Below are 121896 nucleotides of genomic sequence, written 5' to 3' on the forward strand. Positions count from 1 at the left end.
AAATAATGTTTGCTTATAAAAACCATAATGCACCTACCGTAAATTCCATAAAGGGTGGTATTTATGGTTGATGCTCACCTATTCCCTGGACACCTTTCTGGCAAACTTATATCACCTCAAGCGTACACCCAGATAATATATTTTTATACCCTTTTTCCTTATTCCGTCCCCCTCCACCCACAGTTTTTTTTGTCTCCGATTGTATATCTAACATTACTGATTGTAAGGCAACTAATGATTGTATAATTGATTGTGACCTTGTTATAAAGTTACAAATGTTTTAATTTGAGAAAACCAAATAAAAATTCACTGAAACGAAAAATAATTTTTATAAATTTTTTTACAATGTTCACCCTGCGGTGAAAGTGATAGAGCAAATTAATTCTTTGAGTCAGTATGATTACGCAATACCAGATTTGTAAAGAGATTTTTAGATTTTGCTACTTTTCTAGACTAAAGATACTTTTGTACAAGTTGCCCTGGATGTGTTTATTGGGTCATTCTCATGCTGAAAGACCCAGCCTGACCCATCTTCAATGCTCTTACTGAGGGAAGGAGATTGTTGGCCAAAAACCCGCGATACATGACCCCATCCATCCTCCCTTTAATATGGTGCAGTCGTCCTGTCCCCTTTGCAGAAAAGCAACCCTAAAGTATGATGTTTCCCCCACCATGCTTCACGGTTGGGATGGTGTTCTTAGGGTTGTACTCATCCTTCTTTTTCAACCAAACATGGCATGTGGAGTTGATACCAAAAAGTTCTATTTTGGTCTCATCTGATCACATGACCTTCTTCCATTCCTTGTCTGGTTCATCCAGATGCTCATTGGCGAACTTCAAATGGGCCTGGACAAGTGCTGTAATTAGCAGGGGGACCTTGCATGCCCAACAGGATTTTAATCCATGATGTCGTAGTGTGTTACTAACATTAATGTTCGAGACTGTGGTCCCAGCTCTCTTCAGGTCATTGACCAGGTCCTCCCGTGTAGTTCTGGGCTGATTCCTGACCTTTCGCAAGGAGCCACAGCCCGAGGAAGATTGACAGTCATCTTGTGTTTCTTCCATTTTCTAATAATTGTGCCAACAGTTGTTACCTTCTCCACAAGCTGCTTGCTTATTGTCCTGTAGCCCATCCCAGTCTTGTGCAGGTCTACAATTTTGTCCCTGGTATCCTTAGACAGCTCTTTGGTCTTGACCATGGTGGAGAGGTTGGAGTGTGATTGATTGAGAGTGTGGACAGGTGTCTTTTATACAGGTAACAAGTTCTAACAGGTGCAATTAATACAGGTAATGAGCGCAGAGTTGGAGGGCTGTGGATGGTGGGGGGAGCCGCAGCGGCGAAGGAGCGGGTCACAGTAGGAAGGAGCCATCTGCTGAAGCTAACACTGTACCCGCTGTTATAGAAAAAGAATATTCACTGCCCCCACTCCCACATTCCCTCCGACCTCTCAACACTGAAGCCAGTGCCCAAAGGTGGGAGGGACTATGGGCGTGGGGAGCAGTGAATATTCATTTTCCTTAATAGTGGACACACTGTTAGCTGCATCCGCAGCTCCTGCAGCTTCTCAGTGATCACGTGTGTCCGCTCCCATGTAGAGCAGTGAATATTCACTTTCTTTAATAGCGGGCACATGTGATTGCCCAGCCACTGCAGGAGTGGCGGCAGCGACTAACAGTGTGCTTACTAATAAAGGGAATGAATATTCACTGCTTCCCATGCCCATAGTCCCAGGAATGGGGAGCTGTGAATATGCCGGCAGCTGGCTTAGGCACGTGGGGGCGCATGGCAGCTGCTGGCATCAGAACAGGATGCCACTGGAGCAGATGGAAGGTGAATAGAATCCTTTATTTTTTATGTTGGCGGTGTAAGGAGGCCATATATACCAGGATGGGGATGATGTGGCTAAGTATACCAGGATGGGGGGGGGCATATATAACAGGATGGGGGCCATGTATACCCGGATAGGGGGCCATATATAACAGGTGGGGCAAGAGGTAGTCAACGGAAATGGTCTTCCAACAATCTTGAAGGAGTTCCCAGAGATGCTTAGCACTTGTTGGCCCTTTTGCCTTCACTCTGCGGTCCAGCTCACCCCAAACCATCTCGATTGGGTTCAGGTCTGGTGACTGTGGAGGCCAGGTCATCTGGCGTAGCACCCCATCACTCTCCTTCTTGGTCAAATAGCCTGGAGGTGTGTTTGGGGTCATTGTCCTGTTGAAAAATAAATGATGGTTCAACTAAACGCAAACCGGATGGAATAGCATGCCGCTGCAAGATGCGGTGGTAGCCATGCTGGATCAGTATGCCTTCAATTTTGAATAAATCCCCAACAGTGTCACCAGCAAAGCACCCGCACACCATCACACCTCCTCCTCCATGCTTCATGGTGGGAACCAGGCATGTAGAGTCCATCCGTTCACCTTTTCTGCGTCACACAAAGACACGGTGGTTGGAACCAAAGATCTCAAATTTGGACTCATCAGACCAAAGCACAGATTTCCACTGGTCTAATGTCCATTTCTTGTGTTCTTTAGCCCAAACTTGTCTCTTCTGCTTGTTGCCTGTCCTTAGCAGTGGTTTCCTAGCAGCTATTTTACCATGAAGGCCTGCTGCCCAAAGTTTCCTCTTAACAGTTGTTGAAGAGATGTGTCTGCTGCTAGAACTCTGTTTGACATTGACCTGGTCTCTAATCTGAGCTGCTGTTAACCTGCGATTTCTGAGGCTGGTGACTCGGATAAACTTATCCTCAGAAGCAGAGGTGACTCTTGGGCTTCCTTTCCTGGGGCGGTCCTCATGTGAGCCAATTTCTTTGTAGCACTTGATGGCTTTTGCAACTGCTCTTGGGAACACTTTCAAAGTTTGCCCAATTTTTGACTGACTGACCTTCATTTCTTAAAGTAATGATAGCCACTCGCTTTTCTTTACTTAGTTGCTTTTTTCTTGCCATAATACAAATTCTAACAGTCTATTCAGTAGGACTATCAGCTGTGTATCCATCTGACTTCTGCACAACACAACTGATGGTCCAAACCCCATTTATAAGGCAAGAAATCCCACTAATTAAACCTGACAGGGCACACTTGTGAAGTGAAGACCATTTCCGGTGACTACCTCTTGAAGCGCATCAAGAGAATGCCAAGAGTGTGCAAAGCAATCATTAAAGCAAAAGGTGGCTATTTTGAAGAACTTAGAATATAAGACATATTTTCAGTTGTTTCACACTTTTTTGTTAAGTATATACTTCCACATGTGTTAATTCATAGTTTTGATGCTTTCAGTGTGAATGTACAATTTTCATAGTCATGAAAATACAGAAAAATCTTTAAATGAGAAGGTGTGTCCAAACTTTTGGTCTGGACTGTATATCCAGAGACTCAGGTCTGGCTAAGACAGGTCGCTCTTAAGGGTCTAATCAGAAATATTTCAGAAATGGGCCAGAAGTGACCAGAAGGTTTGAATAACTACTTACTAATTGTACTTTGTTTCTCTTTCTCATTCACACTTAAATCTTCACTATGCTTACATATGCACTTACTGTCTTTGCACCACTAATCCTCACTCTCCTTCACTATCCCCAAACCCCAGCACCATAGACGGATTATAATGAGGGCAATCTAGGCTACCGTCCAGGGCCCGAGGCTCTGGAGGGGGGCCCATGGTCCTAAAAGTAATTGCCCTCATTATAACCCGAAGAGCACAGGGGCCGCCGCGTAACTTTCAGCAGGACGTACCTAGCATGCAAAGCGCAGGCACGTCTGCTGAAGCCACGCCTAAAGTCTGGTCTGGTGTGAACATACTAACTGCTGGAGCCGTACCAACAGAACCATTGATATGGTGGCAACGATGAGTATAAGTGTTGTTATTTTACAAGGAGGAAACATAGGCATTGAGATGGGGTTGTCTGAGTAGAGAAAAACCTCTTTAAGGAGTTAGCAGCCGGTGGAGCTCAGCTCCATCCACGGCTGCGAGAGACAGATCCTGGCTGTAATCGCGCCCCGGCACTGATAGCCCGCTCAGCATTAGAGCCAGCAGTCAGTCAGAGCAGGGACGCTCACCTGTGCTGCATCCAAACCACTGAGTTGTACATTACAAGCACAGTGGATGAATTTATAGAAATCTCATGCCCACTGTACTTCTATTTGCCGCTGCGTAAACTCACCCGTGGCATGGGTTTATGAGCTGCAGCATGTCAATTTCTGCTGCGGAGACACTAGTCTACGCAACAGAAATGTCCCCAATACAATGTATAGGATACGGATTTACCTGCGTGATCGGATGCAGCGAAAATACGCTGCGTTCAAAGTATAGCCTTAGTGCATACTGCATACTTGCGAGTCCTAACACTAAACATTAAAAATGGCTAACATTGGACATCATTTCAAAAAATAAAAAACATCACAGTAAAAGATAATGCCTTACCAACACCAGGTCAGATTACCAATGTACTGCAGGATGCAGCAAGCCTCCATGATAAAGGCGGGGGCAGCACATGTGCAGGATACTGATTCAGACAGCCACTCACTAACCTACCAATTCATGGAGGGGTTGACTGTGTAGTATTATACATGCACACCGATAGAACTTGCTTAGGGTGCCAGTCACACAGATATGTGTGATGAAATGGTAGGTTAGTGAGTGGCTGTCTGCCTCAGCACACTGTGTTCCAAATTATTATGCAAATAATATTTTCTCAGATTTTCCCAAATTACCTATTTGAATTGCAGTCATTGTAATTTTCCAGTCAAATAACTATTAGAGTACAATTGAAAGGTTTTTGTACAAACTGCCTATGATAACAGTATATTTAAAAAAAATAAAAAACTCAAACTGCACTCAAAATGCATGTTCCAAATTATTATGCACAGCAGAGTTTTCAACCTTTTCATTTTAATAAAGAACAAAAAAATGGTCATTTTTGAAATTATAAGCATTAGCAGGTTATTACAAACAGAAATCAAACAGTTTTCAACTCAAAACTTTATTCTAGGTGATGTTACATTTGCACATAGGACCCCTTGTTCGAAAGGAGCTTCTGAACTCTCTCGTCCATTGAATTTGTCAGGTTTTGGATGGTTTCTGCTTCAATTGTTTTGCATGAGGACAGAATACCCTCCCAGAGCTGTTGCTTAGATGTGAACTGCCTCCCGCCATCATAGACACTCCTTTTGATGATGCTCCAGAGGTTCTGAATGGGGTTGAGATCAGGGGAGCATGGGGGCCACACCATAAGTTTGTCCTCTTTTATGCCCATATCAGCCAGAGATGCAGATGTGTTATGCGCAGCATGAGACGGGGCATTATCATGCATGAAATGATCTCGATGGTCCAGATGGATGGAGTGGAGGATGGCTGGTTGATGGACACCCCATGCAAACACGGCTACGGCGCTAACAAGGAGGAGGTGGAGTAATGTTTTGGGCTGGAATCATGGGGAGAGAGATTGTCGGCCCTTTTAGGATCCCTGAAGGGGTAAAGATGAACTCCATAATGTATGTGGAGTTTCTCAAACAGCACTTCCTGCCATGGTTCAAGAAGAAGAACCGTGCATTCCGCAGCAAGATCATTTTCATGCATGATAATGCCCCGTCTCATGCTGCACATAACACATCTGCATCTCTGGCTGATATGGGCATAAAAGGGGACAAACTTATGGTGTGGCCCCCATGCTCCCCTGACCTCAACCACATTGAGAACCTCTGGAGCATCATCAAAAGGAGTGTCTATGATGGCGGGAGGCAGTTCACATCTAAGCAACAGCTCTGGGAGGGTATTCTGTCCTCATGCAAAACAATTAAAGCAGAAACCATCCAAAACCTGACAAATTCAATGGACGAGAGAGTTCAGAAGCTCCTTTCGAACAAGGGGTCCTATGTGCAAATGTAACATCACCTAGAATAAAGTTTTGAGGTGAAAATTGTTTGATTTCAGTTTGTAATAACCTGCTAATGCTTATAATTTCAAAAATGACCATTTTTTTGTTCTTTATTAAAATGAAAAGGTTGAAAACTCTGCTGTGCATAATAATTTGGAACATGCATTTTGAGTGCAATTTGAGTTTTTTATTTTTTTAAAAATATACTGTTATCATAGGCAGTTTGTACAAAAACCTTTCAATTGTACTCTAATAGTTATTTGACTGGAAAATTACAATGACTGCAATTCATATAGGTAATTTGGGAAAATTTGAGAAAATATTATTTGCATAATAATTTGGAACACAGTGTATACTGCACTTGTGCTGCCCCACCTTTATCATGGAGGCTTTCTGCATCCTGCAGTACATTGGTAATCTGACCTGGCATTATCTTTTACCGGGGCCCTGGCTGCCCTTAGTCCAACCCTGCCCAGCACCCTCTGAGCAAAGAATCATCTCCCCTTCCCTCTTACTTCCCCACCTGACCTCATCTGCAGACCTGCTCCTCAACCTCAGATCTATCCAACCAAAACATAAAACAAGCCGGACTCTCTCCTCCCACCTTCTCTCCCTCTCTCTGCTTCTCCTACACCTCTCACCAATTCCCCCTCCTATCACTTCCAACCAACTGCAAACTACCGCAACCTATCTTATGTAAAACACGTGCCCCTGACGCTCATCCACGACCGCTTTACCTTTTGCAATCTCTCCTTCCTGGGCATCACAGAGACATGGTTGACACCTACAGACACTACCTCCCCTGCTGTGCTGCGTTATGGTGGCTTCCACTTTACCCACACCCCTCGCCCTGGTAATAGACATTGTGGAGGAGAGGGTCTTCTTCTTTCTACCAACTGCACCTTTAGCCCTATCCCACCTCTATCCTCCCTTATTTTCGCTTCTTTTGAAGTCCCCTCTGTCCGCATCTACTCTCCCTCCAACCCCCAAGTGGCTGTCATATACCGACCTCCAGGCCCGGTCACTGCCTTTATTGACCAATTCTCCACCTGACTTCTTTACTTTCTCTCTGCTGATATTCCCACCATCATCATGGGCGATTTCAACATCCCAACTGACACTCACCAGTCAGCAGCATCCAAACTCCTGTCGCCTACTTCATCCTTTGGACTTACTCAGTGGTCCTCCTCAGCCACCCACACAGATGGACACACACTAGACCTCATCTTCACCCGACTCTGCTCTTTGTCTAACCTCACAACCTCCCCACTACCACTATCTGACCACCATCTGCTCACATTCTCATCCCTGTCCTCCTCACCTGTCACCTATGTCCAGCAACTAACACCCCCCCACAGAAACCTTGCACATCTAGACACTCACACACTCTCTGACTATTCTACCACTGACATCCATATCTTCACTCCACGACACAGACAGCACCACTGCTTTCTACAATGCCACTCTTGCATCTGCTATTGACTCGGTTGCCCCTCTTGTGCATGGCAGAGTGCAACGAGTCAATAGGCAACCCTGGCACAACAACCTCACTAAACAGCTTTGGCAAGCGTCCAGGGTCGCAGTGTGGCATTGGAAGAAAACACATTCGCAAGATGACTTCACTGCATTCAAACAAGCAACACTCACATTCAAATCAGCCCTCACCTCTGTTAAACAGGCCTACTTTACAACCCTCATATCTTCCTTATCCTACAACCCCAAACAATTATTCAACACTTTTAACTCTCTCCTCCGCCCTCCACTGCCTCCCCTGACGTCCCTCATCTCTGTTGAGGAGTTTGCCACACACTTCAAAAACAAGATTGACTAAACAAGGCAAGTCTTCCCTGTCCAACTACCACAACCCCTTTGTTTTCCTGACCATTGCCCTTCCCCCATAACCTCCTTTTCCAACATTACGGAAGGAGACCTTACTCATCTCCCTTCCAAATCACAACTCACTACTTGTGCACTCGACCCCATCCTATCCCACCTCCTCCCCTCCTCCCACACTCATCCCATCTCTAACCCATCTCTTCAACCTATCACTAACTTCTGGTACCTTCCCCTCTGCCTTCACACATGCCACAATCACAGCCATCCTCAAAAAGCTATCCCTTGACCCAACCGCCTTGTCCAGCTGCTGCCCTATATCACTGCTCCCTTTTACCTCCAAACTCCTTGAGTAACACATTCACGCTGAACTTTCCTCTCACTTCTCATCTAACTCTATCTTCGACAACCTACAATCTGGCATTCGCCCCCACCATTCCACCGAATCTGCCCTTACCAAAATGACTAATGACTTGCTTACAGCCAAAGCTAACAGACAATTCTCTGTACTCCTTCTTCTTGACTTGTCCTCTGCCTTCGACACAGTTGACCACTGCCTCATACTACAGATCCTCTCTTCCTTTGGTGTCAAAGACCTTGCCCTATCTTGGATCTCCTCATACCTTTCTAACTGCACATTTAGCATCTCCCACTCCCACACTACCTTGTTATTCCGCCCCCTCTCTGTTGGAGTCCCTTAAGGCTCTGACCTAGGACCCCTACTCTTCTCAATCTATACCCTTGGCCTGGGATAGCACATAAAATCTCATGGCTTCCAATACCATCTGTATGCTGATGACACCCAGATCTACCTCTCTGGCCCAGATGTCACTTCTCTGCTGTCCAGAATCCTTGCATATCTATCAGCCATATCCTCCTTCTTCTCCTCTCGCCTCCTCAAGCTCAATGTGGACAAAACTGAACTCATCATCTTTCCTCCATCTCGCATATCTTCCCCACCTGATCTTTCTTTCACAATAAATTACATCACACTTTCCATTGTACCGGCAATCCGCTGCCTCGGAGTATACTTTGACCCTGCCCTGTTCTTTAAACACCACATCCACGCTCTCGCCACATCCTGTCGCCTCCAGCACAAAAATATTTCCAGAATCTGTCCTTTCCTCAACCCCCAATCTACTAAACTGCTTGTGCATGCCCTCAACATCTCCCACTTCGACTACTGCAACACCCTCCTGTGTGACCTACCTACTAACACTCTTGCACCCCTCCAGTCCATCCTTAACTCTGCTGTGTGACTAGTTCATCTCTCGCCTCGCTACTCCTCTGCTACCCCTCCTTTGCAAATCTCTTCACTGGCTCCCAATTGCCCAGTGTATCCAGTTCAAACTACTAACACTGACCTACAAAGCCATTCATAACCTTTCTCCTACGTACATCTCTGAACTAATCTCCCGATATATTCCCTTATGTAATCTCCGGTCCTCCCAAGACCTCCTTCTCTCCTCCACACTTATTCATTCCTCACCCAATCGCCTCCAAGATTTCTCCCGAATATCCCCTGTCCTATCAAATTCTGTGCCTCAACACATCCGTTTAGCCTGCACATTTGGATCCTTCAGATGGAACCTGAAAACTCATCTCTTCAAACAAGCTTACAGGCTGCCATGACCTTGCTTGCTGCCACCTCAACAACACCGGAGCTACTGCAACCCCTCAACCTACTGTCTCCATCCCCATTCCTGTAGAATGTAAGCCCGCAAGGGCAGGGTCCTCTTCCCTCTGTACCAGTCTAGCATTGTTAGTTTGTTTACTGTAGGTGATATCTGTATTTTGTATGTAACCCCTTCTTATGTACAGCACCATGGAATCAATGGCGATATATAAATAAATAATAATAATTATTGACAAGCAATTTGTATACTTTGATCCTTGGTTTAATACACTGCAATGCTATGTATTGCAATGCATCAGGGATGTGAGGATGAGTGCTGCCCATGTTTTTTGCAGATAGCACTCACATCTATGACAGTCTGGAACTGTTCACATTTCAGATTTTTTCCTCGGATTGAGTGGACAAAGCAAAATCACAGAGACATGGTTGATATTGATCCAAATGTTGGATTAAAATAGGAAATGCAAGTCTATATGTTAGGCTACGTTCACACGTTTAGTTTGTGGTCACTATTTTGCATCATTATTTGTAAGCAAAAACCAGGAATGGGTGAAAAATACAGAAGTGGTGACGTGTTTCTATTATACTTTTCCTCTGATTGTTCCAGTCCTAGGTTTGGCTTACACATACTGAACATGTGAACGTGGCCTTAGTGAGAAAATCGGAGAGCACTTGGATTCCATCAGTCTTTTTTGACTGACTGATAGATAGGAGAAGGTGGAGAAACATATTTTTTTCCTCACCAGTAAAAAAAAACTGATGAAACTCTGACCAGACTCTGATGAAAATCTGATGAAACTGATGAAAACTTGATGAAACTTTGATGGAAATCACTGATGAAATGCGGTACGTTTTTTCTAGTATGTGAAAAAAACTGATGTCTGAATGAGCCTTTACGCTGATCCATGCCTATTAGACCATGATTATGGCAGAGCCTACTTCTTTGTCGTGGATTGCTATAGCAAGGACCAGCACTCCGCAATGATGTTGCAAGAGTGCTGATGGGGAGTAAGAAGGAGCCCCATCCATCTATTAACCATCTATATGCCATTGTCACTATTGATAGTGAAATCTAGGGGCTAAACAACCACCAACAATCATGGCTATTGCAGCAGGGTTCCCGCTTTATTATACAATTGACACCTTGCTGCAATCTCATGTCGTGGGGCTCTAGGCTCTTATTTTTCATAGCCTTAAAAAGGAAGCGCTGAGGAATAAAGAGCTTTAATGATAGGTGTAAAAAAGCAAATTGGTTGTCATTACGGGATTAGTGTATTATGTGCAACCCAAAACAATGCCACCAACCAACACGATTCCTCCCATTTCATCTAATTTCTATTTTTCTTATCCTTGAGAGTCACCTGTAAAATGGGAGCCCAGGGCAATTACCTAGTTTGCCACCTCTACACTAGTGACACAAGCATATTAAACTGATTGCCAAAATTAAAAGAGAGTTTGTTTCTTATTCTTATACATAGCCTCTTTGTACAATCTAATCTTGTGAGGCTCCACAAAAGTGATGATTCATTGTACTGATAAGACGTACAAAGCATCTAATTACTAGGAAATAAGTGCAAAACCAGGCACAGATAATAGAAAGACTGATTCGTATTCACAACACAAGTTTCCCATAGTTATACTTGGAATTTGATAGGATATTTGTTACACTTGTAAGTAGTTTGTTTAATGAATGGAATTCTAATACCCTTCACATGCGCAGGTGATAAATAATCCTAGTAACATCATTAAGCCCACTCTATGATTCATACGATAATTTGCATCTAATATTTTTTGTCCACGCTGCTGCCTCAAATAAGAGCGGTCTATCTGTGTAATGAATTTGTAAGTTGTTCTGCTCCATTGAATACTCCTTTAATTGGAAAGTGAAATATGATGTAACATAACTTATTGTCTTTATGCTGAGCACCACAAATTGTGCCCATTATTAAAATACTTTGCTTTTTCGTAATATTCAACATTTTTCAGGCAACATAACTTAATTGCTGAGTATATTTATAAGTATATTTCGATTCGGTGATGAGATTTCAATTACTAGCAAAAATTTCTAGTGAAATTAAAAAATGGAATGTTACCGATGAGAATGTAGAAATATATTGTAGGATATTTTGTTATTATTTTTGTGCAATTTTAGAGTATACAAAGGTATTTCCATAAAACATTATTAGGCCAAGTGCACATGTTGAGTATTTGGTCAGTTTTTTACCTCAGTATTTGTAAGCCAAAATCAGGAGTGGAACAATCAGAGGAAAAGTATAATAGAAACACGTCACCACTTCTGTATTTATCACCCACTCCTGGTTTTGACTACAAATACACAGATAAAATAATGACCAAATACTGAGAGTGTGTACATGGCCTGAAGTCACATAAGTAAAAATGTCGGTGTAATTTGTGCCAAAAACTGTCTTTCATCACTTGCACGATGTTTACGATGTGTTTTAGACACTTTTTATGACTTGTCTGACAATGGAGCATGGCGAAAATGGGTGTGATTCATCAGAAATGGGGGGTGGCTTAAAAAGCAACGCAATATGCCCAAAATTGTGGTGCACATTTCTGGCACAAAGTAAGCCAACTAATAGATGGCATTAACGTAAGCCCCGATAAATCAAGGAGCACACATCTTAATGAATTTTGCACTTCTTACTCCAGCGCTTGCTTTATTAACACTGGCGTTGCAAACCATAGACTAGACAGTCGAAAAATTTGACTGATTTGCAAAACAACTTGAAACAGTTTGAAAAAAAAATAGCACATTTTAACACTGTCTAGTCTAAGTTTTCAATGTCCAAGAATTAGACAATTTTGATAAATATGCCCCAATGTGGCAGATTTATTAGTCCTGTGCAATAGTTAGAAAGCGCAAACTTAGACTAAATAGTCTTAAAATACACCACAATTATCACATTGGTTAATTCTGGACGACACATTTGGTGCATAATTGACGCAACATTACACCACCTCATGAGCCCACATCCCATTCCGATCTAAGCCACACCGGTGTTCAAGTGATTCGCCAACAGTGTTTTATCATATTATAAATATGTATAAAACTAGATATGTCAATTTGCATTAAATGTGCAAAAAATGGATATATTTTCTTCCAAATTGTAAGAAGAGTAAACCTGACACAAACTGGATGGTGCATCCAAAACACTAATCCAATTGTTTATAGCAGATCCAAGTGGGAAACCCATTAATCACAACTAGTTTGTGATCCTTATTTCTCTTCTTCTGAACTCTTCTAAACTGATTTATTATGTATTCAGATATTTTAACTCCCTCGACAGCATCTAGAGGGTTGCTGCAATCACAGATGGTTGATTCCAATGGTTGATTTGCTAACCCGTGGTCTAGCAATGGACTTCGGTCTCCCAACTGTGAAAGCCTAATAGACCCTGCCAGAAAGAGGGTCCAATATGTTGAATGTCAGTGTGAAACTGCACTACTGATAAGTAATGCATTGTATTACCCTGTAGCAGATATCAAATGTCACATGTTAAAATCCCATGGTGGGACTAAGTAAAGAAGTTCAAAATAGAATAAAAAAATATATATTAATGTAAAAAAATAAATTGTCATTCCCACTTTTTAAGTCCTTTTATTATTGTTAAAAAACCTATATATTTGGTGTCACTGTGTCACAGCGCTAACTATGAGGATCAGCTCCCAAAATGCATACTTGGAGCGCTGAAGAAAATGCGAATGAAAACGCATGGAAAAAAACTAACTCAAAAATGCAATGAAAATACGCAAGTTGGTGCAGAAAATCTGCAGCATGAAAACACACCAAATACTCATCTGGGGAACTTAGCCTAAAACTAGCATCTAACTTAACCGTTTTTTTTTTACCTTGCCTCAAAATAATTTAATGAAAATAGATCAAAATGTCACATGAATAAAAAGAAAAACAACAAAAACTAAAGTTCATCCGACAAAAAGAAGCCCACACAAACACTTGCCAATGAAAAAATAATGACCTAAATCATAAAATTAGCATTCTATTTATCCTACCCAATGAGCACAGTGCTAGAGAGCAATCAAACAATCACAAGTATCCCAAAATGGTACCAAGGCTAAACTAGACAAAAAATAAAAATAAAAAAAAAAGGTTATGACACATTTTATAAAATAGTAATAAAACATAAAAAATAAACATCTTTGATATCACCGGATCCTTAAAAACCTGAACTTTAACTTATTATTTATCGTTATTTTATATTTTATCATTGTTTATCTCTATTTTCAATATACTATCATTATTTATCTGCCAAATAACTGTCTGGAAAAAAATGATGAAAAAAGTTTTGATTGTCTTATATAATAACATGTAATAAAAATGTATCAAAGGTCATGTACAGTACAGACCAAAAGTTTGGACACACCTTCTCATTTAAAGATTTTTCTGTATTTTCATGACTATGAAAATTGTACATTCACACTGAAGGCATCAAAACTAGGAATTAACACATGTGGAATTATATAGTTAACAAAAAAGTGTGAAACAACTGAAAATATGTCTTATATTCTAGGTTCTTCAAAGTAGCCACCTATTGCTTTGATGACTGCTTTGCACACTCTTGGCATTCTCTTGATGAGCTTCAAGAGGTAGTCACCGGAAATGGTTTTCACTTCACAGGTGTGCCCTGTCATGTTTAATAAGTGGGATTTCTTGCCTTATAAATGGGGTTGGGACCATCAGTTGTGTTGTGCAGAAGTCTGGTGGATACACAGCTGATAGTCCTACTGAATAGACTGTTAGAATTTGTATTATGGCAAGAAAAAAGCAACTAAGTAAAGAAAAACGAGTGGCCATCATTACTTTAAGAAATGAAGGTCAGTCAGTCCGAAAAATTGGGAAAACTTTGAAAGTGTCCCCAAGTACAGTTGCAAAAACCATCAAGTGCTACAAAGAAACTGGCTCACATGAGGACCGCCCCAGGAAAAGAAGACCAAGAGTCACCTCTGCTTCTGAGGATAAGTTTATCCGAGTCACCAGCCTCAAAAATCGTAAGGTAACAGCAGCTCAGATTAGAGATCAGGTCAATGCCACACAGAGTTCTAGCAGCAGACACATCTCTTCAACAACTGTTAAGAGGAGACTTTGTGCAGAAGGCCTTCATGGTAAAATAGCTGCTAGGGAACCACTGCTAAGGACAGGCAACAAGCAGAAGAGATTTGTTTGGGCTCAAGAACACAAGGAATGGAAATCTGTGCTTTGGTCTGATGAGTCCAAATTTGAGATCATTGGTTCCAACCACCGTGTCTTTGTGCGACTCAGAAAAGGTGAACGGATGGACTCTACATGCCTGGTTCCCACCGTGAAGCATAGAGGAGGAGGTGTGATGGTGTGGGGGTGCTTTGCTAGTGACACTGTTGGGGAGTTATTCAAAATTGAAGGCATACTGAACCAGCATGGCTAGCACAGCATCTTGCAGCGGCATGCTATTCCATCCGGTTTGCGTTTAGTTGGACCATCATTTATTTTTCAACAGGACAGTGACCCTAAACACACCTCCAGGCTGTGTAAGGGTTATTTAACCAAGAAGGAGAGTGATGGGGTGCTACACCAGATGACCTGGCCTCCACAGTCACCAGACCTGAACCCAATCGAGATGGTTTGGGGTGAGCTGGACCGCAGAGTGAAGGCAAAAGGGCCAACAAGTGCTAAGCATCTCTGGGAACTCCTTCAAGATTGTTGGAAGACCATTTCCGGTGACTACGTCTTGAAGCTCATCAAGAGAATGCCAAGAGTGTGCAAAGCAGTCATCAAAGCAAAAGGTGGCTACTTTGAAGAACCTAGAATATAAGACATATTTTCAGTTGTTTCACACTTTTTTGTTAAGTATATAATTCCACATGTGTTAATTCATAGTTTTGATGCCTTCAGTGTGAATGTACAATTTTCATAGTTATGAAAATATAGAAAAATCTTTAAATGAGAAGCTGTGTCCAAACTTTTGGTCTGTACTGTATACCCAAAATAGTACCAATAAAAGCTACAAATAATTCCACGAAAATAAGATCTTATTCAGCTCTGTCAAGAGAAAAATAAAATACTTAAGGCTCCCAGAATATGGCAGCGTAAAAATGATTTTTTGAAATAATGTAACTGATGCACTTAGTAAAGTGATATGACGCGCCCCTGGGCCTGTGTCGCGCTGCGTTGCGCACGCGGGAGCTTACCCGGAGCCGGATCTCTTGAGGGTTGTAGTCTCGTGGCGGTGACCCGGTCCGTGCCCAGGGAGTCAAACTGAGCGGCGATGTAACAGCGGTAGATGCAGGACGACTACGCCACCCGTTGAATGCAGCTATGGAGCTGCCGCTGCAGGACAGTCCGCTGAGGCCGGTGGATGGATTGTGCAGCGTAGATGGTATAACCCCCAACGGGAGGGGTATGGCCTCAGGGCAGCAGATGTGGATGATGGGGGTAGCAGGAACCACTCAGAGACGGTGCGGTGTAATTCAGGGTCTTTACTGGTAACAACGATAGACCCTCCCGGAGTACTTGCTAGTGAACGGGGCCTGGTCAGTCCTTGAGCAGATGGGATCTCCCCTGGCCAGGCGGAGTTGTAGGCCTCCCAAACTGACTGTACTCTTCTGGCTACCTTGCTAGAAGCGGATATAAGTAGCCCACGTCCCTGAGTGTACCGTGTGGTGCTCACCCATATGGCCGGTGACTCGGGGCCTTCGGGTTTCTGGGCCTGAGGACCTGAAATCCCCTGCCGGTCGGCTTCTGCTGCTGGGTAAGAGTTAGTCCCCACAGCCTCGGACGCCGGGTCCGGTAAGAAAGCTTCTCAGTCAGGGCGAGCTCTGCAGCTGCCAGCCCCTGACTTGTAGTAGTATTGCTCCCACTGAGCTTCTGCTGTTTCTTCCTGTGACTGTTTCTTGTCTCTACTCTCCTTGACTGACTAACCCTGCCTCAGCCCAGGGTTTATACAGGGGAAGTTCTTCCCCTCCCAAGACTGGGCAGGAGGTGTGGCATGCACAGGATCCCTGACCAAAGGACCTCCCACCTGCTCTCAGACATAACATTACATTACTGTGGAAAACCAGACCCCTGGGGTGCCACATTCCCCCCTAGTGAAATTTAGTACTCCGGGACTAAACATATTTTAGAAAAAACATAACAAGATATAACAACAATAATAGTACAATAAGAAGAAACACATAAAGGTGGTCACGGCATGTCCGTAACCGGGTGTAGTCTTTGAAGAAAGCAAGGTGTCCATTTCACCAAAACAGGGAGACGTAACCAGGTAGGGGTCTGTCCTACCCCGAGTCCTTAACAGTCTCTAGTCCATCCTGGGTTACGCTCCAACTATGTACAAGGATTCCCGGTAAATCCACCAAGGATTCCTAAAAATAACTGGAAACACAAAATTATACACAAGCAACAATACACAGATAAACATAAATAAAACAATTTATACACTTCAAATCCTCCAGCGTGCGGGTAACTGGCCTCTAGTGGCCCTAGTGGACCTACGGAGCTGACTGTCTAGCCCTGAACTACAGGGTGTAGGAGCTGTCAAGGGTAAACTGGGCAGCTGTCTACCGGCTCTTTGTCTCACTAGGGGTACGGCAGGCTCACTATAAGCAGAGGGTTGATCCTCCTGTTCTGCTTGTGTGGAGTCTTCTGCCTCCTGGACCGGCTGTTCTTCCAGCTCTACCTGTTGCTCCGTAGGTGCTTGGGATGCTGGTTGGAGGAAGGTGAGTACGGGTACCACAACTGCACCATTGACTTGAGTCCAAGACCGAGGGAAGTCCCCGAGCACAGTACTAACCATATCTTCCCTTTCCTCTACGGGTCGATGGTCTTCTTGTTCCTCTTCAGGGTTCCTCAGTTGTTCGGGACACTTCTTCAGGTGGTCCCGGGATACAATGGCTGTGGTTTCCCCTCCGTCTTTACTGATGGTACAAACCTTCGGGTTCTCGTGGCTTGAGGGCAGTACGGTGTACGGGTCCTTCTCCCACTGGTCATCCAACTTGTGGAGCCGTCTCTTCCTCTTCAAGACCTGCTCTCCGGGTACCAGGGGAACAGCGGGAGCATACTGGTTGTAAGTTTTCTCTTGTCTTTCCCTAGCCTGACAGAGACTTCGCTCCACAATCTCCTGTACTCTCCGGTACTGCTGCTGCCTCTCTGTGTCCCAGTCTGTTTCTGGTGAAGTGTCCTCGGGTGTCAGGACTCCCATTTCCAGGTCAACAGGTAACTTACCAGGTCTTGCCCTCATTAAGTAAGCCGGGGTACAGTTGGTGGAACCTACCGGGATGTGGTTGTATAGGTCCACCAGATCGGGCAACTTCTCAGGCCACAGACTGCGTTCTTCCAGGGGCAACGTTTTTAGAAGATCCATTACCACCTGGTTCATTTTCTCACAAAGTCCATTAGTTTGCGGATGGTAGGGTGTCGTCCTTATCTTCCGACAGCCATACAGATTGCAGAATTCCTGGAAGACCTCCGCTTCAAAGGCAGGTCCCTGGTCCGTCAGCACTTGGTCCGGGTACCCGTGTGGACGGCAAAAGTGCTGCTGGAAGGCTCTAGCTGCTGTTTGAGCCGTTAAGTCCTTGACGGGGACGACAACCAGAAACCGGGAGTAATGATCCACGATGGTTAACGCGTAGACGTAGCCACTTCTGCTTGGGGTCAGTTTTACATGATCCAAGGCTACCAGTTCCAACGGTTGCCGGGTGACGATGGACTGCAGGGGAGTCTTCTGGCTGGCACGGTCCTTCCTTCTCAGGTTGCACGGGCCACAGTCTCTGCACCACTTCTCGATGGTTCCCCTCATGCCTACCCAGTGGAACTGCTCGCGCAGCAGGAACTCCAGCTTCTTCCACCCGAAGTGTCCAGCTCCGTCGTGGTATGCCTCCATCACCATGGCTGCGTCTCTTCGTGGCACCACTACTTGCCAGAGTAATTCATGCGTCCGGGAGTTAACCATTCTGCGGCACAACTTCCCTTTGTAAAGGAACAGTCGACTCTTCTCTGCCCATAGTTGTTTGGCTTCCTCCGGAGCGTCTGGTTCAAGGCGAGCCTCCGGCCGAGTCAGCATCTCCTTCACCAGTCGGACGGCAGGGTCGCTGTCTTGCGTTTCCGCCCAGTTGTAGTGGGGTAAGGGGTTCAACGTGGCAGCCTGCTTACTCCTTACCCGGTGGGAATACTGGATAGTCCCATGACGGTGGAACGCAGGGAGTTCAACTTCTTCCAGTCCCTCCGGATCTTCTCCTCCGTCCGGCAGGTTGGGCATCCTGGACAGGGCGTCCGCGTTGGTATTGGAGCGTCCTGCCCGGTATTTGATTGTGAACTCGTAGTTGGACAGACGGGCCATCCACCTCTGCTCCAGGGCACCGAGTCTTGCCGTGTCCAGGTGTGTCAACGGGTTGTTATCCGTGTACACGGTGAACCGGGAAGAAGCGAGGTAATGCGTAAAGCGCTCGGTGACTGCCCATACTACGGCCAGGAACTCTAACTTAAATGAGCTGTAATTCTCGGGGTTCCTTTCGGTGGGTCGCAGTTTTCGGCTGGCGTAGGCGATTACTCGTTCCTTCCCCTGCTGGATCTGGGACAGTACGGCTCCTAGCCCGATGTTACTGGCGTCGGTGTAGAGGATAAAGGGCTGGCTATAATCCGGGTACGCCAGGATTTCGTCCCCCGTGAGGGCCATCTTCAGCTGGCGGAAGGACTCTTCTTCCAGCTCCTCCCATTTGAAGGGCGGCTTCTGGTTCTTGGCCTTCCGGGACTGGCCTATCAGGAGGTCCTGCATAGGTGCTGCCTTTTTGGTGAAACCGGGAATAAACCTTCGGTAGTAGCCTACCAACCCGAGGAACTGCCGCACTTCTTTTACGCTGGAGGGGCTTGGCCATTCCTTAATTGCGGTGATCTTATCAGGGTCGGGAGCCACTCCGTCAGCGCTCACCACGTGTCCCAGGTACTGCACCTTTGGTTTCAGGAGGTGACACTTGGAGGGTTTCACCTTTAGGCCGTAACTTGCCAGAGCTTCGAACACTTCCGCCAGGTGTTTCAGGTGGTCCTCATACGTCTTGGAATATACGATGACATCGTCCAGGTACAACAGGACCGTCTCGAAGTTTCTGTGGCCCAGACAACACTCCATTAGTCGTTGGAAGGTTCCCGGTGCGTTGCAGAGTCCGAACGGCATGCAGGTGAACTCGCTAAGTCCCATCGGGGTGGTGAATGCGGTCTTCTCCCGGTCCGCCTCTGCTACAGGAACCTGCCAGTACCCACTAGTGAGATCCAAGGTAGAGAAGAAGTTAGCAGATCTTAAAGCAGCCAATGACTCCTCTATCCTTGGTAAGGGGTACGCATCCTTGTGTGTGATACGATTGATTTTCCGGTAATCTACACATATCCTCATGGTGTTGTCTTTCTTTCGGACTAAGACTAGTGGAGCTGCCCAGGGGCTACAGCTATCCCTGATCACCCCAGCCTCCTTCATGTCTCTAAGCATCCCCTTGGCATGTTGGTAGTGGGCAGGGGGTACGGGTCGATACCTCTCTTTTATAGGAGGATGGTCTCCCGTGGGGATGTGGTGTTCTACCCCCTTGACTCGCCCGAAGTCTAACGGGTGTTTACTGAACACTCTCTCGTACTCCTGAACCACCCGATAGACTCCTTGTTTCTGGTGTGCGGGAGTGGAGTCAGTACCCAGATGTAGTTGCTGACACCAGTCCTCCATGTTTTTCTTAGAGCCGTTACCTTCCTCCGGGTGAGATGGAGGCAAGGGTTCCACAGATTGTATAGAATTTTGGTTAATGGTATATAATTTGGCTAGCGTGGCATACCGGGGCAGGTACACTTCCCTCTCCCCGATATTTATTATGCGAACGGGCACCCTCCCATGGCGTACATCAACCACCCCCCGTGCTGTCAAAATGGTGGGCCTACTGTCCGAGTAAACTGGTTCTACCATTGCCTGGTAATCTCTACCTCTCAGACCAATAGCTGCCCGGCACCAAATCATCATTTCACTTTTTGGGGGCATGGCAATAGGAAAAGGGTCACACATTCTTACGCTACCAATCTCACCGCCGGAGAGTTCCACCTGTTGCCGTCGCATCAGTGCCCGGATCTCTTTCTGGAGCACCCGCTGCTCGCCGGAGCTGGCGTTCTTGGCAACCTGCTGTAAAAGGAAAATCACCTCTGCAAGACAATTTTCAATTACATTAGTTCCTAGAGTTATTTTTGGGTGACTCTCATGTTTGTCAATATCTACAATGATCAGTCCCTGTGCTGCCAGTTCGACTCTACCGATTTTGATGGTCACCTCTTTAAATCCGATCTGTGGCACGGGCTGGCCATTGCTGGCGATGATACTCAAGTCGTCGTCAGGGTAGCGGGTAATATCCGAGTCATTCCAGTACTGCTTAAAGAGCACGTACGGGATGGTGGTGACCTGTGACCCGGTGTCCAGTAGGGCACTCATGGGAATGCCATCCAGTACCACAGGCAAGACTGGACGTCCTCCCACATATCTGTCGCGCCAGTTCGATGGGCCTGGTGATCTTTTTCCTGGGGGTTGGCCCTCTACCCCAGGTTGTGCCCGTTTAAAGAACAGTACCTTGCCATATGTCCAGGTTGATTGCAGCGGCGGCAGATGGGTCGTCCGTCCTCGCTGTATCGGTCACTGGGTCTTCCTCTGGCCGGTGGGGTCCTCCTTGGTCGACGCCACGGGATGTCCTCCGGTCCGGATGCCAGCTGGATCTTCCCTGGGGTGGAAGCCTGTAAAGACTGCACAGTTCGGGTTAGCGCAGCAACGCTCTTAGCTAGCTCTTGGACCTGATGGTGTAGGTCTGGAGCCGGGTCATTGTCCAAAGCCTGCGCATCAGCTCCCACAGGCCCTGCCGACAAGGGCGCCGCCTCCTGGTGGTAAGTGATAGCAGGGCGCTTGTGGGTCACAACGCCACCCGGTGCCGGTTCTCGGAGCACCCGGATGGCTCTGTCCTTGAACTGTGCAAAGCCCAGATGGGGATCCTGTAAGGCCATTGCCCGCAACTGGGTTCGGTGGGTATTACAATACAGTCCCTCTATAAACTGTTCGGTCAACAGCCTGTCCTCGTTTCCCACTCCATCAGGGTCGGTCTGCTTAATGGCCCTCAGGGCCTCTTGTAGGTTTAGTGCATAGTCCCTTATACTCTCATGCGCTCGCTGCTTGCACCCGTAGAATCTAAGCTTAATCTCGGCTGAGGTGCGGGTATCAAAGGTGTCCTTCAGCCGGGTTAGTATCCCTGCGACAGTCTTCCTCCCAGGTGGCCAGGATTTTACTTCCCTTTTGGCTGCCCCGGTTAGTTGGGCCACCAGGATGCTCACTTTTTGCTCTTCTGTGAGGGGGTACACCTGGAAGAGGCTATCCAGCTTTTCTCTAAAGTCATGCAGGGTATGTGACTCCCCTGAGTACTGGGGTAGCCAAGCTGCTCCCGGGATATAGGGCATGGTGAAGGGCATAACTGCAGCAGCGGTAGCGCTGGCGGGGGTTGAGGCAGTGAAGCTCTCCTCCGTATCCGACATCTTCCTCCCCCCTAGTGGACCGTGGCCTACCTTGCGATGATCCTGTTCCGTAGGCCGCGGCTCCGCAGTGGATCGTCAGGGTTGAGGACCTTCCGTCGCGCTCCTGTGACGTCGGCGTCTGCTGGGCTCCTTCCAGGACCTTACGCAACGTCCGGACGTGAGGCGGGGCTTCAGTTCTCGCGCGCTTTCGGAGTCCACGCCCCTCTTCTTCCCGCGCGGCGTCCTCAAGATGGCGTCCAATGGCGGGAAAACTCCACGGATGGCGGGAAGAAGGCAGAAGATGGCGCTGGATGGCGGGAAACTTTACCGATGGCGGGAAGAAGGCTGAAGATGGCGCCGGATGGCGGGAATCTTCACCACAGGTAAGTTTGAAAAGTCTCTTTTTCAGGCACGCAGTACCCGGTGGTTGCGGGCACGAAATCCTGCCGACTACGCCAAAGTTGATGCGCCCCTGGGCCTGTGTCGCGCTGCGTTGCGCACGCGGGAGCTTACCCGGAGCCGGATCTCTTGAGGGTTGTAGTCTCGTGGCGGTGACCCGGTCCGTGCCCAGGGAGTCAAACTGAGCGGCGATGTAACAGCGGTAGATGCAGGACGACTATGCCACCCGTTGAATGCAGCTATGGAGCTGCCGCTGCAGGACAGTCCGCTGAGGCCGGTGGATGGATTGTGCAGCGTAGATGGTATAACCCCCAACGGGAGGGGTATGGCCTCAGGGCAGCAGATGTGGATGATGGGGGTAGCAGGAACCACTCAGAGACGGTGCGGTGTAATTCAGGGTCTTTACTGGTAACAACGATAGACCCTCCCGGAGTACTTGCTAGTGAACGGGGCCTGGTCAGTCCTTGAGCAGATGGGATCTCCCCTGGCCAGGCGGAGTTGTAGGCCTCCCAAACTGACTGTACTCTTCTGGCTACCTTGCTAGAAGCGGATATAAGTAGCCCACGTCCCTGAGTGTACCGTGTGGTGCTCACCCATATGGCCGGTGACTCGGGGCCTTCGGGTTTCTGGGCCTGAGGACCTGAAATCCCCTGCCGGTCGGCTTCTGCTGCTGGGTAAGAGTTAGTCCCCACAGCCTCGGACGCCGGGTCCGGTAAGAAAGCTTCTCAGTCAGGGCGAGCTCTGCAGCTGCCAGCCCCTGACTTGTAGTAGTATTGCTCCCACTGAGCTTCTGCTGTTTCTTCCTGTGACTGTTTCTTGTCTCTACTCTCCTTGACTGACTAACCCTGCCTCAGCCCAGGGTTTATACAGGGGAAGTTCTTCCCCTCCCAAGACTGGGCAGGAGGTGTGGCATGCACAGGATCCCTGACCAAAGGACCTCCCACCTGCTCTCAGACATAACATTACATTACTGTGGAAAACCAGACCCCTGGGGTGCCACAGATACATAGCTGAAATCAGGGTCTCTGTCCCTACCGCATGCCACTGTCAGATTATGTAGCAAAAACCTCCTGACAGATTCTCTTTAAAGAAAACCTGTCAGGTCCCCTGTTCCCCCAGAACCACCAGCAGTTTTGTCTGCATATGTAAATACCCTGCCTAGCAGTCCCTGTGTTACATTACATACATAAACAGATCTGTAAAATGTGGGCGTGATAACATAACTTGCAAGTGCCGATGTCTTCGCCAGCGCTATAAAAACCTCACGCATTCACTTGGCTTCTTTCCCACCCTACATTGAACCTCTGAAGCCGGGTGTACGCATGCTGGCTTCAGAGCGGCGCACTGCGGATGATTAGAAGTGCAGAGACTTCCGATCATGCGCAGTGAACCTCTCGGAAACTGACACGCATACACCAAGCTTCAGGAGATCAATGATAAGAGGGAAAGAAGCCGCGCGCATGCACGAGGCAAGTATAGCGCTGGCGGTGACACCGGCACTTGCAAGTTATGTTATCACGCCCATAAGGTTGTGATAACATGCCAAGTGGGCCAACTAGTCGGGCGACACTAACGCCCCCTCATCTAGTCAAAGCCCTCATCTACATATCATAAGCAGACTTTAGAAATACTTTTTCTAAAGATCTGTTTATGTGTGTAATGTAATACAAGGATTGTTAGGCAGGAAATTTACATATGCAGACATGACTGCCAGTGGTTCTGGGGGCACAGGGGAACCGATAGGTTCCCTTTAAAGAGTAAGTAATCTTATATAACCTTTTTCATAATTGATTGCGGTTTTAATTGTAAGCAGACCTGTGGGGGTCCAAATTCCACTGAATGCTTAAAAACCTCCCCAAGTGGCGTGCAGCTAAGGTGGAGCACGTTGCTGCTGTCTGAGGGCACACAGAGTGGGATATGGATTCAATAGAAAGCAAAGGCTTCACACCTCTCAGGGGGAGTTGTGCGACTGGTGGGGTTCTCAGGACCAGGACCTCCACTGATAAAAAAGGCCCATTTTCCTTTTTGTTATTTTTAAAATGTAAAAGATGAAAATATACAGGGTGGGCCATTTATATGGATACACCTAAATTAAATGGGAATGGTTAGTGATATCAACTTTCTGTTTGTGGCACTTTAGTATATGGGAGGGGGAAAACTTTTTCAGATGGGTGGTGACCATGGCGGCCATTTTGAAGTCGGCTATTTTGGATCCAACTTTATTTTTTTCAATGGGAAGAGGGTCATGTGACACATCAAACTTATTGAGAATTTCATAAGAAAAGCAAGGTTGTGCTTGGTTTTAACGTAACTTTATTCTTTCAGGAGTTTTTTACAAGTTTATGACCACTTATAAAATGTGTTCAAAGTGCTGCCCATTGTGTTGGATTGTCAATGCAACCCTCTTCTCCCACTCTTGGCACACTAATAGTAACACCGCAGAAGAAATGCTAGCACAGGCTTCCAGTATCTGTTGTTTCAGATGATGCACATCTTGAATCTTGATGGTATGGTGTGGTATATGAGGTACAAAGATAGTGGGGCCATTCTTCATCAATGGAAACCTCAATGCCACTGACCCCCTTTGACTTTTATCTTTGGGGTCATCTGAAGGCAATTGTCTATGCTGTGAAGATACGAGATGTGCAGCATATGAAACAATGGATGCTGGAAGCCTGTGCTATCATTTCTTCTGCGGTGTTGCTATCAGTGTGTTAAGAGTGGGAGAAGAGGGTTGTATTGACAATCCAACGCAATGGCCAGCACTTTGAACACATTTTATAAGTGGTAATAAACTTGTAAAAAACTAATGAAAGAATAAAGTTAAGTTAAAACTAAGTACACCATTGTTTTTCTTATGAAATTCTCAATAAGTTTGATGGGTTAAAAAAAAAGTTGGATCCAAAATGGCCAACTTCAAAATGGCCACCATGGTCACCACCCATCTGGAAAAGTTTTCCCCCTCCCATATACTAATGTGCCACAAACAGGAAGTTGATATCACCAACTATTCCCATTTAATTTAGGTGCATCCATATAAATGGCCCACCCTGTATATATTTTTTGCTTAAAATACAAAGGAAACGTGTCATCTTTAACTTTATCCCTTTTAGAGATCATTTCATCTTCAACATGCTTAACTGTTCACAATAACAGTAATTTTAACCTGGGGTGCCCAAAGTTTTACATGCCACTGTACTTAGGGTCTCCCTATAGGTGCACATTGTATTCAAATAATGTTTTCTGAAAAAAATTATTTGCATCAAAAGTAATTTATAAATTATATCTTTAATGCCATTACTTTAATTTCTTTAATGTTCTACATTAGTCTGTAATAAGCATACAACAGATCAGATGATTCTAACATTTTTTGCAGTAAATGTCAAAAGACACACATTTATGCAGCCATTTTATTTTATATTGATTACTAAAACTGAAGTCAAAACATGGATAAGTAATTGTAGACATTTTCTCTGTATTCAGAATAAGTTTTCCGTCATTGTAAATATAGAACACAGACCTGCTTCGCAGTAGAAAAATCCTTCTTGAATAAAATGTTATAAAATATCAAGAACAGTCTACAAAAAATATACAACCGCAAGTACATTAGAACAGAAACATTGCATGAATTTTAAATCTGTATAAGTTCAACTTTGAGATAATGGATAAAGTATGAGAGTATGGATAAATTATTCAGATTTTAGGTCCTATAATGCAAAGCATATATTATAGGCTATATTTCCTGATTTGTCAGTGTATAGTATGTTAACAGGCTTTTCTGTCATAAGATTTTGTGTATCATCGAACCCCCCAATGCAGACTCAAATCTAGAACTTGGCTAAATTTGTCACCCCTTTTAAAAATGTAATGTAACATAATACTTGACATAAACAGTGCTCTTATACCGCATACACATGTAGTACTGCTTTATGATACATGAATATATACATTACATACACACATCACAAATATACATAAACACGTTACACACACATATACATTTTATGAACAAAAGTATTGGGGCACACTTCGTAATCAATAAATTCAGATTTCCGTTCAGTCCCATTGCCACATGTGTATGAAATCCAGTCCTTAGCCATGCAATTTGTCTTTACTAACATTTGTGAAAGAATGTTAGAGAGCTCACCGAATATAAGAGCGGTACTGTAATAGGGTGCCACCCATTTAAATAGACAGTTCATAAAATTTCTTCTCTCCTAAATATTCCATGATCAGCTATTGTATTATTGAAGTTGGCAGTTCTTAGGAGCCACAGCAAATCATGTAAAGTTACAGAGGGGTATTGTGGAGTGTTAAAGTGCACAAAAGTCACCAACCCTCTGCTCACTCAATAACTACAGAGTTCAAAACCTCTTGTCATTAGCATGAACACAAAAACTGTGTGCTGGGAGTATCATAAAATGAGTTACCATGACTGATGAGCTGCATGTGAGCCTTACATAACCTAGCACAATGCCAAAGGTTGGATAGAGTGGTGTAAGCATGCCGCCACTAAAGTAGTGTTACGTGGATTGTGTTATGTGGATTGAAGAATTAACCTACTCTATGTGTTACTTCACTGGACAGATTTGGGATTGGCAGATGCCAAGAGAATTTTACTTGCCTGACTGAATTTTGTCATCTATAACGTTTGGTGGAGGAAGGATAATCTCAGCATGAGTTTGCCCCAATGTAACGTCTATGAAGGAATGGTTGGATGAGTTTGATATGAAAGAACTTCACTGGTCAACACAAAACCTTGACCTTCTTCATCCTAAAGGTGTTTAATGGGGCTAAGAATGAAAAAACGGAAGCCAAGCCACCTCTTCCAACATCAGTGTCTGACCTCAAAAATGCTCTAATGGATGAATGGGCAAAAATTCTCAAACATACTCAAAAATATTGTGAAAAGCCTACCCAGAAGATTGGAAGCTGTTATAACTGCAAAGTAGGGACCAACTTTAACCTTAACCAAGTTAATGCCTATGGATTTAGATTTGCGTGTCATAAAAAATGCTATGGGTATAATGGGTAGATGTTCCAATACAGTGAATTATCTAGAGAGGCAAGAAACCTCAGCTAAAATCAGTCTTTTTTACTTTACCCTTTTGTTGAAAGGGGTTTCTCTGTTCCTAATCTTTGTTTATTACACACACATACTCAATAAGGACACATATACACATAAACACAAAAACAAAAAGGCGGCAATAGCACTGGGGCTTCAGAGAAAAAAACCTTCAAATGGTTTGTTCACCACCACATGGGCATGACGCTTCTACTCTATTTAAGGGTGCCGATTCATGAAGCCCTTTTAGTTACAAAGCTATGGTAGAAAAGTCACAAAATTTACACCAGTTCTGACAACTTTTTTAAACAAAATGGGCAGAGCATAGTCTTAGGGTGTCATGGCAAGTGCTACAAGTTAATCACTATAATAAAAAAAACAAAAGTGGCATCAATTATAGAAAAAATTGTACGCCAGTCAATGACACATTTCTGATTCAAAGGCAGCTGACAGATGAACCAAACTTGGAGTTTGACACATCTAAAAGCCTCCATATACACTAAACTATGTGTATGAGGTCACCAGCCAACTGATCGTAGGAGGGGATGTTGTTCAGGCATGTCTAATTTCTTGGCCGAATGAGCGTTCCTGTGTATAGGAGAATCGGCTGAGATGGCTATTGGCCAGAGGATCGAGTGAAGCAACGTTCGGCTGACAGCCATCTGATGTGTATGGCTGGCTTTACTCCAGCAGAGTATAAAATGCCAATCTTGATGAATTTCAACCAGTTATCAAGTGCCACAATATAACTATTTATGTGCATTATAAAGTTATTTAAAATAATAGTAACAAGATACATTGGCCTCAACAATTGAATGCAGACATTTATTTACGTATTTAATGACAAATTTAAGGTTTCTTATATGAAAGACATTTTTAAAAATTAACAGCTATCATCTGAATTAAATGATTGTACATTTGGCCAACATCAGTGTTTTGCATTTGACTAGACAATTTCCTATTGGGTTTAACTAAGAAAAATGAAAATCTCTAAACTGATAAAGTGTATTCAGTCAAGGTGATCACACTGAATTTTGATCAACGTTCCAGTATAATTTTTTTCTGGAATATTCCAAGTTCACAGCCTTTACTCATGTGATGCCAGGAGACCATTTTGATTGGTTTTCCCCTTTTGAATATATATATATATATAGATAGATAGATAAATATATATATGTACAGTATATATCAAGTAGAACTTGGTTTGGTCTTCAGCTTTTCTATGTCAAAAAAAATAGTAAAGCAAGAAATGAATGTACATGTCAAAGCCCTTACATGATAATTTATGCAGTATCTACAATTTAACCTATATTTTTATTATAATAACAAATCAGGCATGTAAAGCTGGCCATACTAAATTGTTTGCCACAGCAAAGCATGTCACACCATCTAAAACTTTGATGTTGCTTTGTTGCTTTCTGCTTTCTTGGTTCTTTTTGTTGAGTGGCTACAGATTCAAGATTGGAGCACAGCATGAGATTATTTTAAAGGAGATTAACTCCAATTTTTGAGTGCTTGATTTTCAGCCTGCATAGTCAGTCTCCTCGATATTTTTCAGTTTTCATTTCTATGACTACCTGAATTGACTTGATGTGTACCGTTCCTGGCCCGACCTTCTGACCCTGCCTTCCAATACTAAATCGGGAACTGACAATCACCTCCACACCCTTCATCTAACCCATTATCTGTCTGACTGTATATTGTGGACTATCTCTGTAACCATGACCTTGGTATCTGTCCATACCTCCTTACAGGAGATACAGTAGGCATTAAGGACAGTGGATACCTTTGACTCTGTAATCTTAGTTAGGCAATAACAACCCAATATTAGTCTTCTGGAAATATTCTCCAGATTGCTATTAAGCTTTTTTTCACTACTCTCATGCCTGAATGAGTCTTGTGAGTAATTGTGAAACTCATCTGCATACCTGGTGCCATCTGATCTGGACACCGGCATATAGTTATGTTCTTAACAAGAACACAAAGGGAGCATTACAATTTGCAAATTGCCTATTCACACAGGAAGAGGATTGGACCTCTAGTACTACCTATTAGAAGTTGGAATCCTAAAAGTCAATATCGACCCTTTATTGAGCCTTGCCACATGACTTAACATAAAAGCCAAACCAGAATCTCAATTTGCAGACACATGTGTTAGGGTGTTGCCCCTCCTCAGTGCAAAGCATGAGATCTGATTTGGCTTTATGAGAGGCCTGACTTGGGTCTAAGGTGCTAAGGTGTAATGTTTCTCCTTTTGGAGAGTGACATGCCTGACATGCCAGGGTAAGGAGGCTTACAGGCCATGCAATGCTTCTCTGGGAAATTAAATATGCAAATTGCCTCTTTAGAGAGGCAGAGAGACAATAGTCAGTTTAACCCACAACCAATTGCTTTCTTAGCTATCTTGTGCATACATATTTATTACAATAAGGAGAGGGGAGTAAGCCACTGTCAGATACCTCTGGCAACTTACCACCCATGGGAAGAAAGAATCCTTATTTACCCTGACATCTTCCATAGGGGGATTGAAGAGACCCTCAAAACTGGGCAGATTAAGGCTCAATGTATGGCCAGCTTTAGATAGCAGCTATCAGAAACTCTCTATGTATTGTTAGTGGAAGTGTTAGACTTAGTACATGGGACATAAGTTTATCTACCTTTCTTTCCATGGTTATATATTATATATTCTATTTTCCAATATATTTATGTAATGTATGTTAGAATACCAAAACCATTATAGGGAAAATTCATAGAGAGATCACATTTTGTTGAACTCTCTGTAAACTCTAAATGCCTACAGCATGCCTCTGGAGTGCTTATCTCATATGAAAGTGCTATTTTTTTTTCACAAGCTTAATATCATGTGAATATTTTCTTCAGGTAGTGATTTCTCAGTTCAAAGACTTGTTGAAATGATGTTGATTTTTGAGTCTCCTTCAATTGTAAAATATTGGATATCCTTATTTCAGGATTAGTCACTTAGTCCTATTAAGAATATATAAAACAAGTCTGGTAGATTTTCATGCTATCTTATTATAGATCCTAGCTATTTGTAAATGCATTTGCGTCATGATAAGATGAAGATTCCGTTTCAAAATAATCCTCAAGCCTCCACTGTAAGGTCTCGAAGGTTGGCCGGTTTTCTGGATTTGCATTCCAACATTCCAACATGAGGCTATAAAGGTCCTGGGGGCAGTTGAAGGGTTTAGGCATCCTATAGCCTTGTTCGAGTTTATCTAATGCCTGCCGCCCATTCATGCCTGCACAAGAGAATTAAAAGAAAAAAAAGTTAAAAACAATCCTTGTAATTTTAAAATTTACATAAGGGAATCGTTTCCATTAATGTGCACTGTGGGATTCCTTTAAGTACATGATGACCTTGTCTTTTCAGTTAAAGTAAAGAGACCTTGATCAGCAATTAAAAAACATGAAATTGCTCAGCTGGTGAGACTGCAGGTAAACCATAGTTATAATTGCTCTCTGCATGCTGGGTTTCTTATTAAAGAATCTCAAATGAAAGTGAAATTTAAAGAAATATGTTAAGAATGCTTTGCTTTATTTTAATAATAGATGGATATTTTCAATTAAATGAAAATGTGATCTCATCATTGTGTGCTCTTATTGTCTCGCTTAGAATGTTTTATGAGCCACCGGTTAATAACATTCATGGAGAAGGACAACAACGCTAAACATTTCCTCCTTGTTGGGAATCAACCTCAAGGAATTTCTGATTTATTCTCTTAATTTACACTTATCATATCTCTTCATACTTTTCACATAGTTAATATATGGAAACAAAAGATAAAAAATAACTAATAAACATAAGATAAGCTATGATGAGCTATGAAGCTCTGAATTCATTCCTTTTATATTTCAGTTGTATTTTTGCCTTTTTTCTATTATTTTTTGCAAAAAGATGATTTTTTTCCTGAATGTTTGATGTAATTTTTTTCTTTTGAGTATAGTACTAGGGACACCCTAGTCTACACCCTGTAGGGATTTTACTCACTTGGGTGCGATGGAAGGCAAACAGGAGGCATGTTCCTTTAAATCTCCATGTCAGTTTATTACCTCATAAACCCGACAAAAGCAAAAAGGAATACTAACAGCCTTTAGTTCAGGTAAAACAAAGTAAAGTCTCTGCTTAGCTAGTCCTGTGGGCACACAGGCTGGGGTAGCGTTCAGCTCTCTGGCTCAGTCCGGAGATAACAGCACACAGGAGGCCTTCTCCCTCCAAACACAGACCATGTGCCAAACAAACGGCCTCCATTTTATAGGTTGTTAACCCCAACCAGATGTGAGGTATGTGGGTAGCTGGACCCGCCCATCTCTCCAAGCTACCCATAACCCGGTCACAGGTGCACCAATCAGTCCTCTTACTGCTTACATGCACTAGAGAAACATAACAGGTTACATCGCAGAGGACAGCCATCTCTGTGACACATACCTCCCATCGACTATGCGACCATTAGCCACCTTTTAACCCAAATGCAATCATGCTAAAATACCAAGTACGGTAGCTAAATGTATTCTATGGAATTTCTGATTTCTTGTACTCATTTACGCTCCTTATGTTATTGTCTTTACGTCCTTTTCACTTAGTTAATATTTGTACATCAAAGATGAAAGATAGCTAACAAATATATAAGATGATCTGACAAGCAAAATACCCTTTATATTTCTTGTTGTATATTTTGCTCTCTTTCTACCATATCTCGCAGGAAGCTGATTTTTGTTTATTGCTAAATGTCTTCTATGGAATTTCTGATTTATTCTATTCATTTACATTCCTCGCATTATTGTCTTTACACTATTGTTTTACAGAATCCTGACACAGAGGGATAGAAATGGGTTGTGGAATCATAGACATGATCAATATGGATGAGAAATGAATAGTCCAAAAGTGCCTTTTCTCATCAATAATGAGAAATAAGGGACATGACAATCATGCTATTCAGACCTGGTATGCCATTTTCCTCAGACCAATAATCAACTGATATAAATATGTTTTTTTACTTATTGAAATTAATATGCTGTGGTTCATTTTGTAGTCCTTTGCCTCTCAGTTTCTTTCTGAGATATGGCCCTTTCTTCCTGTATATAAATATAGTGTTGTTAGACAAGGGGGCATGGTCCTCAACAAGACTCCAATGGAGAAAGGTTGGGGACCAGCCCACTTGGCTAAAAAGACTAGATTTATATGCAGTGAAGAGAGGGCTATATCTCAGGAAAGGAAAGGTGGAAAACAAAAGGAAAACAGCACTAGATTCAGAATGATGGCATTTAGACAAGATAGAAAAACTTACAAATTCATGGCAAGTGACAGGATCTCTTTAACTACTAAGCTACAGTGCTGGGAAAAACAGTATCAACAGTATCAATTCACTTTTACATTCAACATAGCAAATCCTTTATTAGGCTGTCATATTAATCATGATTAATATACTAACGACAATGTTAGTTTCAGAATAAAAAGGAAATATTATTACTTTATTTCCTTTGTTTATATACGTTATGTGTTTTTGTAATCCTAAAACTAATTAGCAAAGAGAGGGAATGCTCATACAAAGCTAATATTGTCCTGGCCGTAGCTGGGTCGCCATTGATACTGGAGGTGGCTGGTGCCACTCACTGCTTTTATCTCTGCCCCCTGCTGACATCTTTCACAAAATAGGGCAATACCGTCTGGCAAGGGACAAGTATAATCGATGTTAGCTCTCACCTAAGGTGTTAAGTGCAGGCACAACACCTATAAATGCATCAAAAGCCGCTGCCCCGTGGCTGGAGTAAAGGGTTCTTCTAGATGTATGATGAAGCGGGCATGTTTAGGCAGGCTGTTCTGCGGGAATGAAGAGCCTTGGGATTCCAAAACAGTTTTTATTAATACCAACGCGTTTATGTGCCAAAAAGGCGCCTTTCTCAAGGTATAAAGACCAAATCTTGGTTTTTATACCTTTAGAAAGGAAGGTGCCGGTCCGACACAGAAACACGTTGGTATTAATAAAAACTGTTTTGGAATCCCAAGGCTCTTCATTCCCGCAGCGCAGTCTGCCTAAACGTGCCCGCTTCTATTTTGACCAAAGTAGAGACAGAAGCAGAGCTGCACTCACATCAGCCACAGCGTCCATCACCCAAGATCCAAGACATCTTCAGAGGGGACAGCGATGCAAGAAACTAGTGAGTAACTGCAGCGCTGCCCCTGGTGATGTCTTGTTCCACAAGGGCCGATGAACACTGCGGGGAGTGAGTATAGCCCCAGGCTCCTGTGATGTCACGTTTGTGATGTCAAACGAAATGTCACAGGAAATACTGTGATAAAACACATTTAGGGATTAGATAGATAGGTGTGTAGTGTATTGTGTAATAAAGCAAATTCCAAAGTGGTTATGGTGTTAGGATAGATAGTTAGAAAATACATATAAGGTGCTGGACCACCCTATTAAGTAATAGAATCCTAATGTACAGACATTATATTTATAATCTGTTTTAATATGTGGGTAAATGTCTGTGTGAAAGAAAAAATCTCACGGTGCAATTGTCTATTCCGTAATTTGGATGAAACTCGCTTATTCAAGTCTATGGATGTGCAAAAAAATCAGATCCCATATGGATTAAAGAGAATCTATCATCAGGCTTTTTTCTACCTCATCTGAGCAGCATGATGTAGGCAAAGAGAACTTGAATCCAATGATGAATCACCTAGTAACCTGGGTGCAGCAGTTCTGACACTATCAGAGCTTTTAGATTTAGCAGTGCAGCAGAGCTGAGAAAGCTAACCCCACCCACACCAGACTCTCTGTGTACATAGTGTATAGACAGTGAGGTGCTTATCACAGGAGGGGGCGGAGTCGGACTAGTGTAGTCCAGCAATGTTAATCTATTGGTGATAAATCTTTCACAGTTAGTAAACAACAGCACAGACTTTGACACGTGACACATCCCTGAATTCTGTGTTTCAGCCTCTATCTCCTGCTGTCTTCAGATTACATAGCAAAAAGCTGCTGACAGATTCCCTTTAACAATATAGCAACTGATTTTTACAGACATATTGGAATTCTGTAGCGTATTCTGAAACTGTTTTTGTCTTGTAAATTTTAATAACCCCTGACGCATAAAAATGGATGCCACACAGATTACAGACATATGACAAAACAGATGAAAAAATATTCATTTTTTCTGTGTGAAAACAACAATTTTTTTGTGTGAACTTAACCTGGCTGAAATAATTCTTGTTGATCAGCAAAATCTCAAGCCTCCAACCAAATGGATTAAATTAAATGGCTAAGACTCCCCAAGTGTCCTGTGTTAATATAATTACTAATTAATATTGCTTGTGGATTACTTGTCTGTGTCTTACACATCACGGTAGCCTGCAGTGCTTGAGGGCTTTCAGTCTATCCAAGTATACCTTTATGAATTGTTCTTGTAAAACTATTTTGTTTTATTTCACTAAATGAATTCTTACATTGTATTCTTGCACAGTGGCCCAGTGGTCAATATGGTAGCACTGCAGTGCTGGATTCCAATCAGGACTACCTCAACCAATTGGCAATGGTTTTTTTTCTAAAGTGTTTTTTTAACTTTGTATATATAAATCCTTGGTGTTTGTTACTATATTATGGCTTGAATCTCATAGTATATGTATTTATTAGTACATAAAGAAATACCAACAACACCGACATGTCAGCTTTAACCTGTTCTCTACTTTCTATGCCCAATGAAGGTGCTGGTTCCTTGGTCCACTTTGAAGAAGGAGCAGCAGTTGGTGTTTCTACTGCTAAAAACTAGCTAAAAGCTTTTAGCAGTGTTGTGCCTGATATCTCCACAACACCATACAGTGATAAGTATATCTATAGCTCTTTGGCATTGCCATATCTATCCTGGGTTTATTGTACAATGTGGCACCAAGTTTATTTTCATTAATTCAGTGAGTTAACCATGGCACATATTGTCCTGGAAGAGTTGGCGATGATTGTGGCCATGCTGCCGATAATGAAAATTTTCAGAAGATGGAGATAGGTCAAACAGTTTTATTGGACGTGTTTCAAGGTCAGACAGACATCTTTATCGGGTCAAATCATCTCTCCATGGCACATAAGCATACTTCTCTACAGACCTTTGCCTTAAATGTACGTTTACTGACTCGGAGGTCATTCACTGTAAACCTAATGTTGGTGAGGTGGTAGATATTGTACTTACCTGTTGGATTACTGCCCTCTGATTTCACCTCTGATTTCAAATTATATCCTTTTATTGACTATTGATTTGGATTGTTTTAAAAGATTATAAAAAAAACACCTCACAATACTCTTGTCCGTTGCATGTATTATATATTGTTGCGATTCCCCTACAAATGCATATGACTAAACTAAAATATTGCCTTAGAAAAAGTAGACTCTTTCATTCTCATACTGGATTACCCATTTAATTATTCTAGCTGATGTTATTTCTATATGGCCATGCTTTTTCTTCTATATATAGACCGGCAAATAACTTACAGTGTTGAGTTTAGTCAATCATAGCACAGTACTTAGTTGACTGGTCCTTTCAATTTGATCAATAGTATACACTGTTATGAACAGGTATACAGAATTGCTTCCCAATCTGAATGCAGCAGAAAACAGGGCTAGGGGCTTGCTGTAGTTTTTGTTAAATTACTGTTTTATCTGCTGCATCTCTGCTAGTCCTCTCAATGCTAAACTAGGCGTAACCCACCCACATCATTGACAGCTTTCTAAATACACTGCGCATGAACAGAAAGTTGTCAGTGGTGAGAGATGGGGATAGCCAAATCTCATGAATATTGAGAACTAGAAAACAAAAGCTTATCATGAGAGGACTAGCAGAGCTTCTGCAGACAAAACAATGTTTTAGCAAAATTACAGCAAAAAGCCAAGTAAGTGACTGAGCATTATAATCAGTCTGTGTCCCTACTAAGATTGGGCAGCAAAAACATGATGACAGATTCTATTTAAAAGTTTTAGCCTCATAGATATTGCTTAACAGAAATGATGATTACCCTTTGTAGTGTCAGAATTACACAGAAACTTACCAGGATATGGCATCTTTCCATATGTTGCTATCTCATAAAGAAGAATGCCAAATGCCCAAACATCAGATTTAACACTAAATTTGTTTTTTCGGATTGCTTCCGGTGCTGTCCACTTTAGAGGAAGCTTTGTGTCATTTGTGGCCTGGTACACATTATCATCCTTAAAAAGAAATCGAGAATGAGAAAGGTAAGTTATGGAGCCCAAGATATTGGCAACACATTATCATGGAGCAAAAAACATAAAATATAATTTCTATGCAGAAACAGAATAGCTCATGATCTATATACTCACCTCAAAAACTCTGGCAAGTCCAAAATCGGCCACCTTATATACACTATTTTCTCCAACAAGTACATTTCTAGCTGCTAAATCTCTATGGATGAAGTTTTGTGTTTCCAGATAAGCCATTCCTGATGACACTTGCGCACCTATGTCTACCTGTTGGGGGATTTTTATTGTCGCACCATTATCATCTGAAATATTAAAGAAATAGGCATTTAGTTAATGCTTTACCACAGAGCAAAAGCATTTTATTTTTTCATGTCATCTGCAAAAAACATTTATAAGTTATTACTATTGTTATTAGTATTTTCACCTACTGTATGCAACTAAAAAGCTAATTTCTTTAGCCTCATGCACATGATCTTATTATGAATCCATATGATATAGTTCTTTAACAACCTGCCAACCACCCAAACTTGATCCACAAAAAACAAGCCCTCATACGCTATGTTTACGGAAAAATAAAAAAGTTATGGCTCTTGGAATACGGGGAGGAAAAAAAGAAAGTGCAAAAATGAAAAATTGCCCGGTCTTAAGGGGTTGAGAGCTATTTTATAATATAAAAAATAAAATAAAACAAAAAATAAAAAAAATCCTATAAAGAAAAACAAAAGGAAAATAACAGTCATCAATCGAAGTTCCTTTTTAGATGAGGCTAGTGATTTACAGTTCGGTCCATATATATTTGTACAGAGACAACATTTTTCTAATTTTGATTCTAGACATTACCACAATGAATTTTAAACAAAACAATTCAGATGCAGTTGAAGTTCAGACTTTCAGCTTTCATTTGATGGTATCCACATTAAAATTGGATGAAGGGTTTAGGAGTTTCAGCTCCTTAACACGTGCCACCCTGTTTTTAAAGGGACCAAAAGTAATTGGACAGATTAAATAATTGTAAATAAAATGTTCATTTCTAGTACTTGGTTGCAAACCCTTTGTTGGCAATGAGTGCCTGAAGTCTTATCACTTTTGACCAGACAACCCCTTTAAAACTGGATGAGGAATAGCCATACTCTGCTACAAGGGTGAGGTTGTGAAAGATCATTTTATGTCACAGATCATATACCATAGTAAGACATATAGTAGCAACAAGACACATGGTAGTTATACTGCATCAGCAAGGTCTCTCCCAGGCAAAAGATTTCAAAGCAGACTGGGGTTTCAAGATTTGCTCTTTTGAAGAAGAACCAAGAAGAACCCAAATGGGCAACGTTGAGGACCAAAGACGTAGTGGTCCGGTGGTCGTTTAATGAAAATTAGTGCAGCAGATGAAAGTCACATCCTGCTTACTTCCATTTGAAATTGGAAGATGTTAAACAGTGTCATCAGCTCAGAACTATCAGCAACCAGAGAGACCCAGCTATACCTAGCTACCTTTTGGAGAAGTCTGTCCAAAAATGGTCTTTATGGGAGAATTGCATCTAAAGAACTATACATTTGACATGGAGAAAAGGACAAATGAGTCAACTATGCTCAAAAACATTGGAACTGGGGTGCAGAAAAACGGCAGCAGATGCTCTGAACTGATAAGTCAAAATTTTAAAGGGGTTGTCCGGTACTTTTTAAAAAAATGCCAGTGTGTTTTAATGATAAATACAACCTTCTTTCTAATTACCTTGCGCTGCTGATACTTCCTGTGAGCGGCGCTATCGGTGGATGCTCACAGGCAGCACGTGACCCCATGCTGACGTCACGACAAGTGAGGCGTAACTCAGCGCTGGGGTCCCCGTGGTGGCTGCTGGGTTGTGGGCGGGGTTATTCCCCTGCGTCACACCCAGCTTCCACCGCACGCTTTCCCAGTGAATGAGGACAGGGAGAGCGCGCGGTGGATGCCTGGTGTGATGCAGGGGAATAACCCCGCCCACAACCCAGCAGCCACTCGTGGAACATGGAAGAGGGACCCCCGGCTGCAGCCGCAACTTGTCGTGACGTCAGCGGATGTCAGCGCCGGCTGCCTGTGAGCGGCCACCGATAGCGCCGCTCACATGCAGTATCAGCAGTGCAAGGTAATTAGAAAGAAGGTTGCATTTATCATTAAAACCCACTGGCATTTTTTTTTAAAGTACTGGACAACCCCTTTAAATATTTGTCTGTAACAGAAGACAGTATGTTTGCCAAAGGGCTGGAGTATGGTACAATAGTGACTGTCTGCAGGCAAGAGTGAAGCATGGTTGAGGTTCCTTGCAACTTTTGGACTATATTTCATCAAAGTTAGTGATTTGGTCAGGATTAATGGTATTCTCAATGCTGAGAAATAAAGGCAGATACTTATCCATCATGCAAAACCATTAGGGAGGCATCTGATTGGTTCCAAATTTATTCTGCAGTTGATCAATGACCCAAAACATGCAAGCAAAGTGATGAAGAACTGCCTTCAAAGTAAAGAAGAATAAAGTCCTGGAAGTGATGATATGACCTTCACAGAGCCCTGATCTCAACATTATCGAGTCTGTCTGGGATTACATGAAAAGACAGAAGGATTTCCACAAGCTTACATCCACAGAAGATCTGTGGTTAATTTTTCCGGATTTTTGGAAGAAAATCCATTCTGAGTTCCTTCAAAAACTGTGTGCAAGTGTACCTTGAAGACTTGATGCTGCTTTGAAGGCAAAGAGTGGTCACACCAAATATTGATTTGATTTTGATTCCTCTCTTTTGTTTATTTAATTTGCATTTTGTTTTGTTTTGATAAAAATAAATTATTCACACTACTATTTTTTTAAAAGAATTCTTACTTTGTAGCATTTTTCCACACCTGCCCCAAACATATGCACAGTACTGTATACATATATAGGCATCTATATCTACTGTAGATGAAATACCTATTCCATGAAACATTACTCTGTACAGTGCACGGAACAGTTTACATTCAATAGATCAGACCTAACCATAAAATGGACAATAAGTAACCCATGACAAGCAATCAGGTGTTTTATCATTGGGATAGCGCCTTTCATTTCGCCAGTAAGTAATTGGTATTCTGCTAATAGACAAAGTTTTGTTATTGCCAAAGTAATTCATTAAATGTTCCAAACTTTCTTTCCTGAAACTGCAATATTTCACATCCCTGTCTAGTACAAAGCAATACAATTTCGACCAGGAACAAATGTATCCACATTTTTCAAGGTAAAGAGACTTTACTGTTACTGTGAACTTGCTGAACTGCGGTTGTCTTGTAATTGTCATATAATTAATAGGGCTTTTCGATAACAATTATTCTTTATTGGTTTGACCTTTTAATTTAGTAGAGCAGACTAGTTTTCTTAATGTGTTAGTGACAAAATAAGACGGTGTGCATTGCACGTGAGAGAAGACTTGTAACAATCATCTATACAACACACATTGAATTAAAAGATGAATGTAAAAGCTTAGATTAGAAATAAACCCTGAGAGCTATTAAGCTGAAACACACTCAGGGAAAAAAATGTCCATATAAAGGAAGTACAAGCATGGATGATTCTCCATCCTGATTCATTAAGAGGCGCGTAGCGTGCGTCTTACCACAAATCTTACTCCGGAGAATCATTTTAGCACAGACTTGTGTTGTGCTAAAATTTTACAATTTTTCAAAACTTTTTACGCCAGAATTCCGGTGTAAAAACTTTGATGAATCAGGCCTTATGTGTATATAATTCAGAGTCGCATTTCTCAAAGCCACACAATTTGAATTGTTACTTACTTTGTAGATACGTAAGTAAACTTCCATGTCTCATGAGCTCCGTTATGATATAGACTGGTTCTTCCAAACTGCACACTGCATATAACTGAATAAGCCTTGGATGTCTAAGACTCTTCATGAGTTGTGCTTCCCTTAAAAAGTCTTGGGGATTCATGGATCCTAAGGTACATAAAATGAAAACATGCACACATGGTATTAAGTCTGTTTCTATCTATAAGACAACCACATCTGAAAAAATAATATAATCTCCTACATCTGTAACTAACAAATAAAGTAGCACCCTGCAACGCTATAGCATGTAAAAAATGAAATATATGAAATTTGAATAATATTACTGTTCTAGAAAATAGGAAAAAACTAAGATACTTAGTGCATAAATTGGCCAATCCATGTATGCCCAGCAGCAACGACAAGACAATCTTCTTTGCTGGAGACCTAACCTAATGCGTTTCCTCTCCTGGGCTGATAGTCTACATTTATATGGGAATGTGGAGTAAAAATGGAATATATGAAATTGGAATTGTATTACTGCTCTAGAAAATAGGAAAAAACAAAGATACTTAGAGCATGAATTGGACAATCCATGTATGCCTAGCAGACACGACAAGGCGATCTTCTATGCTGGGGATCTAACCTAATGTGTTTCCTCTCCTGAGCTGATAGCCTACATTTATATGTGTAGGTAAGATCCTGCTTTGATAAAAACCACCATAGGATGATGGATGGAGTGCTCAGTCAAATAGCCTATGTATACAAATATCAAAAGACTGACTATCACTTCTCAACAGAATACTGGTAATTTTTACATGCTATTGCGTTACAGAGTGCAACTTTATTTGTTAGTTATGTATGGAGATGGCTACTCTTAGTATGCACCTGTTCAGACCAGTATTCTGTTCAGTATTTTGATATCCTACATCTGTACCCTAAAAGGAGACTGCCACTCTTATCTATTTAAGAATACCAGTCCAGTGGAAGAATCTGCAAAAGTTGATGATCCGAATGTGGGGAGTAAAGCAACAATCTTTTATATCTCTTTTGAAATAAATAATCAAACTGATAATGCAATAATACAATATTCTCCTTAAGTCTGGATTGTGTACTGTTTATGCAATCCAAACATATGCTTTTGGATTCACAGTGTAGAAAATGCCCTAAGAATAAACTAGAGTACCCAGAGTCCCCCATTACTTGTGCTGCCACCAAAAGTTGACTGTATACTTATTATGTAACCCCTGTATTTCTAGTAAGCCACTAGTACTGTAAATGTTAGCCATGATACTCTTTAGCTCAGCCCCTTACATTTAAAGGGAATCTGTCACCAGCTTTTCCCATTTAATCTGAGTGTAACATAATGTAGAGGAAGAGACCCTGATTCTAGCAATGTATCACTTACTGGGCTGCTTGCTGTAGATTTGATAACATCACTGTTTTATCAGCAGGAAAAAATCATTAGATGACTAGTAAACATGCTGCCTGGTAGTCCTCCATATTCATGAGCTGTTTATAACCCCGCCCCCACCACTTACAGCTGCCAATCAGAGGTTTGGTGGGATTATACAGAGCTCAGCATTCAGAGGTAAATCTGTGGCTGATAAAACAGAGATTTTATCAAACACGCAGCAAGCATCCCAGTAAGTGATACATCGCAGGAATCAGGCTCTCTGACCCTACATCATGCTGTTCTCAGATGGGGTAGCGAAAACCTGCTGAGAGATTCCCTTTAAATTAATAGATATTAGGTAGATTCTAAATTAATTTTAGGGTAGCATCAATCCCCCTTTCCTACTAGCGCTCATGCTATGCTCATCCCTGGGTTATTGCATCCCAGAACAAAACTAATAGTGTGTGCAAAAGAATACTAAACAGTTCACATCAATAGCAATGCACAGCATGCCAAGAAAAATACGTGACACAGCAACATAAATAAATCTGCTCATCTCCACGCTCCACTTCTACTTACCTGTTTTCAATGTTTTAATAGCTACTGATATGGTATTGTTCCACAATCCTTCCCATACTTCTCCAAACTGACCCTGTCCCAACTTCTTCAAAAACTTCAAAGAGTTCCTGTCAATTTCCCAGTGATCTGCAGTTTGGTAACACAAGTCTGGAGGCAGAGGAACTTCAGTCTGGTTTAAATAAAATTAAAAAAAAATGTTCTATCTATAAATATATATCATGTGTTAATAATCTGTGTAAACCGTTTGATAGGCCCTACTTAAAGTGGAGCTGATTTAATTAAAACATCGTAATAAAATTAGCTGAAACTAATCAGTCATTAAAAAGTCGTCAACGTCTGTTCAGCAAAAGCAAGAGCGGATGTGAAATCTCCACCAGCCATGAACTTTTAATATTAATCCTCCTTTAACCCTTTACACACATGTCATATACATAAACATCACACGTCGGGTACCAGTGTATAGAGCAACCCAGAAGCTGACCCCTTGACCGGACTTAGATGCCTCAGTCAACAGCATCCATGATATTTAAGTTGTCAGGCTATCAGAGGGTTCATGGATTGTCTACTCAAAACCCCCATGTTCGCCATCTTTGAAAAAATTCTCATACACTGTAAAACATGATTATTGCAGTGTATTCTACCTACGATCAAGTGGTTGCATTATCAAGGCCCCTAGGAGGCCTAAAAAAATGTATAGAATAATTAAAACATTTTAAGTAATTCTTTATTTTTCCATTCTATAAATAAAAACACGAGAAATAATTATTTGCTACTACCATATCTGTAAAAAAATATTATTAATAATAATCCTTTATTATACAAAAAAAATCTAGAATTGTTGTTTTTTTATCAAGCTCCCCCTCAAAAAAAAGTTGTATGTACCCCAACAATAAAAAGAAGAGTTTGCCCTGAAAAATAGCCCCTCACTCAAAAAAATAAAAAAGTTATAAGTCTCAGAATATGGTGACACAAACAAAGTATAAATATTTGTTTTTCAGTTGTTCAATACATTATATCTTAAATTAAAAGATGGCATTCAAAACTTTAATTGTTACAACTCTTGAAATATTTGAGTGAAAAACATGAAAGCGGTAAGTAAACAGTTACTAAAGAAAACCATCAGTTTATGAAAAAAATTTGGGAGCACAGATCATAGTAGTAAAGTAAAAAATGTAACCTAAGCACTGAAAAGCATTTCTACAAATGTCCACAAGATGGCACCTGAGCTTTTCATACATTCCAATAGTAAAGTCATATTACAATAACGTCAAACAAGGAAGTTTGTTCAGGAAATAACATGAAATATTTAGCGCAAGATAACACCTGATTTAGCATACACAGAAACCAGCTGAAGGTCAGAATGCATGAATTATACTTACAAGAAGAAGTGCGGAAAGTTTGAAGAAAATATGTAAAATTAGCACGAAAAATTGAAATGAAACAAATGTCAAATGAAGTCATTGCTTCATAGTTTCATAGCTTTTTAGGTTCAAAGAAGACACAAGTAAATCATGTTCAGCATGTAACCTAACATGTTGATCCAGTTGAGTGCAAAATAAACCCTTTATGCAATACTAATTGCCCCATATAAGAGGAAAAATTCCTTCCCGACTCCACATCCAGCAATCAGACTGGTTCCTGGTTTAACGTCACATCACAGAATCTAGTTTCCATAACATGTAATATCATATTTTTCAAGAAAGGCATCCAGGCCAGTCTTGTGCATTTTTAATGAATTGACTATTTAGTGAATCGAACATCATGTGGCAGAGTTCCATAGTCTCACTGCTCTTACAGTAAAGAATTGCCTTCTTTCCTTTAGAACAAGGCTCTCAAACACGCATCCCAAGGGCTGCTAATGAGTTAAACTTTGTTTTTTGCAGCAACATTCAGGAAAAAAAGAGCATTTCCCACAATAGCTTAGAGCAGCTTTCTCAGTGTGTGAGATCCTCCTGCATGAGGTAGTGTGTGGTAGGGGCTGTACAGCTGAGGTTAGCTGTGTCACATTTCAAACCCTTCTATTAGCTCTCATTCACTCACAGTACTGTCCCCTCAGCTGTACTGCCCCACATTGAGTATCCAGAGATGTGTCAGTAGTTGCATTTATGTCTATTGTGCTCAAACAACTTGTATTGCTTCTGCAGTGAGATCTGGGTTGTCATTATGTATCACACAGGAGTAACTTGCTTATTCTGGGCTACTTCTGTGTGAGACATAATGACAGCTCTGATCTCACTGATGAGCCAGTATAAGTTGCCTGAGCACAACAAACATATGTGATTAATGATATAGCTCTGGACAGAGTGTGTGGGAGGGGTAGTACAGTAGAGGTGACTGTTCTAGGAGAGTAGGAGAGCTACTAGATCATAGAAGGGTTTGTAATGTGACAAAGCAAAACTCAGCTGCACTGTCCCTCCCCTCACTGACTCATGAAGGAGGTTAGAGCACGAGATCAGGGCTGTATCACACAATGAGAAACCTGCTATATGCTATTGAAGGACAAGTTCTTTTTTTGCTTTGTTGCAGTCTACTTATGATTGGTCAGCATTGTACAGGGAAAAGAAGTTACCGCCTCCAATGCAAACTGTCTGATAACACCCTGCCGAACGTAACAAAAGTTAACTCATTAACTGCCAAATAATTTGATTACTAATATCCATGCAAATTCAGAATCAAAACAAAAAAATGAAAAAAAATGTTTTCATGAGCTCTGCAGCCACTATTACATCATGTGTCCAGTTCAACGTTAAAAAAAATTGGTGAAAGGTCCTCTTTAAAGACACATTTGCATTTTTTCTATACTTTTTTGGGCAGTTTCATGTGATTCATTTTGGTTGAAGAATATTTAATTGTTTTATTTCTTCAGCTTCCATGTATTACAATACACTGCAAGCTGCTTGATTTGGTCACTCTCAACAGCCAGCTAAATACCAAGCCTCTTCTGAACATGAAACTAAGCTGAATTCTGATTTTCACTTGAAATTAATTACAGTATCTTTTTTTTTCACATGAGACATTCAGTGCCATAAAAAGATATATAAGGATACAAAGCCTTAAGAGTTTGCATACAACTAACTTTTGCAAACAGTATCTTCACTGAGTATATTATACCTTTATGCATGGTTTTCTGAGCTTACAGCACAGTCCATCATCCACCTTCATATAATTCTGCACAAGTTCTTCCATATCTTGAAATTTTTTTCTTGGCGATATATAAAATCCTCCATTGTCAAGTTTTCTGATTCTGTAGTGTTTCACATTGATGCCATCATAGACTAAAAGATAAGCAATAACTTTTTAGAATATTTAGAAAAACATGTTTTGTGGTCACTCGCAACTTGTTCACATAGTTATTTATATCATTTGAGCCAATAAAGTTATTATTTTTAAAAATTATTGCAGTCACTATTGTAGATCATGTAGTTATCTGTTATACTGTACATGTTCACAACTGTTAGATTGCAAAGACGCATCAATACTCTAACTTATACATTAATAAACGAGCACAATCTTAAAAGAAACTTGTCATCAGGATTTCGCGAAGTAAACTACAGACATTGACAGGTTGGCGCTGTTACACTGACTAAAATGATACCTGGGTTGAAGAAATCCGTCTATATTAAATACTGCGCCTGCGCATTTAATATTGTGGTCTTAAAAAAAATAAATTTAGCTCCAACAAAACGGCGGAGGCGGAGCATGCACAGTAGCATTTATCGGCAAGCGATGCTCTAAATCTGCACAAGCGCCGCAACCAGTGGGCAGCGCTTGCACAGATTGAGAGAGTCGCCTGCCGATAGATGCTACTGTGCATGCGCCGCCACCAGCACCATTTTGTTGGACCTAAATTTTTATTTTTTTTTACAGACCACAATATTAAATGCGCAGGGGCAGTATTTAAAATAGTAGGCAGGTCACTGACAGTCCAGTGACCTGTAATTTAAGCCCAGAATGATGACGATGAGGCCAGAGCACCAAAAAAAGCTCTGCCCACAGTCCCGCCCCTGAGCATGAGTATCTCATTAAAGGGGTTGTCCCACGAACGAAAGTTGATTTTAATCAATAGATCTTGGAATAATAATAAGTTCCACAATTGACTATATTTAAATAAAATGTTTCTGTGCTGAGATAATCTTATAAATGTGCCCCTGCTGTGTACGGTGTAATGGCTGTATCTGACCGTGCAGGGACATGATCTGATCATACCACAGCTCCTGGGCAGGGAGGAAGCAAAAGAGTATACAGACATTACAGTACGGGATCACAGCTGATTCTTTATTTGAGTAAAACTTTTCCCTGCCTGTTTTTAAACAATGTTTTACTTCAAAGAAAGAATCAGCTACGATCCCCTGCTGTAATGTCTGTATACTCTTTTTCTTCCTCCCTTGCCCAGGAGATGTGGTATGATCAGACCATGTTCCTGCACGGTCAGACACAGCCATTACACCGTACACAGCAGGGGCACATTCATAAGATTATCTCAGCACAGGAACATTTTATTTAAATATAGTCAATTGTGGAACTTATTATTATTCCAAGATCTATTGATTAAAATCAACTTTCGTTCGTGGGACAACCCCTTTAATGAGATACTCATGCTCAGGGGCGGGACTGTGGGCAGGGCTTTTTTTGGTGCTCTGGCCTCATCGTCATCATTCTGGGCTTAAATTACAGGACACTGGACTGTACATCCAATTATGGAAATTATTAGTATTCCAATATCTATTGATTAAAATGAACTTTTGCTCGTGGGAAAACCTCTTTAAATCAAAACTGAAAACAGATTAAACAACAACCACAAGACGGATTTCTTCAACCCAGGTATCATTTTAATCAGTGTAACAGTGCCAACCTGACACTGGTTGTAGTATACTTAGAAAAATCCTGATGACAGGTTTCCTTTAAAGGGGTTTGTCGGGCTGAGGCAAAAAGTCTGTAGTCACTCTGTGTAACTGCAGACTGCATGCATACAGGCTAGATTCTCATTTTTCTCTCATTGTTTTATCACATACACTACGATTCAAAAGTTTGGGGTCATTTAGAAATGTCATTATTTTTGAAAGAAAAGCACATTTTTTTTCAATGAAGCTAACATTAAATGAATCAGAAATACACTCTATACATTGTTAATGTGGTAAATGACTATTCTAGCTACAAACATCTTGTTTTTATTGCAATATCTACATAGGTGTACAGAGGCCCATTTCCAACAACCACCACTCCAGTGTTTTAATGGTACATTGTGTTTGCTAACTGTGTAAGAAGTCTAATGGATGTTTAGAAAACCCTCGAAAACCCTTGCACAAGTATGTTAGCCCAGCTGAAAATGGTTTGGCTGATTTGAGACGCTATAAAATTGACCTTCCTTTGAGCTAGTTGAAAATCTGGAGCATTACATTTGTTTGTTCTATGAAACTCTCAAAACGGCCAGAAAAAGAGAACTTTCATGTGAAACTCGACAGTCTATTCTTGTTCTTAGAAATGAAGGCTATTCCATGCGAGAAGTTGCCAAGAAACTGAAGATTTCCTACAAAGGTGTGTACTACTCCCTTCAGAGGAGAGCACAAACAGGCTCTAACCAGAGTAGAAAGAAAAGTGGGAGGCCCCGCTGCAGAACTGAGCAACAAGACAAGTACATTAGAGTCTCTAGTTTGAGAAATCGATGCCTCACAGCTCCTCAACTGGCAGCTTCATTAAATAGTACACGCAAAACCCCAGTGTCAATGTCTACAGTGAAGAGGCGACACCTGGATGCTGGCCTTCAGGGCAAAGTGGCAAAGAAAAAGCCATATCTGAGGCTGGCTAATAAAAGGACAAGATTAATATGGGCAAAAGAACACTGACATTACACAGAGGAAGATTGGAAAAAAGTTTTATGGACAGACGAATCAAAGTTTGAGGTGTTTGGATCACACAGAAGAACATTTGTGAGACGCAGAACTGAAAAAATGCTGGAAGAGTGCCGGATGCCATCTGTCAAGCATGGTGGAGGTAATGTGATGGTCTGGGGTTGCTTTGGTGCTGGTAAAGTGGGAGATTTGTACAAGGCAAATGGGATTTTGAATAAGGAAGGCTATCACTCCATTTTGCAACGCCATACCCTGTGGACTGCGCTTCATTGGAGCCAATTTCATCCTACAACAGGACAATGACCCAAAGCACACCTCCAAATTATGCATGAACTATTCAGGGAAGAAGCAGGCAGCTGGTATTCTATCTGTAATGGAGTGGCCAGCGCAGTCACCAGATCTCAACCCCATTGAGCTGTTGTGGGAGCAGCTTAACCGTATGGTACGCAAGAAGTGCCCATCAAGCTAATCCAACTTGTGGAGGGGCTTCAGGAAGCATGTGTGAAATTTCTCAAGATTACTTCAGCAAATTAACAGCTACAATGCCAAAGGTCTGCAATGCTGTAATTGCTGCAAAGGGAGCATTCTTTGACGAATGCAAAGTTTGAAGGAGAAAATTATTCTTTCTAATAAAAATCATTATTTCTAACGTTGTCAATGTCTGGACTATATTTTCTAATCATTTTGCAACTTATTTGATAAATAAAAGTATGAGTTTTCATGGAAAACACAAAATTGTCTGGGTGACCGCAAACTTTTGAGCAGTAGTGTACATGTGGACACATGACCATCCCCTCATGCGGGAAATACAGGGGAATCCTTACAGTTTATGCATAGACTGACTGCAGACTTTTCTTCTAAGCCTGAATAACCACTTTAAAAAAACATAGTATTTTGACAGGTATATCATACTGCATATTAATCAATATCGACTTCAAAGAACACGAAAACTCTTATCTTTTATTTCCTCATAGCAAAGATTGCTATTGCAAGGCCATGGAAGATCTTTGGTTAAGAATATCATGGAAAATCACCAGCAATAAACTTAAAAGGGTACTCCCCCCATCTTGTACATGTAAGACATATCCACAGGACCTGCATCTATGTCCGACCACCTCTCCACTAATAGTAGCGTGTGACAGAGCACCATTTTCAAAATACTTGTAAGTCCTGTTGGTATCTATTCCATACAGGATCTGCCATAAATGTACAAGGTAATGATACTTGTAATCAGGGGTGGCATAGGAATTTCAGGGTCATATATTGCCAAATCATCAGGTCACTCTGCCGCCCTGCCCATTTTAGTGACTAATTTGTACCACAAAGCTGTATTTAGTTAGCTTAATTGCGGCCATTACACAAGCAATTAGCAATTATACAGCTGAAATTGATCGGCGGTGAGTTTTTTACATCCACCAAATGTAAATTTCACTTTTAGTAAATATCCATTTTATGTGCAGATTTTCCTCATAGACTTGGATGAGATGAAGAAAACTCACAGGTAAAAAATGCATATGCCTTTTTAGTGCTTTCCTGCAGCAGAAACGCGCTAAAAATTCATATAATCTGCACATGACTTTATCAGTAAAGTTTTATTAAAGTTAAGTAACAGGAAGTATCAAAGACAGAGCATTTTTAGTTAAAACATGACAAACCAAAAATAGACAAAAACCATAGCGTCAAAAACGCGATACAAACACAGGTGAACACACGCACTCAAAAATACAAGTAAAAAAATGTAGCTAATTGGTGTAAAAATGCTGCGAAAATCTGCAACATCAAAAGATTTATTGGTTTTTTGTTGTTTTGCATTCCAAAAAACTAGAATAAAAAGTGCTAAAAAAAAAGTTGTACATGCCAAAGATAACTGCAGATTGTCCCACAAGGAAAAAAAAATGTATTCTATCACAAAGTTCTGTGTATATAAACTTAAAAAATAAGTTATGGGTCTCAGAATATGGCAACCCCCCCCCCCCCCAAAAAAAAAAAGAAATATGAAATATTTTTTACAAAATATTATTTTTGTTATTTAAGAGTAGAAAAACATTAGAAATTGGTATAATAATAGTATTGTCCTATTCATTTTGCCTCTCAAAGACCGTAATAATAAGTGATTGAAACGTCATATGTATCACAAAGCACAGACAACGATAACTAGAGCTTGTCCTGCAAAAAATAAGCTCTCACTCTGCTTAATTGAAGGAAAATTGTAGAACTTATGGCTCTGACAATACGACGACACAAAAAAAAAAAGATTTTTATTTAAAAGCGTATTTACGGTACAACAGTAATAAAACATAAGTAAAACTATATTAATTTGGTATTGTTTTAATTGTACTAACCCACAGAATAAAGTTAGCACTTCATTTCAGCAGCACGGTGAATAATGTAATGATTAAAAAGTATTAAAACAGGGCAAAATTGCAGTTCTGTTTACAACCTATATCCCGACAAATGAATTGTTAATAAAAGTTCCTTTATAAATTATTTGTATTCCAAAATGACTCAGCTGACATATATATCATACACATACGACCTTGCCAATGGAAAAAAAAAAGATATGGATCTTGGGACACTACAATATAAAAGTGAAGATAAAATGGATTGCCAAAAAGGCTGACTTCATCAGGAAAGAGGTTAATAAAAAAATAATAATAGGACAAATGATATCAGTATTTTCCGCTGCCCTTTAGACTCCAGAGAAGCTTACATACTGTATAATAAAACTTTTATTACATAGATCATTGACTAGGCAGAAGACTTTTGATCATGAAATAATGATGCATGAAAATAAAACACGTAACTAGAAATCTGTGAGTTAAGGTGGTATAATAATATTTGGCATACAATTTCTTGAAATTTCAAAATGAAATTAAATAGGTTAAGGGCGCAGTCAAATAGCCATATAAATCTATCTTATCGGAACGAGATCGGAACGCAGTGCCGACCTGAGCGTAACAGATTAATGTAATTCCATGCAGCTGTCACGCTCGGTAGAGCCGCCGGCCAGTCCAAGCAGTGTGGTCCGATCTCCATCCAATTTACAGTGGTGGCCAAAAGTATTGGCACCCCTGCAATTCTGTCAGATAATACTCAGTTTCTTCCTGAAAATGACTGCAATCACAAATTCTTTGGTATTATTCCCTTCATTTAATTTGTCTTCAATGAAAAAACACAAAAAGAATTGTCCTAAAGCCAAATTGGATATAATTCCACACCAAACCAAAAAAAGGGGGTTGACAAAAGTATTGGCACTGTTTGAAAAATCATGTGATGCTTCTCTAATTCGTGTAATTAACAGCACCTGTAACTTACCTGTGGCACCTAACAGGTGTTGGCAATAACTAAATCACACTTGCAGCCAGTTAACATGGATTAAAGTTGACTCAACCTCTGTCCTGTGTCCTTGTGTGTACCACATTGAGCATGGAGAAAAGAAAGAAGACCAAAGAACTGTCTGAGGACTTGAGAAACCAAATTGTGAGGAAGCATGAGCAATCTCAAGGCTACAAGTCCATCTCCAAAGACCTGAATGTTCCTGTGTCTTCCGTGCGCAGTGTCATCAAGAAGTTTAAAGCCCATGGCACTGTGGCTAACCTCCCTAGATGTGGACGGAAAAGAAAAATTGACGAGAGATTTCAACGCAAGATTGTGCGGATGGTGGATAAAGAACCTCGACTAACATCCAAACAAGTTCAAGCTGCCCTGCTGTCTGAGGGTACAACAGTGTCAACCCGTACTATCCGTCAGCATCTGAATGAAAAGGGACTGTATGGTAGGATACCAGGAAGACCCCACTTCTTACCCCGAGACATAAAAAGCCATGCTGGAGTTTGCCAAAACTTACCTGAGAAAGCCTAAAACGTTTTGGAAGAATGTTCTCTGGTCAGATGAGACAAAAGTAGAGCTTTTTGGAAAAAAGCATCAACATAGAGTGTACAGGGAAAAAAAAAGAGGCATTGAAAGAAAAGAACACGGTCCCTACAGTCAAACATGGCGGAGGTTCCCTGATGTTTTGGGGTTGCTTTGCTGCCTCTGGCACTGGACTGCTTGACCGTGTGCATGGCATTATGAAGTCTGAAGACTACCAACAAATTTTGCAGCATAATGTAGGGCCCAGTGTGAGAAAGCTGGGTCTCCCTCAGAGGTCATGGGTCTTCCAGCAGGACAATGACCCAAAACACACTTCCAAAAGCACTATAAAATGGTTTGAGAGAAAGCACTGGAGACTTCTAAGGTGGCCAGCAATGAGTCCAGACCTGAATCCCATAGAACACCTGTGGAGAGATCTCAAAATGGCAGTTTGGAGAAGGCACCCTTCAAATATCAGGGACCTGGAGCAGTTTGCCAAAGAAGAATGGTCTACAATTCCAACAGAGCATTGCAAGAAACTCATTGATGGTTACCGGAAGCGGTTGTTCGCAGTTATTTTGGCTAACGGTTGTGCAACCAAGTATTAGGCTGAGGGTGCCAATACTTTTGTCTGGCCCATTTTTGGAGTTTTGTGTGAAATGATCAATGATTTGATTTTTGCTTCATTCTCTTTTGTGTTTTTTCATTGAAGACAAATTAAATGAAGATAATAATACCAAAGAATTTCTGATTGCAATCATTTTCAGGAAGAAACTGAGTATTATCTGACAGAATTGCAGGGGTGCCAATACTTTTGGCCACCACTGTATATGGCCATCTGACTGTGCACTTAGTCTCGGCTTTTAAACTTTTGTCACGATTATTTGGAAATGATCATAGTGTTATCTGTCCTGTGCATTTTTGTTGTAATTACTTCTTCTAAGTTCCTAAAAGAAGTGCACACCATATTCTGTTAATGGCAGGAGTAGGTATTCTCTACTGCAAGAAAAGGGGATTGTGGATCTGGAGCTAGTTAGTGACATCACAACTACTTATACCAATCTCCCTTTATTTTATGATGACAGATGTTTTTATTGTCATTGTCGGTGACAGAAATCATTGACAGTTTGGGAAAACCCCTTTAGGGCAAATAGTGGAAATTAGGAAAATATTGTAAATTGTGGAAAATCCACACCAAAACAGACATATTTTGGTGCAGCTTTTTCTGTTTAAAGAAGCCTTCCTATTAACTTAACCTGTCAATCAGAGTTGAGATGTACAGAAAATAAAAGAATTACAGAGTAACACATCATTTTTACAATTACCAAGAGGAGTGAGGGCTTTGCTCACAAGCTTACAACCTGTAAGGAAATAGGGGTGTCAAAAATAGTAAAAAGTGCTTGTACAATAGTGTATTGTCCAGCCATGAACTAATCATCAGCCAGGACCTATTTACAGTATACAGATACAAAGTGCTACTGAGTGCATGTAGGGTGTGGATGGGTGTGTAGATGATAGAAAGGACCAGATTCTGAGAAATACAGTGGTGTGAAAAAGTGTGTGCCCCCTTCCTGATTTTTTATTCTTTTGCATGTTTGTCACACTTAAATGTTTCAGATCACAAAACAAATTGAAACATTAGACAAAGATAACACGAGTAGAGATGAGCGTTGTTCTACTCGAACTGTTCGCCAATCTCAAATTCGAGCTGTTTTGGGCGGTGTTCGAGCCGGTCGGCGAACACGAACAATTTGAGAAAAATTCGGCTGTTCGAGGTTATGTTCGATAACTGTTCGTGCACCAAAATCATAACTGGATTTTTTCTCAGTAATGATGAAAATTAATGTTAATACGCAGTTTGAGTGTACAGCGGGGCGGGGGGAGGGGCAGGGGATGGATCTCTGCAGGAACAATGAAGATCTCCATTTTTTTTTCTCTTTCCCGCATTTGCAGTGGGGAGGTGCAATCTGTCAGCCTATCAGCAGCGCACACACGGAGCGAAGTGCTTTTTTTCACACAAGCAAGGGCATGTGTGATTGGCAGTGTATGTCACATGTCCTTGTCCTATAAGACCAAGCCATTTTCCCCGTCGCCACCATTTTCTCACTGCTGCAGCTGCGTGTTAGACGGCACCGCTGTTGCTGTGTGCGCTATACCTTGTTAATTTCAAGCCAATTTTCGCACAAATATACAGATAGCTTGGGAGTAGGGAATAGTTGTGATTGCAGTCCTTTTAAGGACTAGGTTACAGCATTTCCTACGACTTTTATCAAGCAGGTCTGTGCTCTTAAATAGATAGGTTGTGGGAGTAAAGACTAATTGTAATTGCAGTCCTTTTCAGGACTAGGTTACATCAGTTCCTATCAGTTTTTGCCAGGCAGGTCTGTGCCAGTGCTGTGCAAGTTTTTTTCACAGCATTTGGCTGAATCTAGCAAAGCTAATCCTTTTTGGCCTATTGCAGAGTGTGTTAGTCAGTGGAGTAGCCTATCTGTGTTGCAAGATATACCACCTGTGTATAGAATACCATTTTTTTACTGCACCTAGTGAAGTAAAATCTTTTGGGCATAGCATCATTCTATTAGTCCATCTATACTGACCTCCATCAGGTTGCAAACTGAATATAATTTTTTTCTGCATCTAGCTCTGAAAAAATATTTGGGCTTCTAGCAGTGTGTGGGATTGGTCTATTAGTCCATCTATACTGACCTCCATCAGGTTGCAAATTAAAAATAATTTTTTTCTTCATTTAGCTCTGAAAAAATATTTGGGCTTCTAGCAGTGTGTGGGACTTGTTCTATTAGTCCTTCTATACTGACCTCCAGCAGGTTGCAAATTGAATATAATTTTTTTCTGCATCTAGCTCTGAAAAAATATTTGGGCTTCTAGCGGTGTGTGGGACTTGGTCTATTAGTCCATCTATACTGACCTCCATCAGGTTGCAAATTAAAAATAATTTTTTTCTGCATCTAGCTCTGAAAAAATATTTGGGCTTCTAGCAGTGTGTGGGACTTGGTCTATTAGTCCATCTATACTGACCTCCATCAGGTTGCAAATTGAATAAAAAAAATTTCTGCATCTAGCTCTGAAAAAATATTTGGGCTTCTAGCGGTGTGTGGGACTTGGTCTATTAGTCCATCTATACTGACCTCCATCAGGTTGCAAATTAAAAATAATTTTTTTCTGCATCTAGCTCTGAAAAAATATTTGGGCTTCTAGCAGTGTGTGGGACTTGGTCTATTAGTCCATCTATACTGACCTCCATCAGGTTGCAAATTAAAAATAATTTTTTTCTTCATTTATCTCTGAAAAAATATTTGGGCTTCTAGCAGCGTGTGGGACTTGTTCTATTAGTCCATCTATACTGACCTCCATCAGGTTGCAAATTAAAAATAATTTTTTTCTGCATCTAGCTCTGAAAAAATATTTGGGCTTCTAGCAGTGTGTGGGACTTGGTCTATTAGTCCATCTATACTGACCTCCATCAGGTTGCAAATTAAAAATAATTTTTTTCTTCATTTAGCTCTGAAAAAATATTTGGGCTTCTAGCAGTGTGTGGGACTTGTTCTATTAGTCCTTCTATACTGACCTCCAGCAGGTTGCAAATTGAATATAATTTTTTTCTGCATCTAGCTCTGAAAAAATATTTGGGCTTCTAGCGGTGTGTGGGACTTGGTCTATTAGTCCATCTATACTGACCTCCATCAGGTTGCAAATTAAAAATATTTTTTTTCTGCATCTAGCTCTGAAAAAATATTTGGGCTTCTAGCAGTGTGTGGGACTTGGTCTATTAATCCATCTATACTGACCTCCATCAGGTTGCAAATTGAATAAAAAAAATTTCTGCATCTAGCTCTGAAAAAATATTTGGGCTTCTAGCGGTGTGTGGGACTTGGTCTATTAGTCCATCTATACTGACCTCCATCAGGTTGCAAATTAAAAATAATTTTTTTCTGCATCTAGCTCTGAAAAAATATTTGGGCTTCTAGCAGTGTGTGGGACTTGGTCTATTAGTCCATCTATACTGACCTCCATCAGGTTGCAAATTAAAAATAATTTTTTTCTTCATTTATCTCTGAAAAAATATTTGGGCTTCTAGCAGCGTGTGGGACTTGTTCTATTAGTCCATCTATACTGACCTCCATCAGGTTGCAAATTAAAAATAATTTTTTTCTGCATCTAGCTCTGAAAAAATATTTGGGCTTCTAGCAGTGTGTGGGACTTGGTCTATTAGTCCATCTATACTGACCTCCATCAGGTTGCAAATTAAAAATAATTTTTTTCTTCATTTAGCTCTGAAAAAATATTTGGGCTTCTAGCAGTGTGTGGGACTTGTTCTATTAGTCCTTCTATACTGACCTCCAGCAGGTTGCAAATTGAATATAATTTTTTTCTGCATCTAGCTCTGAAAAAATATTTGGGCTTCTAGCGGTGTGTGGGACTTGGTCTATTAGTCCATCTATACTGACCTCCATCAGGTTGCAAATTAAAAATAATTTTTTTCTGCATCTAGCTCTGAAAAAATATTTGGGCTTCTAGCAGTGTGTGGGACTTGGTCTATTAGTCCATCTATACTGACCTCCATCAGGTTGCAAATTGAATAAAAAAAATTTCTGCATCTAGCTCTGAAAAAATATTTGGGCTTCTAGCGGTGTGTGGGACTTGGTCTATTAGTCCATCTATACTGACCTCCATCAGGTTGCAAATTAAAAATAATTTTTTTCTGCCTCTAACCCAGCCAATAGTTTTGGCCTAATACCACAGTTTGGCCACTCAGCTCTGCTCGGTTACCATCCATTGTTTTTTTGTGCAAACAACTCCAGAGTTGTGAATTAGTTAACCACCAAAATGAGTGGAAAAAGGCCTGCTGCTGGTGGAAAGGGGAATAGGCGTGTTGGGAAGGGGAAAAAAGGTTGTGTCCGTGGGGTAGGTGCAGAAGAAAGACCATCTTCCAGCCAAACTAAAATGTCTACTTCTTTTAGCGGACAATGTGATAAGATCCCTTTCTTACGGCCACGCCAATCGCTACAAATTCCAGATGAGGCACAAAAACAGCAGGTGCTTCAACGGATATCAAGTGCTCCTTTAAGTGGGCTCTCCTCCACATCAACTTCAACATCACAAATACTCCAGTCCTCAAAGGTGTCACCCAAATCGCACTTGCTTCCTCACAGCTCCCAAATCTCCAGCTGCCCGTCTGAGTATGAGGTAGAACAGATGGTTGAGTCTGCAGAGCTGTTTACTCATACTATAGCCTGGGAATCAGAGGTCGACTCCAGCGCTTCTGTGAATCCAGACGAGGAAATGATCTGCACTGATGCCCAGAATCTTTATGAGTCGGATCCAGGACCAGACGCAGAAGGTTCTGACCATAATGTAGACCCTCAATCCCAAACTGTAACTCCTGTTGGTGGAGACAATGAGGAAGACGATGATAAGACTCAAATACCTGATTGGAGCGACAACTTTAGTTTTTTGTCAGGGCAGGAACAGGTTGGCTCTGAGGACGACGGGTGTGATAACGCACAGGGTGATGATGATGAGGTCGGAGATCCCACTTACTGTCAACCCACAGTCAGCCAAGAGATGAGGTCAGCAGAGGAGGTGGAGGAAGATGCTAGTGACGACGAGGTCAGGTTGCGCCTTCCTGGACAGAGACGTAGTACTGGAAGCACGTCAACAACTGCATCCTCAAACACAACTCTGCCTCTCACCACAAGTCGTGGTGGCTCTTCAGGTCGCATGGGTGCTAAGCCTTGCATAGCCTGGGCATTTTTTCAGATCGATAAAGATGACCCAACTCGTGTTATCTGTAACATTTGTCAGCAAAAGCTAAGTAGAGGCCAAAAAATACATAGTTTGAGTACTTCATGCATGAACCGGCACATGGACATGAAGCATAAGTTGCAGTGGGAAGCTCAGTGTGCTACAATGCGGCCTAGCCGGCCGGGCCAACCACCGTCTGCCATATCTTGTGCATCCGCGGCCTCTTCATCCTCTGTGACTGGGGGGACAGCAGTCACACCTGTTTTGGGGCGCAGACCTGCCACCTCTTTACCCGCAACAGCCAGCGTGATTGGCAGGTCATCATTTTCTTTGGAGGTGGTAACACCAGCTGGTCTTGAGCGCTGTCCGACATCGATAGCACCACCTTTGGATCAAGGCAACCTAACATGTCCGCCTGCATCTTCCTCACAGACCGGCAGTTTGCCGGGGACACCCTTATCAACCCCGTCTAAGCACAATAGCCAGCCCTCGGTCCCTCAGATGTGGACAAGTAAAAGACCATTTCCTCCTAGCCATGAGAAAGCTAAGAGGTTGAATTTCACCATCTGCAAGCTCTTGGCTACAGAAATGCTGCCTTTCCGCCTGGTGGACACAGAGGATTTTCGAGACCTTATGTCCGTCGCAGTGCCCCAGTACCAGATAACCAGTCGGCACTACTTCTCAAAGAAAGGTGTGCCTGCGCTCCACCAGCATGTCGCACACAACATCACCGCTTCTTTGAGAAACTCTGTGTGTGACAGGGTGCATTTCACCACAGACACTTGGACGAGTAGGCATGGACAGGGGCGTTACATGTCGCTGACTGGGCACTGGGTAACTATGGTGACAGCAGGACAAGGGGCTGCTGTCCAAGTCTTGCCGTCCCCACGAGTTGTGCGTCAATCCTCTTTATGTCAAAGTTCCTCCACTGCTTCTGCCTCCTCAACCTCCTCTCGGTCTTCCACCTGCACCCAAAGCCTGTCTGGTCATGCCACAAGCTTTCTAACTGCGCAGAAGGGATCCTGCACACCTCCTTACTATGCTGGCAGTAGGGCTCAACGTCATCAGGCGGTTTTTACATTGAAATGTCTGGGAAATGTGAGTCACACAGCTGAGGAGTTGTGGTCAGCTCTGGAGAACCAATTTCATGAATGGTTGTCTCCACTGGACCTGAAACCAGGGAAGGCCGTGTGCGACAATGCTGCAAACCTGGGTGCGGCCCTTCGCCGGGGCAATGTCACACACGTGCCTTGTATGGCTCACGTGTTGAACCTGGTTGTCCAGCAATTTTTAGCCCACTATCCCAGACTAGATGGCCTTCTGCAGAGGGCACGGTCGCTGTGTGCTCACTTCCGCCGTTCGCATCCCGCAGCTCAGCGACTTACATCTCTACAGAAGTCGTTGGGCCTGCCACTTCACCGGCTAAAATGCGATGTGCCTACCCGGTGGAATTCAACTCTGCACATGTTGCAGCGACTGTGGCAGCACCGACAAGCCCTGGTGCAATACGTTCTGACGTATAGCCTGGGCCAACGAGATTCAGAGGTGGGGCAAATCACGCTGGAGGAGTGGTCTCAGATCAGGGACCTATGCACCCTTCTGCACAGTTTTGAAATGGCGACGAAGATGTTTAGTGCTGACGATGCCATTATCAGCATGACTATTCCGGTGATTTACATGCTGGAGCACATGTTAAACAGAATTCGGAGTCAGGTGGTGGCACAAGAGGAGGTGGAGGAAGTAGAGGAGGAGGAGTTGTATGCGGAAGGGCTAACATCTGCAAGGTCCAGACGGTCGGCAGCACCAAGGCGGCAGGCATGTGAGGGTGGGGGAGATGATTTTACCAGGGCGCATGGTAGCAGCCAAACTAGTGAGGAAGGTGCAGGAGCCCAGGAAGAAGTGGAGGACGAACTGATGGAAGACTCATCAGATGAGGGAGACCTTGATCACATTTCTGTTGTGCGAGGTTGGGGGGAGAGGACAGAGGAAGGAAGCATGATTGTTACCTCGCCACCAACACAACAGGGACTTGGTGCTCCTGGATGCGCAACACACATGAGTGCCTTCTTGCTGCACTACCTGCAACATGACCCTCGAATTGTGAGAATTAGAAATAATCCTGACTACTGGGTTGCCACACTGTTAGATCCCCGGTACAAAAGTAAATTTGCAGAAATTATTCCTGCCATAGAAAGGGATGCACGCATGCAGGAGTATCAGCAGAGACTGTTGCAGAATCTTACATGTGCTTTTCCACAAAATACCAGTGGTGCACGTAGTGAATCTCACAGTTCCAACTTGCCAACCGTGGGACCGTCAAGTGTTCAGCACTCAAACCGTAACAGAACCACAGTATCTGCTGGTAACATCAATTTTGCGGAATCATTTCACCACTTTTTTAGCCCATCCTTTGCAAGGCCACAGGAGACAAGAAGTCTGACACATAGTCAACGCCTAGAGACGATGGTACAGGAGTATCTCCAAGTAAACATTGAAGCCACGACTGTGTCACTGGACCCTTGCTCTTTTTGGGCTTCCAATCTGGATAAATGGCCGGAGCTAGCCACTTACGCCTTGGAGATCTTGTCATGCCCCGCAGCCAGCGTTCTGTCTGAACGTGTGTTCAGCGCTGCTGGTGGTGTGCTGACAGATAAGCGCACGCGGCTCTCCACTGATAATGTAGACAGACTCACGTTCATAAAGATGAACAAATCATGGATCCGAAACGACTTTTCTACCCCTGTGTCATCCTGGGGAGAGTAAAAGCTTGATGATTGGTTAAAATCACCCTACCAACCGTTTTAAGCTTTCAAATTACTAATCATGTTTATCTGTATCTTGACTGGAAAATAATTTGGGCTTTGTAGCAGTGTGCAGCACTGATCCTATTAGGCCATCTATAATAAGCTTCACCAGATTTAAAATTAAAAATAATTTTTAGCTGCATCTAGCCCAGAAAATAATTTTGGGGCTCCGAGATGCGCAAGACACATAAGTGCCTTCTTGCTGCACTACCTGCAGCATGACCCTCATATTGTCAGAATTCGAAGTAATCATGACTACTGGGTTGCCACACTCTTAGATCCCCCAAACTTTTCGATCAACCTTTTCATTTTAATAAAGACCAAAAAAATGGTCATTTTTGAAATTATAAGCATTAGCAGGTTGTTAGAAACTGAAATCAAACAGTTTTCAACTCAAAACTTTATTCTAGGTGATGTTACATTTTCACATAGGACCCCTTGTTCGAAAGGAGCTTCTGAACTCTCTCGTCCATTGAATTTGTCAGGTTTTGGATGGTTTCTGCTTCAATTGTTTTGCATGAGGACAGAATACCCTCCCAGAGCTGTTGCTTAGATGTGAACTGCCTCCCGCCATCATAGACACTCCTTTTAATGATGCTCCAAAGGTTCTGAATGGGGTAGAGGTCAGGGGAGCATGGGGGTCACACCATAAGTTTGTCCCCTTTTATGCCCATATCAGCCAGAGATGCAGATGTTTTATGTGCAGCATGAGATGGTGCATTATCATGCAGAAAAATGATCTTGCTGTGAAATACACGGTTCTTCTTCTTGAACCATGGCAGGAAGTGCTGTTTGAGAAAATCCACATACATTATGGAGTTCATCTTTAGCGCCTTCAGGGATCCTAAAGGGGCCGACAATCTCTCTCCCCATGATTCCAGCCCAAAACATTACTCCACCTCCTCCTTGTTGGCGCTGTAGCCGTGTTTGCGTGGGGTGTCCATCAACCAGCCATCCTCCACTCCATTCATCTGGACCATCGAGCGCTGCACGGCACTCATCCGTGAACAAAACAGTTTTGAAATCAGTCTTCATGTAATGTTTGGCCCACTGGAGCCGTTTCTGCTTGTGTGAAGTGGATAGAGGAGGTCGACAGGATGGCGTATGCACAGCTGCAAACCTCTGAAGGACCCTGCATCTTGTTGTTCGGGGGACGTTGGAGGCACAAGCAGCTTCAAAAACTTGTCTGCTGCTATGACAAGGCTTTTTTGCCGCTGCTCTTTCAACCTGGCGTAATTGCCTGTAGGAAAGAGTCCTCAATTTGCCCTTATCAGCACGCACACGTGTGTACTGTGAATCAGCTACATACTTCTTGATTGCCAAGACACTTCATCCTGATCATCGCACAATGTTGATTGTAGTCATGCCTTGACCTAAACACTCCACAATTTGTTGCTTCTCAGCAGCCGACACATCCTTTTTCTTTCCCATTTTGGCAGAAAATGTAGGCTGCTTAATAATGTGAGAGAGCCTTCTTAAGTAGTCTTGCCTTTCATTGGACACACCTGCCAAACTAATTAGCACAGGTGTCTGCAATTGCTTACAGTGATATAAAGAGCCCTGACACACATCACCATCAATGAGTTTAACTGACAAACAAACAAATTCTTCCCTTATCACTCCTAAACACTTTTTGCATAATAATTTGGAACGCGGTGTACATGTGCTTTTCCACAAAACACCAGTGGTTCACGTAGTGAATCTTACAGTTCTAACTTGCCAACCGTGGTCTGTATGGAATTGTTCAATAAAGGGCCCAAAATTAAGATAACATAGATGGGAGAGGTCTCTATGAATAGGAATTCCTAAGTATTTGATACCCTGTGAGGGCCAGGCAAAGGGAAAGTTGGACTGGATGGAATCCTATATGGATTTAGGGAGGGAGACATCGAGGGCCTCAGACTTCGCTGCATTGATTTTAAAATTTTACCATGTAACAAAGTGATCTATTTCAGCCATAACAGCAGGGATGGATATATGTGATTGAGTGATATATACTAGGACATCATCAGCAAATAGAGAGCACTTGTACTCGGTGCCTCCCACCTCAATCCACCTAATATTGGGGTTATGGCGAATTGATGAGAGCAGGTGCTCCGTCACTAGGATGTATAAGAGAGGGGACAGAGGACATCCCTGCCTTGTCCCATTGGTGATTGTGAAAGGTGATGAAAATGTTCTGACGCACCCCCTGGGCCTTGGGACACCCGGAGCCGGACCCTTTTTGGTGGATGCTGGTGGTTGTAGTCTCCGTGGCGGCGATCCGGTTCCGTGGCTCAGGGCGGTCAAACCAGTGGCGGAACTATTTATGTGGTTTTGATGTTTAAATGTCCGACTACGCCACCCGTGGATTGCGGTCAGAGTGAACCGCCGCTACAGGGCAGACCGCTAAGGCTGGTGTTGTGGGTGCAGCAGAGCGTAGCATAACTCCCCACGGGAGGAGTATAGCCTCAGGGCAGTGTATGCGGAGGATGGGGGTGATGGTGCAGGGCAGCAGCAGTAACGACACGGAGTCAGTGATGCAGTTCAGGGCCTTTACTCACAGTTCTTATTATCCAGACCACGTCTGCAGGTAACGGCTGCCCACGTCGTACTGTGCTCACCAGGTGAGGGGCTCAGACAACTCCCAGATAACTTTGGAGCGCTTCACAGGACCCCCTTTGTGTGTCCTTTGTCTGGCCTTTCTTACCAACACTTCTGTCCGGCTGCCTCGGGCCTCCTCTTGGTAAACTTGGCGCCAGTTTCCCTGACCCTATGTGGTGCCTTCCTAGCGGGTGGAGCAAGGGGCTGAGCCACATAAAATGTCAGAGCCTCCGGTTTCTAGCTGAGGGTCGTTTCCTGCCTCCACTAGTTCGGGGACCGGTCTCCCCCTTTGGCCTGACCCCTGCACGCAGGTGGATTCGGGCGTGCGGTGGCGACTCGCCTGTCCGCACCCCTGGGATCCCTTCATTCCTCGTTCCTGGAGCCTTCTCCGCTCCTCTTCCTTCCTTCTCCCTCTTGCAGGCCTGGGCCTCTGTTACTAGGCCCGCCTCCGGAGCAGAGCTCATGCAGAGCCCCTGCTCCCTGCCACTTCTGCTCAGACTTCTCTGCACTGAACTAAGATGGTGCCCACCTTTTATACTCCCTTCTCAATGCACCCAGGAACTGCTTCCTCCCTGCTCCTGCACTACAGGGTTCCCCTTCCTCAGTGTTCCCTCCCCCCACTCCAGCCAGGGACAGGGACTGTCGTGCCCATCTCAGGGGCATATTGGTCGCCCTGCCCCACGGCAATGTGGTGTAATGCATGCAGGTGTCGGGTCCTGATCCACACTCCATCCTTACCTGAGAGTGAGATATCACACCTCTGGGTGAGGTGCAATACGTCTGTAGCAACCGAGCCCTCAGGGTGCTACAGTTCCATTTATCTTCAGCCTAGGTGACGTATTGCGATACAGGGCCGTGATTTTGGCTATAAAAGGGTCCCCTAGACCCCTACCCCAAGCTCTTTAAGAGAATCATATATGGCGTGCCAGGAGACTCTATGGAATGCTTTCTCAGCATCCAAGGAGAGTATCTAATTACAAATTTTTAACTGCATCTAGCCCAGGAAATACTTTGTGCCTAGTAGCAGTGTCTGCTAGTCAGCGGATTATCCCGGCTGTTAAGCAAGCTACACCACCTGTAGTTTAGACACTTAATTTTTTCAAAGGAAATGCTTCGGGACCATGGGATACTTAGTGAAGAGCATCAGGAGGCACCCCAAGGCATAGGGGCTGGGACTGGCAGTAGGATGCCTTGTGGTGGACAGCCGAGCTCGATCCTTATAAAAGCTTTTTAACTGCAGCAGCTTTAGTGGACGCTACTGGAGCTGGAATTACCGCGGCTGCTGGCATGAGACTTGCCCTCCAATAGATCCTTGTAAATGGATTTAAAGTGTATTAATTCAAATTAGAGAGACAATTTAAATTAAAAAGCTTAGAGCTGCCTCCACCACAGGGGGGCTCGCTCGACCCACCAGCGGACAGGCACCAGTATTGGGAGAGGGGGGCTGGCCGTCAGGGTTCACCGCGGCTCTGGCACAAACCCGGCGACACGGAGGTGGCACGGGCAGGAGCGGACTGGCCGTGTCGGCTTCTCACTTTTTGGATTTTAGAAGGGCATGACATGCCTATATCTGTGTCTCCCCCTCCTTTTACTCCTCCACCTCTTTTATTTTCGCATGACTATATGTACTTGTCACTTTTCCATGTGTTAGTTATGTCTTCTGAGCAGTTTGTCAGCTTTTGGACACCTTTGAAGGTGTTTTCTATGTGTTTCTATGTGTTTTTGTTTGCCTGCCATTGGTTTTAACGGTGTTCGAAGGTGTTCGACGAACAGTTCGACGAACAGTTCGGCGAACACACGGGTGTTCGACGAACCGAACCGAACTCGAACACTACGGGGGTGGCTCAACACTAAACACGAGTAAACACAAAATGCAGTTTTTAAATGAAGGACTTTATTATTAAGGGAAAAAGAAATCCAAACCTACAGAGCCCTGTGTGAAAAAGTGATTGCCCCCTAAACCTAATAACTGGTTGGGCCACCCTTAGCAGTAACAACTGCAATCAAGCATTTGCGATAATAGGCAATGAGTCTTTTACAATGCTCTGGAGGCATTTTGGTCCACTCATCTTTGCAAAATTGTTGTAATTCAGCCACATTGGAGGGTTTCCGAACATGAACTGCCTTTTTAAGGTCATGCCACAGCATCTCAATCGGATTAAGGTCAGGATTTTAACTAGGCCACTCCAAAGTCTTAATTTTGTTTTTCTTAAGCCATTTAGAGGTGGACTTGCTGGTGTGTTTTGAATTATTGTCCTGCTGCATAACCCAAGTGCGCTTCAGTTTGAGTTCACAAACAGATGGTCGGATATTCTCCTTCAGGATTTTTTGGTAGTGTGTAGAATTCATAGTTCTCCTTACTACAGCAACTCTTCCAGGTCTTGAAGCAGCAAAACAGTCCCAGACCATCCCACTACTACCACCATATTTTACTGTTGGTATGATGCTGTGTTACTTTTACGCCAGATGTAATGGGACATACACCTTCCAAAAAATTAAACTTTTGTCTCGTCAGTTCACAGAATATTCTCCCAAAAGTCTTGGGGATCATCAACATGTTTTCTGGCAATACTGAGACAAGCCTTTATGTTCTTTTTGCTCAGCAGTGGTTTTCGTCTTGGAACTCTTCCATGCATGCCATTTTTGCCCAGTCTTTTTCTTATAATGGAGTCATGAACACTGACCTTAACTGAGGCAAGTGAGGCCTGTAGTTCTTTGGATGTTGTTCTGGGGTCTTTTGTGACCTCCTGGATGAATCATCACTGCGCTCTTAGGGTAATTTTGGTCGGATGGACACTCCTGAGAAGGTTCACCACTGTTCCATGTTTTCGCCATTTGTGGATAATGGCTCTCACTGTGGTTCGCTGGATTCCAAAAGCTTTAGAAATGGCAGCATAAGAGAAACCTTGACGATGGAAGGTGGAGGTTTGGTTTATAGAGGATGGTGGTCTAAGATCATTAGGAGAACAGAGAGCACAGGTAGATTAATAAACAGAGATGAAGGAGGAGGTGTAGGGTGGTGCAAAACTGTGGAGAGCCTGGTGGGTGACAGTAATATACTTATTTTGTACTCTGCAGATGGGGAACCAGTGCAATGACTGGCACAGGGTGGAGGCATTAGTATAGTGCTTGGACAGAAATGCGACCCAGGCTGCCACATTCAGAATAGATAGGAGGTAGGAGAGGGGAGCATTTAGTGAGGGAGATCAATTAGTAGAGAGTTGTAGTAGTCCAGACAAGAATAAATTACAGCAACAGCGAGAGTTTTTGCAGTGTCAAAAGTAAGGAAAGGTTGGATTCTGGAGATGTTTTGAGGGTGAAGGTGACACAAGCGTGTGAGTGATTGGATATAGGGAATAAAGGAAAGATCTGAGTCAAATATAATTCCCAAGACAGCGAGGGTACTACTTGGGAGTTTTGGTAGAACCACCTATTCAGGGTGGGCCATTTATATGGATACACCTAAATTAAATGGGAATGGTTGGTGATATCAACTTCCTGTTTGTGACACATTAGTATATGGGAGGGTGAAAACTTTTCCAGATGGGTGGTGATCATGGCGGCCATTTTGAAGTCGGACATTTTGGATCCAACTTTATTTTTTTCAATGGGAAGAGGGTCATGTGACACATCAAACTTATTGAGAATTTCATAAGAAAAACAATGGTGTGCTTGGTTTTAACATAACTTTATTCTTTCATGAGTTTTTTACAAGTTTATGAATACTTATAAAATGTGTTCAAAGTGCTGCCCATTGTGTTGGATTGTCAATGTAACTCTCTTCTCCCACTCTTGACACACTGATAGCAACACTGCAGAAGAAATGCTAGCACAGGCTTCCAGTATCCGTTGTTTAAGATGCTGCACATCTCGTATCTTGATGGTATGGTGTGGAGCCATTCTCCATCAATGGAAGCCTCAATGCCACTGGATATCTGAAATTGCTACATGATGATGTGTTGCCCTCTTTATGCACTGAAGATGGCACGCTCCCTGAGTTTTTCCAACAAGATGGTGCACCACCACATTGTGGGTGTCAGGTCCGAGCATTCCTACATGAACAGTTTCCTGGAAAGTGGATTAGTCATCGTGGGCCAGTTGAATGGCCACCAAGGTCTCCCGATCTGACCCCCTTAGACTTTTATCTTTGGGGTCATCTGAAGGCAATTGTCTATGCTGTGAAGATATGAGATGTGCAGCATCTGAAACAATGGATACTGGAAGCCTGTGCTAGCATATCTTCTGCGGTGTTGCTATCAGTGTGTCAAGAGTGGGAGAAGAAGGTTGTATTGACAATCCAACACAATGGGCAGCACTTTGAACACATTTTATAAGTGGTCATAAACTTGTAAAAAACTCATGAAAGAATAAAGTTATGTTAAAACCAAGCACACCAATTTTTTCTTATGAAATTCTCAATAAGTTTGATGTGTCACAAGACCTTCTTCCCATTGAAAAAAATAAAGTTGGATCCAAAATAGCCGACTTCAAAATGGCCACCATGGTCACCACCCATCTGGAAAAGTCTCCCCCCCCATATACTAATGTGCCACAAACAGGAAGTTGATTTCACCAACCATTCCCATTTAATTTAGGTGTATCCATATAAATGGCCCACCCTCTAGAAATCATAAAATTGGATTTAGGCAGTTTAGTGTCCTATTAGTAAAATAACATAACCATACTGTAACCATATGTGCATAAAGGATCTGGCAGGGGTTATCAGTATTCTAATGGCATAAATAGTGCACTGCACATGAATGGTGGTGACCATTTGTTTCAGTGATATGTGAAAGCCTTCACAGCATGAAGGCTTCCATTGTAAATGGAAGCAATTATACTAGTTTTGAACATAGCCTAAATGCACTCTTAAGGCTGTGTTCAGATGGACTGTTGACCTGAACGAACTATACAGCCTCATAGTAATATATGAAGGATTAAAGTTTGGGTCAGGAGACCTGCTTTCAGTCCGGGCATTATGGTCCAGATACAGACTGTGAACTATAACCTTCTAAACCGGGTTTGAGGCTGAGTGATGGGAACATCTGTATTATATTGCACTATAGGAGGAAAGACAACCGACCTAGCTAAAGGATTGATGGATATGATAAATGAAATGCTAGGTAAAACAAAATATAGTTACACATTTTCTAGCAATTTGTTATATTAATTGTTATATTAATAAACTGAATCTATCGAAAGCTTAACACCTCACTCCAGCTGCTCACAATCTGAGAAGAACTGAATTACTTAAGTAAAGCTTTTTATTTCATAAATGATTCTTTATATTTGAAGTATTTGTCTACAGATGCACATTATTACTAGCAGATTGTTGGAGACAGTCAATACTATATCTTCACTGACTTCGCAATTTACTGCCGTTCATTAGTAAAGGTAAACTGAGAACTTAGCACAGCTTGAAAATACATTTATTTAATCACTAGTTGAACAGATTTTACAAACACAAGATTTATTACATTCCAAGTAAAGAGAAAAACACAAATGATCACTCTTTTTTCACATGCCTATGGGAAATTGTTTGTAACAAGATATGAAATGCTAATAATGCTTCAAGAGGTTTCCCAGTCAAAAATAGTTGACCGTGTAAAAAATAGTGGTAAAATTAAATGCACTAATACAACATGTGTACTGTTCTTTACAGCCAGTCTAGATGCATTTTCACCCCATCTTAGCTTACAAACCCCTCATTTATAGGCTGCAAATATAGCAACCAGACAAGACGGCAGCAGTATAAGGAGTTATGGTGTACTGGTATAATATAGGCAGAGATGTGGCTACCTATAACTTGTAGAAAAGAAGCTTCAGATATTGTTGATGGCACAAACAGCCCAAGCTGGTTATAATGTATATAATAGTTATAATGTTAATTCTCATGGTAACCAAAACGTTATTTTCTCAGATGTTTTTCTAATTTAACTGAAAAACACCTTTACGTTAAAAGCGGTTATCTGGGACTTAGCTTAATTTTTCTTATGGGGCTAAGAACCTACCAGCAAATAGTTGCTAACTACCTATTTTGCCCACCGACGATCTCTGCTGGCTCAAAGCAGTCACAGACCGCTGCTGCCGATGATTCTGCGGTTTCCATTGACGTCACGTTGACAGAGCAGCTTCTTCTCTTCTGTTCTGCTTCCGAGCATCCTAGCCGAAACGGTTAATGATTCACACTCGCTCAACACTATCTGCCATTAAATCCTTTGCCCCATATGAAAAAATAACCAAAGTCCCGGATAACCCCTTTAAGTTCCCACGATGATTTTTGGTAAGTTTTTGATATAAAAAACGCAGCAACTTACAGTTACAGTAAAGTGGATGGGATTTTCAGAAATTTCATGCCAACTGTGCTTTTTGTTTACGCTGAGTAGACTGACCCGAGGTACATTTTTTAAGTCTGCAACAAGTCAATTTCTCTTGGGGGTAAGCTTAGTTTTATATGGGGGAAAAAAGATCTAAAAACCACGCATATATTTGGTGATGCTGCAACCAGTACCAGTACAACCAGTACTATAAAATGGTATAATATTTTTTTTAGTGAATAGTGAATGCCGCAAAAAAATTAAAACAAACCAGAAAACAGCTATGCTAGAATTGCTATCTGTTTCTCATATCTCCCATAAAATGAAATAAATAACAGCAAAACATCTTGTGTATCATTCACACTCTGTAAAAAAAACTAAAAGTGACTTTTTAAAGGAGATTTTGTGGAAAAGTAGTAAAAAAAAAATGTACAAATTGTGTATCCTTGTAATTGCATTGATTCAATACAAAAATACCAGAATGGAGTAAAAAATGGAAAAAAAGTGCTCCAAACTTGTTATGCACCCAAATGTGGCACCAGTGAAAACTACAGCATGTCCTGTAAAAAACAAGGCTCGACACAGTTCTGTCCACAGAAAAAAAATATATACAAGTTTCAGAAAATGGTGAGCAACAAAAAATATATATATTTTTTAAGGTGAATTTCTTTTTAAAGCAGTAATAGAAGTTAAGTATTCAGTTGCATGTTGCTAAAAATTGCAAATACAACTTTGCAAAAACAAACATTTACTGCTCCGTTGAGAGAAAACACTTTATAAAATATGGCTACTGGAAAGCAATGATGAAAAAACAGAAAAGGTGTGTGGACATGAAGGTCAAATTAGGCCTTCTCCTAAAAAGCTAAAAGGAATTTGGAATTTATTCATATTTATATTTTCATTCTTATTTTTTATTTTTTTTTGCAATACCAAAATAACCCATTTAAATGTAATAATACGCAAGTTATGGTTACTAGAAATAGCTCCATATCTATTAATTTATTCTTGTTGGGAAGGAATTATTACCCTACGATCAGGAAAATTGTCTTCTGCCTCGTGAGGTTTTGTTTAATTCCCAAAATCAATATTGCAGGAGAATAGGTTAAACTGTATCAACTTATATATTTTTTCAACATTACAAAGTACTTTACTTTGTTAAAGAGATACTCTCAAGTTATTAAATTGTTTTAATTAGTTACACAGAATGAAAATAAGCAAGTTTGCAATTGACTTGCTTTTTTCTATCTGCTGCCATTTTCCTACAATGAGAGTTTATATTTTACATAGGGTACAGGTTGCTTTGCTGGAGCTTGACCACCATACCCTAGTCGAGTGTGCACAGTTGTTACATTCCAGGAGAAGCAATAACTCCTAACATACCAGTCAGCTCTTTAAAGTCCATTGATTACAAATTAGCAGTTAGCTTCTCAACACCTTACCCTCCTTCTCAGCTCCTGAAGGAGAACTTTTGCTGAGCTTTATAGTTCTACTAAAATAATACTAAAGTTCTGCTACTCACTAGAACTGTCAATACAATAGGAGTATCCGATCTGCCAGAAACCAGGAAGTAAGGAGATTTCAGAGTTGTGAGCTGCTCAAGAGACAACTTGAGAATAACCCTTTAAATACATTTCTGGGTATGCAGATCTAAAGATATGACATGTGCAGCCAGTTTATGCAGGCTCATAATAAATAATTTTACGCAACTTGTGTAATTACACAGGATGTTCATCATCTCCCCATGTCGACAGGGGTCCTACTGACATCTTAATCCAACTTCAAACGTAGACAACGACCCTCTTGCAATCTGAATGTGTTTACTAACTGCTTTTAAATATGTAATATATTCTCTTGTAGTAGATGTCACCCAGGATTATTCTACTCAGCATTCCTAACATGGAAGGCAGAAACTCTAGTAGTGAACCACATACTGCACTCTTATCTATAAGAAAATTTTCACTGCCTAAAGATTTAAATGGTTTTCTTCTTCTTTAAAAGCATCATATACTGGTACATAGAGATACGTCTTTGTTGCAATTTCCTAAATACCAAATATGCTCATGTTATTTACTGGTTTATGATTTAAAAAGTGTATAAAAATGTAATAACTGTAATTGCACAGTACATTCTGAGTAAACAAAAAGCTGAAAAGTGTGTAAAAAATGAGATTAATAGAATTGCTTTTTTATACAATTATTTTTTAATAACTTTATGTAATAAACATTTCTGATGTTAGTCAGATTTTTATTGCATAAAGTTACTAAAAACGAATATTAATGTGCATACATCATATATACTGTACATTAAAAAATAATCTAAAATATTTATGTAATCTACGTACCAGAAAGAGAGTAATCTCCTTTTTGACTTTCACTTTGGCGGATAAGAAAAGCCCCAGCAAGATTGCCTGGCATGATTAGCTGCTTTTCAGCCTCTGCACGCTTGATCTCATGGAAGAACCACCTGTAAAAAAAAGTATTAATAGTGAGTGGAAAGATCCATCCTCTTTTTCCAATATACACATTTCAGATAATGTACAGTCTACTGTAAATTCTAGAAATATTAGAAGTCCCAAAAATTCTGTACTATTAAGCAATATGAAACTTAAATTTTCCATAAAAGAAAAAAAAGGCCGAGGTAATGCCAATCAGTGTGTGGTACAGCAGTAGTAGTAGATTTGTAATACTTATGTAGAGTTACTCTTCTCTATATAATTGTCAGGTTCTACCATGAAAATTATCTGCTTATAGAAATAACATTTACAAATTTATCAAAGGAGGTTTTCTAAGCTTTTTTTTAATTTCTAGGATCAAAATGTCTAACAAAAAATACATTTAGGTCACGTTGTCCTGTAGGCCTGGGTTGTGTCCTAATAATAGCACAGTCCTGGACTAAGCAGGACAGAGTTGAGTACTGCAGATAGTTGGAGAGGAGGCATAATGGGAACCTTTGAAATTCAGGGCCAAGGCTGACTCAAGGTGTGAGTTCATGTTCAGTTGACTTGAGGTATGGCCTAATAATCCTGGAGTGAGCCTGCTACAATCTTGGAGTGAACAAAGGAATGGACGGACTCCTTGTAAAGTAGGGTATAGGTCAGATAAGCAGAGCTCTACAAAGTATAGTGTGAGTAAGACTATCTTATCTTCCCCATATCATCTGAGAGATCTGAGAGTTGAAAATCCCCCATATATATTAGAATATCATCATTCAAACTCACCGATATCAGTAGGCTTGACCAGTAGTCTAATGTGTTATGGGGCTTTCGGACCCTCAACAGATGATAAAGATAAGATTAAAATTGGGCTTCCTTTTCTGCTCAGCGAAACAAGTCCCTAACAGAGGAGTGTGGTAATGGCTCTCGAAGAGAACACAGGATCTCCCTGCAGAGTGAGGACTCTTGTCTATGGTCTTGTCTGACCGTTGACGCCGAGGAGTTGGGGAGAATGAGCCGCTCCAGCGAGTGGGGCCCTGCACTGAGTGGAGCTCACTGTGTGACAGGACACCGCTCCTGAGCTCAATGCAGCTCTAAGCCCCGCTCGCTGGAGCGGCTCATCCTCCTTGGCATCAGTGGTCAGAGGATTACAACGGGGGACATCTACGGACAGGTGAGTATAAGGATTTTATTATTTTATTCTTATTTTTACACAGGAACACTGTGAGAGCAGACTACTACTCCCAACTGTGTCTCTTGCTCGTACTGATCACAGCGCGAGCAAGGGACAATGATGAGGGCAGTGTTCAGCACCCGGAGCTTTGGAACAGAGCTAACTGTACCGCTGATTCCCAGGCGCCGGTACGTGTCACACTGATGACACACGGATGTCATCTGTGTGTGTTCAGCATGAGACATTTTGCGGACTGTGCGGCGTGTAAAAAAACGGAGATGTCTACGTGTGGAGCACACAGACACACACTGACATGTGCACAGACCCATAGATTTGAATGGGTCTATGTGTGTCAGTGTCTCCAGTACGTGTGGAAACTGCCACTACACGTACCGGAGATACTAACGTGTGAAAGAGCCCTTACAGTGTACGCACTGCATAAAGCCACAATTTAGCAAGTCTATAGTCACATAGAATGTTAGCAGACATTTATCCAAAGCCTAGACAACCGCTTTATCATAGCTCCCAACCATCCTAGATTCAGCAGTACTTTCCAAATTTGAGGACTCAGTCCCACTATTTCAGGGATTTGTCCCAATTTATAATCCTCACCTCTCCTCCACGGGGTGAGGTGGGGCCACATCTCTCTGCACTGACTTAAATTTCCTATTCCCTTCGCTTGTGATCTGCTCTTCCCTAGACTTGAACTCACAATCTCATGCTCACAGGCAGCTGCTCTGGCTATCATCCACAGCCCACAATGATAAACATAGGAGAATTTGGTAATCTTGAGCTGTATTGCAAGCCGTGAACTCAGAAGCAGATTATACAGGTCCACAGAGATACATTGTACATAGCAGTATATTTCTATGACCCTGTATTCTAGAGGTAAAGAAAAGTCCATTATTTTTGTTCCTATAAAGCTTAAAAATAATAAAAAAGAATTATAAAAATGACATTTTTTTGTGAGTCTCCCTGGGCCTTAAACCCACAACTGCTATAATTACTGTGACAAAAAAGTTCAGCATGGTGAGAAGCTAAATCTTTCAGCCACAGCATCCATTGCTATCAGTGGTAGAATTTGGTATATTTGATCTGCATTGCTACCACTAATTCCATAAGCAGACAATACCGGTACATAGAGATACAGGTGCATCTCACAAAATTAGAATATCATCAAAAAATTAATTGATTTCAGTTCTTCAATACAAAAAGTGAAACTCATATATTATATAGAGTCATTGCAAACAGAGAGATCTATTTCAAGTGTTTATTTCTGTTAATGTTGATGATTATGGCTTACAGCCAATGAAAACACAAAAGTCATTATCTCAGTAAATTTAAATAATTAACAAGAAACACCTACAAAGACTTCCTATTATTGTGTAGTTTGGTGCTGACACCTGCAGAAAACAAAAGATACAGTATTCACGCTATGTGCGAACAAAGACTTACAGACATAAAGAGCCAAATATTGTATAGCAAACCTTACACCAAGAAGAGAAAGTTCTGGCTGCTACAACTGTGAATGAATGAACAAAAAATAAATCCATAGGTCCCAGCTAGAGATGAGCAGGACACACATATGATGTTGCCCCATCCCTGGCTAATCAAAAGCCATGCCTGGGATGCAGTAAGGTGAGAGATTTTCGGCCTCCCGGAGAGCCACCAGGTGCCGCTGAACAGCAGGCTGGACTTGAGTCCCGTGATCGATCCACTGATCTCTAGTCCCAACTGTCCCCAATACAGCGAGACAGTATCGGATTTGGGTCCACGCCATGCAGTCTCAGGCATCTTCTGAATGTCCCTCACTGCCACCACCCTCTGACAGCTCCTCCTGCCAGGGTAGAAAGAAATGCTAAATGTTTGTAGATTGGGGTGTGGCTAGGGGCATGGCCAAAATTTGCTATGGCATGCTATGCACGCTGCATAATTAGTCCCTCTTTCTGCTCTTCAAAAGTTGGGGATATGCCTTTACAGCACACAGCACATAGCTTTTCAGTCTTTCTTCACTTTCTTGCTGCTGGGGGGATTGGTACTCCTCATTGAGTAACAGTTCTGGTTCAGAAGCTTCAGCCTGCTACTGAGATTATGCTACTGTGACACATTAATGGTTTGTCTGTGCATGCTCTGAAGTTTACACTGATATCATTATATTTGCATATAGAGATAACAGGGCCTTTGAAAAACCACAAACTGCTCTGCATCTGCCCATGCTGGGGACTGGTGATTGTGCAGTACTGATAACAGCAGCTCAATCAGGATCTAAGACAGAGTGGGAGGTGAGCAGCTAAATGCAGTATAGAAATCACTGGCTTGGAGAGAGGTGGCTGGGATCTCGTGAGTTAACTCCTCAGCCTGGAATGTAGCTGCTGCAGATGTTCAATCTCCTTGGCAGTAAGCTATATACTATGTAAGATATAAGCTCACAATGCAGGAGAATGAAAGCAGATAGAAAAAGGTCAATTACAAAACTATCTTATTTTCATGATATCTTACTATACCAAGTTTATAACCTGATAGTAACAGTTTAATTTCAAACACTACTCTTGCGTTTTGTTTTTTTTTATTTTACCACTATAGTGGTATCACTAATGTATGTTCCTTGCCCCTACATTATACTCACCAGCCGCCATCTTTATCTGTTATTGGTGCCACTCCGGTCAGTCTTCTGCAGGTTGTTACCTGCCAGATTGCTCTAGTACTTCAAAGTTTCATTGTTTTAAGGTTGAAGGTAGACGTATATCCACCGTGTTCAACCTTTAGCCTAACATATTGATCCAGACGAAGGCAAAGCCCTCATGAGGCAGACATTAATAGCTCCATATTAGGGGAAAAACTCCTTCCCCGACTCCAAACGGCAATCAATGTCCCATCAAAGATACTAGTGCCCATAACCTGTAATATTATATTTATAAAGAAAGGCATGCAGAATTCTAGACCCTTCTTGAATTTTAGTAGTGAATCAACCATTACAAACTCATGTGGCAGAGCTCCAAACTCTCACTGCTTTTACAGTAAAGAATCTGTTTGCTGAGCGATCTGGAAGTCTCTTCTCCATTTAAAACTATGAGAGCCAGAACAAGTCTCTCATAGACTTACATTGAAAGCTTATGACTGTTACTGCTGACTTCCAGACAGTCAGAAGTTGTGGTCGCAAGATGGCAGCATGGGACCAGAATGACACCAGGAACAGCTGAAGACAGTGGCTGATGACTATAATACTAGGGTCAGGTAACTTAGATTAGTGGCACCACTCCAGCACTGAAATAAAAAAGAAAAACACTGGAGTGGTGCTTTCAACAGACTACGTATATAGCTGTACATCTATGTGTATCTTAAGACTGTTCTGACTTGAATAATTTGAGCATCAAAAAAGGCTAAAATAATATCTGCACTTTGATCTTAAAATAAATGAATGGTTGACTGAATGAATGGAATTATTCATGGATAGATGAATTAAAAATCTAATCATTTTTAAAATGTTGAAAAGATTCATCAGCTTTTATTATTCTTCCAACTAGGAACAATACCATTTTGGTGCATTCATTAAATTATCCATTGTAAATAAGCTTTTGGCAGACAAAAAAACTCTTTACTCAATGACTAATGTATATTGTTCTACTCTGTATTGTATTGAAAGCATGTAGAACAGAACTAATATTTTTTTTCTATCTTTTTGTAGTACACACCAATCTGAGAGACATTTTTAGAAGCAGAAAAGCAGGTTTTAAAGAAGCATTCATGCACTAATATTTTAAAATAAACACAGATACAGCATTGTTTTACTTAACAGGTAAACCTTTGTGTGTAATTTTACTCTAAATTGTATGCTATTTACACAGCTGAACTCTTTGATCATAAAAAGACAAAAAAAACAACAAAAGTTCTGCTTACTATTTAGATATACTGTAGGTCTAAGGCACTCAAAGTATGCAAACTCGCTCTTGTAAATTAAATGGTAACTTTCCTTCTAAATAACTTCTCAGTAAAAACTGGTGTGTGTGTCTATGAGGAATGACACTATATCTGAATATTATATGACTATTATAGCCTGCATTTTCCTATCTATGGTCTCTAATTCTTAATTTGCAATTGACTCTGAGCTGGTGGGTGGATAATGATGTCTTCCATACACAGCACAGCATACAGAGAGGGATTCCTGCTCTTCATTTATTTTAGTTAGCACACAAATGTTATGTGTGAACCATGCCCTGGGGTGAGGTGAAAGACTTGTAAGAAAGCTCAACATCATCTTTTTGTTTCTTCGTCTGCTTGTTTTTTCACTCTGCTCCTCACTCCCCTCCCCTTTTCATAGAGTATAATAGGTGTAAGCTGACTCCTCACTGTGATGACAGTCCATCTTGTCTTGAGATGTTATGAGAGTTATGAGATGGAATTGAGATATTTTTTCCAGAGTGGGTGACAAGTTCAGAAGGCAAAGGGGAGGGGAAGAAGTGTCCCACAAGTATACACACATTGCAACTTACAAGGAAAAGGTACCTGAAAGTTGAGTTACTCTTTAACAATTTGCTTTGGTACCTGAAATACAAGATTTTTTTGTCTTGCTTCCTCTTCTGGAATCAGATCCACAACATTCATCTAAATAGCAAGGGGCTGTGTAGACAAATCAGCCTGTTAATTCTCTTCTCAAAATGTGACGTACATCACAAGTTGGGTGTGGGTTTATTGAGCAGGCTCAGAAGCTCCTGCCCCTAACAACAGTAATCAGAACTAGCTATGACAGTTGCTGTTTAACACTTTAGAAGCCGCAGTGAATAGCAGGCTGAGCAGTTAGATAATGGTGCGCATGCTCGACTGTTGCTCCAGTCTTTCTCTATAGATCTTTCAAGTGCTGAGTTCGACTTTTTCCAGGAACCCCTATAGAGAATGAATGGTTGTGCATGTGCACTGCCACTCCATTCTAACAAGGGTAAATGTGTCATTGCTGCCAATTGGTGAGGGTTCCATCAGTTGAATCCCTATCGATCTATCCTTTGGACCTGTTTTTTGCCTTATAACCTGCTTAAATAACTAAGGTCTAAAAACCATGAATATTTGGTGTGTCTGTCCTTTTTTTATCTGAATATTATCTGAATCTGGATTGGTTCCCCAAACAAGTTGTATTGAAGACAATAAAGTCTACTCCTTGGTTGTTAAAGTGCTGGAGCCTAGAAACTTTTTAATCATACAGTTATTTTAACCTATTTTTAAAAGGATAAATTCCCCTTCTAGGTCTAAGTTTAACCGCTTCCAGACCGCCCACTGTACATAAACATTGGCGCTGCCTGGGCTCTGTGCAGCGCCAACGTTTATGAACGGTCGGTGGTCCCGCAGCCCTCAGGACCCCCAGGGTCCTGCAAGCGCTGTGGGTGCAGTGCAGAGCGACAGCTCTGACAGGGGACATCATCGAGACCTGATTGGATCAGGTCCCAATGATGTTAACCCTTTGCTATCTTCTATATGCCGCGATCTATAGTGATTGCGGCATTTAGAAGATAGTGAGAGGAGAGGGGGTCATCCACTTACCTCTCCGACGGCCCCCTGATGTGTGACAGGACCTGCCGTTGTCATGGCAGCCGGAGGTCACATGACCGCCTCCGGATCTGCCATATATGGTGTCCTGCTAGACTCAGCCTGCAGCTAAAGTCTAGCAGGAGACACTGACTGTGAAACTGTCAGCAAAGTTCTCATGCAATGCAATACATGTCTATTGCATTGCATGAGAACAGTGATTAGAAAAATAAAAATTAATGTCCCATACAGGACTAAGTAAAAATGTAAAAAAAAAAAGTCTAAAAAATGTTTTCAAACTGTTAAAAAAAATCACAAAATAAATAAAAATAAATAAATAAAATATTAAACCAATAAATCCGTATATTTATGCAAAAACAAAAAAAGTACACATATTTGGTATCGCCGCGTCCGAAACAACCCGATATATAAAACTGTCACACTAATTAACTCCTTCTGTGCACACCGTAAAAAAAAAAAAAACGGAGCAAAAAACTATGCTTTTTCATCATATCGCCAAACAAAAAGTGGAAAAAAATGCGATCAAAAAGCAAAATGGAAATAAAAATGGTACCGCTGAAAACGTATTCTTCTTCCGCAAAAAAAGCCGACATACAGCTCCATCAGCCGAAAAATAAAAAAGTTATTGCTCTCAGAATAAAGCGATGCAAAAAAAATATTTTTTCTATAAAATTGTTTTATTGTGTAAAAGCGCCAAAACATAAAAAAATATACAGTAAGTGTAGTATCGCTGTAAACGTACTGACCCGAAGAATAATGCTGCCTTATCACTTTTACCACACGCAGAATTGCACACAAAAAAAACTCAAATAACAATTCCTGAATTGTTGTTTTTTGTTAATTTTACCTCCCAAAAAACGGAATAGAAAGCAATCAAAAAATGTCACGTACCCAAAAAATGGTACCAATAAAAATGTCAACTCATCCCCCAAAAAACAAGCTGTCACATGACTCTGTCGGCCGAAATCTGGAAAAATTATAGCTCTCAAAATATGGCGATGCAAAAACTAGATTTTGCAAAAAAAAGTGTCTTTTAGTGTGTGACAGCTGTCAGTCATAAAAACCCGATATAAATCTGGTATCTCTGTAATCGCACCGACCCGAAGAATAAATTTATCTCATCACTTATACCGCACGAGGAACGTTGTAAAAAATAAATAAAACCAATTCTTCACCTGCTACTGATTTGTTTATTATGTCTCCCAAAGATCACAGTAAGGCTCTGCTCACATTTATCCTGCGCTCTGCGCTGAGCACTTACACCAGAGTTTCCGTGTAAATCTCTGAAATACGTGATTCAGACGGAACCCATGACGGAAGATTCCCTGTAATGAGGCAGATATAGGCCACTGTGGATGCCGTCTGGCCTGTGATCCCACGGTGTCAGCTTTTTTAGGTGTGCATAAAAGTGCGGTTGGCCACAGTTTTGTGCAGTTCTGAAAAAAAGGACACTGCTAAACAGAGGCCAGACAGAGTCCAGAGTAACTCTGCTGCCTCATTACAGTGAATGGATCCCGCAGGGGTTTCATCTGAATTACATCACTTGGAAATTTAGATGGAAACCCCGATGTAAGTGCTCAGCCTAGAGCGCCGGATAAATGTTATGTAAAATGTTCCCAATAAAAGCTTCAACTCAGTCCTCAAAAAAAGTTAGTCCCCACTCAGGTCCATTATCTGTTAAAAATATAAGGGACTTCCAAGTTACTGGTAGCAGAAAGGCTCTGGAAAAGCGAAATGGCCCTTGCTCCCCGAAAGAAATTCAGAAAATTTTGTGCTCCCAAATCCAAATGCCTATTCTACAATAATTTGTTCTCCAATTGTCAAATAGCACTCCGTCCCTCCCAGATCTCGCCGTATGGCTAAGCGGCACGATACAGCCACATATGGGGTATTGACACTTTTAGAAGAAATTGTGTGACGCATTTCGGCACCATTTTTACCCATTGCCCTGTGTGAAAATGTAAAATCAGAGGGTAAAACATTTTTTTGTGGTAAAAATATAATTATGTTTTCTTCACTGCCCAATGGTATAAATTTAAAAATTAAAAAATACTCACTACTTCCCTAGATGAATTCCTTGAGAGGTGTAGTTTACAAAATGGGGTCACTTGTGGGGGTTTCTGCTGTTTCAGCATGTCAGCGACTCTTCAAATGTGACATGGTGTCTGCCACCTATCCCAGCCAACATAGCGCTCCTTTCTCTTCCGAACCCTGCCGTACACCAAAGCAGTGGTTTTCTCCCACATATGGGGTATCGGCATACTCAGGAGAAATTGCAAAACAAATTTCATGGTGCAATTTCTCCTGTTATCCTTATGATAATGCAAAATTAGGGGATGAAAACATTTTTTGTGGGAAAAATGTGAAAATTTTATTTTTACAGCTCAATATTATAAACTTCTGTGAAGCACCTGGGGGTGCAAGGTGCTCACCACACATCTAGATAAGTTCCCTAAGGGGTCTAGTTTCCAAAATGGTGTCACTTGTGAGGGGTTTCCACTGTTTAGGCACATCAGGGACTCCCCAAATGCAACATGGCGTCCGCTAATTATTCAAGCAAATTTTACATTCAAAAAGTCAAAAGGCGCTCCTTCCCTTCCAAACCCTGCCGTGAACCCACACAGTGGTTTTCCTACACATATGGGGTATCAGCATGTTCAGGAGAAATTGCACAACAAATTTCATGGTGCAATTTCTAATATTACCCTTATGATAATGCAAAAGTAAGGGATGAAAAACGTTTTTGTGGGAAAAATGTGAAAATTTTATTTTTACAGCTCAATATTATAAACTTCTGTGAAGCACCTTGGGGTTCAAGGTGCTCACCACACATCTAGATAAGTTCCCTAAGGGGTCTAGTTTCCAAAATGGTGTCACTTGTGGGGGGTTTCCACTGTTTAGGAACATCAGGGGCTCTCCAAACGCAACATGGTGTCCGCTAATTATTCAAACTAATTTTACATTCAAAAAGTCTAATGGCGCTCCTTCCCTTCTGAACCCTGCAGTGCGCCCAAACAGTGGTTTTCCCTCACATATGGGGTATCAGAGTGCTCATGAGAAATTTCACTACAAATTGTGTAGTCTATTTTTTCCTGTTACCCTTGTGAAAATAAAAAAATTGGGTCTAAAGTAACATTTTTGTGAAAAAAAGTTAAATGTTCATTGTTTTCTTCCACATTCCAAAAATTCCCGTGAAACACCTGAAGGGTTAATAAACTTCTTGAATGTGGTTTTGAGCACCTTGAGGGGCGTAGTTTTTAGGATGGTGTCACTTTTGGGTATTTTCTGTCATAAAGGCCCCTCAAAGTCACTTCAAATAAGATGTGGTCCCTAAAAAAATGTTTTCGTAAATTTTGTTGGAAAAATGAGAAATTGCTGGTCAACTTTTAACCCTTATAGCTTCCTAACAAAAAAAATGTTGGCTCCAAAATTGTGCTGATGTAAAGTAGACATGTGGGAAATGTTACTTATTAACTATTTTGTGTGACATATCTCTCTGATTTAAGGGCATGAAAATTCAAAGTTTGAAAATTGCAAAATTTTCTAAATTTTCGCCAACTTTCCGTTTTTTTCACAAATAAACGCAAGTGATATCGAAGAAATTTTACCACTATCATGAAGTACAATATGTCACGAAAAAACAGTCTCAGAATCAGCGGCATCCATTGAAGCATTCCAGAGTAATTACTTCATAAAGTGACAGTGGTCAGAATTGAAAAAATTGGCCTGGTCACGAAGGCAAAAACAGGCTCTGGCTCGAAGTGGTTAAACTTCTTAAGAACACTATTTTTTCTCTTCTTTTCCATTTCTGCCTATTGAGAATTGTCAATTCATTTTTCTGTAGACACAGTCATACAAGGGCCTAATTTTTTTAAAAACAAGTTGCATATTTAATGGCATCGCTTTGGGGTGCATATAGTGCATTGATTAGTGATGAGCGAGCATGCTCGCTAGTCAAGTTTTACGAGCATGCTCGGGTGTTTTCCGAGTATCTTCAGCGTGCCTGGGTGCTATGTTTGAGTCACGCAATGCACATGATTTGCGACTGTTAGACAGCTTTAATACATGTGAGGAATGTCTGTTTCTTAGGTATTCCTCACATGTATTAAAGCTGTCAAACAGTGGTAAATCATGCACACAGCGTGACTAAAACATGACACCCGAGCACGCTGAAGATACTCGGCAAGCACCCGAGCATGCTCACCGAAAGGGTTAACAGAACATACTCGCTCATCACTAGTATTCATGAATTTAGAAATTCTGGCATAGTTTTCCATACAGAATGCACCATGTGTGATAAGTAATGTGATCACTTCATAGTTGAATTTGCTACAGATGTGTTGATGTGTTTTGTCTTTAGATTTTAGCAGGTCTCTTTGAAAAACATTTTTTTTTCCGATTTAGCTTCTTTTATTTAAATAACTGTAGACTTTATATTAGTTCTCACTAATCCTGTCCATTGAGGAAAAAAATATATTAAATTAAAATTGTTAAATATAAAAAAGCCATATATGTTCGTTATGTTATTACAAAAAGCATAATACATTTTATTTAAAATGTAAGGCTTTTGCTGAACACTAGAAATAATAGTATGAGAAAATGACAGTGGAGAACAGGACCTCATAGGTAATAAGGGGTATACCACTAAATATCAATTGAACAGAAAATAGAGAACCATAAGTGTTTCAAACACCCCAATAAAGCATGGTTAGGCACAATGTGATGACTATAAAGATTTCATACGTTTATTAAATATATTTGGAAAAACACAAGGCATAAATTCAGTATAATATAGGACATAACACGGACAGACAATGCAAAAGAGGGTAGATAGAGACACGGTGTCAGATTTTAAACCAGACCTATAACACATAAGGTCATATGGCATATCCAATACAATTCATTATTAACAACAAAATGTGTGTTGATAGAGTCACAATACAAATTGTCATATAGTAAAGCATATATAAGGCCAATTAAACAATCATCCATAAGTAATACACAACATCACAAATGTGTAAATATCCCATGGATTAAGCCTAATATAACATACTTAGTGAAAAGGATGGAGGCAACCAATGGTGTCAGGAGAAGCCACGACACGTGTTTCCGTACTTCCTCAGGGGGTAGTGGTGGGGTGTGTGTGGATTCAGGGCTTCTTATATGTGCAGACCATCATCTGAGAGGTAGGGGTGAAAGGACATGCCCCCAGAGAAGATTTTTAAGAACCGCTCAGTTGGACTGCAAAAAAAAAATTTCACATACTGCACTTCAAAAGCAACAAATGTGATTATCTACAATGCAGTGATGCAGGAAAAGGTAAAGAGGTAAAGATTGGCAGAATCAGGGGAGGTCAGAGATTTTTACAAAAAGGTATTTGACTCAATTTTGACTCACCATTGCCCAGAGACTCCAGTTCAAAACCCTAACCATGGCATACAAAGCCATCCACAACCTGTCTCCTCCATACATCTGTGACTTAGTATCCTGGTACTTACCTGCACGCAACCTCTGATCCTCACAAGATCTCCTTCTCTACTCCCCTCTTATCTCCTCTTCCCACAATCACATACAAGATTTCTCCCGCGCATCCCCCCTACTCTGGAACTCTCTACCCCAACACATCAGACTCTCGCCTACCATGGAAGCCTTCAAAAGAAACCTGAAGACCCACCTCTTCCGACAAGCCTACAACCTGCAGTAACCACCGCTCCACCACATTACTGCATGACCTCCTCTACCCTCACCTACTGTATCCTCACCCATCCCTTGTAGACTGTGAGCCCTCCCGGGCAGGGTCCTCACTCCTCCTGTACCAGTCGCTGATTCGTTTTGTTAAGATTATGTAAATGTTTTTGCTATGTATATCCCTATCACATGTAAAGCGCCATGGAATAAATGGCGCTATAATAATAAATAATAATAATAATAATTTTTTTGACCAAGTGACAGTTCCTCTTTAAAGTGCTGTCTAAAAAGTAATGTGCTGTCCTCCAATCAGTGTAGCAAAAAGAAGCGTAAGCACTACAGAAGATACTTCAGTGTCTTAAACGGGTAGTCTGAGTATATAATATTGATGACAAATAAACAAGATATGCACACAGAGCCCAGAGTTTCTTCCAAAGCTACAAGATAACAAGAGGATATACACTCCCTCTGAAATCAAAGTATATCACACTGAATCTTGTAACTGCTTCCTCCACAAAAAAATCCCTTTAAAAATCACACAAATTAATATCCTTGTTCCTTGTTCTAAACAACCATAAAGACAAAGTGTTTATTTCAAGCTGTTATAATGTCAATATCATTAAACACAAATAGCAAAGATTCAATCTATCAGATCCTGTTGCATTACAGCATCACTTTAGTGAGTGTTAACTTAAGGCGACATTCACACGTTCAGTATTTGGTCAGTATTTTACATCAGTATTTGTAAGCCAAAATCAGGAGGAAAAGTATAATAGAAACATGTCACCACTTCAGTATTTATCACCAGCTCCTGGTTTTGGCTTACACATACTGAGGTAAAATACTGACCAAATACTGAATGTGTGAATATGGCCTAACACTCAATATCTAGACACAATAGTGCTTGTGCAGTATTGCAAAGAAACTGAGACTCGTTCCATTTTTAATTTTCCATCAGCAGTGCTTTGTTAAGCTTGTTTTTTGCGTGGAGGGCTGATGGAGTTATTGATACCGATTTGGGATATTTACAACGTTTTGACAGTTTTTTATTGCATTCTTTAGGGAGGTGTAATGACTGAAAAACCACAAGTCTGGTGTTGTGACCTTTCTTTCTCGTTACAGCATTTACTTAATTAATTCTATATTTTGATAAATTGGACTTCTATGGATGTGTCAATACCAAATAAATCTATTTTTCAATTCCTTTATTTTTAAAATCAGAAAAGGGAGGTGATTCAATTTTTTTAAAATTTTTGCCCTCATTAGCCATGTTATAAATACAGCTCTGGTAAGGTTATGTCTGTAGTACATGAGCAGTCATTTGTGCTACCGACGTGACTTTTCCGCTGCAGGGTGTTTTTTATTCAGCCATTCACTTCCAGTTATCAGGGTAGTGCAGATAGCTATTACAGACAGCCAGCTAAACAGGATTAAGGCTATGAGCCCACGATGCAGAAATGCTCTGGATTTTTTCCTGCGCATTTCTGCATCTCCCTGGCAGAAAAAACGCATGCGGATTGTACATGCGGATTGTACATGCGGATTGTAGATGCGTTTTTCCTGCCAGGGACATGCGGATGTGAAGCGTTCTTCACATGCATTTCCGCATGCGGGTTGACAAAGCGCTTTCCAAGCGATTTTAGCATCACTTGGAAAGTGCTTGACAACTTGGTCACACTATATAAATCCATGCAAACGACATGGATTTATATACTGTGACCTTAAAGAATGGTAAAAAATTTAAAAATAAATCTATACTTACCTTCCGATTGCCCCTGGAGTCTTGCTTTGCTCCGTCCTGGCTGCCGGCAGCTCGCGGTACACTGAAGGACCTGCCGTCACATGACTAAATGACGTCAGCGCAGGTCCTTCAGTCCACCGCAAGCTGCCGGCAAGTGAGGACAAGGAGACCGGGGGCCATCAGAAGGTAAATATCATATTTCTTTTTTTCTTTTGTTCACAGGTTCTATGGTACCCGGGTCTGAAGGAGAGTCTCCTGTCCTCCAGACCCGGGTACCATCCGCACATTGAAATGCTTGGATTCCACATGTACAGATGCAGTGATGCAGAATCCAAGCGTTCCAATACAAGTCAATGGCGGCAATTACGCAGCGTGTCCGCAAAATTAATGGACATGCTGCGTATTATTCCGCAATGATAATCCACAGCGTAAATTTCCACAGCATGTGCACAGCACATGCGGATTATCATTGGGGAACATGGCAGGCCTTCTACCATGCGTTTTTTAAGCGTTTCTGCAGTGTTTTTGCCGCTGCGGAAACACTTAAAAAACGCATCGTGGGCACACAGCCTTACTGTATATTCTGTTTACCTGCAGATTACAACTATATCTGAAGGCAAATAGCAATTCCGGGCATCACAGGTTCCCTTTAATACTGTATACAATGTATACAATGTGCTAATTACAATGTTCCCCCCCTCCCCTGCACGTCACAGTGCCCTTCCAGACCCGCGCATGCGCAAATCACCGCAAGGTACACTTTTTTTTCTTCAGGCTATATTTTTTCTATCAGTGATCTCGTCCGCATGCGCGGGATCTTAAAGCAGAGACTGCATATCACAGGGCAGTGTGATGTGCAGGGGATCATTGTAATTAGCAAAGTAGGCAGGGGTTTCTTCCCGTCCCCCAGCCTGCAAGAATGAGAAAACAGACTGAATACATTTCACACCCACAAGACCTCTAATATGGGGTATACAGATATGTGTATATTTACATTTCTATCACTTGTATGCCCATATTAGAGGTCTGATAAGTCCCAGGGGGTGACAGATTTTAATACACAATGTTTAAAGACACTAGTACTCCTATTTGCAGAATGAAAATCTGCATGAAAATTTGCCTAAAGAGGTTATTTTATATGAAAGGGGGTGTTACCAGTGTGAGACATGTAATGACTGACAGTCTGCTCTCCTGATCTAACTGCTGAGCTGTGTGTGATTACAAAATTCCCAGAGTACAGCAGGCATTAGTGTGACTGCATGCACCTCCTTTGCTTTCATCTCACACAGCCAGTGTGAGGGGAGGTGCAGTACAACAGAGCTAACACCACTTTGAGGAGAGCTACTGGAAGTGTTTGTAATGATACCAAGCTCAGTGAGGAGAGCAGAATGTCTGTCATTACATGTCTGACACTAGAGAGTCTGCTTTCCTGATCTCACTGAGCCGTGTCTGATTACAACTAATATTTCTACTGCTTCCATCTCACATGCAGTCAGTGTGAGATGTGTTTGTAATGAAACAAAGTTCTTCAGCCTGTGTGTCTGAGTCTCTCTGCACCAAGTGGAATGACGTCACTAATCATGACCACTGTTGGCGTTCCAGTCAGCACAGCACAGACCAGAGCTGCACATTGGGGAAACAGGTCTAGTTAAGTAGTGGGGTCTTCTTCTGTTTTATGTAAGCCCATGTTTAAAGTTACTAGTGCATGTACAAATGGTTCTATTCACATGTGTCAAGGTTCTGCTGTTTTACTGCACCAATCTAATGAAGAAAACTAACTACACTTATACTCTGTTTCCGCATCAATTCTGTAGAGATTCATTTATGGCATAATCCCCATCTTAGTTAAATGGCATTACATCTCTTTCCCTGTATTATACTTAGTATAACCTTAGAAAATGACAAGTAGAATTCTAAAATCTGTTTCTCAGCCTGATTATAGAAAAGAGACTCCTCTCTTACACATACTTCTATCGTTGATAAATATTCACTTTACCCAACCAAGGCGTACTAGAGGGAAAAAAAACTCTTTTGATGAATTTATCAGAAAAATAAATAAATCGATTATCCCATTGTATTTTATGCAACAGTGAGGATGTTGTATAGAATCATCTCCTCCCCTCCACAGTTGGTACATCCCATAATAATATTCATTTTTATTTCTATAGTGCCAAATTATTCTGCAGCACTTTACAAATCAGCGGGTACTTGTACAAACAATATAAGACATTACAGAGTAACACATAGTTCAAAGAGTATCAAGAGGAGTGAGGGTCTTGCTTGCTTGCAAGCTTATAATCTATGAGGAAATAGGGGAGACACGAAAGGTATATGATAAAAAGTGCTTGCATTGTATGGTCCAGCCATCAATATAATAAATAGGATATTCAAATAACGCTACATGAACCAGTCACTATCCAGTACCTGTACAAGTACAGATATAAAGTGCTACTGAATGTGTGGAAGAGAAGACAGGGGATAGTTAGTTAGATTATTGAGGTGACAGGCCAGTTTAAAGAAATGTGTTTTTAGGACACATTTCAAACTGTGGATACTGGGAATTAACTGGATTGCCTGGGGTAGTACATTCCAGAAAATGTGTTCAGCACGAGAGAAGTCCTGGAGATGGGAGTGGGAGGTTCGGATTATAGAGGATGTTAGCGTTGTGTCATTAGCAGAATGGAAGGTACGGGTAGGGTGATATAAAGAAATGAGGGAGGAGATGTAGGGCCGTACAGAACTGTGGAGAGCTTTGTGGGTGAGAGTAATACATTGATATTGAACTCTGTAGCGGATGGGCAACCAGTGCAAAGACTGTCACATTGAGGCGGCATCAGTGTAGTGGTTGGACAGAAATATAATCTTAGCTGCTGCATTCATGATAGATTGGAGAGGGGAAAGGTTGGTAAAAGAGAGACTGATTAGTAGAAGAGTTGCACTAGTCCAGGAGAGAATGAATCAGAGCAACAAAGAAAGTCTCACCAGATTTTGCACTCACTCTGGAAAAATGGAATTAAAAGCTTCATCACTATAATATTTAGGCTTAGACTTGACTTCTTATCTTAAGTCATGTGGCAAGGCTCGATAAAGGGCCAGCATTGACTTTTACGATTGTTATTTCCAGTAGGTGGCACAACAGTTACGGTGGCTTCCCAATCTCCACAAGTCGAAATGTTCCCCCTTACTTTATTCACTGTCAGAGGCCTTTCATCAGACAAATCAGAGCACCTGCTTTGCACTGATGAGGGGCAAACATCCTGAAACACGTATCTGCAAATGAAGTGTTGGATTTAGCTTCTTATCTAAAGTTATATGCCAAGGCTCGTTAAAGGGTCAATATTGACCTTTAGTATTGCTACATCAAATAACTGGCACTAGAGTCCTAGTCCTCTTCTTCTTTGAAGAGGCTATTTGCATATTTAAAGCGAATAAATCCTAGGAAGAAATATAGCGACTTTATGCACAATGTATTAATACACATATCATGTGCAACATGTAACCCAAAAAGTCACATAACAACCACACCTTAGCCTTAATTTAAAGAAAATAGGAATTCCCCTTTTGCTCACGAACTCGGCACATACTCTGAAAACCAATAGGGAAAGTTGGTAGGTACAAAACAATTATGCAATTCTTCTGTATGAAGATATTCAGGAAGTACCTTGATGACTGCAATATTGTTTTTTCGTTAGCAAGAATGTGATGTTGTGGGACTGATGTACCACATTACTACAGGATAAGAGAACACAGTTTTTGCTGTACTGTGCACACAACAATTGGACTATTTTGAAGGTTGGTTCCTTTTTCTTAATTTATTGGTGCAACAAATTGTTGCAAAAGTGAACATATTATTTAAGAATAATAGGGAGTAATAATCATTATACATAATTAGAAGAGGGATATATGTGTCCTAGGCCCAACCCAAGACATATGTCACATGTGAGGTGCCAGTGTATGGAGCAGGCTCAGGATCTGAGTCCGCGGTATACAAGCAGTGCCAGCTGTTGTACACAACTAACATCCACTTTTAATTGTACAACCCTTTAGATGCAGCAGTCAATAGTAACAGCAGCGACCATATTGTCAGAGGGGGGGCCTCGTCTGTCACCCCATAGTCGCCTCTGTGACACGATCATGGTATGACAACTTGTTGTAAGCTGGAAGCCTATTGAAAATCGCTCTGTCTTTTATCTTCTAAAAAATCACGTCACCTTGAACATAAGGAAAAACATGGCAAGATTGCTGATTTCACTTGGTCTTCCAAAAAATGAAATCAAAAGTAATCATATATACACAATACATCAATCTAATAAAAACTACAAACCCACCAAAAAAAGCCAGCCCCCAAAAGCTCCATTGACGAAAAAATAAAAAAGCTATGAGACTCAAAATAAGAGGTATAAACCAATTTTTATTTTTAAAAATGTGTTTTTTACAGTCCTGCTCATCATTATTGCCACCCATGAAGTTTAAGTACATAATGTGAAATATCTCCTGAAAAAAATGGATCAAGTGAAACAGTTTTTTTTGTATAAAGCACTTGTGTTAAATATAAAAGAGCAAATGATAAACAATAATTTAAAACAAAAAACAATGGGAGGGGAAAAAAAAAAAAACTTAAAGCTTGCTGTGACACTGGTATTGGCACCCTTTACAATAATTTAATATGGAAACACATTTTCACTCACCAGTTGTAAATCACAAAACAGATTCACCTGTGATTAATTGTTGATGCCCATGTGACGTGAATTAGCCAATGAATGATGACTTCAGTGTTTTAAAAAGCCACATGGTAGGCCCTGTTCCTTTGTCACAATGGTGAAAAAAAAAGGAGCTGTCTGAGGACATCAGAACTGCTATTATTAGCAAACACAAGACTGCCAAAGGGTATAAGGCCATCTCCAAAGACATTGGCATCCCAGTTTTAACAGTGTGCAATGTTATTAAGAAGTTTGCCAAGCATCGAACCGTCAAGAACCTCCCTGGATGTGGGGGGAAACAGGAAAATTTAAAAGAGTTGCCTCCGAAGGTTGGTGTGAATGGTGGAAAAAACACGATTTCAAACATCCAAAGATCTGAAGGCCAACCTGGAACAGTGTGGGGTCATGGTTTCAACAAGTACCATGTGCCGCACACTAAACCAAGCAGAGCTTTATGGGCGAAGGCCAAGGAAGAAACCACTGCTGAAGAAAATACATAAAAAGGAATGACTGATGTTTGCCAAAGAGTACCTTGACAAACCACAATCCATCTGGGAAAATGTTCTGTGGACAGATGAAACAAAAATAGAGCTTTATGGCAATGCAAAGCAACAGTTTGTTCACAGACGGCGCAATGAAGCTTATAAGGAAAAGAACACCTCACCAACAGTTAAGCATGGTGGAGGATCCATAATCTTGTGGGGTTGCTTTGCTGCATCTGGTACTGGAGGCCTTGACTATATCACAAGAATGATGAAATCAGAGAATTATCAAGAGATTTTAGAAAATGTCCTGCCCAGTGCAAGAAAACTTGGTTTGAGTCGAACATCATGGGTCTTCCAGCAAGACAATGACCCAAAGCACACATCCAAAAGTACACAGTAGTGGTTGAAAAAGAAAAAATTGACGGTTTTAAAATGGCCAGCAATGAGTCTGGACCTCAATCCCATTGAAAATCTTTGAGGAGAGCTGAAATCTGCCATTGGGAAAAATAACCCTGCAAACATTCAAGAGCTTGAATAAACTTCCAGCTGAGAAAGTGCAAGAAGCTTATAGATGGCTACAAGAAACGTTGTAGGCTGACAGCAATGCCAAAGGGTGTGCAACCAAGAATTAATTAGGGGTGCCTTTATTGCTGCACATGTTGTTTCTTCTGTTTCTTATTTGAAATTGCAAAATTTTGCAATCTTTTGTTGTATTACTTTGGATTACCAATTAAAAAATCCTGAGGATATAACTTTGGTACATTTCCATTTATTTCTGAAGATATTGTACAGACTATGAAAAAAATGTGGGGGTGCTAATAATGGTGGCACTGTAAGTAGATAAACATAAAAGATATATGAATTTGGTATTGGCATAATTGTACTGACCACACAGTGAATGACGTAGAACCTAAACTTCAAAAACCATAGCAGAAATACAGCTTTTTTTCCATTTCACCCAAAAATACCACTAAAAAATACAATTCAAACAAGATGTCATTCAGTTATGTCGATAAAAAATAAAAAAAGTTATAGCTTTTGCATGGTAGAGATAAAAAACAAAAGCAAAAAAAAACAACTAAAAACGGACTGGTCCTTAAAGGGGTTTTCCCACGAATAAAGGTTATTTTTAATCAATAGATCTTGGAATGATAATAATTTCCACAATTTAATGTATTAAAATAAAATGTCCTTGTGCTTATAAATGTGCCCCTGCTGTGTACTGTGTAATGGCTGTGTCTGACCGTGCAGGAACATGATCTGATCATACATCTCCTGGGCAGGAGGAAGCAAAAGAGTATACAGACATTACAGTACGGGATCACAGCTGTTTCTTTCTTTGAAGCAAACCATTGTTTAAAAACAGGTAGTGAAATGTTTTACCTCACAGAGAGAATCAGCTGCGATCCCATGCTGTAATGTCTGTATACTCTTTCGCTTCCTCCCCCGCCCAGGAGTTGTGTTAGGATCAGACCATGTCCCTGCACCATCAGACACAGCCATTACACAGTACACAGCAGGGGCACATGTATAAGATTATCTCAGCACAGGAACATTTTATTTAAACACATCCAATTGTGGAAGATATTATTATTCCAAGATCTATTGATTAAAATCAACTTTGGTTCGGGGAGAACCCCTTTAATGAATTAATGGTTGCATATAAATATAATTTTCTAATATTTTTTAACTCCTCACCATTCTCAAAATCTGAGATTAACTGAAGAAACATATTCAACAGATTAACTGCATACAGCGTTCATCTGATGTATTTGAAGATAAACTTTCTGGAATGCGAACAGCCAGCGCTTCCTCATTCTAAAGAAAACGTAAAGGAGGAAGTAGAACAAGAATCTCAGCTCCATGACTAAGCAAAATGATAGCAGCCAAATGAAAGTTCAGACACGATAAAAACATTTTAGCTTATCATCACAACTGCTCCAATAATAAAATATGATTTTCTATTTTTTAATATTTATTCTTATGTAAGTAATCCTCTAGGTGACAAGTGATATCTTAAATTGCTTTAACTCTTTGGTGACGCCCGCTGTACACAAACAACGGAAGCACGCCATCACTTGCCATCACTATATGGAGCTAAGCCTACCACATACTTCATGTGGCTGGTATAATTTTTCTGACACCATTCCAAACAGTGTGTCACCTGTATTATACAGCCGGCACCAGAGGGTAACTACAGCAATTTGAGCTAGCTAGTTTAACCTCTTAGATGCTGCTGTCAATCTTGACAGTGGCATTTAGGAGGTTATGAATGGGGGATGTCATTTCCGATGCCCACTGCCTCCCTTCAACACCCAAGTGACGCGATTGTAGGGTGCTGATAAGTTGTCAAGGCAGACGGGATCCTAGTTATTGGCTCTGTGTCTGCCATGTTATTACTTCTATGAAGCAGTTAGGCTTCACAGGAGATCAGCAATTATATAATAGCCCGCAATACTACAGTATCGCAGTACATTATATTGATGATCAAGCGATTGCTGTTTCAAGTTGAATAAGATGAAGAAAACATGTAAAAACCATAGAAACATTTTTTTTTTTAAAACAAAAAATTGTGGGATGTAGTCAAAGCATCTGGAGCTGGAATAACAGTTGACAGGTGCCAGAAGATGGTTGACTCTATGCAACATAGATGTGAAGCAGTTCTAAAAAACTGTGGATATACAATTAAATATTAGGTTAGTGATTCACATGAATGCTAAATCCTCAAAAAAAGAGTACATATTGTGAGTTTGTAAAGACAAATGCAGACACTGCTATTTTTTTAGAACAGTCCAATGTTAATTTTTTGTCATTTTCTGTAAAGTAGTTAAAATTATATACATTTCTCTTCATGTTTTGAATTAGAAAACATTGTGCAATATTCACAATGGATGGATATAAAAACTGGTATAAAGATTTTGTGCTTAACTCATGTTTTTAAACACACTGCTATTATTTTGAACACTACTGTATATAGAGATCATTTCATCTTTAACTTGCTTAACTGTCCACAATAACAGTAATTTTGACCAGGGGTGACCAAACTTTTACATGTCACTATATGTTTATATATATAAATGCACAATATATGGTAACATGAATGGTGTTGTTCAAAACTTCCAATCATCCCACAAAAACAGTAAATATTTGCAAATTGCAAATAGTCCGCCGGGTCGCAAAAAACGTGTTGAGAGAAAAGATGCACATTAACTTCTGAAGATTTGAGAAAAATCAAATGTGAAGAGACCAGGAAGCCATTATCCTCCAGTGCTGTCATATTCCAGAACTGTAACCTCCCTGGAGGGCCCAGAAGTACAAGGTGTTCAGTGCTCAGAGACATAGCCAAGATAAGGAAGGCTGAAACCCGACCACTGAACAAGACAAAGAAGTGAAAACTTCAAGACTGGAAGAAGAAATATCTGAAAAGAGTTATTTCAAAAGGTTTGATGGACTGATGAGATGAGAGTGACTACTGAAGGACCCGATGGATGGGCCCATGGCTGGAAAAGTAACTGGCATAGACCTCCACTTCAACTCAGACGCTCGCAAGGTGGAGATGGGGTACTGCTATAGATAGGTATTAATGAAGATGAGCTAGTTGGATCCTTTCAGGATGAAGATAGACTCAAAACCAAACCTACTGCAGTTTTTAGAATACATTTTTTTCAAGTAGTGGTACAGGAAAATGTCTGCATCTTTCAAGAAAACCAAGATTTTATGCAGGATAATGCTCCATTGCGTCCATCCAAGTATTCTACTGCTTGGATAGCAAGTAAAGGCCCTAAAGGGGTTGTCCGGGACTTTAACATTGATGACCTATCCATAGGATCATCAATGTCTGATCGGTGGGGTTGCGACACCAGTCACCCCCGCCAATCAGCTGTGCCTGCTGTCAGCGGAGGCTGGAACTGTTCAGTTGCGGAGCTACACAGAACACCCTTGTTGACAGAATAGTGTCCGCGGCTGAGTACTGCACATCCACCCTATATTATTTAGAATAGGTGGCACGAGAATACAGAGCAGTGGCTGTAACTGCGTCCCCCGGCCCTGACTGACAGCCGGTCCCATGCTGAGCCAGTGTCAGTCAGTGCTGGGGGTGCGGTTACAGTCGCCGCTCACATAATCGTCCCGGTTCTCTCGCATGAGAGATCTGACGGCCGTGTGGCTCCAGCCTAACAAATGAAGATAAGAAAATGAGATGGGAAAATTTAAATTTTTCATTTAGTTGGATAACAAATCTGCACAATAAGAGTTGCCTAATAATTATGCCACATGTAATAGATATTTTCCTAAGAATGATAGAATCTCACTACTTTCTTAAATATTCAGGTTTCTTAACCTTTAGGACTGACTCACAGCACTGTAGTTATTTAATAATAAAATTAATCATAAAAAATAAAAATAATTCCTAATTGTGCACACAGTGGATATCAGGAATATTAGCATCAGGTAATAAATCTGTCTGGCTATGATCCAGTAATTCTGCATTGTATTTGGCTGCTGGGTAGTCTTCAAGGCTCAGCATTTTTATGGTTTTGTCTTATCACCTTCCAGGAGTACAGTGTCCATTTTAGGACATGATCAGATATCAAAATGAAACATCAGAATGATGTCAGTTTGAGGCTAAATACCCTGTCTGAGAACTGATTTTGATAAGTGATTCTGACAAGTGATTCTGACGAGTGATTTTGATGAGTGATTCTGATAAGTGATTCTGATGAGTGATTTTGATGAGTGATTCTGACAAGTGATTCTGACAAGTGATTTTGACAAGTGATTTTGATGAGTCATTCTGACAAGTGATTTTGACAAGTGATTTTGATAAGTGATTTTGACGAGTGATTTTAATGAGTGATTCTGACAAGTGATCTTGATGAGTGATTCTGACATGTGATTCTGACAATTGACTTTTACAACTGTAATAATAATAAAAAAAAAGTAACTGTTTGCTGATGGGACTTGAACACAAAATACTGCATCGCAAAGCCAGTGTACTAACCACTGAGCTATAAACTCATAGTAACATAGTAACATAGTTTTTAAGGTTGAAGGAAGACTAAGTCCATCTAGTTCAACCCATAGCCTAACATGTTGATCCAGAGGAAGGCAAAAAAAAAACATGTGGCAAACACTAAGCTCCACATTGGGGAAAAAAAATTCCTTCCTGACTCCATACGGCAATCAGACTAGTTCCCTGGATCAACGCCCTATCAAGGAATCTAGTATTTATAACCTGTAATATTATACTTTTCAAGAAAGGCATCCATGCCCTTCTTAAATTTTAACAGTGAATCACTCATTACAACATCATGCGGCAGAGAGTTCCATAGTCTCACTGCTCTTACAGTAAAGAATCCCCGTCTGTGATTATGATTAAACCTTCTTTCCTCCAAACACAGTAGTGAAATCCTAGGAGTTCTATTTGGTTATATGATTTTCAGAGCAAACTTGTCTAAAACTCATTGGGACTATTGCACAGACTGCAAGCAAGCCAAATTCAAATGATGTTTGATTTTGATGCGTGAGTCTAATGTGTGACTTTCTTCAAACATCAGAATCAGAATCACAATAACTTTTAGTCACCCTGAGCATTTTCATGGTTGATCTCATAAGACAAGAAAAGCTATCAGTTAGTGTTACTTGACTGGATAGCTTAATGCTAAGGCATCAGCCTCTGAAACTACAGTATTAAGAGTTCAAATCCTGATAGGAATAAGGTTTTATTTTTTGTTTTAATTATGACTATTTAGCACACAAACTACAGGGGTGTTTTACTTTTAATATCTGACATTCTGATTGTCATCCTGATGTGTTAACAGTTTCAGACACGCTGTCTATTTGCATGGTAAATTACATAGCCAAAGTAAATTGGGAGGCAATAATTTACTACATATCTATTTCCAAGTGACTTTATATTTGCATAATTTCTTAAAGGGGTCTAATGATAAAATGTCTTTATTGTAAATTTTTATTTCCATTCACCCAAGTACTGGCTGCAAACTCCCAACTTACTTTTGCCTGCATAGCACAGCTGTCTGAGTCTCCTAGGACCCAGCAGCTCCTACTCCTTCCCTACACCCTGCCATCACATGATTACTGAGTCCAGGAGGAAGAAGCATTGTAAGTGCTACAGCTTCCTAATATATATACACAAGAGTTGGTTCAGCGCTGTGTATACAGAGATGGAAAAGGTAAACATGGTATTACACCATGTTTATCTTCTCTCTCGGAAGTCAGGCTATGTCTGACAGATGGCTCGCCGCTCCCACAGCTCCACTTTCTTGTGCAAGCTGCTTAGACTGAATGATGTTTTAGACCATAAATGCAGAGTAATGTGTGGACTGCCCAGATGTTTGTAACCTAAGGGAAGTATAAAATCAGTTAAAGAGTTATTCCTAAAATATCAATAATCCCTAAGATAGTGGATAACTTGTTGACTGCTGGTGATCCAACTACTAAAACCTTCAGCAATCTCAAGATTGGGACTCTAGAGTGTCAAGAACATGGTTCTCCAGCCAAGTCTTGACTGCAGAGGAACTTTGCATGCTTGTCTGGAGCTCTATTCATTGTCTATGGGACTTGGGACTGCCGGAGAAAGTTGAGTACAATGCTCATTCCCACAGACATTAGATGGAGGGAAGCCCTCTCTGATTCACTGAAGACGAGGCTGCAGAACATCGGTCTTGGATTTTCACAAGAATCTTGGGATCGCTATGTCTCCTAGCGAGTGGACCCATTGTGATCAGCATATTACCCCCTTTCCCCTTTGATATTTTGGTAATAAAACTTTTTTTGCAAGGAGGCTGCATTCACACATTGGGTCTTCGTTCATTGCGGTAAAACCAAAACATTTTTACCATGATTTTTTTATTTTGATTGCCACAAAAAAACAAAAACGCAACATAACCGCAATGAGTGAACACAGCCTTATACTCTACTATACCCTTTTGTTATTATTTAAACTTTCTATTAAACAGAACAATTCAAAGTAAAATGTGGATTTCAATAGGAAATGTGTTAAAATGTATAACTGGTACAACTATAACTCTTATTTACAGCAATCTGCATCATACATACATGAATAATCTATAGATCTACAGTATATAGGCCTGTACTATGATGAATATAGGTTTAACTGGTACAGCAAATATGGGTGTAAGGCAGGATTCTCAGGGAGTTGTCTGCATTATAACCAATAAGTCTTCTTTTGTAATGTTTACTCATTCTAATAAAGGAAACTGTTTATAGACCCGGATTAGAAAACTATCCATTAGAATTCCAGACATTCTTCTCACGTGAAAATGAGTTGTAATATGGAAAGTATCATCAGCTGCTGCACAGACAGGTATAAGCAGGACACGATCATTCATTATATAATGTATTGTATAATAAAATAAACGGCAAATTCCAGCACTGATTTTCATGTAAAATGTGCCAGATATTATATAATTTAAAATCCACGCTCATTAATATTTTCAGTTACATAATATTTCCAATAGTAGACAATTCTGATATAGCTACTGTCCAACATTTAGTAAATTAGGCCATTCATAACATGCAATGATAAATACTAAGCTAAAGGATGTAAGCCCCGCAAACTGCTGACCTTTCTGTGGGGATTATGACTTTGCATGTGCAGTTTAACTCTATAAATGGGTTGTCTGGTCTTAGGCTACAAGTCTGTAGTCATTCTATGTGCTCACACTGCGCACTGTGAGAATTCTCCTGTGCTGGCACCAGGAGTGGCGGTCTCATGACTGCAAGTATGTGATTTGCATACATGCGGTCACATTCCGACTAGTTGTGCGCGGCCTCGCTCAATGCAAGTGTAGTCTAGTTGGAATGTGGCCAAATATGCAAATAGCATACTTGCGATCAAATGACCACCTACTCTCGGCAACGGCACCAGAGATTTACAAGTCTGCAGTCATTATAGAGTGACTGCAGATTTGTAGTTTAAGATTGGACATCCTCGTTAAGGATATGTCCATTTTGGGACTTTCAGACACAGTATTTTTTTTTAATTGTCAGGTTTCAGAAGCCATAGGGGCCAATTCATCAACGCATTTTCATCAGGAAACAGGCGTAAAACACTTTGAAAGTCTTATGACCTTTGCTGTTTTCATGACAGTTTCGGGCAGCTCGGCCAAGAAGTCGGGGTGTTGTTACACCTGCCCATCAAATTCATCGAAAGTGGCTGTGTTCCTTACGCCAGAAAAGTTACTCCAGTCTTTGACTAGAGTAACATTTCTGTTGAGGAGCACTCCACTCCAACTTCAATGTGGCGTTCACCTCTTAATAAATTTGGTGCATCTTATTCTTGTATGCACATCATTAGAATGTTGTACAAAACGCCAGACTTAATGAATCAGAGCCATAGCAGGTTTTTGCTATTGACATAGTTGCATGAGGGCTTACTTTTTTCAGGATGCATTGTATTTGTCAATTGCAGCATTTGGGGGTATATATAACAAATTATCTAACTTTTATTATTTTTTATGGGGAGAAATAACAAATTGCAGTTCTGTTTTTGATGTTTTAAATGGTCCACTATTCACTTGCTGCACAAATGAAGCATTAATTTTATTCTGTGGATCAGCACGATTATGGCAATCACAAATATATATAGTTTTATTCATGTTTTACTGCTTTTGTACAATAAATAAACTGTTTGAAAAAAAAACATTTTTTTATGTCTCCAGATTCACATAATAAGATATGTTTTTATTGGTACCATTTCCTGATACACATGCCTTTGATTATTTTTTCAATTACTATTCTGAAGTCTAACTTTTTTATGCTTAACTGCTTTCACACAAACAAAAAATAAGGCGGGGGTGTTCCAAATTTTTACAGCTCAAGCTAAGTGCATTATTAGGCATCCTATACCTAATGAGGCTGGTGTGGTTACTTTGAAAAGTCACATCAGAATGGCTAAATTTTATTGCAGGCAGGAATCCTTTTAAAAATAATTATACTGCCATTCTTATATGCATTCCCAAAGTAAGTACACAATCTTCATCAAGTCAAAGATGAGTATTTAGTGATTTAGTTTTGTCTTATTAAAACTGGAGACAGATCTGCTTTGCTTACAAAAGTTCCTCTACATATTTCTGATTTTGAAAGTAGTGAATTGTTTAGGTATACACAGTCCGTACACTGTGATTTACTATTGCTACACAATGAAAAATACAAGAGTCCAAGGGATATTAAGACTTTTATATGCCTTGTGACCACGTTCCTAGTAAACTGTGCATTAATAATATTTCATTTTAATCAGACATGATGCATTATTGCATTGTCCTATGGAGAGAGCCATAATTGAAGGAGGTACTGTACATACCAGATTTGATTCTCTAAACATCATTATTCATTTATTTGACTAAAGCAGACGGTTGAAAGTTTACATTCCTTTTGGCATGAAAATAATGACAATGTTTTGGGTGGAGCAGGAATTCACCAACCTTTTTTTGCAAGACTACCAGCCGTTACAGGCCATTGTTCATTTCTTAAGATGCCCATACTCCTTAGATAACTGTTGGCCAAACAATACAACCATGTCTAATAGTGTTGAGCGAGCACTAAAATGCTCGGGTGCTCGAAGCTGGGGCTGAGCTCACTGTGATACTCAGGTGCTTGTCCTGAGCAATGAGCCCAATGTTAGTCTATGGGAGACCCGAGCATTTTTGCAGCGGCACCCCCGGCAGTCTGTAGAAAGCCTAAAAAGTGCCCAAAACGATAGTGACAGTGCTCAAATGACATGGGGACAGCATGGGGATTGCCCCAGGAAGCATTTCTGACCCCCAGGTCACTGCTGTCAACAACGTGGTCAGAGGTATTAAGCCACTTTTAAGGGCTCACAATAAAACGTTCAAAAACTAAACTGAAACTGCTTTCCTGTGAATTATGTTAAGGAACATCCTTTCCAGGGTAAAGACTTGTGTATAAGGTAAAATAAATAACCAAAAACAAAAATACTCCTCCACACCTTGGGCTATGTTCACAAGTAGCATTTTTTATGCGTTTTTGCACTATTGCATTGCTTTCAATTTCAACCGGGTATTTGTACAGTCTGACTAAGGGAAAAAAAAAAGAGGATTTAGATGAAAAAAAAATTTTTTCCTGGCCCCTGAGACCGGGGGATAAGTCTAGCAATTTGAGCAGCAGGAGCACACAGGACTGTAATGCAGCGTTTGCTGGTATAACCACTGCATCTCCTATACAGCCGGCCTGCCTCCCTGATATCTAGGATGGATATTAGTCCTCAGAAGGACTGTTTGCTTGATCTGGCGCCTTTACAGACCCTACACTAACTATTTTGCACTATAAATCTCTCCCTAGCTCAGCAGCACTCTCCCTACACTGGCTGATCCGGAGCGGCTGTGTCCAAGATGTTCCCAGTTTTAAATACTCGAGGTGACGCTGTGCGGCCAGCCAATCACTGTAATGCCCACAAACAACATGGCTGTGGCATTACAGTGACTGGCTGGCAATCCCTGCATGTTCATTGGCTCTGTAAAGAGCGCCAAACATGCAGGGCGGAGACCTGAACATCCCGAGTAGCGTGATGCTCGGGCGAGTACCGAGCAGTGTCGAGCATGTTCGCTCAACACTAATGGCTAACACTCCCTACTCCCCCAAACACAGCACTAGGCTAATCATTCACATGTTCTCTATGGGGAGAATGGAGTAAGCTTCTGCCAGACACTTTAACAGCGGCTCATCAAGAGGGAGAGCAAAAGGATTGGGGGCCTGAAATATAATTAGTGAATCCTTATCTCCCCTTGGCACAATCTGTCGGGGGAGACTTAGCCGGCCCCCATACACATTACATATCTGCAGGTCCTATCAAAATTGGTGGACTCAGTTGACTTTAATCTAATGGGTCTATGAGTGGTTGAAGAATTAAAGAAAATCTCATCAGGTTTTTGCTTCCCCATCTGAGAACAGAATCATATAGGTGCATAAAACCTTTTTCCAGCGATGTAACACTTTCTTTGCTGGTTTCCGCAGTTTTGATAAAATCACCGTTTTATCTGCTGCAGATCCAGCAGTTCTCTGAATGCTGAGCTCTGTATAGCCTGTCCACACCACTGATTGGCAGCTTCCTGTGTACACTCTGCATAGGCAGAAAACTGTGGTGCAGACCAATTGGTTTGTGTTGCCATTTTCCAAGACTAGTAATTTTTTTACTTTACCATCGATGGAGTAGTATGAGGGCTTGTTTTTGAGCACTGAGTGGCAGATTTAATTTACATATTTTGGGCGCTTTTACATTAACATCGCTTTTATTGCATTTTTTTGTGGGTGTTGTAACCAAAACCATTCAATTTTGGTATTCCAATTTTTTTACATTTACCAAAAAGGTTAAAATCTTTAATATATCGATAGATCAGGAAAGTGATTACATTTTTTAAGGTTTTATCATTATCATTTTATATATATATATATATATATATATTTAGCTTTTCATTTTTTTATGCTATTGTTAATTCTATATTCTGCAATAATACAGTATTGCAGTATATGATCTTGATAATGTTGTCCTCAGCTGCAATGGCAATCCATCAGCACCCCTCAATCCCGTTATGAAGGAGCAATGAGTTCTCAAAATGGATGCAGTACAGGACAGTGGCTTGAATGCCAAATTTAAGGGGATAAAGGCAAATGATGTTGCAAGCAGATGTTGGCTGTGTAAAGTAGCTGGCATCTGCCTTGTCTGCAGTTGGTTTCATAAACCCATACTCCTTCCATGACATAATGGTACATCATGGAAAGTCGAGGCGTTAAGGAATCAAGTAGCTGCGTGGAAGAAGTAACAGATTCTTTGTTTGATGTTACTCATGATACTCATGATAAGTAAAACAATATAACTATTTAAGGAAAAAATTTAATATCTGGTTTTTCAAGATGTATGCTCCCGTCACCAATAGATCAGTCACTACATTCAATTCAGCCTTTAGCGTAATAGTGCTCAGCCACATCAATTGCACTAAAGTCAGTGTAAAACCTAAATAAATAAAAAAAAATTAGACAGAAAATGATGGATAGTGCAAAACAAAGCAAAATCAGTGATTTTTATAATGATCTGTGACCCTGAATCATTAATTTCGTTTCTGGATGAATGAGATGAAGAAAAGCTCAGAAGAATTGCTGGCTGAGGCTGTGTTAATACTACAGTTGTGGTTAGTCTGAAACAGAAGCCATACTGTAAGGCTTTGAAGCATATATTGTACAAAGAATACCACTGGTGCCTGATGAGCTCTGGTAAAATTTAAAGGGAATCTATCAGCAGGTTTTTGCTATGTAATCTGAAGACAGCAGCAGATAGGGGCTGAAACACAGATTTCAGCTATATGTCACTTATTAGACTATGTACTGTTGTTTACTTTCAATGAAGGTTTCATTACCTGGAGATTATTACTGCCAGGACTGATGCTCCTGTGAGCAATGGTCCGACTCCACCTACTCCTCTGATAAGCTGCTCACTGTCAATAGACAATGTACATAGAAAGCTGTGGTGTGGGCGGGGATAGTTTTCGGAGCTCTGCTACATTCTACATCTAAAAACTCTGTGTCACAGCTGCCGCACCCAGTAAACTAAGTGATACATTGCTGGAATTAGGCTCACTTGCACTATATGATGTTGCTCTCAGATTAAATAGTAAAAACCTGCTGGCAGATTCCCTTTAATGACTTATGCAGTGTCATACATGTGTAATGTTCACTAAAAGAATAGCTCTGCTTTCAGCATTATTCTTCTGCCTATACTGCTGATGAGGGCTCATAGCCTAGTGAACATAACCTAACACAGGTGGAATCAGTGAAGGACAGTAGTAGAAGAAAGCTGAGACTACCGAAGCTTAATTTCTGAGCAACGTTCTTGTATACAAATCTTTTGTTTCCCTATAAGTAGTTGGTGAATAGGAGTCAGATGAGGACAAAAGATTATATATATATAAACAGAATGCATTTACATATTGGCGACTTGTTGGAGTGCCAGGCGCTATGTCTGCAGAACTATGTATGCAGTACGATTTTCATTATTAACACACTGTGTTCCTTAAGATATGACATTATTGTGGGAAATCAAACATTTTAACAAAAAATATGAGCAAATAATAATTCAAAAGGTATAGTTGCTAATTTTACATATAAGCCCACCCTTCAAACTGTAATCATTTCTCTCCTAAAAAAAACAAAAATGACATAAAGCCCACATAAACTGAGGCTTCTTGAGACCCTATAAACAATACCAACCTGTAAATGTTCCTATCACAGTACTAGCCAGAAAGACCCATTTTGTGGCAGGCAGAATGTCCCTATTAAAACCCCCCTCTGGAAATTGTTCCTTAGGCATTGCAGAAAACTTTCCAGCCTTAGGGTACGTTCACACCACCGTATTATCAGTCCGAGTGCTGTGTATGAAAATACAGACAGCACGAGGACAGCACTAGAATCAATGTTATTCTATTGCGCTGTTCATGATGTTTTCTTTCAATAACTGAAACTGAATGTAAAAAAAGTTAGTTTCTTCCATAGCTTGGGTCAGACTTACCCTTTTAAGTTTATGGATGTGCAGAAAATAACGGATCTCATAAGGAACATCTGTTTTTTTCCAGTTACATTGCAATTCTATAACATAAGAAACTGTAAATGGTCTTACAAATTATTAATAATTGCTGCTGTAAAAACACGGATTATTTTGAATTGTCTGTCCCAATATTTTTTACTCGTGTAAACCGCGTCTTACCAGGAGTTGTGCATGTCTAACACTGTTCACATGTGCATCATGGCTTCCACGTATAAAGAATGCCACAATGCTGTTCCAAATAAGTGTCTGCACACATTTTCTAAATCCTTTTTGGAAAGAACACTACACAATTTAGTAAGATTATCAAATATGTCCTAAAAAAGATGCATTTTAAAAATAGGCGTTACTAAGATGTTGATAAAGTGAGAATTTTGACAATGACTGATCAATTCTGCCACAGAAAGAAGCAGTTTTCTCTGATAAGATATATTACAAAGGTTCTTATTTTCATGGTTACTATTGATTTATGAAATAAAAATGTAAACAGCTGTTACTCTTTAAAGAAGAACTCTCATTAAGCTTTTTATTCATTAAATGTATGTATATGTGCATGTAATGTAGTGTGAGTGTATTAATATACTCACCTACCGCTGCTTTCTCTGGTGTCCAGCACCATTCTGCTCCTCTTCTCAGTGACGTCACCGCCACTGCAAATAGCTGTCTAGCTCTCTGCTTTTTGCATAAGCAGTAAGTCTCTTTTACAACGTAATTCTATGGAGCCTCTTTATGATGCCCCATAGACTTACATTGTAAAAGTCACGCATAGAGTATAGAGTGAGCTGGCTAGTCGCAATGGCTGTGACGTCACTGAGAAGAAGAGCAGAAAAGCGCTGGATCCTGGAGAAAGCAGTGATAGGTGGGTATATTAATACACACACTACTTTACATGCACATGTTTAAAGGGGTTTTCCTATGAACATAAGTTGATTTTAATCAATAGATTTGCGAATAATAATAATTGCAAGAATTGGATGTTCAAATAAAATGTTCCTGTGCTGAGATAATCTTATAAATGTGCCCCTGTGTAATGGCTGAGTCTGACCGTGTACGGCGCAAGGTCTGATCATACCACAGCTCCTGGGCAGGGGAGGAAGCAAAAGAGTATACAGACATTACAGCAGGGGATCACAGCTGATTATTTCTTTGAAGTAAAACATTGTTTAAAAACAGGTAGTGAAATGTTTTATCCCACAGAAAGAATCCGTTTCAATCACCAATCACCAGCTGTAATGTCTGTATTCTCTTTTGCTTCCTCCCCTGCCCAGGAGATGTGGTATGATCAGACCATGTTCCTGTACGGTCAGACACAGCCATTACACAGTACACAGCAGGGGCACATTAATAAGATTATCTCAGCACAGGAACATTTTATTTAAACACATCCAAATGTGAAACTCATTATAATTCCAATATCTATTGATTAAAATCAACTTTTGTTTGTGGGAAAACCCCTTTAACCCCTTTACCCCCGAGGGTGGTTTGCACGTTAATGACCAGGCCAATTTTTACAATTCTGACCGCTGTCACTTTATGAGGTAATTACTCTGGAACTCTTCAACGGATCCCCCTGATTCTGAGATTGTTTTTTCGTGACATATTGGACTTCATGATAGTGGTAACATTTTTTCAGTATCACTTGCGTTTATTTGTGAAAAAAATGGAAATTTGGTGAAAATTTAGAAAATTTCACAATTTTCAAACTTTGAATTTTCATGCCCTTAAATCAGAGAGATATGTCACACAAAATAGTTAATAAATAACATTTCCCACATGTCTACTTTACATCAGCACAATTTTTGAACCAAAAATTTTTTGTTAGGGAGCTATAAAAGTTGACCAGCGATTTCTCATTTTTTCAACAAAATTTACAAAACTATTATTTTTAGGGTCCACGTCACATTTGAAGTCACTTTGAGGGGTCTTTATGACAGAACAACCCAAAAGTGACACCATTCTAAAAACTGCACCCCTCAAGGTGCTCAAAACCACATTCAAGAAGTTTATTAACCCTTCACGTGCTTCACAGCAATTAATTGACCGTGAAAGGAAAAATTGAACATTTAAATTTTTTTCACTAAAATTTTACTTTAGACCCCAATTTTTTTATTTTCACGAGGGTAACAAGAGAAATTGGAAAACAAAAGTTGTTGTGCAATTTCTCCTGAGTACGCTTATACCTCATATGTGGGGGGAAGACATTGTTTGGGCAAAAGGAAGGGCTCGGAAGGGAAGGAGCGCCATTTGACGTTTTCAATGCAAAACTCGATGGAGTTGACAGCGGACCCCATGTCGCGTTTGGAGAGCTCCTGATGTGCCTAAACAGTGAAATAAAAACACAAATGACACCATTTTGGAAACTAAACCCCTTAAGGAACTTATTTAGATGTGTAGTGAGCACTTTGAACCCCCAAGTGTTTTGCAAAAGTTTATGATGTAGAGCCGTGAAAAAAAATATTTTTTTCCCCACAAAAAAGATTTTCACGAGGGTACCAGGAGAAATTTGACTCCAAAAGTTGTTGTGCAATTTCTCCTGAGTACGCTGATACCTTATATGTGGGGGCAAGACATCGTTTGGGCGCACGGCAGGGCGGGGAAGGAGTGACTCTTTGGAATGCAGAGTTTGATGGAATTGTCTGTGGGCATCAAGTCACATTTTTAGAGCCCCTGATGTGCTTAAACAATGGAAATGCACAACAAGTACCCCCTTTTTGGAAACTAGACCCCCAATGAATTTATCTAAATGTGTGGGGAGCACTTTGAACCCCCAGGTGCTTCACAGAAAATTCGAACGTTAACTTGTGAAAATAAAAAGAAAACATTTTTTCCACAGTAATGTTAAAAAAAATATTTTCACAAGGGTAACAGGAGAAAGTGGACCTCAAAATCTGTTGTCCAATTTCTCCTGAGTATGCTGATACCCCATGTGTTGGAGAAAACTACTGTTTGGACGCATGTCAGGGCTCAGAAGGGAAGGAGTGACACTTTGGAATGCAGACTTTGATGGAATGAGCTACGGGCGTCATGTCACGTTCTCAGAGCCCCTGATGTGCCTAAACAGTGGAAATGTCCAACAAGAGCCCCCTTTTTAGAACTGATACCTGATTTTTGAATTTTATAATGTAGTGTCATACATCAGTTGTGTAGGACAACCTGACGAACACTACACAACTGACATATGACAACCTGACGAACACTACGTCAGGAGGAGGGGAGGGGGATTGGAGTGGATGAGGAGAGAACAGAGATGGACTTACCAAAATCTTCTCTGTTCTTCTTTCAGCAGCAGGATCAGCAGCAGGTTCTGGATGAGGCTCTGGAGCAGGAACCGCAGCAGCAGGACATGGAGCAGGAGACCCAGGACCCAGGAGACCGCAACAGGATGCCGAAGCAGCAGCAGCGACTGGAGAAGGTGACAAGAAGGTCTTGTGGTGTCACAGAAGATTTTGTGGCAATACAAGGCCCAGCACAGGGCAGATCAGTGTGACCGCTCTGTAGAAAGTGTGAAGAACTGCAGGGCGGTCACAGGGGAGTGATAGGGTGGTGACAGTCAGGTCACAGGTCTTTCACCACCTGGTCACCTCCCGGTCAGATGCTCTGATTAGTGGGATCGATGATGACATCGATTGCACCAATCAGAGATGGCTGGGGCCTGGGCACACACCACAGGGGGTCACAGGGAGGTGACAGGCAGATCACAAGCCGGTCACCGTCCTGTGACTGCCCTGTCACCTGTGTTCAGGTACTCTGATTGGAGCGATCGATGTCATCATCGACCGCTTCAATCTGAGCTGGCAGGGGGCTCTGCTCACATTACTGGGGGTCATGGGGCGGTGACAGGCAGGTCACAAGCCAGTCACCGGCCCGTGACCGCCCTGATACCGGTAGCGCTATGATCGGCGTGATCGATGTGATCGGAGATCGCACCAATCATAGTGGGTTGGGCCAGGCTGGGGGTCTCCTAGCAACAGCCTAGGATCGGTGCTCCTAGGAACACCGATCCTAGGATGGACATCACTGTTTTCGGCAATCTTATTGCCATAAACAGTGAGAAATGCTGTGATTGGCTGTTCAGAATTGAACAGCCAATCACAGCAATCGTGGTAGCAGGGGGAGGCGACACCCCCCGGGATGACGGTGTCATCTACCCTGAGGTCACGGTGCCGCATTAAAGATAGGGCGTACTAGTACCTATCTGTTAGAACCCTCCAGTTTGGTTTTATTCCATCTTGTGTTTTGCGGTCACGTGACCACCTGCCTTTATATTCCAGCTCCGCCCTTCTGGCTGTGCTGGACTTCAGTGTTTGATTGTTTCTTTAGCCAGGTGCTTCTGTGCCTATCTCTGTCAGTTCGCTTGGTCCTTCTGGGACCTCTAGTACCTTTTTGTCAGTTTGTCTTTTTGTGTTCTGCAACAACTTCTCTGTTTAGGAGGTGTCCCATTTTTGTTCCAGTCCTTAGTTCTTTTAGGGACCCCTTCCCTTATGCTATAGGTCTTCGTTCAGACTAGCCGAGGACTAAGGCGGGTCTGTTCGCTAGGAACAGGCAGCCCGTTATATCGTAGGGATTCAGCTTAGTCTTAGACAGCTTTCCCTTTTCTTTTCTTAGTACTCGTTGCAGATCATAACAGTAAGTCCAACCCAAAAAACTAAAGGAAAGAAATTCGGGGATCAGTATGGTTTCCGTCCAGGATTTGGCTCAATGCTTGCAGGGATTGTCTCTGGAGGTGGCCAAGCTCCAGCAACACGTGAGTAGCTGTTCTGGAGCGCATTTTGTGGAACCCAAGGTAGGACTGCCTGATGTTTATTATGGTAAACAGCAAGATTAATGATTCATGTTTAGGGTCGGTAGAAGAATTTTTTTCTGCTATGGGGCTCTTATATGACGATCCTGATCGAATCTCATCCGCTGAGGCAGAACTCAGGCATTTGAATCAGGGGTCAGGTGATGTTGAAAATTATTGCACACACTATAGAAGATGGGCTTCAGAAGTCAAATGGAATGATCCTGCTCTGAAATGTTTATTTCTTGCTGGTCTGAGTGAAAGGGTTAAGGATTTGCTAATTGCATTCCCCGTACCTGAGACTCTGCAGGATGCCATGCAGTTAGCTGTTCATGTGGATAGGAGGCTGAGGTCCAGGGTGAATGAGGTAAATACTCCTGTAATGCCAGGTCCTAGTCCCCAGAAAATCTGCTATGATGGCGGAGAACCGATGGAGGTTGGGGCGATGTCACTCCGCTCTCAGGAAAGAGACCGGAGGTTCGCCGAGGGATTGTGTCTTTATTGTGGTAAAGCTGACCATTTGATTAAGTATTGTGAGCTTAATTAAGTAAAGAAAAAAAAAAGGTCAGATACACCCGTATAGCTTGTTTATGCTCTGCAGGAGTATTTCTTTGTGGGAGTACTACTTTGCAGGAAGATTTGATTGAATTTCAGGTATTTGTGGATTGTGGTTCAACACTTATTGTGATTGATAAAGGGTTTTTGGAAAAACTTACATTGAAATCCAAACCTTTGTCATCACCTATTTCTGTTATTGCAATTGATAACACTCCCTTGAAATGTATTACTCACAAGGTTGCTGCATTTCCCCTCACTATCAATGGAGCTCACCAAGAAATTTTGGACTTGGTTGTATTAGATAATTTACCCTCTCCGGTTGTTCTAGGATTGCCTTGGTTAAAACTGCACAATCCTTTACAGGACTGGTCTACTAATGTGATTAAGTCTTGGAGTCCGAAGTGCTATGATAAATGTTGTAATGGTCGCATTGTGGCTGTGGAAAAAGGGGAATTACCGGTACCTATTCAAGATTTTTGGAGGATTTTTTCAGAGGAGGAGTCGCAAGTTTTACCTCCTCATAGGGATTATGATTGCGCCATTGAGTTTGTTCCGGGAGCTACTCTTCCCAAGAGTCGCTTGCTTAATCTGACTATCCCTGAAAGAAAGGCCTTGGAGGAGTACATACAGACTAGCCTGGCTGCTGGTCACCTTAGACCTTCTAAGTCGCCTGTGGCAGTTGGATTTTTCTTTGTTAAAAAAAAAGGACAGGGGTTTACATCCATGTCTGGATTTTCATGGAATTAATAAGATTACCGTACGCAATTCCTACCCATTGCCATTAATTCCTGACTTGTTTAACCAGTTAGTGGGGGCCAAGTGGTTCTCTAAAATTGATCTCTGGGGGGCATATAATTTGTTACGAGTGAAGGAGGGTGATGAATGGAAAACTGCTTTTAACACTCCAGTAGGTCATTTTGAGAATCTGGTGATGCCTTTTGGTCTTACCAATGCACCTGCATTTTTTCAGAACCTTATTAATGACTTGCTGAGACCTTTGATTAGTAAGAATGTGGTTGTGTATTTGGATGACATTTTGATTTATTCACCAGATCTAGAGTCCCATTGGCAGAGTGTACGTGAAGTTTTGCAGTTATTGGGTGATAATTCACTCTTTGCTAAGCTGGAGAAAAGTGAGTTCGCTGTGCAGAAAATTAGTTTTTTGGGCTACATTGTCTCCAGCGAGGGCTTTGAGATGGACCCGGTGAAGGTTCAGGCTGTGCAGGAATAGCCTAGGCCTATTGGTTTGAAATCTATACAGAGATTTTTGGGTTTTGCCAATTATTACAGTAAATTCATTAAGAACTTTTCTGTAATTGTTAAGCCTCTAACCGATCTCACCAGGAAAGGTGTGAATACAGTCCAGTGGACTACTGAGGACATTGAAGCGTTTAAGTATCTCAAAGAGAGGTTCAGTTAAGCCCCTATCCTTATGCAGCCTGATGAGACCAAGCCTTTTTTGGTCGAGGTCGATGCTTCATCGGTGGGGGTCGGAGCAGTTTTGTCTCAGGAGAACAGGGATGGAGTACATCCTTGTACTTTCTTTTCGAAAAAAAATTTGGAAACCGAACTGAATTATGATGTTGGAAATCGGGAGTTGCTGGCTAACTTGCGTTTGAACATTGGCGTCATTTTTTGGAAGGTACTAGATTTCCTATTCAGGTTTTCACAGATCATAAGAATTTGATCTACCTGGATGCTGCCAAGTGCTTGAATGCCCGTCAAGCTAGGTGGGCACTTTTTTTTTGTCGGTTTCATTTTTCTGTTACCTATATCCCTGGTACTAAGAATGTTAAAGCCGATGCTTTATCTCGCAGCTTCTCTCCTATGGTCGGTGCCGAGGAGGAGGAGAGCATTTTACAGAAGGGAGTTGTGGTGGCGGCATTGGACTCCGTTTTGGAGACTGGGATTCTGAAAGCTCAAGATGATGCTCCATCTAACACTCCCCATGGGAGGTTGTTCGTGCCTAGAGCCTTTAGGAGAGATTTGTTTGTGGAGTGTCATGAGTCTCGGTTGGCAGGTCATCCAGGAATTTCGGAGACTAAGTTTTTGGTGGCCTGGATGGCAGAAAGAAGTCATCAAGTGGGTGCATCAATGTACGGTGTGTGCTAGGTCAAAGGCTTCACATACTCCTGCTGCGGGGTTGCTTTGCCCTCTGGAGGTTCCTAGTGCGCCTTGGACGCATCTCACAATGGATTTTATTACTGATCTTCCTGTGTCCGAGGGTTTTACTGTCATCTGGGTGGTCGTGGACCATTTTAGTAAGATGTGTCATTTGGTTCCATTCATTAAGTTGCCCTGCACCAAGACACTCGCTAAGGCGTTAGTTAAGGAGATTGTCAAGCTTCATGGCGTTCCCACGGATATTGTTTCCGATAGAGGACCTCAGTTTGTGACTCGCTTTTGCTGTGCTTTTTGTGACAGGTTGGGAGTCCATTTGTCATTTTTGTCTGGGTATCATCCCGAGCCTAATGGACAGACTGAAAGAAAGAACCAGGATGTAGAACAGTTTTTGCGTTCTTTTGTGGCGGACAATCAAGAGGTGTGGTCGGAGTTTCTGCCTCTCGCAGAATTTGCTCTTAACAATCATACATCCTCCTCTGCTGGGTGCTCTCCTTTTTTTTGCTGTACGGGGAGACATCCGTCTTTTGGTTCGTTCTCCAAATTGAGGTCGGCAGTGCCGGAGGAGGAGAATTTTTCCGGTGATTTGGAGAGAATTTGGATTAATGTACGTTGCAACCTTCAAGAGGCTAACAAGAAGTCCAAGAAGTATTTTGACAGGAAATGTAAGGAGGTTTTGTTTACTGTGGGTGACATGGTTTGGTTGTCCTCAAAGAACCTACGGTTGAGGATTCCCTCTAAAAAACTGGGTCCTAAGTTTGTGGATCCATTTAAAGTGCTTCAGGTTGTTAACCCGTCTGCGGTTAGGTTGGACATCCCTACTTTCTGGAAGATTAACCCTGTGTTTCATGTTTCCTTGTTGAAAAAGTCTGATGTATCAGATAGGGATGCCACTATCACAGTTCCTCCTGTGGCGGAAGACGCGAATATAAAATTTCTCGTATCTTGAATTCTAGATGGCATAGAGGGAGGATACAGTATCTTGTCTCCTGGAAGGGTTTCGGTCCCGAAGAACTCCTGGGTAAGGACGGATGATGTCTCTGCTCCTAGGCTTGTTAGAGCTTTCCACAGGAGGTTTCCGGATAGGCCTGGGCCTGGAGGATCTGGAGGATCCTCATAAAAGAGGGGGTACTGTTAAAACCCTCCTGTTTGTTTTTTTTCCATCTTGTGTTTTGCGATCACGTGAACACCTGCCTTTATATTCCAGCTCCGCCCTTCTGGCTGTGCTGGACTTCAGTGTTTGACTGTTTCTCTAGTCAGGTGCTTCTGTACCTATCTCTGTCAGTTCGCTTGGTCCTTCTAGGACCTCTAGTACCTTTTTGTCAGTTTGTCTTTTTGTGTTCTGCAACAACTTCTCTGTTTAGGAGGTGTCCCATTTTTGTTCCAGTCCTTAGTTCTTTTAGGGACCCCTCCCCTTATGCTATAGGTCTTCGTTCAGACTAGCTGAGGACTAAGGCGGGTCTGTTCGCTAGGAACATCGTAGGGATTCAGCTTACGTATTAGTACGCCCTGGGCCAGAAAGGGGTTAATGAACAAAAATCTTAATGAGAGGGCATCTTTAACTATGCTGCATACTGATATGGTTAACTTGATTTGTAAATCCAGGAATACATCTCTACTTTCTTTAGTATATAAACATTACCAAGAGAGTTTGTTGATTCCCAAATTGTGTCCCTAGATAGGGATTGCCTTACAGTAATTTATTATTTGACCAATGCAGTAAGAATGGAGAGCTATGGCAAATAAGCGATAAGTTTGGCACATGAATTTGCAGTACGTGCCAGATTTGTTAACATGTTTTAGATACTTTTTGTGACTCACTAGACAACATTCAAATGTATCTAGAAGATAGGGTGTGGCTAAATCGAGTGCTAAAGTATGCCCAAATTATTAATGGTGTGCAGAACAATGTTGGCATACAATAGTGCTATAAATAAGCCAACCATGGGTGGAGAAAAGAGAAATATCTATAATGTCTATCAGGATGCATCACGTCGATTAGGCAGCGGGCATCATTATGACAGAATTGGAGCGTCTTCTGCCCGGTCTCGTTTTCAGCTGTTTAAATTAAAGACACAATTAATTATTCCGCCTTAACGCGCTTTAATGGGTTACTTGGAGTATTATTAATTTATGAATGGAAAGATTGTGAAGTGATGAGAGCAGATCTCCTATTTATTCTTCACTCCAATTTATCATGCAGCGTAAAGATATATTAGCATAAAATAATATAACTGCAGCTCTGTTTACATGTTTTATATCACTATAAAAAAATCATCACATATAAAGCACTTATAGGTATATTTTTATTACATGTAATTAACAGATTCATTAAGGACCAGGATTGCCAGTTTATGCAAATTATAAGAGCTCTTAAAGATTATGCAGGCAATAAAATGACTTCCGGGTGCAACACAAGTTTGGTGTAACTGCATAAAAATTGCAGAGACTGCAAAGCTAGAAACAGGCAGATATACCTAAATACATTATTACAGAGAACAAAAATAACACAACACAAGCCATTGTGATTTCACAATGTAAATATATAAATAAAAAAGGCAATCTAATCTAACGATTTAGTTTAAATAAAATTTTCCATGCTGTTTCACCCCATAATCATATTTAATCATGGTCCATCATGGTATGTGACAAGTCTTCCTCTGGGGTACAGGATATGTTGTACTTTGTTAAGGGTGGGTGACGTGCCACGAGAGTGGTAATCCCACTTGGCTGCTCTTGTAACTCCTGTAGACTTGGAATGACTGGGACTGGGATAAGTGTCCATGTGCAAGAAAGTCCAAATATTTTCTCTCCTTGTCTCCAATTTTATGAAATGTTTCAGAAAAGGTTAAAACAATGGGAAAGACATACTGCGCTGTAAAATTAGTTTTTTTAAGTGAATAGAAAAAAACACCTAATAATAACCATCTTATTCTACATATCTTTAGGATTCCTGACTGTTTATGTAGGCCATTAAGGACATTGCCCATGTTGCCCATAAAGACACATCAAGAGCAGGTCACGACTGACTGGCCCACATGACACGCTGTCCCATGCAGCCAAGTAGAAGAATCACCTAAGAGCTGAACTACAGTGGAAAGAGAACAATGAAGAATATCTATGACTCACCAAAGCTTGGAAATTATACATTTCAGAACGTATTGAAAGCTTACTATGGGCAGTAGTAGCGGTTCTTCTTGGTGAGAAATGGAGTTTGGTCTAACTTTAATAGTATAATACCAGAACCCTTAGGGCTCTTTCAGACGTCCATGATCATCGGTGCCATCTCAGAGCGCAATGCAAGGACTGGCCTTGCGTTTCCCGACCCTGAGCATGACAGTCCCATAGAAATATATGAAGCTGTCACACTCGGGTTTGGGAGACGTGTGTCCAGTTCATGCATTTCGATCCGAGATTGGATCGATGATCACGGACGTCTGATAAAGTCCTTAATCTGAGACTCGGTTCACACGAACATCTAAAAACTCATCCTACTTTTAATAAAAAATGGGTCATTTTCATCTCAATTGTCATTCATTTGTCATCCGAAAGGTGTCCGTTTTTATACATCAGCGGCTATTAAAATGTACAAGACCAAATACAGATTCCTATGTTAAAGATTTGCAATGTATTCGGAAAAATTGTATACCATAGGGATGTTCTGTATGGGATCTGATTTTTTTTTTTTTTGCACAACCACAGACTTGAAAAGGAGAGTCTTATACAACATACGGAAGAAACGAGTGCATTCTGCCATTTTTTTGATGTGCAGATTCGGTCTTAGAAAAAAAACAGCACATCTGAAGAGCACAATTGAAAAATATTGATCTGAGTGCTGTCCATTTTTTCAAGGCCAGCACTAGAACCAAACTTTGCCTGAGAAACCTTAATCAAAAGTAGTGAATGACTGAAGGTGGGGAAGAATGATCTCCAGGTTCTCTTCCACTTGAAAAGCCCAGTGCTATTTATTAAATTAATATGACCATAGACTGGTAATTTCTCATAAAGAGTGTATAGGCAGGACCGTAACTAGAATCCTCTCTGAAAAATGCAAAATCACCTTAGTAAAATGCTTCATAGATATTTGTAGCATACATGTTTTCTTTAACTTTTGCTAACAGCTTTACTTCAAACATAATAACTAAACTGGAATTGGACTATGTGCTATCTGGAGAAAAGGGTTGGGAGATGGGGTAGGGTGGGACAAGGGGTTAAAATAAACTAATGAAACTGTTCAATAAAATGTATTTAATATTAAAAATATTTATGATATGAATTAGATCTCTAACACAACTTTTGAACAAGTTGAATTAATGTATTGAAGTTAGAAACAAGGTACTCCATGTTCAAATGGTGGCAAAGATTAGGGCATATATAGGCTTGAGTGATTCGATGGCTCATTTTAAAGGGAATTCCCCTACTTTTTTTTTAATAATTAAAGCCTGCTCCACATCGTACATACAGTTATATGAAAAAGTTTGGGCACCCCTATTAATCTTAAGCTTAATGTTTTATAAAAATTGGTGTTTTTGCAACAGCTATTTCAGTTTGATATATGTAATAACTGTTGGACACAGTAATGTTTCTGCCTTGAAATGAGGTTTATTGTACTAACAGAAAATGTGCAGTCTGCATTCAAACAAAATTTGACAGGTGCATAAGTATGGGCACTCTTATCATTTTCTTGTTTTAAATACTCCTACCTACTTTTTACTGACTTACTAAAGCACTTTTTTTGGTTTTGTAACCTCATTGAGCTTTGAACTTCATAGCCAGGTGTATGCAATCATGAGAAAAGCTACTTAAAGTTGCCACTTGCAAGTTGTTCTCCTGTTTGGATCTCCTCTGAAGAGTGGCATCATGGGCTCCTCAAAACAACTGTCAAATGATCTGAAAACAAAGATTATTCAACATAGTTGTTCAGGGGAAGGATACAAAAGCTGTCTCAGAGATTTAACCTGTCAGTTTCCACTGTGAGGAACATAGTAAGGAAATGGAAGAACACAGGGACAGTTCTTGTTAAGGCCAGAAGTGGCAGGCCAAGAAAAACATCAGAAAGGCAGAGAAGAAGAATGGTGAGATCAGTCAAGGACAATCCTCAGACCACCTCCAGAGAGCAGCAGCATCAACTTGCTGCAGATGGTATCACTGTGCATCGGTCAACTATACAACGCACTTTGCACAAGGAGAAGCTGTATGGGAGAGTGATGCAAAAGAAGCCGTTTCTGCAAGCATGCCACAAACAGAGTCGGCTGAGGTATGCAAAAGCACATTTGGAGAAGCCAATTTCTTTTTGGAAGAAGGTCCTGTGGACTAATGAAACCAAGATTGAGTTGTTTGGTCATACAAAAAGGCGTTATGCATGGCGGCAAAAAAACACAGCATTCCAAGAAAAACACTTGCTACCCACAGTAAAATTTGGTGGAGGTTCCATCATGCTTTGGGGCTGTGTGGCCAATGCCGGCACCGGGAATCTTGTTAAAGATGAGGGACGCATGGATTCCACTCAGTATCAGCAGATTCTTGACAATAATGTTCAAGAATCAGTGACAAAGTTGAAGTTACGAAGGGGATGGATCTTTCAGCAAGACAATGATCCAAAACACCGCTCCAAATCTACTCAGGCATTCATGCAGAGGAACAATTACAATGTTCTGGAATGGCCATCCCAGTCCCCAAACATGAATATCATTGAACATCTGTAGGATCATTTGAAGAGGGCTGTCCATGCTCGGCGACCATCAAACTTAACTGAACTGGAATTGTTTTGTAAAGAGGAATGGTCAAAAATACCTTCATCCAGGATCCAGGAAATCATTAAAAGCTACAGGAAGCGACTAGAGACTGTTATTTTTGCAAAAGGAGGATCTACTAAATATTTATGTCACTTTTCTGGTGAGGTGCCCATACTTATGCACCTGTCAAATTTTGTTTGAATGCAGATTGCACATTTTCTGTTAGTACAATAAACCTCATTTCAAGGCAGAAACATTACTGTGTCCAACAGTTATTACATATATCAAACTGAAATAGCTGTTGCAAAAACACCAATTTTTATAAAACATTAAGCTTAAGATTAATAGGGGTGCCCAAACTTTTTCATATAACTGTACGTGGCGGTGGGATGGAACCAGTGTCACCTGCAGAGGGATAGATTGCAGCTTTTACAGTATGTGCCGTATAACCCCTTAGAGTCCATGGTATCTAAAAGAGTTTGACAGAGGGAAAATGCTGTCACTCCTCTGCCAGAAGGAGGGTCTAATAGGCTGCTTGTTAGGCCATGTGAGAGTATTTTCTCTAATACGAGATAATCTAGTCAGAGTGTGACTAGAGTGTGATCCGATTCTCTCGGACAAGGAGAAGATGGAAAAAAATATTTCTCCATCTTCTCCATTGTGTCTGTCTGTGGAAATTGGACTGAACTCAGATGTCATTCGTGTGCAGTCTGATGGTTTCCTCGCACTCATTGACTTGCATGACTGATCCGAATATCAGAACAAACTTGGTCATGCAACGATATTTTCCTCTTACAGACTCTGTCTGAGGAAAAAGACGGACATGTGCACGGCCCCATAGAATAACTTTGGACTGAGTGCGATCTGATGTTTTGTGAATTTTGACGCTGCATATTTTTGTTGCTCAAAAAATGGAGTGTCCTTCAGTTCCAGCAAAGTAGATGGGATTTGTAGAAATCTCGCGCTCACTGTGCTTTTCTATTATGTTGCGAAAACTGACCTGATGCACATTTTTTATGTATCCGCAACATTTTAACTTCTCTTGCGGGTACGCTGACTTGTATGTGCCGATTTTCCCATAGACTTCCGTTATATGCAGAAAATCCATAGGTAAAGTGACGCAGGTGCATTTTTTGTGTGTTTCCACGGCAAAAACCTACTAAGAATGCCTGCAATCCACACATGACTGTATCAATAAGGTTTTGTGAAAGCCAAATACCAGGAAGTATTAAAATAAAACATCTTTATTTAAAACATGACATACAAAAAAAAAGTGATAAAAACCACAGAGTCACAAATGGGATAAAAATGCAAATAACCTAATATACCCAATTGGTATAGAAATGATGTAGGAAATCCGCAGCATCAATAACTCAACAAATACTCATCGAGGTAAAAAATTAATTTGCAGTTTTAAAACGTTGTTCTTAAAAAAAAACCACATAATTGGTATTGCTGGTTTTGAAGTGGCCTGTACTGTAAAACTATAACTATAATGTTATCTAAAGGGGTTGTGAACAGATTTGATGACTTATCCTTCATATTCTGCATAGCAGATTAGGGCTCATGCAGACGTCCGTGGATTTCGGTCCGATATCAGACCACAATGCACAGACTGGCCGTGAGCCTCCTGACCCAAGCGTGGCAGTCTCATAGAAATGTATGAAGAGGTCACGCTCGGCTAGGGAGAGCCGCGGCCTGTTCATGCATCAGCAGTCTGTGCTCCGACCGATTGCCATGAACGTCTGAATGAGTGTTCTTGGTTTCACAATGATATGTTCCAAACAGCACAAATGTCACAGGTAAAGCCAGAAGGCTTTAGATTCCTTAGATGACCATGGTATCTAAAAGAGTTTGACAGAGGGAGAATGTTGCCACTCCTCTGCCAGAAGGTTGGTGATTGATATGCTCTCTGCCATTCTAAATTAACAGTGGACTGGATACATAATATCTACAGGATAAGTGCTACATATAGCGAGTCATATAATTTCAGAGAAATAATAGGGCCTAGAAGCGTTCTGAAATCTGAAATAATACTGTAGCTCAGATCATTTGCTTTAATACGTGGTTATTTGCTTGTCCGAGAGGCAATACAAACACGGAATATGGAACGTCACTGTGCTTCCTTGAACAAAATACCAATAATTAAAATTTTTCAATGAATAAAAAATAATTTGGACTTACGGTTTGGACTCAATACTGGAGACTGGAGCGACATAGTTTGCCGGGACGTATCCTTCTGCCTTTCCTCGAGGTGTCAAGGCTCTAGCTTTCCACCAGCTCTCATTAGTAGTATTTAAGATGTGCATGTAGTCTCCGGCATAAATTGTCAGCTCCTCACTTGTGCGAGCATCATAATTAAATAAAGCCACATAGGCGTCTTTTGCACTGCTGTCCTTTCTTGGATGGATAATGATCTTTGGAGGTCCATCCACCACATGATGTAAACCAGGGTTCTCCACAGCATGATTATTCACAAAAACAATGTCATTAACTATGTAATTTTCTTTTTTCTTGGTTTCAGATGCTCCACAGCAACAGCAACAGCTACAATGTTTCCTGCAATAGTTCCCCATAGTCACAGTTGGAAAACAGCGTCGATTCCTTGTTGTCTTAGATAAGGTTCTTCCTCATCATATAGGGGAATATGTACCCTGATCCAAACTTCTGGTTTCTGTAAAACTGATATTTTCTATACAAGTCCATTAATTTGTCAAATAATCACAGCATCGGAGTCAACGGAAAAGGAAAGGTCTGGACATCTAGTAGTTTCCAGTTACGAGGGATCTGAATCTGTCTGCATTTCTCACTGAATGAAGAGCGCACCTTGTTGAAGGCTGTATCCAGGTAAACTGGTTTGCTGGAATATCTCTTCACTTTACTTCCTGGTGAAGGAATGTTTTGTTTCTTTTTACAAGCGCCGCCCAGTGTGCAAAGTTTACTCTGATTCTAGGTATAACCAGGAAGAGTACAGCAAAAAAAATGTAACCTTTCTGATATCCGATGAGTAAGGTAGAAAGCATATTGCTATAGGCGCTTTTCCAGGAACTCAAGACAGACAGTTCAGAATAACTCGGAATTCATGCAAATAAACAGAAGATTTCAGTGTTGTAGCTATTCTCACCTTTCCCCAGCCTGATCCTCCCCAGCGTTTGAAAAACTATAATTCCCACCATGCTGTGATAGCTGCAGGCTGTCAATGCATGATGAGAGTTTAGAAGAAAAGGAGAGGATGTGAACTAGAAATGGGCAACGTGTATAGGGGTTCTGAAAACCATGTCGTAAGGTCATTGTATGTAATAAAGGGGAAGAAACAACTACATAGATTGAAGTCCACACACAACCAAACTAACAAAAATAAAAATAGAGTTTTATTGGATAGTACATAACAATACACATACATTTAAAAACATTTAAAAATTGCACAAACTTCTCTCCATAATAAACAAATTTTAGGGAAGCCAAAAGCAGCCCACCCATGTAATAATGGAAACACTTCCCCGTTAAAGGACATATATAAAGTCAGAGCAGGATACGCACAATATAACAATTGGGATCCAGAAAATCAATTAATATCACATAAAAATTAGATTAAAAAATGAACAGATACTGAAGTATAAACAGAAACGAGTCGGTGGCTGCCGGGATACAGCGCCCGGATGTGTTGTGCTGCCACCAACTGCAGCTTCATCAGGAGTAAGAAGCTGACCCTGGTGGCAGCGAATGTGTTGGGTCATTGTATCTTGGCAGCCACTGTCTCTCTTCCATTTATACTTAAAGAAGCTATCCAGGACTAGAGATGAGCGTTGTTCGACTCGAACTTTTCGCCAATCTCAAATTCGAGCTGTTTTGGGCGGTGTTTGAGTCATTC

The 121896-nt window shown here is 41.1% G+C and overlaps 1 protein-coding gene across 1 annotated transcript; it reads right to left on the reverse strand.

Annotated features, from left to right (window-relative positions):
• Nucleotides 1-26815: 26815 nt before the first annotated feature.
• Nucleotides 26816-120926, reverse strand: FRK (fyn related Src family tyrosine kinase). Its single transcript, XM_073675881.1, has 8 exons — nt 120210-120926; nt 71828-71949; nt 45430-45593; nt 42319-42487; nt 40356-40514; nt 36680-36861; nt 36388-36547; nt 26816-30595 (listed from the first exon to the last, which is right to left on the reverse strand). Exons 1-8 carry the CDS (start codon nt 120599-120601, stop codon nt 30378-30380), a joined length of 1566 nt encoding a protein of 521 aa, XP_073531982.1. The 5' UTR covers nt 120602-120926; the 3' UTR covers nt 26816-30377.
• Nucleotides 120927-121896: the final 970 nt, after the last annotated feature.

The sequence above is a fragment of the Phyllobates terribilis genome, unplaced genomic scaffold (assembly GCF_046119375.1).
Source record: "Phyllobates terribilis strain yellow unplaced genomic scaffold, ASM4611937v1 Scaffold_3__8_contigs__length_932513732, whole genome shotgun sequence".
In the NCBI taxonomy this organism is placed as follows: Eukaryota; Metazoa; Chordata; class Amphibia; order Anura; family Dendrobatidae; genus Phyllobates; species Phyllobates terribilis.

Bases quoted from the DNA above. Each gene is read 5' to 3' on its own strand.
- FRK (XM_073675881.1), bottom strand. From the start codon at position 120,601: ATGGGGAACTATTGCAGGAAACATTGTAGCTGTTGCTGTTGCTGTGGA. The intron at 71,950-120,209 runs GTAAGTCCAAAT...TTTTTTTTACAG, and splicing joins TCCAGTATTGAGTCCAAACC to GTGGTTCTTCCATGAGATCA. The intron at 45,594-71,827 runs GTACGTAGATTA...CTTATCTTTTAG, and splicing joins AGGAGATTACTCTCTTTCTG to TCTATGATGGCATCAATGTG.